This window comes from Castor canadensis, chromosome 5 (assembly GCF_047511655.1).
Source record: "Castor canadensis chromosome 5, mCasCan1.hap1v2, whole genome shotgun sequence".
In the NCBI taxonomy this organism is placed as follows: domain Eukaryota; kingdom Metazoa; phylum Chordata; class Mammalia; order Rodentia; family Castoridae; genus Castor; species Castor canadensis.
Window position 1 is genome coordinate 76,832,352 of NC_133390.1, and position 121,896 is coordinate 76,954,247.

The 121,896-nt window shown below is 37.0% G+C and overlaps 2 protein-coding genes and 1 non-coding gene across 6 annotated transcripts; 1 reads left to right on the forward strand and 2 right to left on the reverse strand.

Annotated features, from left to right (window-relative positions):
- Window positions 1-31,034: 31,034 nt before the first annotated feature.
- Window positions 31,035-117,022, reverse strand: Opa1 (OPA1 mitochondrial dynamin like GTPase). 4 transcript variants are annotated; one of them, XM_020181698.2, is made up of 31 exons: window positions 116,785-117,021; window positions 110,919-111,237; window positions 110,191-110,287; window positions 109,058-109,165; window positions 108,464-108,517; window positions 107,549-107,616; window positions 98,364-98,474; window positions 93,889-93,942; window positions 91,894-91,998; window positions 89,751-89,837; window positions 88,947-89,060; window positions 82,485-82,565; window positions 82,303-82,377; window positions 81,922-81,993; window positions 81,740-81,839; window positions 81,293-81,423; window positions 80,171-80,243; window positions 80,006-80,078; window positions 78,987-79,102; window positions 78,061-78,125; window positions 76,966-77,042; window positions 71,172-71,337; window positions 68,963-69,115; window positions 66,445-66,553; window positions 65,894-65,973; window positions 58,707-58,847; window positions 57,053-57,169; window positions 55,892-55,985; window positions 55,242-55,352; window positions 36,791-36,865; window positions 31,035-34,142 (listed from the first exon to the last, which is right to left on the reverse strand). In XM_020181698.2, the coding sequence occupies exons 1-30, from the start codon at window positions 116,814-116,816 to the stop codon at window positions 36,801-36,803; spliced, it is 3,048 nt and encodes a 1,015-aa protein (XP_020037287.1). In that variant the 5' UTR covers window positions 116,817-117,021; the 3' UTR covers window positions 31,035-34,142; window positions 36,791-36,800. The 4 variants fall into 4 exon arrangements, with proteins under 4 accessions (XP_020037287.1, XP_020037289.1, XP_020037288.1 ...); XM_020181700.2 differs by lacking the exon at window positions 98,364-98,474 and having other exon boundaries at window positions 116,785-117,022; XM_020181699.2 differs by lacking the exon at window positions 108,464-108,517.
- On the reverse strand, window positions 90,888-91,108 carry LOC141423542 (small nucleolar RNA U3). The gene has a single exon (XR_012448392.1). It is a non-coding gene; the product is annotated as a small nucleolar RNA U3 (small nucleolar RNA).
- Window positions 117,023-119,340: 2,318 nt separating the features above from the next.
- Window positions 119,341-120,472, forward strand: LOC109697825 (myeloid-associated differentiation marker-like). Its single transcript, XM_020181695.2, has one exon. The coding sequence runs from the start codon at window positions 119,341-119,343 to the stop codon at window positions 120,304-120,306; it is 966 nt and encodes a 321-aa protein (XP_020037284.2). The 3' UTR covers window positions 120,307-120,472.
- The last annotated feature ends 1,424 nt before the right edge of the window (window positions 120,473-121,896 follow it).

The following is a 121,896-nucleotide window of genomic DNA, read 5'->3' on the forward strand; positions in this document are numbered from 1 at the left end:
TAGAATTCACTCTCAGGAAGGCTCCCCAGTGGAAATACAATTTCATCTGGGTGTGCTCCACTTGCACCTCAGCTAAAGGACCCCAGAAACTGCCTAACTTGGGTTTTATACCCCAGAATCATAAGGCTAAAGCATTCAGGGCATCCTGATTTCACAGGGGACAGGGGGACAGCCTGGGTTTGTTGCAGCTAGCAGTCCCTTCTCATCTCCGGATGCTACATTTTACATTTGCTCTTAGAAGTACACATAAAAATAGGGCTGGGTTGGGTTGGGTTGGTCAAGGAGGCTTGGAGAACGGTCCTGTAGTTTACCCCTGTGCTTAGACTAGTTAGAGTGCATGGTCAAAGGGATTTTGAGTTGGTGCTAAGATTGCTGGTCAGCTCATTTTAAGGTAGTGAGACTGCCCTGCATAATATGGTAGACCTGATGTAATTAAAAACATCTTTAATGCATGAGAAAGCAGAGAGAAGCTGCAAAGTGAAAGTCAGAGACAGGAAATATGACAGGAACTTTTCAAATTATTTATTGCTGACTTTGACGATGCTATTTATGTGAACACACAGGAAAGTGTAAGAAGGGAATGAATGTTAATTTTGTGTGTTTGTTATTTGGTAGTACTTGGGTTTGAACTCAGGGCTAACTGCTTACTAGGTTTATACTTTACCACCATGCCTCCAGCCCTTTTTGCTTTAGTTTATTTTTTTAAGCAGGGTCTCACTTTTGCTTAGTGCTGGCACTGGACCTTGATTCTCCTACCTTCACTTACCATGTAGCTGGGATTATAGGCCTGCAATGCCATGAGATAGGGACTCACTACCTTAAAAAAAATAAAAAAGCCTTTTTATTAGCATACATTAATTGTGCAATGGGGTCTCATTGTGATAATTCAAAAGATGTATACAATGTACTTTGATAAAATTTACTCCCCACTATTATATTCCTTTAACTCCCCTTCCTTCCCCTGTTTTGCAAACAGTATTGGATAGGGGATTTCATTATGCTGTATATTTATATCTATCTCTATCTCTATGTATATATATGTATCTATATCTATCTATCCCATCAATTCCTCTTCACCCCCAATATATCAAAAATATCTTATTGTAATTACCCTTCTTCCTATGACAATGTGAGATGATATAATGCCTACCTGATGAGATAAAGTGAGGTGAGTGACATAGGCATGTGACATAGTGCTAGGCTACTCTGCAAGGGTTACTTGAACACAGGCATGCAATACCAGACTGTTGATCTGATAACTCAAATAGCTACCAAGTGTCTAACAGGTGGGTAGGCTATACCATGTGTGGATATTTTGGACAAAGGGATGATTCACATTTCGGCAAGATGGAGCAAGACAGCATGACTTCATCATACGAGCTAGATGGCATACAATTTAAAACTTAGAATTGTTTATTTCTGGAATTTTCCATTTAATGTCTTCAGACCACAATTAACTATGGGTACCTAAAAGTGCAGAAAGTAAAACCATCCATAGATAAGGGGAGATTACTGTATATGTTGCCATAGCAAATCAAAATTGTGTTTTGTGGGTTTTTTTTTTTTTCATATGAATGTTTGAGTGTTTCAGTATCTTTGGTGAAAAACTATCCACTGAATTGCTTTTGTACTTCTGAAAATCAGGTGTCCATGTATGTGTGGACGGTTTCTGGACTCTGCATTCTGTTTCATTGATTGATTTGACTGTATTTATGTCAAATCACATTTTCCTAATTATGCCAGCTCTGTAATAAATCTTGATATCATATCATGTTCTTTTTGGGGAAAGTTGTTTTGACTTTCCATGTCTTTTGTATTGCTATATCACTTCTCCTTCTTGTGACAATGTGAGATGATAAAATGCCTACATGGTGAGATGAAGTAAGGTGGGTGTCCTCAGCTGAGATTTCCCAGTGATATGAAGCCAGTGTTTGGTGATTGCTTCATTGTGAAATAGAGTTGCAAAAACATATTCTTCATGATACCTCTCTTTGACTCTCTACCTCGTTTCTTTTTTTTATGTCATATTTTATACTTTATTCTTTTATTATACATGTCTATTATCTTGATTATCACTAATGTTTACATATGTCCAAACTCCTCAAACTATTAGATTTGTATAGTTCTTTTTCTTTTACATTTTATTTTATTTTTTCATTTTTCTTTTATTATTCATATGTGCATACAAGGATTGGTTCATTTCTCCCCACTGCCCCCACACCCTCCCTTACCACCCACTCCGCCCCCTCCCTCTCCCCCCCCAATACCCAGCAGAAACTATTTTGCCCTTATTTCTAATCTTGTTGTAGAGAGAGTATAAGCAATAATAGGAAGGAACAAGAGTTTTTGCTGGTTGAGATAAGGATAGCTATACAGGGCATTGACTAACATTATTTCCTGTGCGTGGGTGTTACCTTCTAGGTTAATTCTTTTTGATCTAACCTTTTCTCTAGTACCTGTTCCCCTTTTCCTATTGGCCTCAGTTGCTTTAAGGTATCTGCTTTAGTTTCTCTGCGTTAAGGGCAACAAATGCTAGCTAGTTTTTTAGGTGTCTTACCTATCCTCATCCCTCCCTTGTGTGCTCTCGCTTTTATCATGTGCTCATAGTCCAATCCCCTTGTTGTGTTTGCCCTTGATCTAATGTCCACATACGAGGGAGAACATACGATTTTTGGTTTTTTGAGCCAGGCTAACCTCACTCAGAATGATGTTCTCCAATTCCATCCATTTACCAGCGAATGATAACATTTCGTTCTTCTTCATGGCTGCATAAAATTCCATTGTGTATAGATACCACATTTTTTTTTCATTTTTCTTTTATTATTCATATGTGCATACAAGGCTTGGTTCATTTCTACCCCCTGCCCCCACACCCTCCCTTACCACCCACTCCACCCCCTCCCGCTCCCCCCACTCAATACCCAGCAGAAACTATTTTGCCCTTATCTCTAATTTTGTTGTAGAGAGAGTATAAGCAATAATAGGAAGGAACAAGGGGTTTTGCTGGTTGAGATAAGGATAGCTATACAGGGCATTGACTCACATTGATTTCCTGTGCGTGGGTGTTACCTTCTAGGTTAATTCTTTTTGATCTAACCTTTTCTCTAGTTCCTGGTCCCCTTTTCCTATTGGCCTCAGTTGCTTTAAGGTATCTGCTTTAGTTTCTCTGCGTTAAGGGCAACAAATGCTAGCTAGTTTTTTAGGTGTCTTACCTATCCTCATCCCTCCCTTGTGTGCTCTCGCTTTTATCATGTGCTCATAGTCCAATCCCCTTGTTGTGTTTGCCCTTGATCTAATGTCCACATACGAGGGAGAACATACGATTTTTGGTTTTTTGAGCCAGGCTAACCTCACTCAGATGATGTTCTCCAATTCCATCCATTTACCAGCGAATGATAACATTTCGTTCTTCTTCATGGCTGCATAAAATTCCATTGTGTATAGATACCACATTTTTTTTTCATTTTTCTTTTATTATTCATATGTGCATACAAGGCTTGGTTCATTTCTACCCCCTGCCCCCACCCCCTCCCTTACCACCCACTCCACCCCCCTCCCGCTCCCCCCACTCAATACCCAGCAGAAACTATTTTGCCCTTATCTCTAATTTTGTTGTAGAGAGAGTATAAGCAATAATAGGAAGGAACAAGGGGTTTTGCTGGTTGAGATAAGGATAGCTATACAGGGCATTGACTAACATTGATTTCCTATGCGTGGGTGTTACCTTCTAGGTTAATTCTTTTTGATCTCACCTTTTCTCTAGTTCCTGGTCCCCTTTTCCTATTGGCCTCAGTTGCTTTAAGGTATCTGCTTTAGTTTCTCTGCATTAAGGGCAACAAATGCTAGCTAGTTTTTTAGGTGTCTTACCTATCCTCACCCCTCCCTTGTGTGCTCTCGCTTTTATCATGTGCTCAAAGTCCAATCCCATTGTTGTGATTGCCCTTGATCTAATGTCCACATATGAGGGAGAACATACGATTTTTGGTCTTTTGGGCCAGGCTAACCTCACTCAGAATGATGTTCTCCAATTCCATCCATTTACCAGCAAATGATAACATTTCGTTCTTCTTCATGGCTGCAGAAAATTCCATTGTGTATAGATACCACATTTTCTTAATCCATTCGTCAGTGCTGGGGCATCTTGGCTGTTTCCATAACTTGGCTATTGTGAATAGTGCCGCAATAAACATGGATGTGCAGGTGCCTCTGGAGTAACAGTCTTTTGGGTATATCCCCAAGAGTGGTATTGCTGGATCAAATGGTAGATCGATGTCCAGCTTTTTAAGTAGCCTCCAAATTTTTTTCCAGAGTGGTTGTACTAGTCTACATTCCCACCAACAGTGTAAGAGGGTTCCTTTTTCCCCCGCATCCTCGCCAACACCTGTTGTTGGTGGTGTTGCTGATGATGGCTATTCTAACAGGGGTGAGGTGGAATCTTAGTGTGGTTTTAATTTGCATTTCCTTTATTGCTAGAGATGGTGAGCATTTTTTCATGTGTTTTCTGGCCATTTGAATTTCTTCTTTTGAGAAAGTTCTGTTTAGTTCACATGCCCATTTCTTTATTGGTTCATTAGTTTTGGGAGAATTTAGTTTTTTATGTTCCCTGTATATTCTGGTTATCAGTCCTTTGTCTGATGTATAATTGGCAAATATTTTCTCCCACTCTGTGGGTGTTCTCTTCAGTTTAGAGACCATTTCTTTTGATGAACAGAAGCTTTTTAGTTTTATGAGGTCCCATTTATCTATGCTATCTCTTAGTTGCTGTGCTGCTGGGGTTTCATTGAGAAAGTTCTTACCTATACCTACTAACTCCAGAGTATTTCCTACTCTTTCTTGTATCAACTTAAGAGTTTGGGGTCTGATATTAAGATCCTTGATCCATTTTGAGTTAATGTTGGTATAGGGTGATATACATGGATCTAGTTTCAGTTTTTTGCAGACTGCTAACCAGTTTTCCCAGCAGTTTTTGTGGAAGAGGCTGCTATTTCTCCATCGTATATTTTTAGCTCCTTTGTCAAAGATAAGTTGCTCATAGTTGTGTGGCTTCATATCTGGATCCTCTATTCTGTTCCACTGGTCCTCATGTCTGTTTTTGTGCCAATACCATGCTGTTTTTATTGTTATTGCTTTGTAATATAGTTTGAAGTCAGGTATTGTGATACCTCCTGCATTGTTCTTTTGACTGAGTATTGCCTTGGCTATTCATGGCCTCTTGTGTTTCCATATAAACTTCACAGTAGATTTTTCAATCTCTTTAGTGAATGTCATTGGAATTTTGATGGGAATTGCATTAAACATGTAGATTACTTTGGGGAGTATTGACATTTTTACTATGTTGATTCTACCAATCCATGAGCATGGGAGATCTCTCCACTTTCTATAGTCTTCCTCAATCTCTTTCTTCAGAAGTGTATAGTTTTCCTTGTAGAGGTCTTTCACATCTTTTGTTAGGTTTACACCTAGGTATTTGATTTTGTTTGAGGCTATTGTAAATGGAATTGTTTTCATACATTCTTTTTCCGTTTGCTCATTGTTAGTGTATAGAAATGCTAATGATTTTTCTATGTTGATTTTATATCCTGCTACCTTGCTATAGCTATTGATGATGTCTAGAAGCTTCTGAGTAGAGTTTTTTGGGTCTTTAAGGTATAGGATCATGTCATCTGCAAATAGGGATATTTTGACAGTTTCCTCACCTATTTGTATTCCTTTTATTGCTTCATCTTGCCTAATTTCTCTGGCTAGGAATTCCAGTACTATGTTGAATAGGAGTGGAGATAGTGGGCATCCTTGTCTGGTTCCTGATTTTAGAGGGAATGGTTTTAATTTTTCTCCGTTAAGTATAATGCTGGCTGTAGGTTTGTCATATATAGCTTTTATAATGTTGAGGAACTTTCCTTCTATTCCTAGTTTTCTTAGAGCTTTTATCATGAAATGATGTTGGATCTTATCAAAGGCTTTTTCTGCATCTATTGAGATGATCAAGTGGTTTTTGTCTTTGCTTCTGTTAATGTGGTTTATTACGTTTATTGATTTTCGTATGTTGAACCACCCCTGCATCCCTGGGATGAAGCCTACCTGGTCGTGGTGAATAATCTTTTTGATGTGTTGCTGAATTCGATTTGCCATTATTTTGTTGAGGATTTTTGCATCAATGTTCATTAAGGAGATTGGCCTATAGTTCTCCTTTTTGGAGGTGTCTTTGCCTGGTTTTGGGATAAGTGTAATAGTGGCTTCATAAAATGTGTTTGGCAGTTTTCCTTCCCTTTCTATTTCATGGAACAGTTTAAGGAGGGTTGGTATCAGTTCTTCTTTAAAGGTCTGATAGAATTCAGCAGAGAATCCATCAGGTCCTGGACTTTTCTTTTTGGGGAGACTCTTGATTGCTGCTTCAATTTCATTTTGTGTTATAGGTCTATTCAGGTGATTAATTTCCTCTTGGTTCAGTTTTATATGTATCTAGAAATCTGTCCATTTCTTTAAGATTTTCAAATTTATTTGAATATAGGTTCTCAAAGTAGTCTCTGATGATTTCCTGGACTTCCATGGTGTTTGTTGTTATCTCTCCTTTTGCATTCCTAATTCTACTAATTTGGGTTTTTTCTCTCCTCATTTTAGTCAGGTTTGCCAGGGGTCTATCGATCTTGTTTATTTTTTCAAAGAACCAACTTTTTGTTTCATTAATTCTTTGTATGGTTTTTTTGGTTTCTATTTCATTGATTTCAGCTCTTATTTTTATTATTTCTCTCCTTCTATTTGTTTTGGGATTTGCTTGTTCTTGTTTTTCTAGGAGTTTGAGATGTATCATTAGGTCATTGATTTGGGATCTTTCAATCTTTTTAATATATGAACTCATGGCTATAAACTTTCCTCTCAAGACTGCCTTAGCTGTGTCCCATAGGTTCCGGTAGGTTGTGTTTTCATTTTCATTGACTTCCAGGAACTTTTTAATTTCCTCTTTTATTGCATCGATGATCCACTCTTCATTAAGTAATGAGTTATTTAGTTTCCAGCTGTTTGCATGTTTTTTGTCTTTACTTTTGTTGTTGAGTTCTACTTTTACTGCATTGTGGTCAGGTAGTATGCACGGTATTATTTCTATTTTCTTATATTTGCTGAGGCTTGCTTTGTGCCCTAGGATATGATCTATTTTGGAGAAGGTTCCATGGGCTGCTGAGAAGAATGTATATTGTGTAGAGGTTGGATGAAATGTTCTGTCGACATCTACTAGGTCCACTTGATCTATTGCATATTTTAGATCTTGGATTTCTTTATTGAGTTTTTGTTTGGATGACCTATCTATTGATGATAATGGAGTGTTAAAGTCTCCCACAACCACTGTGTTGGCGTTTATATATGCTTTTAGGTCTTTCAGGGTATGTTTGATGAAATTGGGTGCGTTGACATTGGGTGCGTACAGATTGATGATTATTATTTCCTTTTGGTCTATTTCCCCTTTTATTAGTATGGAATGTCCTTCTTTATCTCATTTGATCAATGTAGGTTTGAAGTCTACTTTGTCAGAGATAAGTATTGCTACTCCTGCTTGTTTTTGGGGGCCATTGGCTTGGTAAATCTTCTTCCAGCCTTTCATCCTAAGCATATGCTTATTTCTGTTGGTGAGATGAGACTCCTGTAAGCAACAAATTGTTGGATCTTCTTTTTTAATCCATTTTGTCAAATGGTGTCTTTTGATGGGTGAATTAAGTCCATTAACATTAAGTGTTAGTACTGATAGGTATGTGGTGATTCCTGCCATTTAGTTGTCTTAGTTATTTGAAGGTTTGATTGTGTGTTCTTAACTTGATGTTACTCTCTACTGTCTTGCTTTTTCTTATCCTGTGGTTTGGTGCTGCCTGCCTTTTCCTGGTTAAGTTGGGTGTCACTTTCTGTGTGCAGGATCCCTTGCAGAATCTTTTGTAATGGTGGCTTTGTGGTCACATATTGTTTTAGTTTCTGCTTATCATGGAAGACTTTTATTGCTCCATCTATTTTGAATGATAGCTTTGCTGGGTAGAGTATCCTGGGGTTGAAGTTATTTTCATTCAGTGCCCGGAAGATCTCACCCCACGCTCTTCTTGCTTTTAATGTTTCTGTTGAGAAGTCTGCTGGGATTTTGATGGGTTTACCTTTGTATGTTACTTGTTTTTTCTCTCTTACAGCCTTCAATATTCTTTCCTTAGTTTCTGAACTTGTTGTTTTAATGATGATATGTCGTGGAGTAGTTCTATTTTGATCTGGTCTGTTTGGTGTCCTGGAGGCCTCTTGCATTTGTATGGGAATATCTTTCTCTAGATTTGGGAAATTTTCTGTTATTATTTTGTTGAATATATTACACATTCCCTTCGCTTGCACTTCTTCTCCTTCTTCGATGCCCATGATTCTCAAGTTTGGTCTTTTGATGGAGTCAGTGAGTTCTTGCATTTTCTTTTCACAGGTCTTGAGTTGTTTAATTAATAGTTCTTCGGTTTTTCCTTTAATTACCATTTCATCTTCAAGTTCTGAGATTCTGTCTTCTGTTTGTTCTATTCTGCTGGATTGGCCTTCCGTTTTGTTTTGCAGTTCTGTTTCGTTCTTTTTTCTGAGGTTTTCCATATCCTGGCAGTTTTCTTCTTTATTGTTGTCTATTTTTGTCCTGAGTTCATTTATCCATTTATTCATTGTGTTCTCTCTTTCACTTTGGTGTTTATACAGTGCTTCTATGGTTTCCTTTATTTCTTCTTTTGCTTTTTCAAATTCTCTATTTTTATTGTCTTGGAATTACTTGAGTGTCTCCTGTACATTTTGGTTGACCCTATCCAGTATCATCTCTATATATAAATAAATTCTCATTGAGTACTTGTAGTATGTCTTCTTTTAAATTATTCTTGTGGGCTTCATTGGGTCCTTTGGCATAGCTTATCTTCATTTTGTTGGAGTCTGGATCTGAGTTTCTGTTCTCTTCATTCCCCTCTGGTTCCTGTACTAATTTTTTGCTGTGGGGAAACTGGTTTCCCTGTTTTTTCTGTCTTCCCATCATTGTCCTTGGTGTTGTTACTGTCCCTGTACTGTGTGTAATTAAGTATTTTCTAGCTTGTAATAATAACAATGGTAATATTTAGAATGGAAGAGTGAGCTGAGATGGAAAGCAAGAAGTTAAAGAAAAGGGGAAAACAAATATACAGACAAGAGGGAGAAAGCAGAACAAGGTATCAGACAAGAGAGTTTCAAAGGTATAAACAGGGAGTGTTAGTGTACTAATCGACAGTAAGCTGAACAGACATTAGAGAGACAGAGAGAGGATTGAAAATCAAAGATAAAAAAATAAAAAATAAGTAAAGGAAAGTAATATCTATATATAAAAATGAATTAAAATAAAATGGAAAATAGAAAATTAAAAAAAAACAAACCAAAAAACTTCCAAGTTTATATGCAATGCAGTTTCAGTCTTAATAATTTGGGTGTCCGTCTCAATCTCCAGTCCTGGAGTTGGTGCCTTAGATGTTGTTCTGTAGTTGTCTCATCAAAGGGTATGCATAAAGTAGAACAAAACTACACACTCACACACACACTCACAAAAAAAAAAAAAAAAAGCCCCACCAACTGTCCCCAGTTCAAATGCAATACAGTTTCAGTAAGTTTTTCGGCTTGCAGGTGTAATTCGGTTGTTCTCTCATCAAAGGTAGGGAGAAAAAGAAAAAAAAGCATCTGGAGACAGTTCTGAGAGTGGTATCTGCAACTGTGGCTTGCCTGCCTGCTGTTCTCAGCCTGTAGCTGGCGGCATTATTTATGCAGATCTCTGGGGTGAGCTAGCACTCACCTGGTCCCACAGGATTTGTTTGCTCAGAGTTCTGTGCGGGAGCCTCTGCTACAGGCTTTCCCCTTTCCAAGCACTGGGAAAGGTGACACTGCCCCACGTTGTCAGGCCTGCGTGTTTATTTACAGTTCATGTGGGAGCCCCTCTCCTCTGAAGTTTTCCTCCCACTGCCACTTTCAGCAGCTTTCCTGCTCCTGCTTACTGGGTGGTGCTGCTGCTCCTGCCGGCCGCCATGTTTGTTTACAGTTCACATGGGAAGTGGGTCTTCCCTCCTCTCACAAGCTTCCCTGCTCCTGGTTGCTGGGCGCGCGCCCCGCTCCCGCCAGAGGCTCTACGGCCCACCCAGCTTGTTTATTTACAGTCCTGGGAAGGATTCCCTTCCCCCAATCTTCAGCGCTCAGGGCGCCCCACCCTCTTTCCAGCGTGTCTTAACTGTTCTTATTGCTTAGCACTCAGTTTGGGTGGAGGTCAGTCTGTCCAGGGGGCTATGCTGCTCTGGCCCAGGCTTGTCTGTGGGTGTACCACGGTACCGCGAAGCTCACCTGGTCTGTGTCTTCCCAAGCCGTCTGGGCGCCGGCGACTGGCGGCCTGGGGGCCCTCCTCGTTTCTCCGTTTACTGTGAAGTGGAGATTCTCTGCACCGGCTGGAGATGTGGAGGGGTCAAAGTTATGCCTTTTCTCGGTGATTATGCCTGCAAAGTGTGTCTCCAGTGTCTCTCCAAGATTTCACTATAGGAGGGTCGCTTTCTGCTTCCTACCTCTAGCTGCCATCTTGGAATCCACTTCTTTTACATTTTAAATAACTTTATTTTTTTCCCTTCTTTTATTGGTTTTACATTTACATGTATACACATTGTTTGTGCCTGTCCTCATTTCTTCATGAATAAGAACAACACATACATCTGTACACACAGTGCCTCCTTTTTAAATCTCACCAACCATGATTACAATGGGAGCTGATTCACTTGGCTTGTTTATAAATGCTCAAATATCTCTAAAAAGCATATCACTCTCTTGCTCAAAAGCAATCAACAACTCCCCAGTACTGTGAGGATTAAGTTGGTTCACAGAGTCATGCACATTTAGAGTAGAAAGAGGCCACCTGTACCAAACAATGAAGAACCAGAGTTCAACTCTTTTTCAGATGTGAGAGTTGATGATCAAGAGGAAGTAGCTTCCATGGAGGGATTTGTAACCCCACTTCCACGAGAGCTTCTGGCCTTGGTTTTGTTGGCTTTGAATTTCATGGCCAAATTTTATTACAGTCTCCACATACATGGGTTTTTTCCCTCTAAAAATGTAGAAGACTGACCTCGATGTTCAGGCTGTCTTCCCTTGTCTTCCAGCCCATTCCATGTCCTTTTGGTACAGTCCAGAAAGCTAATGTCCCCATCAGCAGGGCCCTTCCTAGCCTTGGGCCTTGCCTTCTCATGCTCCCTCTACCACTGATGCCATCTCCTTTTCCCATCTACTTCTACTTCTTCCTGAAATACCTCTGCTCCTTACATTCGAGGCTGATCTCAAATTCTCATCATCTCAGGTCCAGTATGAAAAGCACAAGATGAGATTGCCAAGAAGAACATAGCTTGGTGACTATAGAGGGAAATTCAGTGAATTTGATGACATAACAACAGATACATAAAATGAAAGCCAGAATGAATCCCAAAGAGATGAAAAGAGAAGTACAGCTCAGGCAGGGGGAATGAATGGATTAACAGAGAGCTGTGGGACTTCAAGAGACCTCAGGTGCATGTAATGGGGTCACAGAAGAGAAATAGAGAAGAAAAGAAAAATATTGAAGAAATAATATTTCTAATTTTGATAAAAATGATATACTCCTAAATCCAAGAATATCAACAAACCCTCAAGCACAAGAAAGATGAAGAAAGGTACAAGAAGGATATTTTAATTGAAGTGCTCAAAACCAGTTGCTAGTGTTTGTCCCTGAGAAGTTCGTGTGTTGGAAGCTTGGTCCCAGTGTGTGATGGTTTTGAAGAGGTGGTGGAGTCTTTAAGGGATAATTAGATCAGAGGAACAGCACCCTTGGAAGAAATTAACATACTTCCCCAAGACCAGGTTAGCTCCTGAAAGAGCAGATGGTTACAAAAGAGTGAGCCTAGCGCCTCCCCAGTGCCTTGTTTCCTTGCTTGTGTGTATGCTCCTCTTGCACTTATTCATTTCCTTCTCTGCTTCTGGGCCATGCTGTGGTGCACAGAGGTCCCCACCAGAGGCTGGCACCATGCTATTTGGACTTTCTAGCCACCAGAATTGTTACCCAAGTAAATCTCTTTTCTAAAGCATCCAGCCTTGGGTATTTTACTATTGCAGCAGAAAACAGGAAAACACTTGGTGGCAAAAAAAGATCATTAAGTGCAATGGGACAAAATGTAGAATTACAGCAGACTTTACACTGAAAACAATGCAAGTAAGAAGACAGTGGAGCAACATTTTCCAAGTTCTGAAAAGTATAACCAACCTATACTTAGAGAAAATTTGACTTAAAAATAAAGACTTCTTCAGACCCTTAAAGTCTGAGTATTCTCAGTAACAGTAGACCTACATTACAAGAAATATTAAAGGAAATAAATCCATTGGCAGAAGGAAATACTAGTGCCATTGGAATCTGGATATAAAGAAAGGAACATGGAGCACCAGGAATGGCAGCCACATAGGTAAGTGTGTCAGGCCTTTTCTTATTATGTAAGTCCTTCTTTCCCTTATTTAAAAAGATAATTATTTAGAAAACTAAGATATTCCTACCAATGACTTGTCTCCCATTCACTGTACCTTCTGTTTTCATGATGAAAATCTGGACATAAAATGTTTTATTCCTTCAGAGGCTGAGAGCTAGCCTTGAATTGCATTCCCTACCTGCAAACTCAGACCCCCATCTCTGATTGTCAGAGCACTCAGGTCAGGTGGTAACAGTACTTATCCAGGCACATAATAGACATTTGTGTGTTGAATAAATGAATGATGGCATTTTCTAATGAATAAGAAGATAAAGCAAAATAATGAGATATTGGGGCATTCATAACCATATGTAGAAGTAAAATTTTATGACAAAAGTAGTACAAAGGTTGAGAGAGTAGAAATGGAAATATACTGTTATAAGATTCTCATATGCAAAATATAGTACTAAAATATAGGTTCACACCTATAATCCTAACTACTCAGGAGGCAGAGATCAGGAGGATAATGGTTCAAAGCCAGCCTGGACAAATAGTTCAGGAGACCCTATCTTGAAAAACCCTTCACAAAAATAGGGCTGGTGGAGTGACTCAAGGTGAAGGCCCTAAGTTCAAGCCCCAGTACTACAAAATAAATAAATAAATAAATAAATAAATAAATAAATAAAGTATCAAGCTGGGCACTGGTGGCTCACACTTGTAATCCAAGCTACTTGAAAGACTGAGATTGTGAGGATTGTGGTTTGAGGCCAGACTAGGCAAAAAAGTTTGCAATATCCCATCTCAAGGGAAAGTTGGGCATGGTGTGGTGATATATGCCTGTCTTTCCAGTGATGGCAAGAAGCATAAACTATAAGGATCATGGTCCAGGCAAGTCTGGGCAAAATAAATAAATAAATAAATTGAAATCCTTTCTCCAATATAAGCAGAGCAAAAGGACTGGAGGTATGGCTCAAGTGGTAGAGTGCTTGCCCTGAGTTCAAACCCCAGTACTGCCAAAATAAGAAAAGTTAAGTATATTGTTTTTTGTAGTTATTTTTTGAAAGTAATAAATATTGTTTAAAAACCTCATACATCTCTTTTCTTAAGATCTGTAGGACTTGATCTTTCTATCTCACTGAACTCTGGCCAGTTGTGGCACTGGAAAGGGAGTTGAGATCTGAACTCCAGTTTTGCTTCCACTGTGTATTTGATCTCACTCTGTCTGAGCCCCAGTTTTTTCATCTGAAAATGGGCACAATAAAAGCTTCTTCACAGGGTAATCCTGAGAAGTATATAAGGGGGCTTGTGCTGGCAGGTGGTGGACACTCAGTAGAAGGCATGCTACTTAACAAGAGCCTAATCCCAAGCATCATGACCTTGTGTCCACCTCACCTGCAGGTTCATTGAGAAGGACTTTGCTGCAGGTGTCAAGCTCAAAGCAAGGCAGAATAATGCCAGGGCAGCCACTGCTCAGCAAATGGCCATTTGCTACCACTACCTATCCTTAGGGCACGCTTCCTGATGACTTTATCTGAGAGTCATTCAAATGCAGGACTCCTAATGACCCTTCAACAGTTCCAATGATGAAGAAGCATGGCAAGTCATAGACAACTATGGAGCTCCTGTGTGGTCCATCAGCTTCTTCATCTTTGCCATCAGTTTGGACTGAGACCCTAATCATTTCATACCTGGACTCTGGTGATGGACTCTTTTTTTTTGGTGATGGACTCTTAAATGATCTCCCTGCCTCCATTTTTACTCTGCTGTCTACTTCCTCATCTCAAAATCCACTCTTGTCCATTCTATGGACAAAATGATGTCAATATTTTAAGGCAGACTTTGTTTTTTAGGGCAGTTTTAGGTGTTCTTGCAGCAAAATTGAAAGGAAGTTCATAGATTTCCTATTTACCTCCCCCCATGTATAGACTTCCCTATTATCACATTTGTTACCCCACAGACACATCATTATCGTCCAAATAAAATACTTTTTACTAGGGCTTGCTCACAGTGTTGAGCACTCAGTGGTTTTAGATGAATGCTCAATGACATACACCCACCCTGATGGTATCATACAGGGAGATTTCATGGCCTTAAAGAACCCTCTGTGCTCTGCCTATTTGTCCCTCTCTCTGCCTAACCTGACAACCACTGTCTTTTACTGTCTCCACAGTTTTGCCTTTTCTGAATGTCATATAGTTGGAATCATATAATATGTAGCCTTTTTTTAGATTGATTTCTTTCACTTGGTTCTTTTCATGGCTTGATAGCTCAGTGTGTGTGTGTGTCTTTGCATGCATCTGTGCAAATGGGCTATTATTCCACTGTTTGGATATATCTCAGTTTAACTTACCTACTAAAGGATATCTTAGTTGTTTGCAAGTTGGGGCAAGTTGGGGCAATTATGAATGAAGCTGGTATAAATACTTGTGTGCAGGTTTTTGTGTGGATATAAGTTTTCAATGAATTCAGGAAAATACCAAGGGGCACAATTGCTGAATATAAGATAAATATATGTTTATGCTGTAAGGAACTTCAACATGGCTCTACCATTTTGCATATCAGCAGTGTTGAATGAGAATTCCTTTTGCTTCACATCCTTTCAGCATTTGGTGTTGCCAGTGCTTGGTTTTGGGCCATTTTAATAGACATGGAGATGTATCTATCTCACTGTAGTTTTAATTTGCCATTCCCTAATGACATATCATGTTGAGTATCATTTTTTATGTTTATTTGCCTTCTTCTGTGTTCTTTGGTGAGGGGTCTCTTAAAGTCTTTGATACATTTTAAAAATTGTATTCCCATTTTCTTATTGTTGAGTTGCAAGAGCATATTTTGGAAAATAATCCTCTGATGGGTATCTCTTTTGCAAATATTTTATCCCAGAAAGACAATGTTTTGAAAAAAGGCAATTCTCATATCACTTTATTGCTCAAAATCCTTCAATGGCTCTCCATCCTCTTTAGTATAAAAATCCAAACTCCTCAGCTTGCCACACTGTAAATCAAACTCAGTTCTTCAATCTCACCCCGAGGCTTCCTCATTTTCCTTTCAGACACACATAACGCACAGCAGACCACCTTCTGCTATCTAACTCCCTGCAGGACACTTACTGAGTGCACCAGATGTCATGCAGGATGCATTTTTGCAAGAGGTGCTCAAATTGCTTTTGCTGGAAAGCACTTACTCCTTGGGCCCACAAATTAACTTATAGCAACAGAAAAGCATGGTGTCTGTCCTCCATTTTTGTATCTGTCTTTGCTCTGAGCCATTCTCTCTGCAACACTTTGAAATCACCTTGGAATCAAGAAGGGATAGGAATAATTGATAACAACTTTATGACAAGGAATCACAGTTTCCCCAACAGTAGACTCTCTTTTGGCTCCAGATAAGAACTCTGTAACCTCTCCTGGAACCCTTGGACTGAGAACACACCTGTGACTGGGACTGTTTTAACTATTCATACCTTTGTCCCCTGTCCCCAGTGCTTTTGTCTACTTAAACCTATAGCTCATGTCTGTACCCCAAAGATGGCTGAAGATGAGCTGAGTGCTTACTCTGCTTCTTCCCATGGCATGTCCTGAGCCATGAAATAAACCTCCTTTCTCTGCCTTCACCATGCCTCTTTATTTGGCATTTAGGGAGGGGTGGCTGGACCTGGCATATGGAATCTCAGGAGTTTGGGCTTTGGGTCAAAACTTTGGTTTCATTTTCACTATAAACTTTCTTAACTGTAACCAGGATAAGGTAAATGTTTATTATGACAAATATGATAGTCCACTTTTGCCTGTCCTTCAACTCAGCTCCAATGCCACCTCCTCTGTAAAGGCCACTTGGATTGGGGACTCTATGCCCTCTTCAGAGAGTTATTTCTCTAAGTCATTTCTCATCTGCGATCCAGGCTTCTCATTACCTTCCATATGCTCAGTTTCTATCAAACAGGGACAGCTTTTTTTTCTTTTTTTGGCAGTACTGGGGTTTGAACTTAGGGTCTTGTGTTTATTAGGCAAGCGCTCTATTACTAGAGCCATCCCCCCAGAGTGGTTATCATTTTTCTTCCTACATTATAAGAATGTGGATATTTTTGGTTTTGTGGCGGTACTATGTGCTCTACCACTTGAGCCACACCTCCAGCCTCTGTACTAGCCTCTTGACCACTGGGGACATGTTCTGTTCAATTCTACTTTCCAAAACAGTGCCAAGCCAGGAGTGAGAACTGTGCCAGAACCTGCCCATCCCAGCAGCACCTTCCAGGAGCATTCGTGTGTGCAGACACCGTATGCCCCCAGCTGCCCTCCTTCAGAGCATCAGACAACTAGGCGTGGGCTGTTCCTGGTATCTTGTTCTGGAGGAAAGTGAAGCAAAGGCCTCAGGACAAGGGAGGTTTAGAAGGTTCTCAAGATTGTGAGGCTGTTTGGCATCTGGGTCCTCACATGGAGGCCATAGCTAGGGACAAGATGGGACTCTCTGCCAGGCCCCTCAGCCTCTAGTCGGCAGAGTCCCTTGACATTCTGGCAACATGTGTGCTCAGGCAAAAGGGCGGTGCTCTCTGGGACCCACGTGCTCCGTATGGATGCATGGTTAACCCAAAGACAGTAAGCAGCAGGGAGGAGCCAAGTCTCTCCAGAGCCTTGGCATCTCCAAGTGGGCTCCCTTGTTGAGCAACAGGAGTGGGCAGCACACTACAAATGCAGACCTCAGGTCCTTGTTTGTAAGATGGAGAGCATGATAACACAGCATAGGGTGGCTGTGGCCACGTGTGAGGCTAATTCCGAGCCATGTTCTGGGGTGCTGCAGAGGCTGAGGTGAATGCAGAGGAGAAGTGCATGAAATGCAAAGTTCTGGGGGAGGGAAACAATTGTGAGCTGCTCTGTGTGTGTGTCTGTGCACGTGCATGTGTGTGTGGGGACTATGTGATTCCTTGGTAGGGAGTGGGGTGGGTCTTTTTGTCCCTTGTCTTCTAGTACTGAGCATGGTGAAAGAGGGAACTTGGCTCCAGACACACTCTGCAAAGCCTCAAGCAACTTCTCTCCCCTTTGTGGCCTCAGTTTCCCTGCTGTGAGTGAGAAAGTTGAACCACCAGTTCCACATGCTTGTTGTCAGCTGTTCTTCTCCAACACGAACACATGCAGAAAAGGTATTGGTGCCCTAGAGTGGTAGATGAGGCAACACAGCATGTTCAGAGGGACACTCACCAGCCTCCTGCTGTAAATCTGCATGGGATGCTTTAAGACAGGAGGGGCTGGGCTCAGGCCTCATGCAAGTCCCACCTTCCGGGGATACGGAGGGAACCATGCACTGATGTGTCTTCTCACATTTTCCAGGGATGGGATAGAGGAAGGAGGCAGGTGAGGCATGGTGAGAATGGTGGCAGTCCATCCCCTGGGAGGACGCCCCTGAGGCTGTGTGTTGAAACAGACTCATAGACAGTGCTCCTGTGGTCAGGCCTATCTGACTGGATAGTGGATTCAGAGACCATACGCTGCTACCGGAAGGGCCCAAGACACATGAATACCAGTTCTATCTTTTAATGGAGTCAAGCCTTGCTGCCAAAGCTCCCATTAGAGGCAGAGCCAAAACCAGTGTGTGCCTGGCTGGGTTGTACCCGTGCCCTGCTAGATAAACACCATTGTAGATTGTGGTGACTTCAAATTCCAAGGTAAAGTTTCAAAATCCTAGGGCTTAAAATAGGCCAGCCCAGTCTGTTAGTAGTCTGACCAGCGATAGCCCATGCTGGAGATAATGTGGACCCTGGGCTGCTGCAAACGCTTAGGTACTGGACTGGTCACCAGGGCCTGGCAGTTTGTGAAAATTTATCATGCTGGATAGATGACATGCGTACATTAAACTTCAAGAGAAAGATTTTTCTTTCTTTCTTTTCCCTTCCTCCCTCCCTTCCTTCCTCCTTTCTTTCTTTTTTGCAGTAGTGGGGTTTGAACTCAAGGCCTCTACCTTGAGCCACTCCACCAGCCCATTTTTGTGATGGGTTTTTTTGAGATAGGGTCTCACAAACGATTTGTTTGGGGCTGGCTTGGAACTGTGATCCTCCAGTTCTCTGCCTCCTGAGTAGCTCAGATTACAGGTGTGAACCACTGGCACACAGCAAAGATTTCTTCTTTAAAAAAAATGAATCAAAAAGAAGAACAGCAGCTTGTGGTTTGGCCACTGTTTGGCAGCCCTTGGCAAATGCATTTCAACTGACCCTGCTGTAACCTCGGCAGGCGGAATGTTTGAGGGCAGGCTGCTGGTGTGTATTGGCAGAGCAAACACATGGCCTTCTCGCACACTGTACCCTCTGTGTACACAGGGTGTTAGGCCAGGGTCTGGCAAGCTGCACTTCATGGTAACAAAGACAACAATGCCACCATCTTGTAACTGTCAACAGCACCGCCTCGCTCAAGTCTTTGGTCCAATATTTGCAGAACTAGAGAAGCCACATTTACTTTGCAATATTGATTTAGATTCATCACTTGCCAGAGAAACCTGAGTGCCCAGGCCTGCCTGCTCATCCACGGTGGCCTTTGGGGAGTGTGTGGCCTTAGAAGTCACAGAAAACCAACTCCAGCTGCCTGACTTTAGGGCTGTTGTCATTATTCCCCTTCTCATGTTCCTGGGTTATACACAGGAGTCACAAACTTCCAGACTGCTACCTAAGGTGGCCTACAGCCCTCAGTAGTGCAGCCTGCACGATTGGGAAGATAGCAAGAAAGCTTTCTTGCATAACGAAATTTTCTTTTTCATGTGAAAAAGAAACGTCTTTTTTCACAAATGCCAAACCTGTCAGCCTCTGGTTCACGGTTTTACTTCTCCCCATAATTTTTGAGTGAGACACTATCCCACTAGCAAATCTAAGAGATTGCTTTTCACAAATTCTGTTGCCAAGGAAAGTGGCTGCTCCCCCTTTATAAACTCCAGTATCCTCACACTCGGCCATGACCTGTGACCTCCTGGCTCAGACCTCACTGTCAGCTAGAGAAAGTGAGAAGTCAGCCTACATCAGCTGGACAAACGGGGACTTGGACACACTGCCTCGAGGCTCTGCTTTGGGTGAGGGACTGAGCCCTCACTGCAGGTGCTGTGTCCCCAGGTCAGCCAGCTGCTCAGTCAGGTGTCAAGAAGCCATGACACCCCTGGCCTGAGAGGGCTTCTTTTTGCGCCCCTTTCTCAGAAGAGCTCTGATGAGCCTTCCTGGGCTGCCCATTCTGCCTCCAGGGCACACGTTCAATAAGGCTTCCCATAACCATTAATTTAGCCAATTTCCTGGGCCACCCAGTCCCCCAGGGACCCCACTTTGGTGGGCAGCAGCGGAACAAGACTCCCTGCTGTTTCCCTTCCCTTTTAATTACACGAGGACAAGCTTCCTTGGGCTGACTTTGGGAGGCAAGCCCCAGGCCAGCCTGGCTGCCCTCCACAAAACAATGCACACATGTTCCGGAGAATTCCCTCCTGCCTAATCCGGGCTGTGAAGAAAAGGGCTTTTCTTCTTCTTGTCAAAGGGGAGCTTCGATGCTAAGATACCATTTTGTGTCTCAAGTCCTGTCACGGGACTTCTGCCTCAGCCTCACTGCCTACTCTTTAGAAATGAAAGACACTAGTCCTTGATTCACCTCAGGACAAGTGCCCCCCCCGCCCCGCCCTCCTCAGAGAAGAAAAGGGGGTTGGGGGCCAAGGGAAGCAGAGAAAACTCCCCACTCCCACTGTTCCTTTCTTATCCTGGCAACCTCATCTTTCTGGACTGTTTGCCCAAAGGATGAGTAGGGAGGGCTGAGCCTCACCTGCTGATTTCAAGGGTCATGAATATTCTTATAATCCCTGAGAAAGAAGGGCCTTTCATTAGAGAAGCCAGTGTCCTGGCGGCCTTGCCACCTCTTCCTACTCAGCAGCTTCACCTTCACTCTGCATCTGGGCTCCACAGAAAAGGGCTGATGGCTTTTCAGCCCTTGGCATTGACTGGACAGAGAACCATGTTTTCATCAGGTATTGCCTTGACACTCCATCACTAATCCATGTTCTATTTTATAGATTAATTAAAGGAAATAATAACAGAGGAGTTACAGACATGCAGCCTGCTTCTTACAGAGCAGTTGGCTTAAGAACACAGAGTACAAACTGGATAGTTACAGATGTTTATGATGTTACCTCAGGTGACAAGAGACTTCAAGGGAGCTTTTAGAAGTACCCACAAAAATTCTGATGAAGAAATCCAAGTTAAATAGAAAGGTAGCAATATGAAGTCAAGTCAGGGAAAAACTGAATAACATAGATGAGACACATAAATGTGAGGTTCCACGTGAAAACAAGGATATGCTGACAATTTAGTTTCTGGCTTCCTAGCAGCCAAATAAAGAAAGAACAATGGTCAATAGACAGTAAGAACACACCATTAGCTCAGATGTTTCTCTTCAGACTGAAGTCTGACACGCCTCTCTCAACTGGGAGTTCTCCACCAAAAATAGTGTGTACTTCATTAAAAGCGTCACCCCTAACATCCTGGCACTAAAGACACAGGTTTCTTTGAGCTTTGCTAAAATGGTCTGAAACAGGATTCTCTACATATTCTCAAGAAAAATGGACCTGTATGGTGGCCGAGCTGTCTTCAGAATCCATAAATGTAGCTGCTGAGTTAGCACCACATAGATAGCACCTTCTGGGGTTGATGCAAGGGACAGGCTGCGAGTGGCTCTGTTCACTCCTGAGGCCAGGTCCTGGACACTCAGCCAGAGCACAGATGGAGCACTGAGAAGTGATGGAACAGAGCTTGGCCTGGGCAGCGCCTGGGCCTGATCTGCACTGGCTCTGGGAAGCAGGTCACTTAAAGGTCAGGGTGACACCTTTACTCAACAAAGTGAAGGAAACATTGCCTGAAAGTAATTTGCACAGCAGGAGGGGAAAGTATTGATTTCATCATTATTTCTGATGCCATTCTCATCTTTGGTTTGAAAACAACTTGATTGGATCTTGATTTAGACTTACACAGTATCATAATAATAATGAATGCTTCTGAACACTTCTGGGCTAGATGCTTTGAAAGTTATATATCATCTTGCTTTGACTTAAAAACACCCTGAAATAACCACCCCCCCCCCTTTTTTTTTCTAAAAGACCTTACAAAAAAGGAAACCCAGACTTAAATTCATGATATTGCACAGCTAGGAGTAGCTGCGCCAGGATTTTAACACAATCGGTCTGCTTGCAGGACCCACAGGATCGGACACACCGTCCTGGGAAGAAACTTACTAGGAATCAAGAGAACTGTCATTCATTGGTTCAGAGATCACTGCTTATCCCAAGTTGGCTTTGCCACATTCTCCTTCAGGGATTCATTTTGCCATGTATTTGAGTAGTGGTTTGTCTCTAAAATCCTTTATTGCTTCTGATGAAGCCATTCATTCAATCCCATAATAATTTATTATGTCAGGCACTGTGTTGTGGGGAAATCAGATGGAGTCTTTGATTTTTTCAGAATCTACCATCCAAATGGGGAAGAGGGACACTGAAAAAGTAATGAGACATGTGACATGTTCTAGGAAGACAGAGTTTAGGGTGCTACAGGGGCAAATCAAGGAGTGGAGTCAGGGTCTATTAGAGCAGTGCTCCAGTGGAGGCAATACTGAAGCCGAACTTGAGGGTGAGTAGCACACAGCTGGGCGCATAGGGGGTTGAGAAGATAATGTGCAAACACTCAGGGTGGCAGAAAGCTTGTTGTGAAAATTCATGTGACTGAGGCAAGGGAGAAAAGAGGCTGGAGGAGGCAGAGGCCTCCTGAGCCCTCAAATACCTCACTGATGATTTTAAACCTTATCATAAGGACAATCAGAAGAATTTTTTTAATTAAAAATTTTTATTAGCATATAATAGTTATACAGAATACACTGATATTTACATATGTGCTTACAATATATCTTAGATTTACCCCCTGCCCCATTGTTCTGTCTTCTCCCCTCTCCCCTTCCCAAAATAATTTCAACAGGTTTCATTCTTCTATTTTCACATATAATGCACAACCATATTCACCCTCACTCACTCTTTTCTTATGCCCACGCCCTCCCACGGGTACCCACTCCCAGAAAAGATTTTATCCTCCTGCCCTTCATTTTTCTTTTTTCAAGTGTATGTTGATGGTCCAGGGAGGGGTTTGCTTTGGTGCTTCAGGCCTGGATATTTTTGTGCTTTAATCAAATTAACTCCCGCTACTTGCTCTATCACCATACTCCCCTAATATTCAACAGCTCATGGTACAGTACATTATATTATATTCATATATAGATGGGCTGTTTCAATATTTTTCATTCTCTAACATTTTCTTTCCCTCTCCTGCCTCCTGTAGTCCCCTCAGACAGAAGCACTAATTTTGTTCTCACTATATATATTTTGTATATATATGATCATATATACATGATACATATGATTATATATTTGACATATATATTTTGTATATATATAATCATATATGTATCTATACATATATTTAACTTACAGGTCCAGCTTCTGCATGAGAGAAAACATGCGACCTTTGAGTTTTTAAGCTTACTTTGCTTAACATGTTACCCAGTTCTATCCATTTATCTGCAAACAACATAATTTCAAGAATGGTTTTAAGTAGAAAAATTATATATATATATATATATATCTACTTTAAAAAAATCATCTGGCTGTAGTACAGAGGGCAGGCTGGAGGGAAGCAAGACAGGAAATGAGTTAAACACCTCCGCAGGAGCTCATGGCAAGGGCCAGGATGGTGACAGGCATGTGTGGATTTCAGAGATGCTCAGGCATCTAAGTGATAGACTTTGATGGATAACTTAATGTGGATATTGAGGGAGGGAAGACTCAAAGATGATTCCTGATTTTTGACCTGAACAAAAATGTAAATATTATACTTAACGAAAGGGAGCAAGGTGGAGTGAATGCAGGTTGGGGAGGATGATGAGGTTAGCTATGAAATACCTTTGAGAAATGCAAGTGACAATGCTGAATAGGCACCAGGAATCACTGGTGATAACTGTGTGAAATCTGGGGAGTAGATGAAATCTAGAGAGAGCATACAGATTGGTAGAGGACCAGGACAGAATTCTGAGGAATTGTAACACTTCATGGTCGAGTAGCAGAAGAAGAACTGGCAAGAGATAAACTAGAAAGGTAGGGGGAAAAATCAGAACTATGGGTGTAATGGAAGCCAAGAGGCACCAAGTATTTAAAGAGGGGGTAGTCAACAGTGTGGAATGCAGTGCTGAGTCCCATGAGATATCATCTGGTGACTGTCCCATGGATGTCATGACAAGGATGCCAATGGTGTCCTTAAGGTATCAATGATCTGAACACACAGACAGCCCCCGCCAGAATCACTTGACATTGACTCTTCTGCCTTCTGGCAATTGCCATTTATGTAAAATATGTTCTGATTTCAGATTAAGAGACCAAGAGGTGGTTCTTCTGGGGAGTGCAGTTCTTCAGATATTTTAAACAAAGAGTCTATTTTAAACAAATCACTGCTTTGTACTATGAAACTTATCTGTAGGATCAGATACTACACACCCCAAGAATTTATGTTGATTATATCTATTGATACTAATTATATTAGAAATTAAAATGGAAAAAATTAAAATATTTACTCATTATTTAAAAATAATTATATGCTAAGATAAATAATGCTTAAGAAAAACAAACAGATGTAGTGGTAAGAACAGCATTGTTCTTCATTTCTGCAGTTCTCTTTAATACCTGGCTTGATAGAAGGCAACTGGATTCTCATATCTGCTTTTATATTCAATCTATTGTGATATGTTGTGGTAGTTGAAATATATGAAGAAAGCTTGGTCTCACGTAGCTACTTAATGAGAAAGGGAAGAATTTGATAGCATGCAATTGTGAATTTTCTGATATACTTCACCAACACTTGACAAAGGTTACCTGCAGTGAACCATACAAATGAACTTCTCAAATCCTGTGATTTAAAATCCATTGGCTCACCTCCCTCTCACTTTGCAGTGATCTTTACCTATATTTGAGCTGGTACCATCATCATGAGTCATTCGGAAAATAGGGTATGCAGCTCTTCCAACTATTGACACATTACATTCTACAATAAACAAAAATAACCACATTTGTTCCTACCATCGTCCATCTCATCAGAAACATACTGAGAAGCTGCTCAGTTCATGGCGGCAGATAAATTTTCTCAAAATTCTCATGTTTGCCGAAATATATACTTTACCATTGGCAACAAGAGAATTCTTTTCCTTGAGGTGGCAGGCTCACTCTGCTCATTTTGTGAAAATCTGTCTGCTAAATGACTATGCTTGGATAACCATAGCTTGTAAGCAAAATAGTATCCCTTGAAGAAAATGGTATTTTGGTCACAAATCAAACAATCATACAGGTTTTTTCCTCAAGGTCTCCAGTATACTATGTATGCAAAGTGTTTTTTTGTGACTTTCTCAATTTGTCAAGTCTTTTTTTTTTGAGTACCTGGTGGTGAAAGTGGCGGCAGGTTGGCACCATAGCCTTGAATGTCGATACTGTGCAAGGGCAAATAAATATTATTACAAAAATCATGTTGCCCTTATAGGGCAGCAGGGCTCCACCGGCCACACTTACTCACTGTGGGTGCACAGGAGAGTTGGCATCCAAAAGAGCAGTTCATGGACAGAAGAAAAAAGAAACAATTTTCTTCTCCAAACCTTTATATTTTGAGTATAGTTGATAGCTAAGGGAGTCGGAAATGGATCTTGTGCTGCAGTTGAAACTATTTCAGAAATTTAGTAACAGAACCAACCTCTCTAAGATTTAACATAAAATGGTAAGTTAAATGAATTCTATTCATTTCATCATGACTGTGTTATCCACCTTGTTGATATGTTTTAAAGACTAAATGACATATAATTATGAAAGCTAGTAATGGCCAATTAAAGGTAGTTTTGTTTGTAAAAGACAGTTTCATATAAAAACAGAATTGAGGCGTTCACAAATGTCAGCATTACAAAGACCTTTAGTGAAACCAATCTTATCAATGGGAAAAAAAGCCACCTGGAGACAGATTTTAATCAAATAATCACGTTTACATCTTAGATACTTTGTTCTGTCATGAGGACTGAGGATGCATGAGAGAGATGAAAACGAGGGCCCATGCCAATAATGGAGTGACCCATGTAGGTCATCCAATCTGTGAGGAGACAGCAGGCTGGGAAGGAGTGGATGGGTACAAACCATAATAAGGTAAAAAAACTACAAAAATTGAACTGGGCATGGTGGTACATGCCTGTAATCCCAGCACTTGATAGGCTGAGGCTGGAGTACTGTGTGCTTGAGGCCAGCCTGGGCTATAGAGTGAGACCTTGTCTCAAAAAACCAAAGGTGTGTGCTGCGGATGTGGGGGGTGAAGCTCTATAGAAACTGGCAATTGGTTTGGGTTAATTGTTTGAATGGGTTTCTGTCCTGTCCCTGCCACTAAAGCAGTGAGATCTGGAGCAGGGACAGGTTTGATGGAGAAGGGACTGACAGCACTTTGCACAGGCTAAGTGCAAACCTGTGGATGTGCAGGCAGACAGCTGGAGATAGGGGTTTCAAACTCAGAGATGAGAGGATGAGCTAGAGTTGGGAATGACCAAGGAGTTGGCTGCAGGGAGGATGTGTGGCTGGGCAAAGCAGAGGCTGAGTGGAGACCAGCACAGGGAGGTCTCCCAATAGTCCTCAAATCAGCAGTCATTTTGGTATTAGAAGGAAAACCAGAAGGTGGCAGTGCAGAAACCAAGAGAAAATGTGTCACAAATTACTAAATGTTAGAGAGAGAGAAAGAAAGGATATCACCAAGTTGTACAGGACCTTCAGGGATCAAGCAAAATAAGTGTTTGGGGGAATTAGCAACATGGTCTTGGTGAGGGGCAGTTGGCAAAGTGGTGGCATTGGTGGTGGTGAGGTTATGGGAAGGGAGGCCAAGTGGTAAAGGCAAATGCCAGTCTGGGGTGATGTGCAAAAGCAGTAAGGCATGACTTCCCTTCCCAGGAGCTTGGCTGTGAATGAAAGGAAAGATAGTGCAGAGCTCACACTACCTGCTACCTCAGGAGAGTAGGACAGGCAAGGGAAAGGAGTTATTAGTACAGGTGCAGACCATTCAGTGTCTGCTTTTTCTAGGCTCTACTGACACACCTACATGAGCTCCTATAAAGGCCTTGTCAATTAGCCAGGTGGGGGACGTCAGACAACCTGAGCAAGAGTTACCTGCTGGCAAATGGTGACACATGCCTATCATGGGAAGTTGTAAGAATAAGTAAAGAACACATTGAAAATACCTGGAATACAGCAGGCATTTGGTAAGAATGTCCTTCTAGAGCAGTCTTATAATAAGTACAACTGCATCTCAAAGCATGAGCAGAAGTCAGGTTATTTTCAGAAAGCTTTGGTAGCACTGTCACCCAAATCCACAGAAGCCAGAGATAAGGGCTGTAGCTTAAATCAGGTTTCATATAGTGACTAACGGGCAGGTAGCATGTTGGGTAGACATGTCTTTTTGCCTCACATAAATGTTTAGATTTTAAAAATTAGCTGCAAGCACTTAAAAATAGGGAGATTTCACATGAGTATGCACATCCCTGCCTTCTCTCACAAAAGGCCTGGCTGAGGAGTCCCTGGACCTTAATCTTCAGGGGAAAGAACAGAACTTGACTGGGAATCAGGAGACAGAGAGTTTCTAGTTCTAACCCAGTTGTTCTGCGGTTCTAAAGCTGTAGTTCATTTCCTAGGTAAACAAAGAAAATTTGAGGGTTAAAAAAAACAAAACAAAAAGCTTACCTCTTTTGGTTACACCACACTCTACACAGTTAACCAGGTAGTAAAAGACTCACAATATGTAAATAACTGGCTGCACAAAAGATTATCCAAACTACAGGCATCAGTATAAAAGTCATGATGATGCAAAAAGAGGGAGATATCTTTAAAATGATCCAAGTACTCTATGCTGAAATACAAGGGAAGATTTAAGTTTCCTAGTAGCAGATGCTGAACATACAGACATCCAGCATACCCATCTGCTCTAGAAAGTTCCCCATTTCCATATTTTCATCTTGTGGTTTTAGGGAGGTTGAGCATGCCACGCCTCCTCCGTGGAGGCTTTCTGCTTGGCTGGCCTCAGACAAAGGTACCATTAACTCCCCAACCTGCAAGAAAATGATTTGATACAAAGGATTCCAAAATGTCCTCCTCTCCCCCTACAAGCCTGCAAACAAATGGTACAGGAATGAGGTCAGAAAGGAATCCCCCGCCTACCAGGCCGCTGAATTCATTTACCTACCTCAGAGCACATTCAGAGAAAGGGGTGGGAGAGAGAACAAGAGCTGCTTGGAGGCCAAGTGGAGTTTGGGGGTCGAGCGCTACATTACAGGATTTGACAGGCCTTTGCCAGCCTTCAGCTTCTTTGTGTCTCTCGCATAATAGAGAAACACAAACTGAGCAGCACACGATCTGTGGTTACACCCTTGGACAGAGCACATTCTTTGCAAATGCTAATAGTATTGTAGCATCCTGTCACCAGATAACACAAAAAAGGATGTTGATTTTCACATGAACCAGAATAGGCTCATTGTACGCAAGTTTGTGACCAACTTGTAGGTATCTGCACATCAAAAGCCCAGCCAATCATAGAGTACACAGCTGGCCAGTTGCACCAAAGGGGCACCCAATGCGGAGAACATCCTGGTCCAAATGCCCACTCCAGTGATAGGATAACAAAACACAGTACTTTTGACATGAATAAAACACTCCACAATCTTGATTCAGCTATGACCATAGTAATTAGTGTAATTAGCAAGAGCATCAATGTGTCAGCTGTTTGGAAAGAGGAATCTGAACAGATGAAAATGAAAGTGGCTTTGTGTTTGTGCTGAGAGCCTCTGAAACTGTAGAGGCAGCCAATGGCAGAGATGTTCCATTAAGCACTCCGAAAAGATAAACTCTTAAGAATCTGGCAGGAAAGTAGCTATTCCTATTCTAATAGTCTTGGGAGACTAGATGCATCTCAAGGCAAGAAAATTAAAGAAAATGTGTATGAGATTTCTGGAAATAAATTAGTTGAAACTGTAAATGCTTCTGCTAAAACTTTATCTTTCAAGTGTTAAATTTCTTAGAAACAAAAAGACAGCCCAGAGTACTTTGGAAAAACAAAACAATCGTTTTTAAAAACTGGGGTAAAAAGTAATTCTGTATGTTGAGAAGAAAATGCAAGTCACTCATTTTTACTCCTAAGATTTAAGGAAGGCCTCAGGCCTATGTGAAATTAGAACCTGAATCTTGTCCACTCAGGCCTCACAGGGAAGCTCAGAGTTCCATTCTTGTAGGGCAGCAATAGCCTCACATTAGTCAGAGAAAACTCTTGGGGGCCACTTCTGTTATGAAATAATTAGCTCATTTTGTACTTTTTAGGCATATTATGTGCTGCAATATGTTCCTAATACATTCACTTTCCTACAAGTATTTTTGAGAGGGAGCCTATTTTGGAAAGTATATACGTTTGCAATAAAATTTATTTTCAAATTTCAGCTTTGCTACTTAGAATGACCTTGTGGAAGTTAATGACAGCTGTCCTGAACCCATGTTATTTCTTCACTTATAATAAAATGGAGATAATAATGCCTGTAATAAAAGCTGCAAAACATAAGCCATATATATATATTTTTTTGTGCTCTAGATTCAATTTCTCCAAAATTGGAAACCCAATCTTCTGGCAAGATAGAATACTGACTGTTAAAAAGGCTTCAGGGGAATTTCTAGGTGGTTCTTGCGGTGCTAAGGGCCAGTTATGGTACCCTTCTTTGTAGTGGTCTGAGTCCAGCTCAGACCTTTACAGAAGGTCTTTGCGAGGATAGACATCTGTGTCCTTCCTTCCAACACATCAGACAGCTCTTGTTGCCATTAAGTGTTCCTCATGGTAGTGTGGAGGCAGGTTCATCACTGGGTGTGTGCTGTGTGTTGTGAGGCACTGATAAAGTGATTTCTGGTTTTTACTATAAATAAATTGACTGTAGAGAGTGCTGTAATATTTGGCAATGCAAGGGGTTTAGCTGTATAGCACCTGGCACATCATGGCAAAGTTGGGCATTTTCAACTTAAGTCCTCTAGACAAATAAATTTTGTTTTGTTCTGTTTTTTTGACAATACTGGGGTTTGAGTTCATAATCTTGTGTTTGTTAGGCAGGTGCTCTATCACTTGAGCCATACCCCCAGCCCTGTTCTGCTTATTTTTCTGATATGGTCTTGCAGTCTTATCAGGGTGAGCTTGGACTGTGATCCTCCTCCCTATAGCGGCCTGTTGCATACCCAGGATGACAGAAGCATGTCACCACACCTGGCTTATTGATTTGGATAGGGTCTTGTTAACTTTTTGCCAGGGGTGGACTTGAACTGTGATTCTCCCAGTCTCTGTCTCCTAAGTAGCTGGGATTAGAGGCTTAATCCATTGTGCCCAGTCTTACAATTTTTTTTTTTTTTTGTGGTACTAGGGTTTGAACTTGGTGCCTTGCCAGGAGGGAGGGCCTAGCAAACCCTCCCTCGCTCCCCCCAAAAAAGGTCATGATACTCTCCTACCTTTTAACCTCTGGTGAGTTTTGTAGTACTTTTCTCGTTCTTGAGTTCTTTATATTTATCAACTTAGTCTACTTGCTGTAGGACATATGACCATATTAGTTACTGCAAATCGGGTATGTAATTATTTTAAAGTACATTTTGTGATGTAATTAAATAATACAAATGATTATAAGTACATAATAACTAAATTATTCAGTTCAACATGTTAGAAGAAAACATAAATTGCCCTCTTAAATCTTCAGTAATGAAATTCCTCACTTTTTTTGATACACAAAGATTTTGAACTTGAATTGTATAAAGGGTGAAAACTTAATTAAACTACAACCACTTTCTGGGCTTCACTCTAAAACTGGTCTGCTAACACTGATAAGGTAACACATGACAATATGACTGAAACATCCTCTTTCAACAGTTATTATGTGCTACCTACAAAAGCAATCGTGATGCTGAATCTCCCAGTTGTGACTTCATCAAAGTATGTGAATCCTGGAAAAGGCATCCCTACACTCTATCTTACTTTATACACCTAATAAGCATTTATGAGCAAAGTTCTGGAAGGAATGAAATATGAGTAATGGGGAGTTTTTAATCATGTGGAATTAAGTGATCTTTACCATGCCTCCTCCCAGGTCTCAGACTTAACTTCTTAACAAGCCTGATAATATGACTGATCCTGTAGCATCATTGATGAATGATGGCCACGGCAGCAAAATACAAATAGAAAATATTTTTTATATATTTTACCTAAGAAAATATCAAGATGTTTTGACAACTATCAAGGCAGAAAAAAAATGCATGAGTTGAACAAGGATTACAACTGTGAAATCCAAGTGTGTGAAATTCAAGCATTCAGAGCACAGCCAAATTAAGAGTTTGTTAGACCATAAATTTGGTTATAATATAATACAGGGTCATATAATGACCCAAGGTACACAGGTTTCTTTCTGTCCTTCATTGAAACAAAGAAAATTTAAAAGATGCTCTTCAATATTAGAGTTATGACTTAAGTACCTTTTAATTACTCATCTCCATAAATGACCTTAGATCAAGCCCAGGCAAGATATAAGTTGCGGTACATTTACATTTAGTATGCGGCTTAAAAAATAATACAAAGTTCATTCACAGTGCACAAGTGAAAACAAAGTAAATTTAAAATATTTAAACATCACATAGCCATGATCATTCAAAAGGTAAGCATGTTTTTTAAAGCACATCTTCATACTGTCAAAGTATCTGAACATATACACCAGATTACTGTGATAAGGATTACTATGATCCCATTTATTGGAAAGAGAAAATAACATGTTTCTTTTTCTCAGATAAATACATCTAAAATAAATACAAAATTATTAAGTAGTTAAGGAATTTATCTTTTAAACTTACACTTTGAAACTTTTTTGTAAATTTTTAAAAATTTTTTAGAGACAAGGTGTCAATATATAGCCCAAGATGGCCTCAAATTCACTTGTTCTTCTGCCTCTGCCTCCCCAGTACTGGTATTACAGGCCTGCACCATAAACCTGGCTACTTCACTCTGAATCTCACATGTAGAACTCCCAAATTGTAAGGTTAGGAAGAGTGATACTGTTCTCTGCAATGTTTACTATACATTTTCACACTATTTGTTTGCATTCAGTCACTACAGAATTTGTGGGAAGCAAATTGGAATAAAGCCTGGAAAATGGGGATAGTACAAAGAGGAGCCAATATATTGAAACCCCTAGAAGGGCCGCCTGTTCCTCTAGTAACTACAGCTCACCAGTTCAACTGTGAAGCAGCAGTAGCTACAATCCTTATTCGTATTTATGCATTGTCTATATGTAATAATTTTTAAAATTAATATTTTGACCAATTAATTTTGGGTATCATCAATTTAACATTATTCAGCCTTATACAGAGGTTTGCTCACTCCATTCTTTGCAAATTCTGACATGAAAAACAAATGATTCCTTGTCAGGTTAGACTTTAACTGCTGTATACTGAGTATCTGAAGTTACTTTTTAAATTTGAATCATTTGTAGTTTTTGAACTACAGACACAACACACAAGTTTTACTGTTGAGGCTGAATTTTATTTTTTTCTTTCCCTAACATCTGCATTTAATAAATACCTACCTTTCAAGGAATAAAAAAGCATGCTTAGTAAGAGATTAGCTTTAAGAAAAAAAAAAAAAAAAAAAGGACCATGAAAGAAGCTGTATGAGCGAGGGGTTGGGGAGAGTAGCAGAACTCACAAGGGATTTTTAACAATATATCTTATCATCTACTTTCTTATTAAGGGACAACACTGGCCTCAAAGAATAATGGTTCTCCCCCTACACACTTAAAAAATTTATACAAAAGGATTGATAAAAGTACTCCTTAACATCAACCTTTTGCTTGGGAGAAATATGCAGAAATACAGCTAAGGGAGTTTTTCTATCCATAGTTCACAGAAACAAATATAGTCCTATTTCTTTTTTTTTTCTTTAGAAACAGTTATGATGGTTGTTTAACAACTGTAAAAATATTCCTGACCTTGCGTAATGACTGCTTCCCTGTGTGGGCTTACCTACCATTGTTTAATGGGCTTACCCAGTGAGGCCAGCTCTTCATCTTTGTGTGGGACACAGAGCTGTATGCCCTTTCTGTTCACCACTGTCCTGACCTATCACCTATCAAGTAACAAAGTACTCTGCTACTGGCTGCTGAGAACCAGATGTACTTTTCTGATCTAACAGTTTGAATCAAATACTTTTATGTAGCAATCTACAGTTTCTGAAATATTTTGTGACATTCTCCAACTTTGTATACTAAGTGTCAGACGTTGAGGGATCACAATGAAAAATGTATTGATTTGAAAAAAGTGGGGGATAGCAAGGGAATTGTTACTGAAAACAATTCCAAGAAAACTATAAAATTAAGTATAAAATAAAAACTGTCATGCAGTGGGGTATTTTTATTAGCATAATAGAGCCTGAATAAAAAAGTTAAAAGATGGCATATTTCTCTGCTTTAAAGAGCTTTAATCAATAAAACAATTCCATATGAAACACATGAAGATGTTAGGAGGGCATTATTGTAACTGAACTGCAATGAATTAACTTTAAATTTTCAGTCAGAGAGGATGATAAGCACTATTGTAATTGCTGAAATAATTTCTATTTAAAATAGTGGGGGTGGGGGCAGTGAGGGAGTAGCTCAGGGTAGACTAATTGCCTCACATGTGTGAGATCCTGGGTTCAATCCCAGCCACTCCTCTTCCCCCACAAAAAAGAAGTCATATGAAAGAAAGCCTTTTCCTGATGCCTAGTTCAAATGTTTGACGATATTCTAAATGAAATTAGTCAACTGATCACCCTTAATCTTCTTCATCCTATTCTGTAATTCAGTGGCTCTGTCAACAGGAAAAACCCTGTTAACAGAAAGCCTAACTTAAGTACACAATATTCAAAATGAATTCATTTTGAATGGATACAGACAGTGTAAAAATAGCAACTGAAGGTACTGACAGTTTCCAAGGCAAATTTCTAAACTGAGCTGTTGTAATACAAATGAACCCATCTGGGGGGCTCTTCTCTTAACTGTTTTCTTTCATGTGTCGAATATAAGCTGAATGAGCACAGTCAAACAATTCCTGAATAAAGAACATTATAGACACAGATGATGACTTAGTAGGCTACCATCATTTTATATATACAATTGAAAATTTAGAAAAAAAAGATGGCTCTTAGAGTTATTCCAAAACAATTAGCCTTATACTGTTGGAAAAGACACTGACAGTGAGTAACATCTGTAATGAATTACACTAAGTGCCACCACAAGTAAGATAATGGAACAGAGAGCTAGTTTCCTATCTTCAAGGACTAACCTAATGACCAGCTATATTATCCCAATTTGTCACCTTGGTACAATCAAATAGGATGTTAATGCCATTTTCACTGGTGTTCCATTCAAAAGGCAGCTGAGGGTTTAAGTGCCTGAAACACACATAAATTATTTTTACCCTATGAGTTTATTGTATGTTCAGAAAGTGAAATAGCAGAAGAAAAAGAGGCAGGACAAAAGACTTTGAAGTTTTCTTTCTTCAGATGTATACAGAGGTGGTTATATTGTGAGTAGGACTCTGTAAAAACAAATCCATTTGATAAATTTAGGTCTGGGGAGGACAAATGAAATATTTCTCAATAAAAATTTAATTGCTTAAAGTCTGCTAGTTTTATTAAAATTTAGAATATCATCTACCTTAAAATACCAACATGATTTTATCAAATATGATGTGTGAATAAAAATATGTTAAAATTCATTTCATATAGAAAAAGAGCTTAAAATATTAAAATTGATTGGTAAGAAGAATCTGTGTATGGCTCAGCAAATACCAGAATTACAATAACCTAAAACAATATTTTTAAAGAAGCAAAACTATCAGGCTGTGGAACACCACATGGGTTAAAATTATAATTGAGAAACTACTCCTTTAGATGCTTGGTAACTTATAAAATGGTCAGAATGAAGCAAGACTACCACTCTGTTTCTTTTACTCTTTTTTATGGATCTGTAGGTTACAAATGGATCATCAGTTCAATTCATAGACTCCAGACCAGGAGGAGACAGGGAAAGCTGGAAGGCTCTCATACTTGGGCCCCCTGTGCAGAAGGATCACACAGCTGCCTCTCAGCACTGCCCTGGAGTGCTGGGACAGACATGCCAGCAGCAAAAGGCATGCTCCTAGATGCAGTGGTGACTCCAGACATCATACTGACCAGGTTACAGCCCAGGCACTAATTGTCATGTAAGATTTTTGGCTGGCTTTGGATTTTCTCATTTCATTAAAAACCCAGAAATATAGCTTGTGTTTTTAATGGGATTTCTGTGGCTTTCAAGGGCTTTTATCCTCCAAAGCCCACATGTGTAAACAAAAATGTCAGATAAGATCCAAATCAAGAAGGTATTAAAAATGTTTATATCTAATAGTAACTATTCATAATAATGATATTGGAATACTTTATAGTTTAAAATAAATTTTCATATTCTGTAGATAAATACTGACACTTATAAAAATACCAAAGTCATTTCTGGCTTTGTGTTAAAGATAATTATGTATTTTCTATTTTTTTTAACCACTGGGATTTGAACTCAGGGTCTCGAGTGTGCTAGGCAGGTACCCATGCTGCCAGACCTTTTTCACTTTAGTTATTTTTCAGGTAGGATCTCATGTTTTTGTCAGGGACCAGCCTCAGACCACATAGCCTCCCACATAGTTGGGAACAGACATGTCCCATTCCTGGCTTATTGATTGAGGCAGAGTCTCACTAACTTTTTGCCCAGGCTGGCCATAGACCATGATCCTCCCAAGGTCCCACTCTTGAGAAGCTGGGATTACAGATGTGAGCCACTGTACCCAACTGGCTTTTTTTTTTTTAATTTTTTTATTTATTCATTTATTCATATGTGCATGCTAACTGTCTTTTAAAGAAATAAACAAAACAAAGCAGCAAAGCATTCCTCCAAAGTTTTCTAACTTCTTCCTCTCTCATTCGATGCTGGCACACTGTTAGGAAGAACATATGGTTGAGTAATGCTTCCTTTTCTAGCTTGCTTTCTCAAATATATTTCCCCCACAGAAGAGAGGCATAGGTCAATTGGCTTAAAGGCCTTTACTGAGATGGACTAAGTCCATCTGGGGAAGGAAACCTTTTACATTTCTACTGTTTCCATTTCTGAAAGCTCTTTCAGGGATGAAATATTAGAATAAATGATAATGGCTTAATCATAGCATTTTCTTTTTTCAACTTCTTCAGTAAAAGCAAATGACTTATGAATAAACATTCTTCGGTGATAATTAACAACTGAATAAGTACTAAGGGAAGTTCCTGAATACATACTTTATTATGAACATGCTTATAATGCCAGACTATAGAATCAAACAAATCAACACATTAAGAGGAGTAATAAATTTTAAGACTATATAAATGACTTTAGACAGGAAAAAGGCTTATTGTAACATTTATAAACAAAAAAGAGTAAAATTATGAATAATTACTCAAATTCATAACTAAGCAAAGTTGAATATTTAACATATACATAATTACTCACTGACTATGGACACGAAGAATAAAGTAATGGCAACTACAGTTCAACTCCTTAGTACAGAAAACGAGTCACCTGCACATTACAAAATATCTTGGCACTTTGTCTATCTTGGTTCTGTCTAATATGAGTTCAAGAGAATATTTTTACTTTAGCCACAAGGCAATCAAGCCATTTAAAGGAACATTATACTTTCAGAGATTCATGCCATTATATTATATCATTAGGAAGAAACAGGAGAAAGTCAAGAAAAATGAACTATTATGAAAAGTTTAAAGTATAAATTATGTATGTAGGCTGAGGGTGGTGGCTCATGCCTGTAATCCCAGCTACTTGGAAGGCAGAGATTGGGAGGACTGCAGGGTTCCAGGCCAGCCCAGGCAAAAAGTTTGTGAGACGCCATCCCAACTAACAAGACACATATGGTGGCATGCACCTGCTGGCCCTGTAATGTGGGAGGCATAAATAGGAAGATCATGGTCCAGGCCAGCTCAGACAATAATGCAAAACCTTATGGAAAAATAACCAAAGAGAAAAGGGGTGGGGTGTGTGGCTCAAGTGGGAAGAGTGCTTGTCTAGCCAGTATGAGATTCTGAGTTCAAATGCCAGTACTGCTCCCCCTACAAAGTAAAATAAATAAGTAATGTATTTAGTTCCAATGCAAATAGCAGGATTTTTACTCACTTAATACAACTTATTTCTCCTGATGAAGAGCTTCAATAAAAGCATCAAGTTTTTCTTGAATTTCTCTAACTTTCTCTATGGAGATAAAAAGAGATAATAAAAGCAAATTTATTTTTCAAATGCATTGCAAATCATAGGAAGTAATTACCAAATAGCCTAGTGTATTTCTTTTACTTTTGAAGAAAAGGGACAAAGCTCTAGTTTTACCCTACCACCAGAGATCTAAATAATGTGCAGATGGGTCAGAGTAGCTTATTGTCTCTTAGGAGGGGAGGAGGGGGTGTAACAGACCCCTTTGGGAATCCAGTAAGAGCTATGGACTCTTACACAGAAAAAGGCACATACAGATATATGTATAAATAGGTACAGATCTTCTTTAAGATTCTCTGAAGCCCTACAAGGGACTCACAGTTAGCAATGTCTGAAACAGGAAAATATAAAACAATGAAACCATTTTTAAAATTAAAAGAACAGATTCAAATGGAGGGAGAGGGGAATATAGGAAAATGATGGAGGGAGGGAGTTCAAGTCTGGCATGTTTGATATATTGTAAGAAGTTTTGTAAATGCCACAATGTACCTCCAACCCAGCACAGTAAAAAAATAAAATAAAATGAAAAGATACAGGTCAGTATTTGACTGGCCTTAGACTGGGAAATGACTTTTAAAGCAAAAAGTAACGGGAGAAGTTACATAGGAAAGACCAACCAATATAACCACAGTGAAACACACACTTTCATTCATATATCAAAATGCCATAAAATTAAAAGATAAAGGAAACTGGGAAACATTTGTAATAAAAAGGGAAGGGCAACAACACTTTGAAAATACATACAAAAAGTACTTTTCCAGCTGTAAATGAGAAGTTTAAAAATACCAGAGCCACTAATGTAGATTTACATTATTTACTTGATTTTTAGTTTTTCGTGTTTATACACTTCCAAATAAAATCTCTAATTTCTCTCTGAAATGTAGATTCTTTCCACAAATGTGAACTATTTACAGTACAGGCTGATCTCTTATTAAAGGTAGAAAATCATGATTCATACGACTTCAATGCCAACTTAATGATGCTCCTCCTATTTTAAAATATAGCATGATATTTTAAAATATAAAATATTTTAAAATAAGTATTTTAATATCTATTATTAGAGATGAAATATACTATAGCATGATGACAAGTATTTTTGTCTTTTAACACAATTTAACATTTTAGTGGAAATTATCAATTGAGGTTGGCTAACTGGCTTAAAGCTGATCTAGAAGTAAAACTGGCAAGCATTCTGCTTTCTATCCATAGGAAAATCATGTAAGATTCATTTAACACTCAAACTTATATGTTTTACAATTAAAAGTAGTAATTTGCACTTGAAGACGTTGAGTATCCCTTCTTACCAGGAGGGAACATGAATGGTAAATCGTCAATAAAAATGGTCTTCTGGTAAGTTCTTATTAGCATTGCTGAAATGCAACAAAGTCTGCTATGGTTGCACATAAAGAGCATAATGTTTTTATGTCCTTTTTCTTGGTATTAGATTAAGACTAATATAAAATCTATGGGGAGGGCTGTATTGTTTTGATCAAACTATCAAGAAAATGTAACAGTCATCACAAAAGTAGTAGTACCACTTTCTTATATATAAGATTAAACTACAGAAAATAATTCCAACCTATCACTTAGAAGTGTAGTCTATATTTTTTGGTAGGCTGGCTTCCATTTCTTAAATAACAGTCAAACTAGTAAAACATACTTGCTTTCCCCAAATAAGGCACATTCTTAGTTTTAAAATTATTTCAGGGCTGGGAGGTATGGCTCAAGTGGTAGAGTATCTGCTTTGCAAATGTGAAGCCTTGAGTTCAAACACCCCAGTACCAGAAAAAAAAAAAAACAAAAACAGTTTAAAATTAATTCATCTAGTTGCTTTAAACAGCTGAATCTATTGTTTTCAATAGAGAGTTTCACGTAACTGCAGTTGATCAGCTAAAGAATTTGTTAAAAGGGCGGAGGGTAGGAGAAAAAGTTTTCTAAATTGTCTGATAGAATTTTAGAAATGGATGAGTCTTAAAAAAAAAATCATCTACCTAAAATAAAACAACACAGGGGAATTACAAAGAGGAATTTAGAATCTCAGCAGCAACTGTAACCACTTCACTGAGAAATATTAATACTGGGGACACTGTACCACATGAAGAGAAAAAAATCCAATTCTGTTTGGTACACGATTTGAGTGCAGTCGGGCAGCTGCAGGGCCAGTTATCCAACTTTTGCCCTATTGATGACCTCCATCCTCAGCTGGATAGACTATGGGTGTGGGTACAGCAGCATCACTATTCAGAGCAAGATGCCAAGAGCCACTCTGAGGCAGGTGTCTATAAGGTCTAAGTGAAAATCAAATCCTAAAATTAAGAGGTAAGCATTTTTTTTCTCTAAATGAAAGGACTATTTAACATGAAAATCACAGAATAAAAAAAGTCAGATTTTCCTTAAAAAGTTATAAAACGTTACAACTAGACTATCAGGACACAGTACTATCATGCCTTGTAACCTCAAGAATGACACAAATGGCGCTTAAGTAAGTTAGTGGAAGTAATGCAAATGGGCAGTATGAAGAAAGAGAACTTAGAGGAAAAAAAATCACTTGCCACAGATGTAAAATTTTAATACTAACTAAAGAAAATCATTTCTTTACTCTTCATTTACCAAATGATGCACTGCATGGAGTAGTATGGGACAAAGAAGATAGGCTATCTTTGAGAAGCATTCCTTGCTCACTCTCAGTCAAAATCTATGAAGTGTCTATGTTTTGGGTGATTTCATTTGGTCTTCATTCAACACTGTAGGTATCACTGCTAAAGATGAAGATGTTAAAATTTAAGGAGTCAGCTCTGTCCTTGTTCCCGACTCAGAAATACATACTATATCTGCTACCATATGCCGAGTTTAAGCCATAACAAGGCAAATATTACTGTTTAAAGTCTACTTTTTGTAAGCATTGTCTTTTATGTAAAATACACATACTTTGGTACAAGTCAGGTATATGAGTAAAGATGAACATGTTAATTAGAAAGCAAACTCCCTTTCCTATTGAATATTTGGATTAAATATTCATAACCAGATAACTTTTATAAAATCTCTACTTGATAAATTAAACCAAGTACAGAAGGTATTCACAAACTATTTCTGTTACACAATTCTACACGTAGTGCATGCAGAGTCTATTTTCCATTCACCCAATGTTTACTTAAAAGATGAGCTATTTCAAACATCAATTCATTGTGCTTCTTGATTAAATCATGAATATTCCCATAATCCCCAACTCATAAACCTCCAGTCTCAGTGAATAAAGTTTCTTCTCTTCAGATGACTTGACATCCACTCACATTTTGGGCCTCTTTATCTTCACATGAAATGATACTGCTACTCTCATTTTCTTTTTGAGTCTTCTGAAACTTGCTCTAAAAGTCTCAAATATAGACTAATCTGTAATTAGGTTTTGAATACACTGTGAATGCCAAAAGGCCAAACCCAGGAGAAGGTTCACTTCAGTGGTTAATGACAGTTTAGAAGAGGAACAAAGAGCCACACACACAAAAAAACCACTATCACATGCACTGAAATAGATCTTTTATAACTTTTGATGCTTTAAAAGAAAGCATAAAGAAACCGGCTGAAAACTTGCTAATGCAATACACTTTAAGCAAGCCACAGATCTAAAGATTCAAATGCACCTTAACAACTGTTTCATAACATGCTGTGTAAGCACTGTGTACCATGCCTCAAGACATCGTGTAGGTGAGATTCTGCTGTAATGAGCTGAAAATTAGAGGAAGCCTTCTTACTGTGGAATGCATGCTGCTCCTGAAAAGGTCTGCTTTTTATTAGACAATTGTACTATGTAAGTGCCCTTAGAAACTCAGTATTTAAAGAAAACTAGGAAATGAGGAAACAAGGGGGAAAAAAAAAGGTGACCAGATTCAAGATGATCCAAACTGGTCAAAATCTTAGATTCAGCACAAGGAAAAAAAGTGCCCCTTTTATAGTTGATAAAAGGATGAACCAAGGAGATAGTGTCAAATGTATAGTGTTCAATTTTGCAGTCAGCTTCTGAGTCTTGAAGCCTATAGCTTTTTTCCCTAGAAATAAGCATGATTATTTTTAAACAGATTCATTAATGAAGACAAACAGAATACTTCTGCTTGTTACTGAAGAAGGCTAATTAACTTGTGTCCTGGAAAGCTGTTTACGACTGGCACAGTAAAGCCCAAGTTCCCAGACTTCTGGGATCTGTGAAGGATGGTTATTTCCATTATTTCAAAAATTCAAGGGGAAATTTTTGTTTTGGCTAGGATTACCTCCACTCTTCTAACAACTATTTACTTAGGCTGATTAGGAGCTATACTTGGTAGCTGTATGTTTCTAATGAAAAAGAATGTAAGTAAATTATTGTAAACACAATCTTCTAAAAATCTTGTTGTGTTAGTTTTCCATTGTAGCAAGATTTCCAAGAAAAGTCAACTTAAAGGAAGAAAGATTTATTTTGGCTCACAGGTTCAGAGGTTTTAGTCCACAGTCACTGTTGTTTATGGGCCTGTGGTAAGGCAGAACATCATGGCAGGGAGAGCATGGTAGAGCCCAGTTGCTCACCTTATGGTGGCCAGGAAGCAGAAAGAGAGGAGAGAGGAAGGGGCTAGGGACAAGGTATAACCTTTTCAGAATCAATGTGGGGAACAGCAGGGACTGCTTATGTGAATTATCTACTTAGAAAAAAATCTGCCATTTAAAATCATGCAGTGTAGCACAATACTTGCTATGTAACAGATGTCCATGAATACTTATTCACTGTTCAGTCATTCATAGTTGAGTGATCTGACTTAACCAAAGCTTAATTCAAGATTAGAGATGACTATTAAAAATGCACTATTTTATGACCCCCAAAATACGCCATTTAAGAAGGAAAGGTGCATTAAGAAAGTTTGTGAGGAACAGTTTAGCATGTTTGTTGAATATATGAAGCTTAATAGTGACCTGTGGATAAGTTCAGCTTAAATTTTTTCCTCATCATTTATACTAAGTAGGATTCAAAATTTTTTTTTTAAAAACTCTTTTAATGGAAGCATTTCTACGAGGCTCCTTTACGCTAACATAATCAAGCCTCTTCAAATACTTTCTATATATTTTTGAGCCTATTCTTCAGAAGACTTTCAGCATGGATGAACATAACATGGAATAGCTTTATTTTCAAATATTTATACTTGTGAGATCTTTCAACTTTCCTAAGTGGGTGACAATCCCTATTTCAGTTTAGCTAGCTATTAATAATTATGGATTTGCCTTATTTAACAATGAGAGTATAATTCCAGGTGTTTGTCAATGTTAACAGATGCAAAATCTTGATTTTTTGGTGACCTGAGACTTCTTAAAAGACTCAGCTGCTAAAAGAAATAGAGGAGGGTTTATGGAGGGTTGTACTTGGATGTGTAATTCAACAAATTCTTGAGATGTGTTTTATCCTTCAATAAGCCAAACTAAATAGCCATGTATTTATTTGGACTGAATAATTTTGATTTCTCCCAGAATTGCTTATGCATTACAATAATGAGCCCCACGAAATTCATGATTATATATATTCATTTGGTTGATTTTATTGTCTAATTGAGTGCTCACTGAGAGGACTGATGAGTGACCTCTCTCGGTGTGCTTCTCTTAAGTAGCTGTTGCTGTGGTCTGATGGCCACCGTGGACCAAGCAGCCAGCTGCGCTTTCCACCATACAGACACACTACCACTATAAAGCACACATAGCTCTTGAGCACGTATTTTGAGAAGTTACCAGTCGCAACCCAAGTTTCACTTTATTTCATTTGCCTAGACTTTCCCTTTCCTTCCATCCAACATTGTCACTTCAGTAAGTATTTTTTGTCTTTTGTATAGAAGAGATGTTTGTAAGTGGCCTCAAATTCTTTTTGAGATAGGCCAGGGAATTAATAAACAAACTAACAAGCTGATTTGTAGAAGACAGACCATTAGCTTGCTGATTCACACAATATACTAGAGTATTCTAACCATGGTCTTTTTATATTGGTAATGATTTTTAAATCAATTTAAGAACATTTTGCAGGGCAGGGTGGGGATGACAATATATGTCACATTGAACCTTCTGGGAATAATTTCTGTATGAAAGAAAAAACATTTTTATCTATGCTTAATTCTTGGAAAACCCAGTGTTATAAACATCTGTATCATTTATTTTTAGCAACAGAAGTAAAAAATAATATATTTTTATAGGATTCATGACCATCTTTCCTAGTAAAAACTAAATACACTCTACCATAAGATTATAATTATCTACTGTGATTTATTTTGTTACTAGTACATCTAACAGCACAAATGATGAAAAAAACTTTAGTTATTGTATATGCTAACTCATTAGTAATACATTGCTTTATTTTTTCTCCCTCAAAGCTAAAACATACCATGTCTTTTAACTCTGCAGAAAACCCAAATATCAACACATTAAAAAAAATATGATTTAGGCAATAATAATTGAGAAGGCTAAAAAAGATTAGTGAAATACACCACAATCAATTAACTGTGATTTTAAGATCCTTATTTTTTTCCTTTCCCATCTTCCTCCTATTCTTAAAAGTATATTTTATCTCTGAATTTTGTTATGAGGAAAGTTGAAACATTTTAAAGGAAAACCACCCAGGAGCCCTTAAAAGAGATAGGACATCGTTTATCATCTACAAAGACAGATTTATAAGAAGAGGGCCCCTTCTGTTCCTTTAAGACTGCAAAACAGATGGGAAGTGAATGGACAGTCAATGGGACAAGAAAACACATGGGAGGTGCTGCTGTATATATGTTCCCAGCATAAGAAAGAGGTCAAGATTGTAACTGCATGACTGGGTCCTGGAAAGGGTCTTTCTTCAAGCTGTTACAAAGACAAACACTGTTCCTCATCCTGCTGTCAAACTGTTATAAATATTGGTTTGTCAAAAGATCTTCAGTGCAGAAGATTTAAAAAGGAGGCGTAACACATGAATGAGTCATGAGGATGATTTTAAACAGTCAGTTCATCGATGTAACTTTAAAAGTAAAGGAAAATAATGTAAGACCAGGGAATGTAATTCTGATCTATGAACCAACCTAAAATTAATGAAAAAAATGTAGAACTAAAAAGTATAGGCTTTTATCAAATTAGGTGAAATGCAAAAATGAAATACAAAGTTGTATATATTAAATAAGATGCTGCATTAGGACAAAGATAACTAAGCTTATTGTAAGAACAGGAATTCATGTTTTGTTGGGCTGATTTTATAAGTTTTGTTATTTGTCACAACAATACTGGAAGGATGTATAACAACTGATAAAAGTTTCCCTTTTCTAACATGCTTGGAACCAGGCTAGAGATATGATTCAATCGTACAGTGCTTGCATAGCATGTGTGAGCCCCTGGGTTCAATTCCTACCACCCATAAAAACAAACAAATAATAACAATAAAAAAAAATCAAGAGATACATGTTGAATTATTTATGTCTACCACCATATTACCCTGAATGTACCCAATCTTGTTTGAAATGCTTGGGACCAGAAATATTTCAGATTTTGGAGTTTTTTGGATTTTGGAATATCTGCTGAGATGTTATCAATTGTACATCTCTAATTTGAAAATCTAAAATCCCAAATCAGGAGTGTCATGTCAGCACTCAAAATGTTTCAGATTTTGCAGCAGTAGAGATTTCAGACTAAGAATGCACAACCTGTATTGGTTCAGTAAGTCAAAATAAAGAGCAGAAAAATGAAAACAACTTCAGAATTAATTTCACATATTCATTAGTTTAGAAAATCACCTTGAAATATTAAGTCATAACTTCTTTTTCTCTGAAGAAAAGGAAAATCACAAAATTAAAATGGCAAGGAGAATACAAAGATGTATAAGTCAGAGTTATCTTTCTTGAAGAATGAAACCATGAATATATATATCTTTAGAAGACAAACTTGTTGTTCTAGATCCTTAATGATTGGTTTCATTAGGAGAGCAAGGTCTAAAAGTAATACATATTAAAAATATATATAAAAAAAGAACCCAAATTATTTATCTGGATTATCCATGGTCATCCACAAACATAAACCCCAAAACTACAGAATTCCAAAACAATTCTAAAAAGATATTGTCTCTAACATATATTGTTAGCCTTGCCATAAATGTTTATGCAACTGGCTAAATCATTAACGTCAATGAATATCAACTTATGTGAACAAAAAGAATGTTGCCTTTCAAGCCTCATGTGACTTTAAAACACACATATGTTTTGTAAACTGTAAAGCACTATACAAATGTGAGGAACTGGTATCAAAGCTTCAAGCAAGATATGGATTCCAAAGTACCAAATGTGATATTACATGGGAATATTTTGTATGCTTGAATATTTACCTAGATCATTACTTTCTCCTCATTTTCAGTAATCTTGGAAAAAACCATTTCAGAATACAAGATTACAAAGTTAAGAAGCAAATGGATTGTTAAAAGTAAGGCAGCAGGCAAACATACAGAGCTTTCCTTAGTAAAAGAGTATCAAGTTCAAAAAGTAGCCAGACTGTACAGAAGGACTAATCTATTAGCTGAGATGAAAATGATCTGAACATCTTTGAATAGAGAAGGAAAGACATAATGAAGACACACATATAGGAAGACTACGGTCCCAAATGTAGGTGGGTGATTAACTTTCAAAGGAGAATGATTTTCAGTACATGTTATACTATAATATGGCCTCTAGAATACTTGAACTATATAAAATAACTGGTAATGGAGATTTTATTTATTAATGCTGCTTGTTTCTCTGAATATTCCTGAATTAAGTTTATGTGAAGAAGTAAAATTCAGCCCACTCAGCCAGATGAGAAAATAGAAATAAGGACCCTAACAATGAACTGAAGGTGTGAAGAGGAAGCTCCTGATGAAAACTGTGTTCCAGAAATTATGTCCCTAGGCCATATTCAAGATTTAGTTTAACTACATTATTATAGTGGCAATCTCTGGTTTATTTTTTAAACTTTTCCAACTATATTTTCTAATTTTCCACAATGCATATGTATTGGTTCTGTGATAATGGAAAAAAAAAGACGCTTGCAAAAAAGCACTAAAATCCTGGTAGTGTATTGGTAAAGGTTTGTTCATATGATTTCAGAGTATAAAGTGGTGTAATGAAAGGAGACTAAACATTAAAGAAAAAAATCTGAACTCTTGACTAAAAAGGATATCTAGTGAAATTAAAAATAGCAAACTTGTTTTTACAACTCAAAATACTAAAACCTGGAAAGAGAAAGAGCTGAGAAAAAATAGAGTATTTGGCAGATAGGAGGTAATAATGAAAGAGAAAATCCATTATGCAAAGTGGACTGCATAAGCTGAAAGCATCACAAGTTCAAGTCCCAGAGATAGACCCAAGGTGGGAAGTTACAGGAAATGTGATTTCAGTGTGAATTCCAACCCATGAGAATGATACCATGATGAGCAATTATCACATGATCCCATACAATATCTCTTGGTACCACAAGCACCAAAAAGTTATTTGGAGACAATATCTACTATTTTTAAGATTTAGCATACCATATATTAGCTTCATTATCAATAATTAAGATCATAAAATTTCTAAGGTAATTTTGAATTATGCTCATTGGGGGGAAAATGGTTTAGGAATGTATAAAATAGAAGAAAATTAAAATTCCTTTTGTCCTTAACCCATCTCTCCAAGTACTGCTAGAATTGTACTTCACAGAGCTTACCAGCTTAGTATCTATCAATCACCAATCCTTCAGGAGTTCTGTTTTTCAAAAAATTTATTCATATCTTGCTTAACTTTTTTTTAATATATTGTTATATAGGTCAATGGATTGTTTTGTGATTGTCTATGGGTTTTTCTTATTAGATTCTGTTTTTTTTAAATCTTAGAACTAAGTAGAGAAGACACAGAAACATAAAAAAAGCAAAACAGTTCAATCCTAACTTTACAGGTATTATTTTTGTTCTAATTTTTCTCAATGAAGGAAAAGGTAAGCATTATTAGAAGAAAAAGAGGCTAATTTTTAATTTAGAATATACTTGCTAACAAAGGATTAGCCTGTAGCCTGTATAGTATTATAGAGAAGTGAATATCCTTTTAATAATATACCAATTTATCAATATCCCTCAATTGTAATTTAAAAAAGCAGAGTCAGACTATGAAAGATGTTCTTCATTCTAAAAGCTCCATTCTGAGTCCAATCTCCTCATCAATAACCTGGGAAGCACAGTACTGACACCTCATCATATGGAATTGGGTGTTTAAATAATACACCTATAACACAGAGAAGTCTCCCCAAGGACTACTTTGTTCCTTGGGTCAACTGTCCTTTTTGGCTATCACACAAAGGAAAGCCTGTTTCATTCTCATCTATACAGGCTCAAGATAAAAATAATTCTTTACTATCTTCCTTAGCTGCACTGTCAATTTCACTTTACTATGCAAAATATTTTTACAAAGGCAGAATTTAAAAATGCAATTGCTTTTACCCTGAAAAGGTCTTAAAGAGTTCAAGTAATCATTTAAGAGAGAAATAACTCATTCATTCTGTAGTGAGGAGAAAGACTAATCTTTCCCCTTTTCAAGCACATACATTTCTGGTAATAATCATTCTAAAAATAGATGAATGTCAAGGAAACAAATGCATTCCAATAAACCTAAAAACTCCTAATGAACATAACAGTTTGTTAAACGTTTTTTTGGTGAATTGGGTGGGCTGGCATTGGAGATCTACCAATAAGTGGCTTCCACACAGTTGAAAGCCAAACTACAAGATTTCAGGAAGGAAGTGCTGGTATAGGAGCAAAGACAGTAAGCACATTCTGTCACTCTATAGGACAAATGCGATGGGAGCCTTCTGGTGAGACACTGAAGAAATATCTTTTAGGTTGAAGACTTAGCCTTCCCCTTTCCGTTTTTAAGTTAAATCAGGAGAAGGGGACTGATGAATACGCTGCATTACAAGACTATCTATGATCAGCTATTCACTGAACAAGCAGAGTCTGTAACATACAAGGCATGGTGAATGAACCACATCATTTTGGCAGAGTTTAGTGGCATAACAGACATGAAAATATTTTTCTTTAAATGGTTATTTTGTTGATTTGCAATTGCCTATAGTAGGAAGGCTCATTCAATTAAATAACACTGGCAATACCATTTTTTAATTACTGAAAGAAGGCAAATAAGTAGGTAGGAGGAAAAATATCAGTTTAGGTTCAAGTGATAATCGTCTAGAGGAGGCACAGTAGAGAGACATAAGAAAAAAGAAAGCCAGATGTGGTGGAGCATGACTGTAATATCAGCAATGGCGAGGTTGAAGCAGGAGGATTGCGAGTATGAGGCCAGTGTGGACTACATAGTGAGACTTCATCACAAAACAAAACAAAGCAAAAAACCCAAACCGAACAAAACAAAAGGAAAAAGACGATTAGAGATGTGCTAGAGGCTAGGAGAGATGAAATGGTATTATAGCCAAAGAACCACAGTAACAGTATTGAGATATAAGTAATGATATAGGGATCATGGTCCTTATAGTTTATGCTTTCTCTCCTAGGCAGCACACTCTACTTTGTGACTGTATTACTCTTTTTTCTTTCAAAACATTTCCCCTGGACTTAGATATCTTTAGAACAATATAATTTGATGCCACATTCTCTTTCTTTAAATCCCTTTTTCTCTGCTTAGTCTATAGAAACAAAATAAACATATTACTATAGTTGGAGTTCAAATAACTCAGCAAATTTTCAATAGTCAATTTTCAGTATCAGATGCTATGGAAGAAGATATATGTCAGTTTTATTCCAGTTAATAAAACAACGAATTGTCTTGCTGTAAAAATGAAGAACTCTTTAGAGTATTGGTTCATGGGCAGGTGGCTGGGGGGTGATGGTGGATAGGATGAATTACATATAACTTTCCTTTGCAATTTTAAGTTCTAAACCATCTTTCAGGATGGATTCCAATCCCACATTGGTTCAGGGTTACTATTCCTTTCACAACAAACATCAGAGATAAGGCAGGTATGGGTGAATTTTAGGAACATAAGTAATGAATGGAAATTAAATTCAAGGCTATCCTGGCATTTTTCCTTTCTAAGTGCACTAGAATCAATGCATTCTGGTCAACTAAGGGTTCCATTTAGCTATGTTCTGCCTGCTGCTTTATTCAAGTTTAACATGGCATAAAGATATAACTATCTTATAAGTTAGAATGATGCTTTAGAGTCAGTGAAAGGATCTTTTTAGATTTAAGCAGCTACGGTACATCTCTCTTCTGATCTTAGCTTTCAAAATGGCTGTCAGATAATTCTGCTGTTGCTCCCTTTTCGTCTTCATAAAGTACCAATACTTTTCTTTTCTGTCATTAAATAACTAACAACTATGAAGAACAAAGTTTTCACTATGAAATTACTTCTGTTGCTGAATATGTGATAAAAAGAAACTTCCACATGTAGTCAATATTTCTAAGTTTTAGCATACAACTGAATCTCATGCAAACTAAGATACAAAACTTGTATCTTTGTTCCTTTCTCATTATCAAGAGAAAGCATGGGATGGAGGATAACAGAAGACTGGGAATGTGAAGAAACACAAAGAGAAGCCCAAACAGCATTGCACACTCCCAAGAGAAACAAACTTTAAGTTTTCAGTAACAATTGCTTGCTGTCTGGGAGATGCTCAGGCATCAAACAATAAAGAACAGTCAACAGAGGCAAGAGGCCGAGCATGCTGCAGCTATTCCCTCTCTCTAATCCCTCTGAGCTCTAGTAAAAAGGCCAGCTGTTGCCACCTCGTGTAGGGAGTCAGCAGAGCAAATTAACTGGGAGATGAGGGGGAGCTGAGGATATTGGAGAATTCCAATTTACCAATCTCTTTAGGTATACTGTTTTCAACATTAAGGATATCAAACTATACCATTACAATAGGCCTGCATAATGGTAACCCAAGTAAAGGAATTTATCACTGTTTTCACATTTCATTGGTAAATATGAAGAAATACATAGAAACTTGTCAGAAAATATTTCCATAGCCCCAACCTAGCTAAAAAAATGACTAAATTTAGAATGGCAACTTAGTTCAATGAAAGACTCTGTAACTGTCACAGCTGGACTTTTGAACTCAACTTTAGGACTACATGTTATAGGACTAAAGTCTGAACACAACCACACTGAAAAACCGTCTGAATTTTGGGCAACTTGGATGCTACTTAATTATGATGGGATGTGACAGAGTATATTTGGAGCCATGCTGACTAGTCATGTAAAGAAAATTAATTTCTCTTAATCTATTTAGCCCCTGTACAAAGAGGTTCTGCCAAAGTTTTCATATAGTTTTCAAGTTTAAATTCCAAAGCTTTTTATATTATAGGAAGCACGCAGGATGATAAAAGATGGTGATGGTCATTATCACTAATATGTATGTCTTTGTGAACCACCCTGTGAAGGATGGAAATTTCCTGTTAACTATCGAAGCATTCCAATGTGAGGGGAAATTCTGTGTCATTGTATTTTCCGAAGGCTTGAGTTTTTTCCCTCAAATTAGTTTGGCACAGTAATTAAAAGTGCTAGGCTCAAATTTTGGCTTTACAACATATTACCTAAGTTTCTAGCCTTTCATTTCTTCTTTTGTAAAATAAGAAAAATAACTGTACCCAAAAAGGCTATTGAGGAGATTCAAGAATTCACCTAAGAACACTTTCCTGGCACACAACAAGTATTCAATTCAAATATCAATTCATATTCATAAATAGTTTCACATTTTGACACAAAAATGAAAAGGAATTTAATTGTAAAATGAGGAGAAAAAAAGACTCCTTAGTCTTTTCCTTAGAAAAAGCAATCTAAATAATTGCTGATAGTCCTTTAATTCCTGGGTACCAATGATTCTGATTATGCAGGGAATAGAAAGTACAACTTGGACTTTAGTGAATGAGAGTTAAATAAAAGAATTCTACCCTGTACTGATGAAACTACAAACACCTCCTTCCAGTGAGAGGGAACAAATTATAACAAAGTCTGAAATGTTGGCACTCCTGTTTTATATGATGACAATCATAAAGCCAATAATAACAGAACAACTTTTGCCTTCTGAAAGAAGGTATTTAAAAATCATGGTATATTTCAATAAACAGATTGGAGATATTACTAACAAATTATACCTGTGATTCAACAGATTTCATCTCAGTTGATATTATATTTAAATACTATAAAAATCCTTTGAAATTAATCTTACTACAAAATCTGAAGAATCTCATGTGGTCATAATGGGCCTAGGTAAACACTGGACAATTTTAAGTGCAGGTAGATATTGTAAGTAAGGAATCAGGAGGAAAGATGAGCTGTGTATTTTACTGAATTGTCCATGAAGTAATTCAGTCTTTTAACACCTTCAGAGACCATGTTTTAAGTCTCATTTTCTATGAAGTCTTTTTACATGACCCTGACCTATTACTAGTTATAAAAACACAAATCTTGTTTTACTCTTTCATGTGAGAAAATCTCAGACTTACAGAAAAGTGAGAACACTACAAAGAACATATTTTTCTTGACACACTGTCATTATGTTCCACTACCTCCAACTATTCTATTGTGCATTAACTAAAAACAAGTATATTTTCTTAAGTAATCCCAATTTAACATTCAAAACTTAAAAGACTAACATTGATGGACTGAAGGCATGGTTTAAGTGGTAAAGCACCTGCCTAGCAAGTATAAGACCCCAAGTTCAAATCCCAGTACCACCAAAAACAGCAACAAAAGAGTAACATTGATGTGCTACAATCATGAAATGCTCAGATCTCATTGACTGTCCCATTAATGTCCTTTAGGCTAAAAGAGCCAGTTCAGGACCAGACACTGCAATTAGTTTTTAGTTTCCTTCAATCTGGAACAGTCCCTCTGTCTTTCATGGTCTTGATACATCTGAAGATTACAGACCAGTTATTCTGCAGAGGGTACCTTAATGTGGGTTTGTCTGATGTACAGTTACAACTGGAGTTAAGTTATATGTCTCATATCCTAGACACGATACTGGGCTTCTCTCACTGTATTCCGTAAGGTGGACTATGGTTTGATTTAACCACTACTGTTAATATTAGCTTTTATCACTTGATTAAGAAAGTGATTACAGGCCTCTCTCAACTATAGTTTCTTTTTACCCATTTTTAATTACTAAATATTTTCTGTGGCGATATTTTGTGTGATTACGTACACATCCTATTCCTTATCACTGATTTTATTCATTTATTTATATAATTACTAATTCATGGATTTTGATTTCATTCAATGATTTACAATGTTATTGTTGATATTTATTTTGATGCCCCAACGTTCCCATGTTTAGCCAATTAAAGCCTCAAGAGGCCTCTGTGTCCTGTGCTATGTTCTGTGTTTTCCCTGCTCCAGCTATGGAACCTACCATATTTCCAAAGAGACTTAGTTTCTATGTGTGACTCCTCTAATAGTTTCTATGAGACTCCTGAGCCAAGGAAGTGGGCCTCTTTTTCATTTTTTTCATTCTTCTGAACTCTAACTTCATGGTTTCATTTCAATAGTGAAATATCTTCTTCAGAATGTGAGAGAACAATGTACTTACTACTTCTCATGCACTCACCTTCAAGTACAATCAGTTAGTAAATCTCCAAAGTAACAAATCAGGTAAGTTTAAGATTGGCAAAAATAGGAAAGCATCAACATTTCAAACCTCTATATTAATATACTGTTTACTATTTGGAACTTATAACATACTATGTTCTAAATGAATATGCTGTGTTAAGCAGCTTTGGTCCATATAATACAGTAGTGTTAAACTTTGAAACTTTTATAATTAAAAGAATACATGACCAAGTCTCAAGTGTTAAACCAAAGATAAACAGTAAGGAAAAGGCACTTTCCAAAACCCTTTTTCAACTTCTGGACAAAGTCATGGCTTACCTCCTTTACTGTAATTGATGAAGCTGAGTCACTGGTGAAATCCTTATTTCCAAGGACATTATTTGACACATTAACACCACTATAACTTTATTTGCACAAAAGCAGCAAACGATTTCAAGGCAGCCATATGACTACTTTCTCAGGAAAACCACCAGAAGAACATAAGACTTTGTTCAACAGTGCACATATTTGAGTTAGTAATATACTTTCTTTAAGTAGTCAAATTGGGAATGGAGAGTAATAGGATTATTCAGGCTCCATTATAAAACATGAGAAAAGACACATCATTTTTCAATTACTTAATGTATATGCTGGTAGAATTCATTGAGGTATTTCACTGTTTGATAACTATATCCTGAGGGATATATAAAAAATACATAGCTGGGTGCTGGTGGCTCACGCCCGTAATCCTAGCCACTTCGGAGGCTGAGATAGGAAGGATAGTAGTTTGAGTCAGCCTGGGCAAACAGTTCATGGGATCACATCTCGAAAATAACCAGGTGTGGCTCAAGTGGTAGGAATCCCCCTTTTGCAAGTGTGAGGCCCTGAGTTCAATCCCTAGTACAGCTTAAAAAAATGTACACTTTGTGACAATGACATTCCTCTTTTTGTAACAGTATTAACTTAGCACATAATTATGAACCAGGGATTATTCCCAAGAATCACTATGACAGCAGTCATTTTATAAGAAGTCAAGCCTTTGAGGATTCCCAGCCTAAGTTACAGCAGATACTGGCAGTTCAGACCTGAGTACAAGTCTTTTGTGTTAGTGTAAACTTAACTATATTTGGGGTTCAAAAAAACCCCAAATTGACAGATAACTAGAGGGATAGCATGGGCTGAGAAGGATGGATGATAGGATGGGAACTTGCTGCTCAGTCACAGATATAAACTATTTTTTTTGAATATTCTTGTGAATGACCTGTAGTGATATAAACTCAGCTTAGAAACTTTTCAAATAGGAATTTCTTTCTATTCAGCATTTGCTTTCTTTTAGGTACCAGAAAATACAAAATAACAAATTTAAATACATTTGAAGAAAAAGTACTTTGTTTTATAAGCTGAAAGAAGGGAAATTTGTAACAAGGTAGTTTCAAACAGAAGCACTGGCTGTCAGTATTTTTATTTAATAATGTTAATGCATCACTGATTTCCTTGGGTCCTCAAAGATCTAAGAAAATACTAACATGCACTCCAATCTTAAAGCCAGGAGCTTACTACCATTCAAGAAGGAATCAAATATTGTTCTAAAACCAATGACAAAGTGATTAGTTGTGCCAAGCTAGGTTGTAGATAGGGAGGGAAAGGAAAGCCACAGTGGCCTACTGTAGGCATTAAAGCCTGACCAAGGTTAACAGGGTATTGGTGGTCTAGTCCAGTAAGTGGATCTGTGTAGGGGGCAACCTGATGCATGGTATTGGAGCACAAGTGGAATGAAGGAGGTGTTTCCATAAGCATGGTCTGGATTTAGGTGAGGAGAGGATTTGTATGTGAATGGTAAGTGATATGGGTGGGAAGGATTAGATGGAGAGATACCTGGCACAAATTGTCAGAGCATGAACTCAGTGAAAAGTACTCCATGAGAAAAGCGGCCTATAACAAGATGCAAAGGCCTAGACAAGGTGAAAAGAGTCTCAATGCAGGGTGAGGAACTGTGGTGGTGGCCTGATGTGCAATGATTTAGGAGTCCAAGCTATGTGAAAAGCACATTTTTCTAATGAAGTTTGGTTACATATCACACATTCTGTAATGAGTTAGGTTTCATATTAAGAGAACTAATCAAAATAAGTAAATATATTAAGGATACTAGGACTCAGGACTAGGACTGGGACTCCTAGTGTTGGAAAACAGAGTTATAAGTGTAGAAAGTTGGTAAAACAAGGACCCCAAGGTATTAGATTAAAACTAGAAGAATCAGGGTCAATTTCTGATGTATGTGTACCTATATAAGCGCGCGCGCACACACACACACACACACACACACACACACACACACACACACACACACACACACACACACACACACACACTCTTATTCCCTAACTCTTTCCATTGAGAAGGTCTGGGAACTGTGATACTTCAGTAACAATGCACATTTCTAGTTCTCAGAGCTTGGTATCTAAATACCATTCTCTAAAAGAAGGAAGCTGAGTTAGGGAAAGAGCCTGGAACATTTTGTTAGACAGAAGAACAATACTGGAACAAGAGGTAAAACCTGGAGTCTGAGAAGTAGATACAGTAATGCATCAGTGTTTAACACCCTTATTTTGATAGCTGGTAGGAGAAAAACCCTTGTTCCAGAAAATATATATTAAAGCATTTGGAAGTGATGGGACTTCAGATCAGTGTCTTACTCTAATAGTTCGGTTATAGACACATGTTAACTTTTCTGTAAGTTTGATATTAAATGGATGAGCAAATAAATGGAAATGGGGAAGGAGAAGCTACTTACTGAGGTCCTCAGCCAGCTGAACACGTTTACCAGTAAGCAGTTTGACTTTCTTCTCACTGTCTTCAGCAAAATCCTCCAATACCTCTTTAACATTTTTCTCTAATCGCCTAACTGTTAAAAAGTAAATAAAAAGCCTGAGGAACACCATTTTTATGAATGCACAGAATGACATATGGAAAGTAAGTTATTTCTCAAATTCATGTTAGTGCTATTCTTAAGTTCATATTTCTCAGAGAGAAATTACAGAGAAAAATCTCTATCAGTACTTTCATCAGCATGAAACTAATACATATTCTCAGAGAATGACATGTTCTTAAGCCACAACACTTTAACAGAAATGCAGATTTCCCCCAAAAACTGAATGATGCTTAGGAGTCCATTCCTTTTGAAATTCTGTACAAGGAAGGTAGATTACTGGTATGTCTTACCTCTCATCTTTTCCAATTACAATTTGTTTTCTTTTTTTTTTTTTGGTGGGACTGGTGTTTGAACTCAGGGCTTCATGCTTTGAAAAGTAGGTGCCTCTCTGCTTGAGGCACGCCTCCCAATTGTAATTTCAAGTTTTTCTAATAAATCTATTGTTAAGAAAGTATCTTGGCATCTTTTTACTAAAAATGTCAAAATTAGAAAGTGGTCTCTTTATGGCTTACCTTCAGTGTTTGTAAGTTGCTGTCTTAGAGTATTTGCGGTGATAGCAAGCATTCGTTGTATTCGCCAAAACAAGACCACATCGTTGCATTCCAGCTGAAATATTAAGTAATTAAGATTACTGGATGCAAATTTAAAATGAAAACCACGATCACAAACATAAACTTTCAATGTCAAGTTTACCTAATATATCACTTCCTACCATAGATGTAAGCTACAGAATCTTTTTTTGCACAGATTCATGAAATCTGCACAATTTGGTCTCTATGTCCCACACCTATACAGCTTTGTTTTAATTCTAATGAAAAAGCACATAAGCAGAGAATTTCATTATACATATGTAGAAATTCATAGTATATACAGTCAATAGATTTAGTGTTAGATAATGTCCATGCTTATTTAAAATATGTCCTTAGGTTAACCTGCTTTCTTTGTTCAGCTATGCCATTAAAAAATTAGCTTATTCTGAAAAGTCTCAAAAATTAAAGTTATGAAAGAAGCTTGCCACTTTTACATAGGTTTATTTAAGTAAAATTTCTTTTAAGCTGAAAAAAATATGAAAGCATTTTAAAGGTCTCAATTTAAATAAGAACATTATAACAAAGCCTTTTAAGACTATTTAAAAGCATTTTTGCTCAAAATACAGCAGTCTGCTGCCACCTAGGGGTCACTTTGTAAAAATATGAAGAACTGTCCATCCTAAGAGCTTTATGTAGTTCTTTCAAGGAATCATTTAAAACAGGATTTTAGTGATATGAAGAAAAAATATAATTCACAAAAATGCCTAATGAAAATTCCGTCATTATTATGATTTCCACTATGTAAGTGGATGATTATGCTATATACATACACACACCCTTCCTATGTAGAAAAAGTTGAGTAGACATACATAAAAATTTAACTAAAATTACTTCTAAGTCAGAGGAATATAAATCACTATTTTCTTTCACACTTTTTTTTTTTCATTGTTACAGACACTGGGATGATATGCGTGGAAGATATGTTACTACCAAACTGACAAACATCTTTGAAAAGATGTTATCTATAAATTATATATACTTTTTTTTCAGATGATCAAAGGGTTTAAAATTAATATTAAAGTTTATTTTTATTTTAAACAACTATTGTTAAAAAACATTTCCCTTTATTTTTAGAAGTCTTACCTCAGAATCTATAAAATGCCTTTGGTAGTAATAAAAGCCTCTTCGACAAAGATTACAATGGTTTAGAGCTGTTTTTAAGAAATGTCTTCTATAAACTTGATGCCAAGTATCCTTAATCTAAAATGAGAAAAGAAGACAAAAACTAAAGAGTTACTGTACACTTTGTACTGATCAACCATACTCTGAGAAATTGTTCACAAAATTTACCATATAAAGGCAACAGAAATGTTGCTTAGATAACCTCTTCTATTCCACTATCAAGAGAAAAACCCCTCCTAAGGTAGCAACCTAAGCCACAAAATTTAAACGTACCAAACTGAACATAGATTGAATATCTCTTATTCAAAATGTTCAGAACCACAAGCGTTTCAGATTCTGGAATTTTTTTGGATTTGAGAATACTTGCATACACGAGATATCATGGGAATGGGACATAAGTCTAAACACAAAATTCACTTATATTTCATGTACACCTTACACACATAACCAGAAGGTAATTTTACACAATAGTTTTAGTGTGCTTGCAGTTTGATTGCAACCAGTCACATGAAGTCAGGTGAGGAATTTTCTTGTGGCACCAAGTGGTTGAAAAAGTTTCAGATTTTTAAATTTGGGATGCTCAACCTGTACAACTTTTTTGTGAATGAGCTAGGACCAATGTGAACAAATTAAATCTATATCCAACTAAATATCTCATGCTCAATTAATAAATAATGCTAGATGTATAAAAGCTTTAACTGCTTTGTCTTTTACCTGCTTTCTTGTTCTGACCTCTGGTGGAACATTAAGTATACTCAATTCTTAGCAGAAACAAAGAGCAGATAATCTTTAAAAGAATTAATGGTTCACTCTGAAATTTTTTATACGATGGCTTTCCTCATTAGATTTGCTTTTCTAATATTGAACTCCTTTACATTCTAACTACTAAGTAGAAGGAAGCATAGGTACAGAAAGTTTTTAAAAAATTTTCTGCAAATAAAGCATTATGCAGGTAAGCAAAAAGAAGTCAAAAGTGTGGACTAATGTCTTCTGTCTTCATATTTTTCACGATTGAGAAAAATGAGATAGAATCAAATAAAAACATTTGTATTTTTCTAAATCAAATTCAGTTACATTTGACAGTAAAACACACGTATGTTGTACGTTTAAAAAGAAGTACTATATTGAAATCTGAAACAGTGTGAAATGGAGGTTTGGGTGGATTTCATCCTCTTTGCAAGAACTGTTGAACTTACCAATTAAATCCAATTTTCTAAATTTTTCCTTCTTCTTTTCTTTTTTAGTGATGGTACTGGGGTTTGAGCTCAGGGCCTTGCATTTGCTAGGCAGGCACTCTGCCATTTGAGCCATACTCCCAACCCCCTCCCTCCCTTTTCTTTAGTTGCTTTTGGATAGGTATCCCCTACCCCTTTTTTGTTTTTGGCCTGGGACTACATATGCCTCCCAAGTATTTCCTTATTTACAAGTTGCTCTTTAAAGCAATATTGGAAATTAAATTTATGTTCTTCACATAATCAGAATGACTAAGTCTTTAATGTCAGAAAAAGTAAAATTAAAGCATTTATATACCTAAGCAACACATTAATAGTAACACTGTACTTCAAGAAACATTGATTAAAGAAGCAGATTTGTGTTTTTCAGCAATATTTATTACCAAGCTTGGATCTACGTCGACTCCTCGGGACTCTAAGTTCTTGCGGACTGTGGTTATTTCATCACTTGCAAGATAAGCTGGGTGCTCCTCATTACACTTCAACATCTTCTCCAATTCATTCTTGGTTTCATTGTGAACACACTTTAAAATGTTTGAAAGAGGACTGTGTTTAGATGCTTCATAATCTGACACAGGTAAAAATGGTCCCAGTTTTAACAAACATACTACTAGTGGATGGACATAATATTCTGGCTGATGAATATGGGTAAGTGGTTTATGAATGCAGAACAATTTGCCTTATGAGAGGAGGAAAAACCATAGGAACTGCTTTTCCTACAGTATTTTACTATTGAAGTTACAGCACCAGGTGTTTTACAATACACTTTCTTTCATGATCACAGGGTATAATTTGGGTCTAGGAAAAAGTATCCTGAATACCCGAGAAAAGGCAGTATTTTACAAATGCCTATGAGGACTTTTACATCTCGTGTCATCTTACTTTTCCAATCAAACATGAAATGCAGAGTTTGGTTTGTTTTAAAAAAGTCTTTGCATTAAATATCATACTTCAGACTGCTCTCTCCAGTATCTACCATTCTTAAATTCACTTTCAGCCTTTTATCTGTAAATTGTTCATTAATCTCAACAAAGGAGGAAAACAAACACTAGTTCTTATCTGAAAATAAAACTCATACTGTGTTAAATTAATGTCATTTTCCAAACCTTAATTCAAAATTGGACAAAAGAAACCAGCTTCAAATTCACTTATTACTTTAAACAAGTTACTATAACACAACATTGCCCCAAACTATAGTAGACCCTTGGTATCCATGGGGATATGGTTCCAAGGAAACTACCACTGAGGAAAATCCATGAATGCTTGGGATGCTTGGAGTTCAGTACTATAATGTGGATGCTTGATTCATTTTCCCCATAATGTCACCCAACTTTGCCTAAAAACATAACCCTAAAATTTTCACTTTATCACTTTAATTAAGCACATTAGTTTTATCTTGTTTTTGGCCACCACTTGCTTTCTGGGAGGCAAAATTAAGGGCATGGAAGTATTTAGATACACAGTGACTTAAACACAACTGAGGATAATGTGGGACTGACTAAAAGCTTCTTGCATCAACTGAACTGCATAAGGCATGTGGGAATTTAAAAGTTTTATTTTTGAAAAGTTCTTTTGATTTTAATCAATTCGGTAATGTAACTAATTATTTTTGACCACACTTGGTCAAAACTACACGTAAAAAATCTGTGAATAAGGTACTGTGTACCACAGCTACGGAATCTGAGTACTTCAATAAGAACACTTAAATGCAACTAATCAGCTTGTAAGCTAAACTAATAATACTCTCTGAAAACATGACATTTTAGGAAAAATATTATTGATGAAGAGAAATTTCACTATGTGCTTATATATCTCTATTCAGTCTACTCTAAGAAGAAAATCTTTGATAATGGTGTTCCCCAACTCGCCCTGGCTTGTGTTTTCACTTCTATCTTCCCACCATCACCGCTTCACTGTTAACAAAACACAGCTTTCAAAAGACAACTTCAATCCCATCTATCCTAACTACCTGTTCAGCTCAGACATGGTAAGAATGTTGTGAAGGGTGGAATTTTTGTAGGAAACTAGGAAAGTAATACAAAACAGTTTTGTGAGCATGGGTTTCTCATCTTTAAGACAGGATAATCTTAAGTTTCTCCTCCTGCTAAATCCTGTCACTCAAAAAGACAAAATGAATCATTACATGGCTACCTAACTTTGCAATAAAAATAAACATGGGGAATAATCTCATCTTCTTGGAGAATCTGTTTCTCATTGTAACCTCCAGGTTACAGAGATACTGAACAGCAGTTGCAGCTGGGACTGGGATAGGCTAGAAAAGGAGAATTTGACTCTGTGAGTCCAACACGAGGTTCTCTTTCGAAGGAAAAAAACCAAAATGTACATATATAAACACCTCAACAGGCCCCTCTAGACCCAAACTGTGGTCTCTTTTCTAGTCAGCTGGGTCTTTATACATGCTGCCTGAAATCCTGGGAGGGGAGAATGTGCTTCTCTGAAAGGTTTCCAGATTCCTCTCCTAGTCTTACAGATCCTTTGCTTGACCTTAAAATGAATTCCTTTGCTTCTCTTGAAGGGATTCTTGATGAGTTTAAGCTCCAGAGAAAAACAACTTACAACCAGGAATTATTTCTTTATGAATATATCTGACCAAACTATATTTACCACTAATTGTTGAGGCAAGTTCTGCCATTGTTGATTGTTCTGGAAACTTTAGGTCCAATTTCACTAAACCTTGAAGGCCAGATACTATTTGCTCTTGAGTTTAACTGCTTTACAGTAGCTCTTTCTAACCAGTACCTCTTCCTGTCTCAAAGTCAGAGACCTCTGATTGATCCCCTAGAAGTTCTTTTCTGATAGACCTCCTTATCTAGGCCCACCTGTATAGCAGACTGGTGTACCCTGATCCAACCACTTACAACTCATTCACTTAACTTAGACAGCTTATGAAAGAAGTGTGGGAAATTTAATTAACTATTTAAAATAGAAACAGAAATATAAAGAAAAAGGATATGTTCTTTGGTAATTTTTCATTCTCTTTATCTCTTCTCCCTATTTTTCCATTTTTTGGTCTTTTAGTCAACTAATTAAGTGGATTCAAGAAACAAAGGAAATGAATAGAAAGTGGATGGGATACCACTTCTTTTTTATACTCATTACTTTATTCATTTAGGTTTTATATTCTATTTAGACTCTTTCATTTAAGGAATAAGCATAAGAATAATATATTGGTATAAGACTGAATGCTAGAAAGAAAAGTAGTAAGATTAAAGAAAGAATAAAAAAGAGTGGATGTGGGGCTGGAGACTTTAATGATATGCATTTTTCTGAAATTTGCTAATTTTTAACGTTATTTATTCATGGCTTTACAATTTTGTTCTTTTGAAATGGCTTGTTAAATGTTTATTAAAGAGATGAATTCTATCATACTTCCTGCCTGAATTTTTGTATTTATTTTGTAAACAAAGGAACAAAAAATAAAAGAGGATAAAATAATTTGAACAACCTTCTAACAGAAAAATCCAGAGATAATACAGGGGAAAAGAAAAAGCATCATATACTTCTTTTTTCCCAATACAACCATAGTTATGTCCTCTGAAATCCATGTCATTTTTTTTTCGATTCCTAACTTTAATTTTTTTTTTCTTAAAACCTCCAATATGGAATTGATGAGATTGAGTGTATTCATAGTGGTATGGCCATGAACTCAAACAAGGAATTGAACAAAGTAATCAACCATGACATCATCTACTTTTTCTTTTACTAACATAGCTACTTCACTTTTAAAAACACGTTCTTGATTTTCCAAGATGGTGACTAGAGGGAGGAAGCAGAAAGCGTGTCTCCTAAGTGAAATCTTGGAGAGACACTGGAGACACACCTTGCAGGCAAGGGCACTGAGAAGAGGCAAAACTTTGACCCTTCCACACCTCCAGCCTGCGCAGAGCATCTCACTTCATGTTGAACCGAGAAACCAGGAGGGCCCCCAGGCCGCTGCCAGTAGCCCACACCCAGACGGCTTGGGAAGACATGGACCACAAGGTGAGCTAAGCGGTACACAGTACTCCCACAGACAACCCTGGGCCAGAACAGCATAGCCCCCTGGACAGACTGACCCCCACCCAGGGAAAAAAGAGAAACTGAGTAATAAGCAGTAAGAACAATAAAGACACATAGCAAAGAGGGTGGGGAGCCCTGAACACTAAAGATGTGGGGAGGGGAATCCCTCCCGGAACTGTAAATAAACAAGCCGGGCCTGGCCGGAGAGGGCAGGAGCGGTGCATGCCCAGCAACCAGGAGCGGGAAAGCTTGTGAGAGTGGCGGAGGGAGGAAAACTCCACAGGAGAGGGGGGAAGACCCATTTCCCATGTGAACTATAAATAAACACGCAGGCCTGAGAAAGCGGGTGCAGTGTCACCTCCCCCAGTGTGCTTGGAAAGGGGAAAGCTTGTAGTAGTGGCATCAAACACAGGAGAACTCTGAGTAAACAAAGCCTGCGGGGCCAGGTGAGTGCTAAGCTCACTCCTGAGATCTGCATAAATAAAGCCTCCAGCAACAGCAGGCTGACAGCAGCGGGCAGGCAAGCCACAGCCACAGATAGCCATTCACACATTTTTTGAACCCAGTATTACACTTATCCCAAAACCAGGCAAAGACACCTCCAAAAAGGAGAACTATAGGCCAATCTCCTTAATGAACATTGATGCAAAAATCCTCAACAAAATAATGGCAAACCAAATTCAACAACACATCAAAAAGATTATTCACCACGACCAAGTAGGCTTCATCCCAGGAATGCAGGGGTGGTTCAACATACAAAAATCAATAAACATAATAAACCACATAACAGAAGCAAAGACAAAAACCCCTTGATCATCTCCATAGATGCAGAAAAAGCCTTTGATAAGATCCAACACCATTCATGATAAAAGCTCTAAGAAAACTAGGAATAGAAGGAAAATACCTCAACATTATAAAAGCTATATATGACAAACCTACAGCCAGCATTATACTTAACAGAGAAAAACTGAAACCATTCCCTCTAAAGTCAGGAACTAGACAAGGATGCCCACTATCTCCACTCCTATTCAACATAGTACTGGAATTCCTAGCCAGAGAAATTAGGCAAGAAGAAGGAATAAAAGGAATACAAATAGGTAAAGAAACTGTCAAAATATCCCTATTTGCAGATGACATGATCCTATACCTTAAAGACCCAAAAAACTCTACTCAGAAGCTCCTAGACACCATCAATAGCTACAGCAAGGTAGCAGGATATAAAATCAACATAGAAAAATCATTAGCATTTCTATACACTAATAATGAACAAAATGAAAAAGAATATATGAAAACAATATTATTTACAATAGCCTCAAAAAAAATCAAATACCTAAGTGTAAACCTAACAAAAGATGTGAATGACCTCTACAAGGAAAACTATAAACTTCTGAAGAAAGAGATTGAGGAAGACTATAGAAAGTGGAGAGATCTCCCATGCTCATGGATTGGTAGAATCAACATAGTAAAAATGTCGATACTCCCAAAAGTAATCTACATGTTTAATGCAATTCCCATCAAAATTCCAATGACATTCATTAAAGAGATTGAAAAACCTACCGTTAAATTTATATGGAAACACAAGAGTTCATGAATAGCCAAGGCAATACTCAGTCAAAAGAACAATGCTGGAGGTATCACGATACCTGACTTCAAACTATATTACAAAGCAATAACAATAAAAACAGCATGGTACTGGCACAAAAACAGACATGAAGACCAGTGGAACAGAATAGAGGATCCAGATATGAAGCCACACAACTATAACCAACTTGTCTTTGACAAAGGTGCTAAAAATATACGATGGAGAAATAGCAGCCTCTTCAACAAAAACTGCTGGGAAAACTGGTTAGCAGTCTGCAAAAAACTGAAACTAGATCCATGTATATCACCCTATACCAAGATTACCTCAAAATGGATCAAGGATCTTAATATCAGACCACAGACTCTAAAGTTGATACAGGAAAGAGTAGGAAATACTCTGGAGTTAGTAGGTATAGGGAAGAACTTTCTCAATGGAACCCCAGCAGCACAACAACTAAGAGATAGCATAGATAAATGGGACTTCATAAAACTAAAAAGCTTCTGCTCATCAAAAGAAATGGTCTCTAAACTGAAGAGAACACCCACAGAGTGGGAGAAAATATTTGCCAACTATACATCAGACAAAGGACTGATAACCAGAATATACAGGGAACTTAAAAAACTAAATTCTCCCAAAACTAATGAACCAATAAAGAAATGGGCAAGTGAACTAAACAGAACTTTCTCAAAAGAAGAAATTCAAATGGCCAAAAAACACATGAAAAAATGCTCACCATCTCTAGCAATAAAGGAAATGCAAATTAAAACCACGCTAAGATTCCACCTCACCCCTGTTAGAATAGCCATCATCAGCAACACCACTAACAATAGGTGTTGGCGAGGATGTGGGGACAAGGAACCCTCATACACTGTTGGTGGGAATTCAAACTAGTACAACCACTCTGGAAAAAAATTTGGAGGCTACTTAAAAAGCTAGACATCGATCTACCATTTGATCCAGCAATACCACTCTTGGGGATATACCCAAAAGACTGTGACACAGGTTACCCCAGAGGCACCTGCACACCCATGTTTATTGCGGCATTATTCACAATAGCCAAGTTATGGAAACAGCCAAGATGCCCCACCACTGATGAATGGAGCAAGAAAATGTGGTATCTATACACAATGGAATTTTATGCAGCCATGAAGAAGAACGAAATGTTATCATTCGCTGGTAAATGGCTGGAATTGAAGAACATCATTCTCAGTGAGGTTAGCCTGGCCCAAAAGACCAAAAACTGTATGTTCTCCCTCATATGCGGACATTAGGTCAAGGGCAAAAACAACAAGGGGATTGAACTTTGATCACAAGATAAAAGCGAGAGCACAACAAGGGAGGGGTGAGGATAGGTAAGACACCTAAAAAATTAGCTAGCATTTGTTGCCCTTAACGCAGAGAAACTAAAGCAGATACCTTAAAAGTAACTGAGACCAATAGCAGAAGGGGATCAGGAACTAGAGAAAAGGTTAGATCAAAAAGAATTAACCTTGGAGTTAACACACATGCACAGGACATCAATGAGAGTCAATGCCCTGTATAGCTATCCTTATCTCAACTAGCAAAAACCCTTGTTCCTTCCTATTATTGCTTATACTCTCTCTTCAACAAAATTAGAGATAAGGGCAAAATAGTTTCTGCCAGGTATCGAGGGGGTGGGGGGGAGAGGGAGTGGGCAGAGTGGGTGGTAAGGGAGGGGGTGGGGGCAGGGGGGAGAAATGACCCAAGCATTGTATGCACATATGAATAATAAAAAAATAAAGATTAAAAAACAAAATAAAAAAAAAAAAAACCAACTTGTTCTTCTGTAGCTTATCCTTAGTTCTAAAGACTCCTGTTTTAACAGTTACTGTAAAGTATTTTAAATTCTTAAGACTGGCCTGGAACAATGCAAAGTCACACTTTAATGCTTGAATTAGGATGAACAAAATTATATCATGATGAGAACAGAGATTTGCCTGTTTTTACCTGTTCTTGGGTCCGATTCTTCCAGTACATCCACCTCTTTTTCCAGTCTGGACCGATCATGTTTTCAATTGCATTTTCAGCTAGAAAAATTTCAAAAAAATTAATTCATCAAGAATTCTACCACTTACCAAGGACATAAATTATAACTAATAATAGTCTTTACTTTAGAAACTATTTCTAACTGTTGTATCAACATGAAATCAGTTGAAGTAATGAGAAAAAATATATGAATTGATATGGCACATGTATAAGAATTATGTTATGTGTATAAAATCCATCTGAAGTACATAGCTTTAGAATTCCTAGAAGTACAGCAGCAAACACAAATATTCTGTGTTATAGTTTTTTACAATGTAAGTACACATAGGCACCATCTATACAATTTAGTTTAGTAGGCACAAAGCAGTTGATGTAAAAATACCATGAATAATATTTACATTAATGATAAAGCCTTAAAATATTAATTAGGTTTTTATGAATGTTCACTAAGGTGGGATGATTGCTTTATCATTGCAAATGCTCAGAGCTCAATAACCCATGTGCCTACTTACTATCCTTCAGACGAGCCTGAAGAGCCTCTTCCATGAAATAGATAGCTGCATCCCACTGCTGTTTATCAGATATGGACCGGTCTTCTAAAGCATTGTGCTGAATAACCCTCTGAAATGTAAGAAAAGAAAAAGGCTAATTTGATTCAGGTCTTCCTCATTTCAGTAATTTTATTCAAACTGGCAGCTTGGTAAATATTCAAAATAACAGATGTATTTAGGACAGCAGGAAAGTATGTCACTCTATGAAAATGGAGGAACTCCTTTTATTTACCTGTTTATTTGTCTGCATTCTGTCTGGAAAAAAAAAAACAAAAAACAACAAACAAACAAACAGTGGAGAGTCTCTACTGGCCCAAATTAAGCTAGTTAATACTGGAGTGGAATGGGGTGGGATGGGTAGAGACAGGCCTATTATACAGTTAACTACATAAAATGTAATGCCTTGAATCCTAATATTCATAGGTTAATAATTCAGATAATCTTCCCTTCTCTTTTTTGCCATATGAAGTATATGCACTAGCTTTTTCAAAAGACAGGAGAAAAATTATTAACCATTACCTCATTGTTAACAGAAATAAAAACAGTAATACAGCAAATGCTTAAAAGGTCTAGTGAATCATAAACGTTACTTATTTATATAACTGAAAATTGGTTTCCAAATTTAACTTTTGACTGAGTGAATGAAAATGGCATCATTTTTACAGAAAGACAGTCTTTAAGGCACTTAAGAATAAATATGTTTTTCAAACATGAAGACAAGTATTTCTTCAAAATAAAATTACAATTTACAACCAGCTCATGGTGAGATATTCTTTTAGAAAACTGCTAAATCCTTTCATGCAACAGTACCTGTCATGATTCTCTCTTAAGCAGAGTAGTTATCTAGTAAAGGTTTGGTTTTGGTGGTGGGAATATTATACATAATAAAAGATTTATCCTGTGGTGGAAGTTAGGAGCCAGGTTAGGCAGTCAGAGCAGGCCTTGAATCCCAGTTCTGTTAATGGTAATAGAACTGCTGTGTGGTTTGGCTATAAAATGTACCCCCAAAAGGCTCATGTATTGAAGGCTTAGTCTCCAGCTGGTGGCACTAGTGATAGGTGACTGGCTAGATCATGATTGTGCTAACTTCATCAATATATTAAATCGATGAATTCATAGCTGAAAGAGTGATTGGGAGGTCAGGCCTGATTGGAGTAAGTAAGGCCATGTCTTTGTGTATGCTCTCTCTCCTCCTCTTGCCCTCCTTTCATCTCTCCTCTCTGTCTTTCCCTTCTTCTCTCCTTCCTGTCAAGAGGTGAGCAGCTTTCCTCCATTATGTTCTAACACAGCCCTAAAAGCCACACAGCCAGCCAACCATGGACTGAAGACTCTGAAACTGTGAGTCGAAATAAATCTTTCCTCCCATAGGTTGCTTATCTCAGGTATTTTAACACAACTGCTTGAGAATTCAATCAAATGCTTGCAAAACACTTAGCAATGTTCCTGACATCCAAGCATTCAATATATGGTACTTAGTGTTACAATTTTAGACTTAGATATCTATAGATAGGCTCCTGAAATGGCTAATGAATGACTATTTGTGGAAATTTATGGGAGCCTGTTCACTGCAAAGTCTGACTTGTTTTTCTGAAATGACAAGAAAAAAACAGCAGAGGATTCATTTTAGAAGGCCAGAGCAAGGAGGATGAATATGACTGATGTGCTTTGTATACATATACATATATGAAATAGAACACTGAAATCTTTTGCAATTATTTCAGGTGGGACAGGGAGGGAGGGGGACGAAGGGGAGAGAGAGCAGGGTTGAAACCAACCAATGTGCAATGTAAAGCTATTCAGAGTTGTTACAGTGAAACCTCCTTGTACCATTAATATATGCTAATAAAAAAAAGTATGAGAAAAAAATCAATGCATGGCAACATATCAGTATCATTTGTACTGGGATTCAAATAAACTAATATAATTATGACCCACAACAGGGGAACGTTGATATTTGATACTAAGGAACTAATTTTTTGTGTGATTAAAGAAAAAAAGAAGGGCAGAGAACAATGTTAAAGGGCAAATTGCAGATTACAGATCACAAATCTATTTCTTTATTATTTTAAATTAAGAATGTAACTTAGTCATATAAAAATGGTCTCCTATGAAAGAACATCATTTTTTTGGCTTTATGGGGTTTGAATTCAGGGTTTAATGCTTGGTAGGAAGATGCTCTACCATTTGAGCCACTCCACCAGCTAGAAAGAGCATCAGCTTGAGAAATCATAGAAAAATGATGTGAACACCCTAGTTAAACAAACAACATAGCCAGGTGCTGGTGGCTTATGCATGTAATCCTAGCTACTCAGGAGGCAGAGATCAGGAGGACTGAGGTTTCAAGACAGCCTAGGCAAATAGTTGCGAGGTCCTGTCTTGAAAAAACTTATCACAAAACAGGGTTGGTGGAGTGGCTCAAGGGGTAGGCCCAGAGTTCAAGCCCCAGTGCTGCAAAAAACCAAGAAAACCAAACACATACCAGGCTATCTTCTGCAAAATCATTCCACTTGTGGCGTTTAATACTTTCTTCCTTAACTGCTTCTTTAAGTTTATCAAATATGTCATCATGTTCCTTTCCTTTGGGTTCTGTCATGAACCGGGAAAATTCTTCTTGTAGGGTCTCCCAAGCAACCTAGAATTGTTTTTTTTAAAAAAAAGCTGTACTTATACTACATATTTTTAGTTGTTATATAACATGAAAAATGACACATGAATTCAAGCCAAACAGATGTGGTAAATCAGAAGGAAGTACATTAATAAAAAGGCAGCAAATACAAACTGATGGTCTTGAGACCTCACACGTTTTGCCAGACAGCATGGTGCTTTGAATTTTTAAAAAATTAGTTGTCAATGTTTAAAAACTGAATGACGACTCATAAATATCTACATCTTTTGCTCTTGTGAACATTGTGGGAGTACTCTATCTGTATTCCCACAGGACATCACCTGCTGTACCTGAGCAATGCTGCCTCATTAGATGAGTCTTCATTCCAAGTCTGCCACCAGACTTAGTTCACTTATTTCACCCTATAAAACATGAGTTTGTCTGCTTCCTCCACACCATAAAAAGTTTAAAATTCCTTACTGAGTCAGCTATCTTCAAATCTTTGCCTTTAAGCAAAGATAGGAAACAAAGCATTAACTCAAACATGGTTGAGTATTACTCAGTTTTGTGTTACAACTAACTTCTAATTAACTGAATAGTGAAAGGAAGAGCACAAGGCCAAAAGAAATTAAGACTTCAATCTACTTATGAATAAGTGGGCTTTTAAATGTTGGTTTGTGTATTTCCCGCATCCTACTTTTAAACATAAAGAAACTGTGGCACAGAGATGAGTGTTCAAAAAGACACAGTGAGTGGTGGGATGCTCATTAATATCTGTGCTTTCTGACCCTCACCAGGTCCATGTCCTTTCTGATGTACCCATGGCTGAGGGAGAAAACAGCAACAGAATCACTGCCAATTTTATGACCATATTCACTGCTCAAAACTTAGGTTAGGAAAACATTCTATCATAGGACAGGGACCAGAAAACCCCTAGGACTGGTTTTGAGAAGACCTAGTGAGGAAATTCAGGGACTGGTGGCAGCAGCACCTCTCCAGTTACTTTTCTGGTAATTGTGTTGAGACTTAACACACCATTAAGGCACAGCCACATGTAACTTAGGCAGACAGGCTATAACAGCTCCCACAAAAAGAATGGAGGAAACTGAAAACAGATATGAAGAAACCAGGAGTGGAGCAGGACAGGAAAGAGGTAAAGTCACACCTGAGTAATTAGAAACCTTTATTTCCAATGCTACTTTTAACAATGACTCCAATTTTGTGAGCAACCTCACAAAGAGCAGGATACGCTGATTCTTAGAACAATTACTCTTCAGAGAGTAATATGCAGGACAATGATGATGACCATAAGAATAATAGCTGCATTTCCTGAGTAGTTATTATGGGGCCAGGTATTATCTAAGAATTTTACATATATTAACTCTCTTTATCCTCATAATAACCCTGTGAAGTAGGCAACACTATCATCCTGACTTTTCAGATGAGGAAAAAGGAAGGTTAAGCAACTAGACCAATGATCACACAGAATTTAAGTGTGAGGGCCAGTATAACCATGTACAAAAATAATTCCTAGTGGGGAGGGGCTTGAGGAGCAGAGATGATGGGGGCAATGTAAATAATGTACAATATAAATCTAATTGGAGTTGTCACTATGAACCCTCCCTCCCCCATAATGAATATATCCTAAAGAAAAAACAATTCCTATCCTAATCTGGCAAGATCCTAACTAAGAAAATGACCATGTAAATATAATTGAGCCCTGCAGAAATTAATAAATGGAGTGTTTGATCCCTTAAATATTTTCCTTATAGAATCTCAACCTATAGAAGTTCAAAATATTTCACATTCAAGCAGATTTTGCTGCTTTTGTTAAATATTATCTTTGGAAGAACCAGTGACCTCAGGCAAACACCATACTAATCAGTAAATTTTTATAGCAGTAGTAACTGCTAGCAATATTAAGGTTAGTTCCAACACAGAGATGAGGAACAAAGCATAGATGAAGTACAAAGGCTAAAAAGAAAGATTCAAAGTGGCTGGGATGGGAATAAAATCTAAAATTCACAGCTCCTACTCCTTTCAGATAATGCTTCTTACCCATTTAACTAAATTATATCCTAACCTCTACTGCTTTATTAGGAAGCTGTTTGTCAGTCCACTGTTTAAGCTTGATATCCACTGTAGTATTAAAAGTCCCCGAATTCATGGTTTGTGCAGCTGGAAGATAGATGTTTTCAATCACATGAGTTGATACTCTTTCCCACAAAGACTGCTGAAGGATTTCCTCCCTGAAATTAGAAAAGTTTCAAGAACACCAAGTCTAAATATAATATTCGAATTTTAAAAACAGTATCATTAACTTATAATGAATTATTACATATTTAAAGTTTTGATAAATTTTATTTAGCCAAGTGTACACATCTGTGAATCACAGCAATCAAGATAACAAATGTCCATTACCTCCCAAAGTTGTAATCAATTTGCTCTCTATCATTATGATTAATTTGTATTTTCTAGAATTTTATATAACTTTATATAAGAATTTTATATGAGCATGTACTTTTTAATTTATCTTTTCACTCAATATAATTATTTTGAAATTCGTCATGTTGTATTATTTCACTTCTTTTTAATTGCTGAGTAATATTCCATTGTGTGAATTTGCTTATCCATTCACCTTTTAATGAACATGTGGGCTATTTCCAGTTGTTGGCTGTTACAAATAAAGCTGCTACTGGCATACATTTACAAATCTTTGGATGTATGCTTTTGTTCCTATATGGTACATATGTAAGAGTGGAATGGCTAAGTTATATGATAATTATATGTTTAACTTCTTGAGATTCTATCAGACTGTTTTCCAAAATGGTCACAATATTTTACATTCCTATTAGCAGAGAAAGAGAGTTTAGATTCTCTATATCCTTGTCAACATTTGGTAGGGCCTACTGGGACAATGTTCAGCTACTCCAGTAGACTCACAGTGATATCTCATTGTGGGTTGCATATCTCAAGTGATTAATAATTCTGACCACTAACAAACAGTTTATATGGGTTTATAGTGGAGTCTAAGGCTGAAAACTTTTGAGGCAATTTTTATCATTATCTGACCACATCAAAAGCAGAGATATTATGGGATATTGCTAAATAAAATATTTCAACATGTTATGATTAAGGTGACAGCATAATCAAACTGAAAATTCTGCCTTAAAAGATATATTTAAAGCATTAAGAGCTCTAAATCAGAAAAAGACATTATAGCTAAGAAAAAAATTGAAATCTCAAGAAAATATTTATTTGACTTCACCTGAACTAGTCTACTATAATAGAACTTAGTTTTTGTTTTACCAGGTAAAACAAAAAATAAAAACAAATAAACCAAAGAACAACAACGTGAAAACCACACTGCTCATCACAGGGTTAGAAGCAGTCCCAGAGCTTGGGTAACAGAACCATCCCTACTGCCCAAGAGCCAGTGGCACTCTTCTGGGTGAGGGAAGTCTACACCACCTCCCCTCCAAGACTACTTACTAAACATTCTGTATAAGACAAAGGCTACTGAACCAATGCGCTTAGCTTCTGGTTTCCTTGCTAACTTTCAGGTCTTTGTTCAGTTATAACCAGAAAAGCACAGAGTATGAGGAGAAGATACATCATGTAATGATAGAGAGTGGGAGCAAGATGGAAGAAAAGGGAAGAAAAGGTGCTTGCCAGGGCCTCCTACTCAGATACCATTTTAAACACAAACTTAAAAAGACTTCTGAAAGATGAACTGAAACAGGATCCAGCCTCTGAACACCAAGCTTTTTTCTGCTCCTGGCTCAGAACAGATAACGGTGTTATTTTTTTCTTAGGAGTTTGTGGGCCAGGAATCTATCATGGACACCCTTTTTAAGGAAACTGTAACAAAAATCTAGACTTTCCAAGTCTGCTGTTTTCCAATTCCGATCCCAGTAACCTAACCTCTATTGCTCACTCTTTTTCTAGGGTCCTTATCCCTCCAAACCCTTTTTAATGTAAGAGTTCAGAATTAGGAAGTGGAAGCTTATTTTTCTTACCCTACAATCTCCCTTCTGGATCATCAGTCTTCAAGTCTTACAAAAAAACCATTGTACTGTGTGAAGCCACCCATCTGGCTGTACCATCTGCTATCCTTACTTGTTACTATCATCTAACAGCTTCCTCATCATATGTTTTATATGATTACAGATCTGATCATCCTAGGTTTCTCCACCATCCAGGAATAACATCCACAAATACACAAAATGTGTTTAACATTATAGTTACTTCTTAAAAATGGAATTTTTTTCTTTAAAAGCAAAGGGCTTATTCAATGCAATAATGTTAGCCATGAAGACTATAAAGGAATTGTCTTTCTAATGCCTCTTTTGAGATATAACCACTTTTTAGTTAAATTTATTATAAAAAACATGTAATGCCTACATAAATATTTATGGGGTGTATATACTTACACAAGTGTATATTGTTCATTGTTTTATATTTATTTTTCTCAATAACTGCACAGTAGTCTACTCTATGGGCAAACTAAATGCTATGTAATTCCAAATAGAAAGAACAAATTGTTTTCCATTAATAAACAAACCAAATATATCTTTATTTCCATACATTCCCAGTAATGTAATTATTAGATATGTGTATTCATTGCTTAATAAATTTTTCTTCACTGCCTTTCTTCCCAATCACTAAATCCTGTTAATTTTATTTTTTAGGTAACCTCTCAAATATCTCAGGAATGTCTCCTCTTCTTTATATGCAATACTACTACCCAACCACCACCTTCTGTTGCCCCAGTCAACTGCCTCTGTGCTTATACTTTTCTTCACCTATATTCTACTTCCTGTATTACAAAGATCTTTCTAAAGTGCAAATCTGACCTAAGCCTCTTCAATGGTCCCCATTACTAATGGGACACATTCCAAGCTTCTGAACATGGCTTGTAAGCTTCAGTAATCTCATTTACATCTACTGTTTTAGCTCCTGCTTCCCGTCTCCACTTATGCAGAAGCCACAGGACACAGCTACTGGTGTCACCTTCTTGCTCTCACCTTCTGGCCTTTCTAGCACTCCTACACCTGCCTTTGCCTAACACTAATTCACCCTTAAAAATCTCAGATTTTGATACTGCAAATCTTTGATCCCTCAAATTTGAGTAAGGGGATTCAACTGTGCTTTACTATTTTTCTTTCACTATTTTAAACTAAATAAAAATAAACTTTATACTTTTCACCTGAAATCATACACATGCCACAGTAGTACTGTTTTTAAAAAAGTATACTTCTATGAAGGTAGCCAGCTAGTTTCAAGATATATCTGACTTGATGGTCACATGTTAATGATAAACTAGTATCTTTTGTTTAATGTCAATAACTGATCTTGAAAATCAGGCATATTGCATGAAAATGGTGATAGCTTATTTACCACTGTAAAACATTATATGTCAAATCTAAACCCCTGGGGCTGGGCTGTGGCTCGTGTGGTAGAATGCCTACCTAGCAAGTGTGAGACCCCAAGTTTAAGCCTCAGTAACCACCCCCACAAAAATTCTAAATCCCCAAGAACTTCCTTAAATGTAACTAAACAACAGTGGAATGTTTGTAAGTAATAACAAAACTATCTTGTTAGGACATAAAGAGCTTATAACATTGCTTCCAGATCACCAAATGTAGATTACTACCAAAACTGCTACAGAAACATCAACTATGTCACTAAATATTTTTGGTCTAGTGCAGTTAAATTCATTGTAGCATGAATAGCTAAAGTAAAGACTTGATATTTTGATCTTTGTGGTAAGCCTGGAGACTGGGAAAAAAATCTGATGAAAAGCCAACAAAGAATGATCTACTCTAGTAGCTCACCTTAAATAACTTATTAGCCAGATGCTCCAGTTCTCATTCTTGCCTTTTCAATGAGCAATCTCAAGGTCCTGGTTTGTCTTTTTTCTTCCTTTGCAGGGGAGGGGGAGTGGTACTGCAGTATGAACTCAGGGCCTTGTGTTTGCTGGGCTGGAACTCTACCATTTGAGCAATGCCTCCAATCCTTTCTGCTTTCGTTATTTTCTGAATAGGGTCTTACGTTTATGCCTGGGCTGGCCTGGACTGCAATCCTCCTATTTATACTTCCTGCACAGCTGGGATGACAGGAACACCACACCATGCCCACCCTTTACTGGTGAGATGGGGATCTTGCGAACTTTTTGCCCAGGCTGGCCTCAAACCACGATCCTCCCGAACTTCATCTCCTGAGCATCTAGGATTATAGGTGTGAGCCACCGCACCCAGATGGTCCTGGTTTCTTGTTCCCTCACAATTCTCTTTTGTCTCCTATGGATTAAATAAATTAAATTTATTTCTTCTAGGCTTACTTCAGTGTAGATGTAATTTGATTTCAGGGTTGTTCTGTCTAAACAAAGCTAAGCTTTCCATTTGATGATACCAGAAATTAATTTGCAGAGAGGTTACATTTTTCCTACCATACATAGCATTAATAGTTCTAATTCTTTTTTCCATGCTGGGGATTAAACTTATAGACTCATACTTGCTAAGCAAGTGTTCTATCACTGCTACATCCCAGCTCACTAGTTTATAAATCACTTTGGTATGTATATTACCCTCATATAACAACCTAGCAAGGCAACTAGCAGTACACACACACACCTATATACTTGTATATCCCTTCCAACTTCAAAGCTGACTTACACAGAGCCACTAAACTGGCTTAAATTACAAATAATAAACATAATAAGTTGTGCCTTGTGTGTGATTAGTCAATCAAGAAGGATAGGCAAGATCAGATCTTCTTTTGAATAAAGAGAGATTAAAAATGGGCAAATATTGATGGCTTAAAGAGAAGGATCACTACTGAGGACAAAAGGGCACTGAGATGGGGAAACTGGTAAGACCAAACTCAAACTTAAGGACACTGGTGCCTAGACTCAGTGGTGATAATCTTTAACTGAGCAAACAAAAGATAGTAAAAACATTTATTGTGAATGGTAGGAAGGATTGTTTTCCAAGAATGATAAACCCTTAAAATTACTGCAGATGTCATCAGAAAGATAATTTAGGCATAAGGAAATTGTTAATTGAAGTACAACTGCTAAAATTTGAAGGCTGTTTATACACAGCTTGCTAGAGGTGCAGATAGTCTATTTGTATGTATGTACATATGTGTGTATGCATGTGTTTATTTCTTGAGACAGCGTCTTGCTATGTATCTCAGGCTGGCCAGGAACTTACCATGTAGCCCAGGTCGGCCTGGATCTCATGATCCTCCTATCTCCACCTCCTGAGTGCTAGGAATACAGGGTTGTATCACTATGTCCACTTAGTCTATTTTTTTAAACTAATGCCCCATTCCAATACATTTAAGAATGCCCAAGTTTACAAAAAAAACAAAATGAAGGTGATGGAATGCCAGGAAAGAGATTCCCATGAGAATTTTCTAAAAGGATATATTTACTTGCTATTAAAAAAAAATCTCAGATATGGTTCAATAAAAAATGATGTCTACATAATACAGTAGGCATGTGTTACAGAACACACCAACTGTTCATACTCTAGTACTAGCATTTGAACTCAGGGCCTTCTTACACTTGCTAGGCAGTGCTCTACTGCTTGAGCCACTCTTAAAATATGAACTTTTTAAATGAAACTTTTGTGTAAATGACTTTATAGAAATCACAGTTATATACTTATTAAGTATAGAAGGTAAAGAAAAGCCAAAGATGAACTCAGATTTTTAAAAAACATGGAGTTATTTTGCAAGAAGACATACTTTTTACACTTTTACCCAATTCCTTCTTAGGGATAAGCCAAGGCAACAATAAATCACTGCTTCATTGTAAGTCAGAGAGTAAAAGTTGTTGAGAAAAGGGATTAATAGAAAGTCAAACTCACCAGTGTTTCGGTGTGACCTGACTCAGACTGATAACTTCATCAAGGATCTCATTTTTAGCTTTTTCAAATAATTCATTCTAGGCAACATAGATAGAAGTGAGATTTTCATAAGATATTAAAAGTGCCCTGTCATGATTTTCAGATATGACAAAAGGAGGGTTTGAACAGGCTGGTAGACTTATTGCTGGTTTTAAATACGTAGGACTAGCAAAAATATTCTTCCTTTTTTTAGGAAACGTTATTATTCAGATAAGGACAAAGAAACCGATACGGACTCCACTTTACTCAATTTTCCTTTTTTTTCTTGTGGCACTGGGGTTTGATCTCAGGGCTTCACTCTTGCAAACCAGGCACTCTATCGCTTGTGCCACATCTCCAGTCCATTTTGCTCCGGTTATTTTGGAGATGGGGTCTTGCTAACTATTTGCCTGGTTTGGCCTAAACCATGGTCCTCCTGATCTCAGCCTCCCAAGCTAGGATAAAAGGCAGGACCCACTAGCACCTGCTCACCTTACTCGATTCTGAGCGCCATTTCTCACATAACTTCTGTTCAAATAAAGTTTCCACATAATAAACATTATGTGAAAGGACTAATAAATACCAATTTAGTAAGTTAGTGATGTGTTTTACAACTAATGGCATTTTAAAATCAAGGAAAAATAATACTTTATTCCCACCACTTAAGAGTACACATTTTTTACCCAAAAAGGTCTATAAATTAAAAAAATTGAGTTATATAAATACATCAGACGAGATCGGGCACGTTCAGAGTGGTATGGCCGTGGACTAGTTATATAAATACATCAGTTCCATAAAATCATAAAGAATATTCTTCACCTCAGAAAACATTTTAAATACTTGTTTTATATCTTATGATTCTTAATTATTTACTGTTAAATAATTAGAAAATTTTATTATATTATTGTTGTGACATTTTCAAAAGTTCTTACAATATAAAATAATTTAAATTATTATAGAAGAGATAACTACTCCTAAGTAGTCATGGTCAAAAACAAAGCAATTGAACTTCATATATTTCTCTAGAGTAAAGTAAATTAATAGATGTATAAAATATATGAGGTAACCAAGCATTACCCGGTCAAGTTCTCGCAGACGAGGATAGTTATTCTTCCACTCAGTTTCAAGGTTAAAACGTGTTGCTAAGGAAGAAGGAAAATGTTCAAATTTGATGCCTCTTTCTTCCCAGATATAGTGGTTAAAGGCTATCTTACATATCTTCTACATTAACTAGATAGAAGAGCATGTGTCTAGGGTACCATCATACTCTGGAATCTCAACATCTCAGAACTTCACTATTGAGACAACTTTCCAAAGCATTCTTCTCAATTCTAGCTTCTTCATTTTCATTTCACAAATACACAGCTGTAGCAGTTCAGTACAGCTGCGAAAATAATGGGCTCTGGAGTCATATCACTGAGACCGAAATCCTGGGTCTTACTGTGTGTGACACTGGTTGTGTAATCTACCCTACATTTCTGTTTTCTCTTCTGTAAAGTGGGGATAAAAATAAAAATAATCCTTACAAGTTTCCTAGGGTACTAAGTGGAATAAATAAGTAAAATTTCCACATGAGAATAGGGAAGGAGAGTATAGTCTCATCGGATGAAACTATGGGAGCAAGCACACAGAGCAGAGAGGTGTGGGGTTAAGGAGCCAGTACAATGTAGCTGAAGCACAGGTGCTCTGCTTCCCAATATGTTTCCTCTCCTGCCTACAAATGTTTCTCTGTGGTTTGCTAAGCTTTCTCTTAAACACTACTGAAAACGTTCTAATTTGTTTAAATTGCAGTGTACTCCTAGCAATGTTTCCTCTGAAAGGGAAAACTCTATTCTTGTATAATATTGGAAGGTTTGAATTTTTTCCATTTTGCATATACTGTTTAATAGTAACTCAACTATTAGGTAACTACCAAAGAAGGAGTGAAATATCTGATAAATGCTAAAGATTCCCAGCTACTAAAATGTCTAAATTTACTTGCTTATTTTAGCAATCCAACTTACCTTTGAAACTATCAGCCTGTTGTTCAACTGACTCTCGTACCATTTTCCAAAAGCAGTCTGATACAGCAAGGCTTAAATTTCTTGTAGTCACTTGGTGTGCCTTTAGCATACTTGTCCTATAAAAAAAAAAAAGAACTAAAATATATTAAAAAATGCCAAAATTGCAATAATACTATCACCAAGTTTAAGAATGCACTTGTTCTAATGAGAATAGACACTTCTACCTTTTATACCAACCCTGTCCAATAAAAGTTCCTGTGGTGAAGAAAACGTTCTATATCTGAACTGTCCAATAAGGTACCTAGTAAGCCATATGGGCTTACTGAGCCCTTGAAACATGTGGCTGAGAAACTGAATTTTTAATTTTATGGAATATTAACTAGTTTAAATCTTAATAACCACACAGGATGTAAGTACCGTAGTGGACAGTACAGTCTTAAAGGCTTGTCAGTTCCTTCCGGGTAGGTAATTCTCCAGAGTATATTTGAAAGAACTATCTTGATTTACATATTAATCTTGAGGCAAACACACTTTTCTACTTCCAGAAATTCTCTATATATGAAGTTTTAGTATCAGTCCGTTGCCCTTTTAATTCTTCCTTTTTGTTTTTTGATCTGTATCTTCTCTTCTGTCAGTTTCTGCCAATATCTATTTAGGGATATGTCTTTGATACCTCCCACTTCAACTTTCTCTGATACTGTAAGAGAAATGTACACACATTTAAAAAAGAAAATGTTAGTTTAAGAAAATCACTTTCTAAGCAAAATGGCGTAACAGTGTGAAAGTTATCTTTCAGTGTCCACATCTCTAGGGCCGTTTGTCTTGCCCACATATGGTGGACCACGTGATAAACTATTGCCATCTGTCAAAGGTAGTTTACAGGCTTCCTTAGCTACATACAGAACTACTTGAAAAAACAGCCAATGTGTAATTAACAGCTACACACATAAACTTTAAAGTGAGAACAGTTTAAACTCCTCTTACTGTAAAATCTTCAAATATTTTAATAAGACACCTACTTTAGAAGTTTTGAATTCTGAAAAAATTCTTCTTCGTATTCTCTTATAGCTTCAATGCTTTCAGAGCTGTTTCCTAGAGAAAGATAGTGACCAATTCACTATTAACTTTATTAACTGAAAATAACAAAAACTAAAAATAAATTATAATAACCCATCTTTGCATACCTTTTCCTGTTACAACAGCGAAGTAGCCCAGAGCTTTCATTGGGAAGAGCTTTCCTTCAATTATCTGCTGAATCTATTTTAAAAAGTGGGAAAAAAATAAATGTGAGATGTAGGCTTACATAATTTTAGAAAGCATAACATATAGTTTAGAAGGCAAAATAATGTATTGATGCATGCTATATGTGTATATGTTTATTAAAATATATCTCTAGCCTCTGAGATCCAACCAGGCTAATATTAGGTAAGAATTTCTCCTCTAAGACAAGGTACAAGCTAAGCCAATGATAAATCTTTCAAATCAAATGGACTGAAATAACCTTCAAGTGCATTTCAAGTGAAATTCAAAGTAACTATCATCCTAGAGAAGCAGGAAAGAAATGAAAGGAATGGAGAAAAATGGAGCCCACAGAAATTTATTTCTATCTCACTTCTCCCCTCCTCCACATCAGGATCAATACTGCCCCCACAGTCCTTACCCTTAGACATGAGGCAAAGCAGAGGTAATGTAATGGAAGTGAAGAAAGGAGCTAATATAGCAGGCCTGAGACTGCTTGCCTTTGCCTGGCATCTGGGAACTTAATGGTAAACAATTCCCTACAGTGAGATGCAGTTTTCCCTAAATGATAGTGGCTCACTGTGAAAGTAATGGGGTTTGTGCTAAGCATGTGCCTTCCTTTTGAGAGTCTGGAACTTCGGTTCATGAGGGTACCTACCTGACCAGCCTTTGATAAAAACCTTAGATGCTGAGCTTAATGAGCAACTTACTGGCTGGATGAGACACTCCCTATGTGGCTACTGGGAGAAGTCTTCTGGACTTTGAGCTGGCTGGTTCCTGACTTCATTTCATGCACCTTTTCTTTTGTAACTTTCACTTTACTAAATCTTTGTGTGAAAGTTTACCTATATCCCCAAATTGCACATACATAATTTACTGTAACTTTCAAACACTTTATTTTTTAGTGGGAACTAAGAAAAATTCTACTACTACTACTTTCTCACAAAGTATCAAATCCACAAAGATGTTCTTTCTTTCTTTTTTTTTTTTCTGTTAAATAACCAATCCCTATCATAGCTGGAACTTGTACAAAGAATCTGTTGCCACAATAAAGAACCTGTCCTCACCCTGCTTGGACTAGCTACATTCTTCTCTGCCAGGTCTACTTTGGTCAAAACAAATATGGTCCTTCTTCCATGAGGATCCATCTGACTGACCAAGTCTGTAACAATACTGCGTTCGGCATCCACAGACCCATCTGGAAACAACATAAAAATGATACTGTAATAATTATAAAGTAGACTGTAAAAACAGCACAAACTGTACATTTATGTCTCTATTATAACAAGAATCTTTTTCTTAGTACATTATGGAAGGAAATTCTAGCCAATAAAAATTCCAATGAGACCTACAATGAAAATTATCAAAATCCCCAACTTTAATTCCATTTACTAATAAAATAAAATAAACATATTTGTCTTATCTGTTTATATAGCATGCATTATTAGAACAAAGCCTGGATTACTAAGGAAGAAAGCATACTGCTGTAATTAAAATCCTTTAGTATGATTTACCTTGAATACATAGTATGATGGCATTAGGATTCTGCATGTAAGCTTTGCTGATACTGAAAATAGTTTCCTTTGTGTCAGGAGCCATGCCTGATGTCACAGTCTTGAAGGAAAAGGTTTTAAATGTCATTACAAATGCTTTCCACAACAGGAATAAAATACATACATGTTTTCATGTTACTTACATTAATCACACCTGGTAAATCAACAAGCACCATCCTCTGTAGTCCAGGGCCTTTTACATTTAAGGATATGGTCTATTCAGGAAGATAAAAATAAGTCTAATTTCTGGGAGTAGTTTGTTAAGAATTTTTTGGCATTATGTATTCTGAAAATTCTTTATCTCATTCATTCAGATATGGCACTCATAAAAAAGTTACTCTTTTTCTAATCCCAAGAATAATTATTCTAGAAAATTACTCACAAATGATACATTATTTTAAAACATTAAAAAACTGATATATCTTGGGACAGATGCAATCTAAACATCAATATCAATAGCATTGATTCATTTGAAACCATAAAGTTTACATTTCTCTTATAATGAAGTGAGTTGCAACCCTTACCTCAGGGCTAACAGTACAACCTTCTTTCACATTTTTCCTCATTCGGAGTTCTATTTCATGTCTTAATGCTGCAAGCTATTAATGGAAAACAACAAAATCCTAAGAAAGTCTTAGTTCACAAATATTCCATTTAATTGTCTTATAAGCTCATAAATAAAGCTGTACATATGAATTCTACTTACATCTTCCTCTTTGGTTAGATCAAACTCCCGGGAACTATCTTTAAACAAGGCCACATGGTGAGGACCTTCACTCAGAGTCACCTGAAATTAATGGAAAACTGAGGTATAATTATGCATGACGATTATTATTATTCTCACAGCACTGACATAGTCTAGATAGTTCACTTCACAGTGACCCTGGAGCATCGTCTGGAGCTGTCGGCATAGCAGTTCTGGATTGTTCATGTACATATCACAAGTGTTGTGATTTCCCAACAAGATTGCATCTATTTTATATCTTTTATGACCTAAAATGCTGCTGTCCCTTTCTTCCCCTTGTCAATATTATACAGAGTACCAAGCAAAAATCATTACCTTAAAACTTTTTTTTTTAAATTTTTCTTTTATTATTCATATGTGCATACAAGGCTTGGTTCATTTCTCCCCCCTGCCCCCACCCCCTCCCTTACCACCCACTCCGCCCCCTCCCTCTCCCCCCCCTCAATACCCAGCAGAAACTATTTTGCCCTTATTTCTAATTTTGTTGTAGAGAGAGTATAAGCAATAATAGGAAGGAACAAGGGTTTTTGCTGGTTGAGATAAGGATAGCTATACAGGGCATTGACTCACATTGATTTCCTGTGCGTGGGTGTTACCTTCTAGGTTAATTCTTTTTGATCTCACCTTTTCTCTAGTACCTGTTCCCCTCTTCCTATTGGTCTCAGTTGCTTTAAGGTATCTGCTTTAGTTTCTCTGCGTTAAGGGCAACAAATGCTAGCTAATTTTTTAGGTGTCTTACCTATCCTCACCCCTCCCTTGTGTGCTCTCACTTTTATCATGTGCTCATAGTCCAATCCACTTGTTGTGTTTGCCCTTGATCTAATGTCCACATATGAGGGAGAACATACGATTTTTGGTCTTTTGGGCCAGGCTAACCTCACTCAGAATGATGTTCTCCAATTCCATCCATTTACCAGCGAATGATAACATTTCGTTCTTCTTCATGGCTGCAGAAAATTCCATTGTGTATAGATACCACATTTTCTTAATCCATTCGTCAGTGCTGGGGCATCTTGGCTGTTTCCATAACTTGGCTATTGTGAATAGTGCCGCAATAAACATGGGTGTGCAGGTGCCTCTGGAGTAACAGTCTTTTGGGTATATCCCCAAGAGTGGTATTGCTGGATCAAATGGTAGATCGATGTCCAGCTTTTTAAGTAGCCTCCAAATTTTTTTCCAGAGTGGTTGTACTAGTCTACATTCCCACCAACAGTGTAAGAGGGTTCCTTTTTCCCCCCGTATCCTCGCCAACACCTGTTGTTGGTGCTGTTGCTGATGATGGCTATTCTAACAGGGGTGAGGTGGAATCTTAGTGTGGTTTTAATTTGCATTTCCTTTATTGCTAGAGATGGTGAGCATTTTTTCATGTGTTTTCTGGCCATCTGAATTTCTTCTTTTGAGAAAGTCCTGTTTAGTTCACTTGCCCATTTCTTTATTGGTTCATTAGTTTTGGGAGAATTTAGTTTTTTAAGTTCCCTATATATTCTGGTTATCAGTCCTTTGTCTGATGTATAGTTGGCAAATATTTTCTCCCACTCTGTGAGTGTTCTCTTCAGTTTAGAGACCATTTCTTTTGATGAACAGAGGCTTTCTAGTTTTATGAGTTCCCATTTATCTATGCTATCTCTTAGTTGCTATGCTGCTGGGGTTTAATTGAGAAAGTTCTTACCTATACCTACTAACTCCAGAGTATTTCCTACTCTTTCTTGTATCAACTTAAGAGTTTGGGGTCTGATATTAAGATCCTTGATCCATTTTGAGTTAATATTGGTATAGGGTGATATACATGGATCTAGTTTCAGTTTTTTGCAGACTGCTAACCAGTTTTCCCAGCAGTTTTTGTTGAAGAGGCTGCTATTTCTCCATCGTATATTTTTAGCACCTTTGTCAAAGATAAGTTGCTTATAGTTGTGTGGCTTCATATCTGGGTCCTCTATTCTGTTCCACTGGTCTTCATGTCTGTTTTTGTGCCAGTACCATGCTGTTTTTATTGTTATTGCTTTGTAATATAGTTTGAAGTCAGGTATCGTGATACCTCCTGCATTGTTCTTTTGACTGAGTATTGCCTTGGCTGTTCGTGGCCTCTTGTGTTTCCATATAAATTTAACAGTAGATTTTTCAATCTCTTTAATGAATGTCATTGGAATTTTGATGGGAATTGCATTAAACATGTAGATTACTTTGGGGAGTATCGACATTTTTACTATGTTGATTCTACCAATCCATGAGCATGGGAGATCTCTCCACTTTCTATAGTCTTCCTCAATCTCTTTCTTCAGAAGTGTATGGTTTTCCTTGTAGAGGTCTTTCACATCTTTTGTTAGGTTTACACCTAGGTATTTGATTTTGTTTGAGGCTATTGTAAATGGAATTGTTTTCATACATTCTTTTTCCGTTTGCTCATTGTTAGTGTATAGAAATGCTAATGATTTTTCTATGTTGGTTTTATATCCTGCTACCTTGCTATAGCTATTGATGATGTCTAGAAGCTTCTGAGTAGAGTTTTTTGGGTCTTTAAGGTACAGGATCATGTTGTCTGCAAATAGGGATATTTTGACAGTTTCTTTACCTATTTGTATTCCTTTTGTTGCTTCTTCTTGCCTAATTTCTCTGGCTAGGAATTCCAGTACTATGTTGAATAGGAGTGGAGATAGTGGGCATCCTTGTCTGGTTCCTGATTTTAGAGGGAATGGTTTTAATTTTTCTCCATTAAGTATAATGCTGGCTGTAGGTTTGTCATATATAGCTTTTATAATGTTGAGGAACTTTCCTTCTATTCCTAGTTTTCTTAGAGCTTTTATCATGAAATGATGTTGGATCTTATCAAAGGCTTTTTCTGCATCTATGGAGATGATCAAGTGGTTTTTGTCTTTGCTTCTGTTAATGTGGTTTATTACGTTTATTGATTTTCGTATGTTGAACCACCCCTGCATCCCTGGGATGAAGCCTACTTGGTCGTGGTGAATAATCTTTTTGATGTGTTGCTGAATTCGGTTTGCCATTATTTTGTTGAGGATTTTTGCATCAATGTTCATTAAACATAAAATTTAAACATTTTATTAAAAATAAAAAACTAAAAGGAAGTCTCAACTTCAAAGGTAAATTCAGATAAATGACATTTACCTAACATTTATGAATACATGAATTATATGTTTTGTACAGATGGGGAAACACAGAGTTGTGTTTCTCTCACTACTGGGAGACAGACACAAAGGGGCCAGAAAGTGTGGCAAAACCCAGGGAGCCAGCAAAGAGAACCACACTGACTGTAAACAGTCCAAACAGGCTTCACAAGGAGTGGCATGTAGGCAAGAGTGTCTCACCAGCACAAGCTAACAGCTAGTGGCTTCACAAGAATTTCTGAACATAATTTTCCTTAACTTTTCACTTACAAATTTTCATACTTCTCAATAATTATACTATTTTATTTAAAAAATACAATTCCTTCTACTGAGATTAGCTAAGCAAGCTAGAGAAAAAAACAAAACAAAACAAAAAAACATCTGGTGAAATCAACTATGACAGCCTGAACTAAGAGTCTAGGATCCTAGAAGATTTAGAGTGAATTTTCCTACAGGTATTTTCCATCAAAGCATTTGTTGATTTGTGGCTCAGGTCAAAGACCCAAGAAAGTTTAAAATTGGTAGCAGTTTCACTGGGCTGAAACTACTACTACTATCAAGTAGCCACAAGTTAAGGTAGCCAGATCCCAGCATGATCCCAGCCAGATCCCTTTAAGATAGGCACATATTAAGAAATTAAGCAGAAAGTAGCTACTAAAGAGGCTGAAATGCTAAGTCAGACTTTGGTCAATTTCTTCCAGGGAGACAAAAATACAGAATTTAGGGTCTATCAGGGAGAAGCCTGAAAAACAGTCCAGAGAGACCAGCCTGATCAAGGAAATCTGCCCACACCCTAACAGCCTGCTAGCACAAAGTTAATTCTTTCCTGATATATCTTCCATAGCCTCTACAACTAGGGCACTAGTAACAATGAAAAAGGTAGGTTCCCAGTATTTTCAAATTGATTATTAAGCATGATATGAAGCATAGGTTCACTCTGGGCTCCCCTTACTCCAACTTAGGTAGAAGTTCTCCAATCTTCCATTGACAATAAAGTGGATATATAAAGGGTAGTACACTGTCTGAACCTCAGTAGACTACCCAGTACTCCCCCTTTTTACAATTATAAACAGATTTTACTTCTTGAAGATTTTAACATCAGCTTCATTGTCTAACTTTCTACCACTACTCTGGTTTCAATTTTCACATTCTTTGATTACTCTATACCTATGCCCACCAGCTAAATGTGAAAGAAAAAAAGAATGAAACCACCACAGATTCTCTTTAAATTATTTATGTCCACAGACCGAATAGGGACTTCAGACCAATTCAGCAAGCCTCATATTATTTGACTCATCAATTCACTAGTAGAGTTACCACAATCTTTTAGAAGAAGCTACTTTTTTCTTTTTGCCTCAATCCTTAATCCCCTTTCTCTCTCTTTACTTTAACAGCAATCAGAAAACTACCACATATTCTACTCACTTGCCTCCACTGGTAAACTGAATGGCTGCTTCTCAAGTCTTTACCTCCCTTACCTTTCAGCAGCATTTAACCTCAACGATCACTTCTGACTCCTCAGTATTTTCTTTACCTGACTTCTAGTATACTGTATGGTTCTGGTTCCCCTCCTATTGCAATGGTTGGCCACTCACATTTTCTCTGTTGTTTCCTGTTTCCTCAACCTCCTAATGTTAAGGGTGCCCAGGATACAATTCTGTGGCCTGTGTCTTCTCTACCTCCACTCACTCCTCTGGAGATCTTAACCAGAAAGATCATTCCTTTTATTATTGTCCTTAGGTATTTAATCATGACTCTCAAATGTATGTCTCCAGCCCAGACCTCTCTCCAAATCCATATATCCAACTACTTGTTTGTTATCACCCCTCAGCAAGTCCAAAACTGAACTCCTGATCTTCTTCTCCAAACCTGATCCATTTACAGACTTCTCCATGCAGACAATATTCTATAATTTGTTCAGGCCAAAAAGGAGGTCCTTAATGACTAGTATATACTCTCTCTTTTCATATCAAATCTGGTCAGAAATCTTGCTGATCAAATTTTTAGAACAGTTTCATAATCCAATCATTTCTTATCACCTTCACTGCTACTTACTTGGTTCAAGTATTATCTAGATATTCCACTGCCTCTCATCTGGTCTCTGTGATTCTACCTATCCTGTCTACAGCTATTTTTAACTCACCAGTCAGAGCCTGTTAAAAGGTAATGGTACTCTGTTCTAAACTTTTGCACTGGCTCTCCATTTTACTCAAGTAAAAACCACAGTCCACACAGAGGCCTAAAAGTGCCAAAGATCTGCTTCAATCTGCCCTTCATTATCCCTCTGACCTTGTCACTTGGCCTCTTTAATCTGGTCTAGCCACACTGGCCTCTTCACTATTCCTTAAACATGACTACAAAGTACCTCAGGGACTGCACCCCAGCTATTCTTTTTGCTTGGAAAACAATTGCACTAGAGTAAAACATGACTACCGCCTTCATTTTCTACAAATCTTGGTTCAAATGGCACCTTACTAATGCAATCCACCAGCACACTGTTACCTCCCTTCCATTTTCCTGGCTCCATTTCTAACATACTATATAGTTTAGTTACTTATTATGTTTACTGTCTGTCTAAATCTTCCAGAACATATTCTCCATAGTGGCAAGGATCTTTTTGTTTATCAACACAGTCTCTAGTCCCTATGTGCTGATACATATTAAGAACTCAATAAATACATGCTTAATAAAAGACTCTGCAGCCATTTACTTTCTCCCTGTGCCACTGATGACTTGTTAGTGTTTTTATATTCAGGCAACTTGTACAATGAGTCCAATCTCCTTCCCTTCACTGCCTGTACTTGCAACAAATCCTCCTCTCACATAATTCTCCCCCTTGACTACAATCATTATAATCAGCATACAAGTATCTTTGAAAATCTTCCCTTCATTCAACATATTTCAACTACTTCCTTATTTGTCTGTTTTTTACATAAAAGTAGAAAATTATCTGCATTCACTGACTTGACTTCCAATATTCTCATTCTCTTACTCAGTCTCCTCATGTATGTTACTCAGAATAAAATCCAAAGGCTCATCATAGCTCAGCATAACCTGACCACCCACTGCACCTCTGCTGTTCTCTCCTGCACTCTCCCCTCACTCACTCATGCACTCACTCAGCTCCTGACACCAGAGCCTCCTGGCTGTGCCTCTTACTGATTTCTACACTGGGAATGATTCCAAATGCCAGATGAAAACCTTTTCTTTAGCTCAAAGTCTTTGTTTCAAGACAATGGACAGACTTCACTGACGTGCTAACTTTCCTGAGCAACTTCACTAAAACAGCCCATTTTCCTACCTTCACTGGAGAGCGTGTCATCATCTCCCCAGATCCTCGTGGGAATATTCGTGCTTGAGCAATCATTTCCAACACACTTGTTTTTCCAGCACTCTGATCTCCAACCACGACAACCTTTTCACAAAACAAATAACATTTATTTACATCTTTCTGATATCAAATTAAATTGAAATAGATTTGGAATGTTGCTCAGCATGTTTTTGTCTTTTAAAATAACACCAAATAATGATTTTTTAAAAAAATCCATGAAAAATTATGGCTGGTATCTGTAAGCACATTGAAAATATAACATAGCAAAACACTTTATTATTTATAACTAAATTTTTATTTTAAAAAACGTGAGCTAATTAAAACTGTTATTTCTAAAACCAGATAAATAACATTCCACAAATCTTTGCCATAGCTAGTTTACTTTTTACAAACACATTTTGAATTCTATAGGTTAGCTTTCATTCATATGCCTAATTTAATTCACAATGCCAAGTATGTAATGGTCTTCCTTCATAACACAAAAATATAAGTATCACATAAATATAAGATACTTATGCTTATATATATGGACCAAAAAAGAGCCAAATAATACCCAGTACTTAAGATACCACCTGGAATACACAAATAAGATTACATAGATAGAGCCCTTGCCCTGGTTTTGATTCCCAGCACCACAAAGAAGGACAAAAAACTATGTCTCTCTCTCTCTATATATATAATAAATACACACGTACATACATCCACACACATTTTTTAAGCAGCCAAAGTGCTTTCTTATTAATGAGCACATATGCCTGTCAAGTTCTTACTTACCCGTGGCAGATGATCTTGTGTATTATAACTGGCATCATAATCAGAAAGAACATCAAGAACTTCAGAATACATGTCAATCAGGGATTTCTGTAAAGATTTTTTTAAATTAATATAAAACAGCGAAAAATACTACAGACGTATCAAATGAAAAAAGTTGATAAATTCAATTTGTCCATAATAGTTATATTGCTTTTTCTAATTACCTAAATATATCATCATTGTAAAACTGAAACAGTACAGAATAAAATTCCATTTCTTTTTCAGTTTATTTTATTTAGGCAAACTGATAAAGTTCATTAGTTTAGAATTTCCTAAGCTCCTAATTAAATGGTAAAAAAGGAATTATTATTCACACCTATGAGTTAGTATTAAATGCAAACAGAGGAAGACCATTAAAATTAAAAAGACCAAATAAAGGGTCAGGTGACCAAGTGACAAGGAAATTGTGCTCTGCTAAGTTTGGGGGCTGGATGCATCACAGTGAGAGAGAACAAGGATAGACAGCATGTGCAAGTGAGTGTCTGAGGATAAAGTTAAGAGAAATGGTCACCAAGAAGAGTGCTAAAGGAATAAGAGTGCTGCTGGACACTGATGGCTTACATCTGTAATCCTAGCTACTCAGCAAACAGAGATCAGGAGGATCACAATTCAAAGTCAGTCCAGCAAATAGTTCATGAGAGCTTATCTCGAAAAAACCCAACATAAAACAGGACTGGCAGAGTTACTCAAGTGGTAGCATGCCTGCCTAGCAAGCATGAGAACCTGAGTTTAAAACCGAGTACCGCCAAAAAAAAAAAATGGAGTTAAGAGTGGGTAGGCTACAATGTGACAGCACCAGGAACAAAATACATGATGTATGAACAAATAAGTACAGAGGCTTAGCAAAAAAGGGTAACCGTAAAGCATTTAAAAATTAATGATATGTCTTAATGCGAAGGTAGGAACAATATGAGACCTTAAGGTTCCTTTCAACTCTTAATACCTAGAATAATTAAATGGCAAGCAATTACATCTACTTAAAAATAAGCAAAAAAACCCAAAAAAACAAACAAAAAAAAAACACATTAGCATTGTATTTTAAGAAACAAAATATCATTCCTTTTCTTCTTCTATTTATTTATTTATTTATTAAAGGAAACCACTCAGACTGCTTCCTCTCCCTCTCACACCCCCAAAAAGGAGTAAGAACAATTATCAATGGCAAGTGGCAATTGCTCTAAAGCAATATGAAGAGCTGACTTCAGGCTCAGGAGAGAATGTTGTCTCCTCCTCAAGGTTCCCAGTACTCTGTACTCTGCACATTCAGACAAGTTTCTCTAATAATGAACTATAAGAATGATCCCTGAAAGTACAGTATTTCAAAATAGCACTTCTGAGTTGACTCTTGACATATAGTAAGACTTGGACATTACTTTTGTCAACTGCTAAGTGTCAACTTGAAAACACAGCTATTCTGTTCATCTGTTTTGTGCATGCTGGTTAAAACAGAATGTATTTTTGGACCTTGCGCCATTACTTACTACAATTCTGCTGCACTGCAGCAAACCATGTTTACTTATTCTGAGTTTCTGCTTACTTATGAGATTTAGTTAGAGAATCACTTCAATTTAATTTGACACATGGCTTAGTTTAGTGGGGGTCAATAAGATTTAATTTATTGGCTGTAATAATTACTGATGTGTTGATGATAACAATACTAATATATGCTGTTTTGAAAATTCTTTTAAGTGCCCAAGAAATCTCCCCTTAAAAGATAAATGTTAATTTTTCAAAACTGAAGAAAGTTAGCGCTATTGTTTCAATGGAAATACAACTGAGGCAATGGTGATAAATCATATTTAAATGTTTATCAAACTAGTAATTCTAATTTTAGAGATGTAGAAATTAAGCCTAAAGATGAATTAGGTATTTCAGAAAATACCTAAGATACACAAGAAATTACTCTTAAATATATGAAGATTTTATGGGCACAGTATAAGACAATCTTTATGTAGATTTCACAATCTACAATTTGTGAAATGTTGACATAAGGTTGAAACAAAAGGTAATAAAACATTTTACAATTTCTTAAAAACGTATCAATGAACAAAATGTTAAGTGTCAAAATTCTGAGGATTAACAAATGAAGGTAAACTTAAAATACCTTTAGCTTTCTATGATGGATGCCCTTGTCATCTTTCTGTAATACTAATTTTCTTAGTTCTTTGTTTTCCTTTTCTAAACGTTCCAAGATTCTCTGATACTTTAGCTGCAATAAAATAATACACATAACTATGTAAGAAAAAGACAGGTTAACAAATAATCATTAAATCTAAATTAAAATCTTCCAAATTCTGAAGTTATAGCACTTTGACTATTAAAAAACTGATAATGTTGAGAAAATAATCTGAGTATTATCTCATACAGAAAAATTAATTATAATTTTCTATCATAATTTAGCACTTAACTTGAAAAATTCTTCCTACTTACACTGCAGAAATACTAAAATTTAAGAATTTAAAGAAGCAAGTTCTGAAGTTCACCCTAGGAAGCAATATTTACTGTGATTATCAAAATCTTAAATCTTCATTTCAAGGCCATTTCACCAAAATTTAAACTCTCCCCCTTCACACATTATTTTGTCCTAATTAAGATGCTATCTTATTAAAATTAATTCCATTTGTTTCTTTTCACTCTTTTTTTTTTACTGTAAAATTTTAAATTTCACATATGACCTGTGTATTTCTTTTGATGGGATACCATTGCTACACATGTAAATAACTACATGGTTTGTTATATCACATATTCTCTCCATGTAGTTTTGTGTCAATGCCCAGTGTCTAACAGCTACAACTGTAGAAGTCACAGGGCTCCTACCCACCCCCCCACTCATTTGTTTATAAATATGGAATATGTTTGGGGATCTACATTTTCATTCTCTGGTACTGATGTCAACTTACAGCCACCTTGCAGAAACCTCTAGAACAGTAATTCTCAAATTTTAGGATGTATCACAATTATCTTGAGATCTTTAAAAACAAACTTTGTGACCAAGCATGGTGGTACATGCCTATAATCCCAGCATTCAGAAGGCAGAGGCAGATGGATGGCAAGTTCCAAGTCAACCTGGGCTACTTAGCAAGATTCTGTCTCAAAAAGACTATAAAAAAAGATTGCTGGTACCCATTTGCAGAGATTCTGATTCAGTAGACCTGGAAACCTTAATTTCTAACAAGCCCCAAAGAATACTGATGTTACTGCTCCAGGGAACAGTATACTTTGAGACCAATGATTTTTTTTTTTTTCTCTCTGCAAATGGAACCAAGGGCCTTTTGCTTGCTAGGCAAGTGCTCTACCTCTTGAATTAAGCCTTTGGCCCTCTTGTTGTGTAGTTTGTTCCTGAGATAAGAGTTTCCTGCTAACTTAGCCTAGGCTGGCCTCTGACTCACAATCCTCCTGTCTCCACCTCTTGAGTAGCTGGGATTATAGACCTATGCCACCACTTCTGGCTGAACAATGATTCTTAACCCCTGGCAGACAAGCATTAAAAAAGATATAGTACTACCCCAAAGCATAGGTGATTCCAGTGTATAGTTAGGTATCAGACTCAATGAATACATCAAAGAAACCTGTGACTCAAAATATTTAATTTCATCTAGAATGTCCCCTACAAAGACAAACCCAACATAATGTCTTTTCATTAAAAAAATTACTTTTAATTACTGCCTTACATTGTTTGTTAGATAAAATAACTGATGATGAGGTGAGTCAGAAGACAGTTTTGCACTACAAAACTAGCTATTCATTACAATACACAGAACAGATTCAACTCAAATTTAACTGTTATAACAAATAATTAGTCTATCAAAGTAGTAATGCAAGCATAAATTTCTGCAAGAGCAAACCACTATCCCCCTTTTCACAGTAGTTTACCTTTAAAATTTGAAGGACAAAAGTCACTCAAAATAGGTTTCTTCACATAAATGAATTAACTCAGTATTTATCTAGTTCCTTCTTTATTCCTTATTGGAGCTACTAATACAGAATCTATCACTAACCATTCCAAGTTTGTTTTGAGGAAAAAATTAATTTCCACATCATCAAACTTACATTACACTATAATAAGAAGTCCCTGGTTTTTCTTACTAATCAGAATTACCTGAGTATGCAGAAGTTCTTCTTGAAGTTGGTCAATTTTCTCTTTGTCTGAAACCTAAATATTTAAAACAAATCCATTTTAGTTAAGTAGAGTTAACTTTATAGAGAATATACAGTTAAGTTAAAATTTTAAAGTATCAATAGTAAAAACAACTGGCTTTATATGCATATTTAATCAAAACAAATTTAAAAATCAAGTGGTTAGTTAAGAAAAGAAAAATATCTGCATTCACCCATTAAAAACAGCTGATTGGAATCTCATAATACAAAGCAAAAACCCTTAAAAAAGGAATCATGTTTGTGTTGCCATTCAAGTCATGTGCTATGAAAGGTTTGTTAGGAAAGTAAGAGGTGACTACATAGTTATGATTTTCTTAAGTGGTTGTTTTGTACTAAAGCACAGGGACTTAGATGTTTGGAGCAGTAAAACACTGACACCATCCAAAAAATATGTTTTTGGAAATCAGATACAGGTTACTGTGTATAGCTACTGAAAAAGCTCATTGGTCAGAGTAACTTTTTAGGAAAATTATCTATTTGTGTACTTTAAATAGAGAAGGTACCTAATATATCAAAGAGCAACTTGTATTTGCAGAGGTTTATGTGGAGCCAGCTGCTTCTATGATTTTAAATTCAGTTCTAATGGAAGATTTGCTGCCTCATAATATATGGAGTGCAACTATGGAAATGAAAGCAAGTAGGGTAACTAAAATTGATCTGAACAAAAACAAAAAGAGTGAAATCCACAGGTATTGTGTAAACTACTTCAAATTGTTATTAACATTTCTAAAATATAAAAGAAAAAGAATTTCAAAGAACTTCATTGTATAACAGGTTTTAAAGTAGTGACAATATACTTCTAAACACAAAATACAGTGATTATAAAAAAAATGATGTTCCTTAGCCAGATGCAGTGCCTCAAGCCTATAATCCTAGGTACTCAGGAGGCTGAGATCCAGAGGATCAAAGTTCAAGGTCCGCTCAGGCAAATAGTTCTAGACACCCCCATCTCCAAAATAACCAGAGCAAAGTAGACTGTAGGCATGGCTCAACCAGTAGAGTGTCTAATTTGCAAACCTGAAGTCCTGAGTTCAAATCCAAATCCCACTAAAAAAATGATGTCACTTATGGCAATCCATATCACTACTCATTGATTTTTTGATAAGATACAGAAGTTGTCATTCTCAGCCTTTAAAAATAAAAATTTGTAAATATGAATTTATTTTGTAGGAGAAAAACTGAGTTAAATTCATATTCTTTCTCATTTCAGTCTTTGCATATTTTCTCTTGTTGGCTATTTAAACAATCGACGTCATGGCAGGAAACAGATATGGACAACTTAAATGACTTTTTGGAGGCAGACATTAATAAGTCTTGTCCATGCAGATTTTGATTCCTATTTCTACACTTTCTCAAAATTTTTTTCAGACCTTTATTTAAATAGATGAAAACACTTGTTAGAAATGGTAAGTACATAAAAGTCTACACCTAAAAATCTCTCAAAATGATTTGACAGTGAGAAAAAAAATACAAACTTTGTTTTTTCAATGCTGTATAAAAGCAGAAACTTGCTGGTAATGCTTTCATTTTGACTACATGCATTTGTGTAGAATGGACAAGAATTATTAAGTCTCCCAAACTGTGAGGAGGCAAGCAAGTTGAGAAGGAGCCCATAACCCAAAGAACAAAGTCTAGAAGGCTGATGAGGAAATAAATAACTCCATTATTAAGATCATATGATATGCCATTGTTCTGTAATTGTGTGTATGGTTTGTTCTACAGATTAAGTTCCAACTTATTGTAAAAGTCACTATGATTAACTTTGTTCCATTAAATATTCACCCAACTGCAGCTAAATTAGTATAAAATATTAGTTTCAACTGTTTTAGTTTGTGTATTTACTGACTTCATGCAATCTATCCTAACTTACTATAGAAAAACCCAACATTAGTCAACACCTGGGGCGATAATTAAAAAACTAATATAATTTCACAAAAGTGAAAATGTTTATTATAAAGCCAAGAGCTACAAATGGTTAACTTAGTAGTCTGATAAAACAAAAAGGTTATACAAAAATTAGTGATGTATGGTTATTAGAATATTATAAATACGTTAATTTTTAGTATTTACTAACCACGACTATTAAGATTTATATAAATTTGGATTTTTCTAGGCATATTAAATCACTTACTTTTCTGGAATAATTGTGAAGAATAACTCATGCATAGTTTAAAGACATAGTTCCTATCTGCTTAGTTTAATGGAACATCAAAATGAATGTTATACTAAAATGCAGATGGTGGTAGAGTAAAAAAGTAGATTTAATTATTTTTTCTAGATTTACAAAACAGGCATTATCATGAGAAGATATGTTTACATTTTTCCTTAGGAGAATAGCACAAGCTACTTCTCATCTGTCACTTATTCAAGGTCTTAACTACAATCTGGCTACGATTTCTCCTGATGTGCTTTACACATCACTTTACAGTCACTCACAAGAAGCTCATGCCCTGTTCTTTAATATATTTAGTTTTTATTATGAAATTAATTTTAAACTCACCCTGACAGAAATGGTATCAATGGTCTTGAAACCAGAGCTTTTCTACAATTCCAGGGCTGTGAAACTGATGGAGAAAGAGCGGAATCCTCCGCAGAAACAAGATAAAGCTGAAAGAGAAAAACCTTTACTAGCCTGATTCTAAAAATTTACGTATTTCTTCCTATCAAGCCATTGTGGCTACTTGGAAATTCTGAAATACGTAACAGAGTCATTGTAAAAATATCTATATATGTATACATATTCACAGGAGGAAAATCTACCAGTAGCAGTTTTAATCAACTGTCTGAGCTTTTGCACTGGAAATATAGGCAAAATTTGTTGCTTCTAACAAAATATTAAAAAATAAAGATCTATTTATATTTTCAAGAAGGTAAGGGAGAAATAATAATTTGTATCAACTGAAAGTGCCTGTGGCTTGTTTAGAGCCTCAAGTAAGCCTCAAATGCCTGGAATTGATCAGGGCAATGAAGAGCTGAAAAGTTATCTGAGCACTAACCATAGGGGGAGGAGGAGAAGATACAGTAAGGAATTGGTCTCTCAGGATAGTAAGGGGAATGTTCTCACCATAGAGGAGTATAAATTATTTTTAAAGCTCCATTTACTTTTGCAAAAGGTAGTTACACCGAGGGTAGGAGCAAGACCTCTTTGGTGTCCCATAAACAAAACACACAGAGGACAGTCCTGCCACACTCTGTTTTACAAATGGGTAAGAGAGGCACAAAAGGATTAAATGAGTAATCCAATAAATATCAGTAATAGGAATATCTCTAAGCCTGAATAAAGACTAGTAAAATGACCTAAAAATAAACATTAACCTTTGCCAATGTAGAAATTAGTAAGGTTCCATTACTAGTATCTTCTGAATTGTGTAATTCGAAAATACAAATTAGAATTTTAAAATGGCAGGTAGATGGGACTAATTTCAATTTTATGAGAAACCACTTAGGAATAACTTAGAAGTAGAGCTACATTCATTTTGCTAAGTAACATACCAGAATATACTACCTCTTCCTCCTTCTTTCTGTAATAAAACTTAAGTATTAATGGCTTGGCCTAGGAAGCCAATTTGTTAGAATATCTCAATGGTACACTCACAACATAGAACAGTTAAAGTACCATTTAAAATAAGTCCTTTCTTGGCTCTAATTTAAACACACAGAAAAATATTTTCTTTTTCTATCTATATTACTCATTTATTGAAAACTAAAAAAATAAAGATGTTAATCGTACAGCCATGGAATTGAGAAAAGCCAGGAAGTGACACTGAAAGAAATAAATGTAATTATGATGAGTACTCTCAAGTATTAACCACCACCAAATAAATAAGGTTAGCCAGCAGTACTGCACTGAATCATTATGTATAATACTGGTTATTTTAGACATCAGAAACTACAAGAAGCTAATTATATGACTGAATCATTTTTCCTGAATTAGGTTTGCGTATAACTTTCTGATCTAATAGATGTAACACAATTAACTCATTTTAAGATCTCAGAGGATAACTGTGTAATCATTATATTTATTTCACTTTGATCTAAAAGTCTTATCAGAATATGAATTTAGGGATCTGGACTGTGAGATTACCAACAGTCAAAAGCATATTTATAAAGACTATTACACAATAGTCAAATATGTGGGTGACTCAATAATGGACTGCATAAACAGCAATTCTTAATTTCATCCTAAATACTACTCCGTGGACCCTAAGAGATAATCTAATATTCAGAAACTAAATTCCTATGCTTGAGCTTATATTTTGGGCTTTGTCTATACTACCAACTCCAAGAATATTTATATGATGAATCCAAAATAATTTTTCCTAATTGTAGTCCATGAATGGAATAAAGCAATATGATCTTGGTAGAAATGGCTGATTATTGTGAACAAATCAGTAGCCCCCTTAAACCGTCCATCACCTTGCGCTTCTGTTGGGCATAGCTCGTGCTATATTGGCCAGCAGCTCTGCGTGCTTCTTCTTCATGCTCTTGAATTTGCTGTTGTAAGAGAATGAGCTCACCAAGCAGACCCTGCCATGAGTTTACAATGAGGAGAAAGAGGGAAATTGGGGAGGAGAACATGTTAAACCAAAGGGCACAACAAAGGAACAGATGCAAGACAGGGAAGAATGGACAGCTAAAACAAAAATGGAAACTCATGCACCTTTAGAGCTTTTTTTTTGGGGGGGGGGACTTTGTACTGCATTTCCATTTTTCCCCTCAGTAAAATGAGATGTCTCAGAAAAATAAAACAGCATAATTTAAAAAGTGAAAAGAAAAGCGCAATAATAACTACTAGTGAATAAAATGAGCCAGCTACGTAAAATCAACACACAGTAAAACCTAGACTAACTGGGACACTCAAGCAAGATAGCACGCTGGGGCTTTAAATGTTTCTGGTAAAGCCCTTATTTTTGAATAGCCAATAGTGCTAATATCTGATGCTGACCTGAAAAACGGAGAAAAAAAACTGTATTTTTTTTTTTAATTAATACTGTTGATCTCACAGGCCTAAATCTTCTAATTCTCATAGGACTGACTAGAAGATCATAATAGCATATTTACTTATTAAATGATTATTCCTAAGTAAATATTGTTTTCCTTGATATGATTTCTTCAATTAAACCCTATTAATCTGAGTTTCCTAGCACCAAGTCAACCAAGGTTTTATATTAATATATTCTATGTGCCTTTTGCACACAAATTTGATTAAAATTTAGGGCTCTTTTTTGTTAAGTTAAAAAATGTTTTAAGTTCTATTTTGATTTTATGTAACATTAAATAATTTTCACTTTTTATGAGCTGTTTTGACATTAAATAGAAATAGCCTCTGAGAATATGACTAAGAACACAGTTACTAAGCAAAGCACTTATAAAAGAATTAAGGTAGAGAGAAAATATAGTTATGCAAATTAAAAATGAAGCAAGCCATTTTGGACCTATACAGAACATAATTACCCTTTCTAATTCTAAAATTAACTCTACTCAAACATGAAATGTTAAACTGGTATTATTTTTATTAGACTGTATTCACAAATGGTATGATACTAAAATTTAAATGTTATTTCCTGTACCGAATTTTAAATTACTGTCTAATGAGATAATATACTTGGAGAAATGAGTAGTAAAGGACAACTAAGAATCAACAATGCTACAAGTCTAATATTTTATCAATTAGAAATCCTAAAAGGTAAAGTTCCAATAAATGAGGCAGTTATTTTATGCAAAAAATAGTGTTCTCAAAGAACAATGGGCTGAGTTTCTACCAAGTCCTAAGAATGATGTTAGGAAAGCTGATACTTGTTAAAATAACCTAGACTAGCAGTTTAAGATATTGTTAGAATTTTTAAAAATAACTGCCAAAATAGTGTTTTCTATAATTAGAAAGTCTCTTAAAATAAAATGCTGGTTAACATCACATTCAAAATTTAATTCACCCAAAGGCATACTTACTTAATTTATCTTACATAACCCAAACACTTACATAAACATAAGCTTTTCCAGAAAATAAATATATACACAAGTCAGTATTACAGTAAAGCATTTCAAATTATAGACAGGTTAATACACAATTTTGGGAATTTTTGTTTGATTCTTAATTTCAAATAGTTATAATCATTGTCAATATTAAACAATGGATAAAACTGATTTATTACAAATCAAAGGATAAAACTAATTAATTTTTTTTTCCTCATGACAAGTGAAATTTCAGTATTTGTTTCCAGATTCAATAGTAAAAAATATATTCATAAAAACCTAGTTATCTTTAAAGACCTATCTTTGAATCAGTTTTATGACCATTGACAAATCTACCAAAGAAAGACAATGTCAGCTATCTTTATTATTCCCATAATTTTTGTCATTTTTATATCACTGCTTTTAAAATAGAAAACATTTTCTCTTTTATTTTACTCATTGTTTCTTCTTACCATCCAAGTGTTTAGATTTCTCAAACAACTACCTTCAAAGAAGGTCTCCTATGTTGGCTTACACAGCAGTGTATCCACTATATCTAAATATAATCAGCATTATAATTTATAAAATGCCAAGGCATTTTTATTTGTAGCTTAAATAACTCTCCCTAAGTCACTGTATATATCTAAAAAGAACTTTATGGTAAATATTCCATTATCTATTAGATTACAATAAAATGCCCCTTTCTAGTTACACCTCCCTTTCCTTCCAAGTCTGTTATTGAAGCACTGGTATGTGAAGATAGATGCAATTAAATGTTACCTCCTGAAAAAAGTAGGAAGAAAGTAAGAATTAGACATAAAAAAATAGTATTTATACTATGCTATACATTGTAAAGAGATTACCTTTCCCCAATTTTAAGCATCAACAAATCTCACCCTAAAAACCAAATGATGGGCGTTACAACTTCAAATTTCAAGCCATGTGGAACAGGGAAGGAAGAAATGTGTGTATCTACTACGCAGAATATAACCCTCAGATGTATAAAATGCATTACCATCCAAGCTTAGACATTTTTCTTCCAAGAAATAGCATATAAATAATTATTTTAGAAGCTCTGTATGTAAAATATAGTAATTATTATAAATCACAATAAATTATTCTTAACAGTTATAAAGAATACAATCGCTAAACATGTCCTGGCCATTGTCAATTTGATCTTGTAGCTCTTAGTCTCATATTTCATGGGCAATATTCTTAGATTTTTTTTTAAAAATTACAACATTAGATCAAGAAAATTAGTAATAACTCCAAAGTCTAAAACAATACTGAAAATGAGTTTGGTGGATAAGATTTTAAGTAATGTTTAAATGTTACACTATACTCTGAATGTTTATCCACCTAAATTCAATTATACCTAACACCCAAATAGTAGTATTGAGAAGTGGGGCTATGAGTAGTGATGAGGACAAGAGGGCTCTGGGATTACTGTCCTTATGAGAAAGGGCTCCAAGAGCTGCCCAGTCCAAGGACACCAAATGTGCTGACACCTTGATCTTGGTTCTCCCAGTTTCCAGATAAACAAGAGAGAAACTTCTGTTTGTAAGCTACCCAGTTTATGGCATTTTTGTTACAGCAGCCAGAACACTAAGACAACTATAAATCACTTATATGTGAGTATATTTTAGAAATATGTAGCAGAACAAGGCCCATATTTTGTTTTGAGATTGGGTCTTGCTGTATTTCCCAGGCCAGTCTCAAACTCCTGGGCTTAGTAAGCCTCCTATCTTAGCCTCCTAAGTAGCTGGGACTACAGGTTGTGCCATGGTGCCTGGCATTTTGTTAATTTTTATACCTACCACCTTCAATAAATCCTGATACACCTGAGACATGTTAGAGCCGTGAGACAGAATAGGGTTTGTCATGTTTGTTTTTTACTTAATAATCATTTAATGTTTCTAACATAAAAATCTGGTTTTTTTCTTTGATTGTTTTGTTTTGGTTTTTTGAGACAAGGTCACACTATGTAGCCAAAGCTGGCCTTAAACTTGATATCCTTCTGCCTCAGCTTTCCAAGTGCTGAGATTATAGGTGTGTACCACCATGCCAGGCTTCTAGGATCAAATCTCAATGGTTTTTAACAAAAAGGTTTAGTTTATTCTGTAAACTAAACCTATAAACTACATACCAACCCTCCAATCTATTTTCCCATCTTTTCATAATACCCTGAAGGCTCTATGGAAAAGTGAGAGAAAGAAGCTAGTCAATTATGTTAATGTTAACTCATATAATAATTCAAAGTGTAGGGAAATAATGATCATTGTCATCATCCTCCTAGTCCTCATGACAACCAACATTTATTTAGTTTTATTATGTGTCACTTCTTGTCCTAATGGACTTTACACAATTCTCCCTTGTTCACGGTCACAGTTTAGAAAACAGGAAAGGCAGGATCTGAGTCCAGGCACTGTGACTCCAAAGTCTGTATCTGATACCATTGGGTAATGGGGTCCAGCTGTTTTTAAAGTGCTTTGACCCATGAAGTTCAATCTACATTTGAAAGAGGAAAATGGTTATACTACAATACAATGGAAGGCATATTTAAAGTACTACAGAGCAGGAGTTGGCAAAGAATGTGGGCAGGCTGAGTAGCTTACAGACAGAGCATCCTAGCAGCCTAAATAAAATACTTACTACCTGGCTCCATACGGAAAAGTTTGCCAACCCCTGTTTTTGAAGTTTTATAGTAACTTTGTCCGGCAAAAGAACTTTATGAAAATGAAGATTTCTTTCCCCTTCCATTTAAAAAATATTCCTAAGCACTGAACTACTTTCCAACATTTGAAAAATTCTGCTACTTGGTTAGTTAAAAGGATCTATTTTCCTCTACCAATAACACATAAGATATTTATGGTAAACTGAGAAATGTTATTAGTTATCAGAAGGAAAAAAAGATCTTTCTGCTTTGGATTATTTAACTTATCCCAATACAGAACTGTTATGTTGTAGTTTACTATTTGGATAATTTCTACAAATATTTGTGAGATGAACACAGCAGCTATTATTAATAACCAGCAAAATTTCTTTTAAATCTCCTTTGTTCTGAACGGTTTCTTGAAACAGTGTTGTGTATGTATGCATACATATTAACTAAAATTATTTACTATTTCTTGGATGACATAACGCTATGGTGTGCTTATTACAGAATAAAGAAGGCTGCCTGTTTTGTCATTCTGCTTCTTCTCATGGACACATTCCTTGTCTTCTTGTGATCCCTCAATTTCCCACTTACTACACTCCAGTATGTAAGTGGTTTGGATTCTGGCTATGAATCAGTCTACCTATAGTTGCTAATTTGGTCAGGAAACTTAAGAACTCTCCAAATCTGTGGTTTCCTAATGCTTCTGATTGTCAAGAATTTAATCTTGCCAGTACTATACTATTGATTGCATGAAGAGTCCCAGAAATGTAAACCCTATGTAAGCAACCCTACTTTATTCCAATTTAGAATTATCAACTACATGAAATACTTCAACAGCCTTGTTCTTCTCAGTAATTGCCAAATATGAAGGAAAAGAACAAGTCACAGGTAATCAAAGCAAAAAATCTATGAGGCCTAGCTGGGTATGAGTGGCTCACACCGGTAATCCTAGCTACTTGAGAGGCTGAGATAGGGAGGATAGCAGTTTGAGGCCAGTTTGGGTAGACAGTTCATGAGACCTGTCTCCAAAATAACCAGAGCAAAATGGACAAATGGACTGGAGGTGTGGCTCAAGAGGTAGGGTGCTTGCTTTACAAGCACGAAGCCAAGTTCAAACCCCAGTCCCACCAAAAAAAAAAGAAAAACCAAATCTCTGGTCCCATTCTTGTTAACATGAACCAAATTTATTTTAAATCAGCCTCTCTTCAACTAAGTTACAGCAAGCAACTAATTTTGCTAAGAGCCCAACACTATCTTATGTGCACTAAGGACAGAGATTTAGTGACAGAAATAGTCCATTAGGTAGTAAGAACACAAACCAAAGTGAACAGTGATTCATGTGCCAAGAGTTCTAAACATTGAGTAGAGTATAATTAATGCAACTAAAAGTTTATGAAGAGCTTCACCAAGGTGACAATTAAGCTGCACTTTAAGGATGAGTGATAATTAAGGATGAGTGGTAATTAGAAGAAAAAGGAAGGGGATACTGCAGCTGGGAGACACAACGTAAACCAAAAAACCCAGTGTAGCATGTTGGAAAAGCATTCATGTACTATCATTTAATAATTACATTTAAAATAACTCTAGTTTTCATGATTTGGGCCTTTAAAAAGTCCTTCAAACATTTTCTGTAAGTTATAAATGTGCTTGAACCTTTAGAATGACCATTTTTCTTACTTTTGTGAGATGCTTATGACCAAATGGAAACATGAAGAACAAAAGCACAGATAATAAAATGTCTCAGTTAGCAAATCAATACTCACTAAAACACCACAATCTTATAGAATTTAGAAGAGACAATACACTTAGTCATTTTATTATGACTTATATACAGAAATCTGCTGATTTACAAATCAGATGAGACCATTAATTCACTAACATAGGCTCACCACTCCGATTTCCAATTTGTCTTTAGGAAGTTCTAAGTTCTCTAGCTCAAGAAAATTATTCATTCGCACAAACAGCAATTTTGAACATTTTTTCCCAGTGGACACAAATTTTAAAACTTTTGATTAGTAAAGTTATGAATTGGCTTTACTGTACACCAATCATACCTCAATAAAGTGGTGTAAAGTTAAAAACGTGGTTTTACTATTTTTCAATGTTTTATTAATTGAACACAAATATCTGAACATTTGATTAACACAGCATAAAAAACTAGCATCCACAAACTAAATGGATACAAATCTAGGTAAAATCAAAGAAACTTGATTACTTAGTCTGTGCAGCAATATGTGAAAACATGTTTTCTGTATACTTTTTGAAAACCTCTATCTACAACTTTCCCAGACACCTAAAAGTCTAGTGAACTAAGATTAGGAACCACAGAGAATCAGTTCATCATGATCCATTCTGTCTGACTCAAGTCAAACTATCTTACATCTGTGTCTCCCTCAACTCCCGTCACTTTCACTTCAGTTGACTATGAATGGTCCTAGCCGTTCCTTTACTTGCCAAGACTTCTCCAGATGTGTTCTCCCACTAGAAAGGATGAATCTTTTAGTTCTAGTTGTGTAAATGTTGTCCAATCATTACTACATTAAAAATTGATTTGCTTTTAGATTTTTAGTAGAAGTCTAGCCAGAAATATTGTCACAAACATGAAAACTACTAAACTTAAGCTTCAAAACCTGAATACTACTTTAAATCTGGGGCTCTCCCTTTTGAACCAATCAAAAGAGTTTTCAGTTATACTCTGGATGCTATCCTAACACTTCTGATTATCACCAAAATTTTCAAACTTGATGTATGAGTGATTTCAAAAAGGCTACTGCTATGCTAAGGTCTCTCCATGCATGCTGACACTCAATCACTGATTTGAAGGCAGTCTCTTAATATCAGGAGTTTATCTATATCTTGTCTGAGAAGTTCATTATTCATAAGCATCACAGGCAACAGTCAAGCTACAGAAACTCATGCTGTGCATCAACAGAATTTAAAACCATTAACTAAGGCAGGGCATACATTTTTACACAGTAAATTTTTATATTAGCATTTACTATAATTTGACTTAACCTATAATGATGAAAGTAGCTTAATTACAACTCTCAAATCAGTATTTGCAACAAATTGGAAAAAATAATTGATGAGTTTGTAGTGGGCAAAATTACCATCATGAATTAAGAAAAAGTTTAAAGGAAACAGTCTACAAGAACTATAAGACTTCTACAAGCAAAGGAGTAAATTATAAAAGAAAGCAATACATTTACTTTCATGTCTATTGTATAAAATCAAACTTGTAAATAAATTCCCAAAGATACATTCTCTTGCTTCATCTACACTGTAGGGCTCACAGTCAATTACTGATTATTCCTTTATCACCTTGGTAAAGTTTTGAGGGATTTATTGGAGCAAAGTCCTGAAATAAGTTTCTCATTCACCAAAGTGATCCCAAGCCACATCAAAGAAAACAGACATGCACACCTCCTCTAACTGATTTAGGCAAAAACAAATACTGTCAATGAAAAACCATACTACCATGCGTGTAAGAAAAACTCCTTCTCCCAGTTAGATTAGCTCATATTTGCACAGTAAGTGTACCTGCCATAAGGGCCAAGCCCTTGGCTCAAAATAAGCTTTAAGTGTTAGGCTAATTTCTATATGCCTCCATCAGCATGAAGAGTCAAGAGTGTTCTTTGGTTAAAAATATATAAATGCAAAATGTATCAAAAAATATCAAGTTAAAGGGCACATACACATACATTTTGACATATGCTTTATCCAAAAGATACTTAAAAGATTAAAGAAAATACACTGAAATATAATGAAAATTTGGAATAGCACATAAAAAGCTCAGTTGGCCAGGTGTGGTGGCTCATCCTTATAATCTAGCCACTGAGGAGGCAAAGACTGGGAGGATTGCAGTTTGAGGCCAGCCCAGGCAAATAGTTTGTGAGAACCCATCTCAAACAATAAAAGCTGAGTATGGTGGTACATACCTGTGATCCCAGTTATGTGGAAAGACTAAATAGGAGGATGATGGTCCAGGCCAGCCTGGTCATAAACTAGAGATCCTACTCAAAACACAACTAAAGCACTTGGCTCAAGTGGTAGAGTGCATGCCCAACAAGCGCAAAGGCCCTGAGTTCAAAATCTTAGTACCATTACAAACAAACAAAACAAAACGTTCAAAGTTGAAGGATAGGGGAAGAGCCGGAAACATACACACAGGAACTATTATTTCCTTCCTGCTCCCCAAATAAATATAAAATTACTTCCATACTATATTAAAACTCAGTGCAAAAGATATTCCATATTTCATTTAAAAATATTCATAGAATATTTTTCCATAAATCTATAAATTTAGATAATATTTTTCAAAAACTTTTCAACTCATCAGTTATCTTACCAATTCCAAAAGAATGAAAAAGAGACTACGAAAATGTCAGGTAAGCACATGATTATAAATACAGAGTAATGCATGTTATTTTACCTGAGCAAGTCTTCTACCACTTTAATATGAATTCTGTTAATGCTGATAGTGCTGAAATTGACATACCTTCAATGGCCCTAACTTTGTATACTCGTTTGAGAATTGATTTATTCCCTACTGACTGACTTTCTACTCTTTTCATTAATTCTCCTTAAGTGAAACTAAGTCTCTAGAAGACATTTCATGAGAAAGAGGGTTTTGTTGATAAATCCAATACTCGCTATAGGCTCTGACTCCTCTTGGAGATGCACAACGCACATGAATATATTAAGGTCTGTGAAGTCCAGAAGAAAAGATGTCTGCTTGCTTTGTCTACATTGGCTTTTCCCACACACACTTAACAACAAAACCCTTTCTTGGACCAACCCTTGAACTATTATTTCACAGAACATATCTGAAGGAAATGGGCTTCTGTAATTGTATTTCCAGAACTGCTGAATAACACTTTGCATTTTTCACTAAGATTAGTAAAAACATACTTTCGTATTGCCATTTTAAAGCTGTCTAAAAAAGTAAAAACTTTTGATACTAACTATTGGAATTCTGTATTATACTTACCTTTCTATAATGCTTGTCACCTTCAGATGCATGATCTGTTGCTCTAAATGCTGTCTCTCCAGGTGAACCTTAAAAATAAATATGCAATCCTTTTATCAACATTGTAAGCTAAATTCCAAATTACATCTTATCAATTAAAAGTAAGTGGGGAGGATGGGGATGTAGCTCAGTCTTGTGTAGCATGTGTGAGGGCCTGAGTTGAGTATCCAGCATGGCCAAAAAAAAAAAAAAAGTAATCCCAGTACTTGGAAGGCTGCAGCAGGATTGAGAGTTCCAGATCAGTCTGGGCTACACAGCAAGACCCTGACTCAAAATAAACAAAAACAAAAACAAAGAAAACCTAAACGGATTCCAGAGAACTCAGGTTGAAAGTATCGAATCATTTTTTATTTTACAAATATAACTGGGAACCTATGTAGAAATTTTATTTTTTACAGCACATTTAACCTATTTAAAAACATAAATAACTGAAAATTATAATAAAGACAATATTTGGTAAGGATTATTTTACATGAGCATTCTTACAGTTTGGCCAAATACCACCGCCCTCAGACCATATATATAAAACAAATTTAAAATGTCAACTATGACAGGACAGATGAGACAAACTAAAATTACTTTTCATTTCAATTGTCAAAAACAATTAGATTTATTTCAAGAAAATATTTTGGCTATGCAAATTTTCTTTTACTGGTTTAAATTTTATATACACATATTTAGGCATTTTAATTTTATCACAAAATACACATTTCATTATTTTTATCTAAGGGATAATGAGTTTGCCTAATACAGTTCCAGGGTTTAAAATTTAGCATAAGCAGCATTATAAATTTGGTCTGAAATTTTATTTGCAACATATTTATTAGAAGCGTTTAGAAGGCATGTTAAGATCAGCAAAAATGTCTGTTTACACACCTAACAAGAGAAGTAGGTCAGAAGCTTCTATGACTTCACTAACCAATTTGTGACCTGTGAAAAATCAGCAAAAGGGGAAATAAAAATGTAACATTTAATAGAATGAGCAAACAAAGATGTCTGAGATCTCAGATTTATATCACATAAGGGCAATAATTGGGCAAACAAGTAAATTCTATTTATTATGGTCCATCATAATTAGATTTTAAAATCATCACACTGCCTCTAATCAATCATGAAAAGCAAATACATAGGAAGTCTCATCTCCTTGTCAAAGAACAAGGTGTGTTTTTTTCCCTCACTAAAAGCCAAGCATAAATTTTCTTTCTTGGGTCAACCATTGAACTATTATTTCATAGAACATATCCGAAGGAAATGGCTTCTTTAATTTTATTTCCTAAACTTCCATATAACACAAAGATTAATACTATGCAACAAAACTTTGTCATCTTTTTCTTTTAAAAAAAAAACCAACTGTTTTTCATTTGTACTAAATGTTCAATTTAAAAGATGAGAATAAACCATCAACTACGTATTATTTTTCTTCTGTAGTTCTTAAATCTTTAAATTAGATAAAGATAAGGTTCTCCTTACCTGTGGTAAAAAAGTCTTTCAATAAGCTAAGGCTTTCGACAATCTTGTCAAGGTCTGGTGCTAACTTTGCAAAGTCCTCTGAATTTGGAAGGGCTTTTCTAATTTTCTCTGGAGGAGATCAAAACACAGTCATAAATAGTCTCAAAAGAATAATATGTGTCAAATATTAATCTAAGAGCTATCAGAGCATTAACTTGTTTAAACCTCAAGACAACCCTACGAAAACAGCTACTATTGTCAACTCCACTTACAGATGAGGAGCTGGGATACACGAAGGAGTCAGGGTTCAAGACTGGGCAGTGTAGCTTCAGAATGCAGACTCCCAGTCACTACCCTGAGAACTGGCAAATGTATTAAGTTGAAAAGTATTCCTTATGAGTATTAGAAAAACAATTTGGAGGCATACTTTTCCTAAAATACCTGTGTTAACACAGCACAGTTTTATCTTTAAGAAGTGCTGTAAGTGCTTATAGTGATTAATTTCACCAAGAAATTAGACAATGTCTTCACAATGGGATTGAGGAAAAAAAATTCAACCAAAAAAAATTTGAAAAGATCACCATGAGTTACTGTCACTTAGCTTTCAAATTTTTTTTTTCCATTTACTTATCTAAAAAAGGGAGGTAGTATCTCAGTAAGGAGAGAAATCACTCTGGATACTAACAGAATTTTAAGGAACTCTGCTTTAACCAAGGTATCCAATCAAAAGCACACAGGTTAGGTGGATCAAGGTACCTATGTTCTAGGCATTTTGTAGAGTGCTGAAAATGATGTTTCAAAAGGCTGTGTGGCAGCATGGAAATGCTGACAAAATGTGCTAGGTAGCAAAAAACAAGATACCAAAGTGCAAGTCCCCATGACTATATAATTTTTAAAAAGAAACCTAAAATATTAGCCATGTGCACATAAGAAGTACAACTAAAAGAAAATGTTCCATAAGAATGGTGGCAGCTATGTTAAAATGATGGACTACTGGATAAATTTTTATCATACAAATTTCTTTGATAATCTATTACTTTTATCATTAAAATAAAATTATATATTATATTCATAAATCAAGAAACTATCTTAATACAACTATTTGTTTCCTAAAGAAATAAGCCCCAAATTATTTTAATGTAGATGATACAAACCAAAATCAATATACTCATCAATTTCCCACACAATGTCAGGCACAATCCACTTATAGTCACTAAGGTCTGGTATCATATCTTTCCATTGATCAAAAGTCTAAAAGATAAGAAAATATGTCAGTCAGATATAGAAATGTAAAGAGAAATTATGTCAATTAAAGCATTAATCTATGAAGAGTAATGTATCATGTATGAAACTTTTAAGAAAAAAATGTACTCACTCAGTTCTTTCAAAACCAAATTAGCAGGTAAGCATATAAAACACAAAACATGTAAATATTCCTCTACCAAACACAGAAAATGTAAAAATTCAAAATATACTCTTATTTCAAACAGGTCTTATTTTGGTGTTAAAGAACATTATGGAGCAGAAAGAAGACAGACCCAGAGACAGAGCATGTACTAAAATGTGGCCTTGTGAGTACACCACGTAATTTTCCTGTCTCTGCTAGCAGATGGCAAAGCTCAAAACCAAACCTATGTGTTCTCATTCATGGCCCAGGGCTCCTTTCTTTAGGCCATTTTTATCTCTTATGATTATAACCAAAATTCAGAGGGCATTTTCCTATTAGTGCCATTGAAAAATCCAATACACAGTAAAGACACACAATAAGGGTTTAAATATCCAAATATATCTAACTATGCTAAAGAAAAATGACCTATGCTATAAAAATTTTAAATAATCATGCTGGAATAATTGGAAAAACTAATAGGAAAGTTAAACTCACCTTTTTGGCTGTATAGCCACCTCCAACAGCAGATCCCAGTATGAGATACCGAAGTTTTAAAAGCCTTGCTGCTAACCTAGCTGGCCAAAAATTCCTGTGGGGCTGGTAGCCATATTTAACTGGAGAAAGTTTCAATTTATGTAAAGGAAGGTTAGTTAGAGAAGAGAACTGCTGAAATGATGTCTTTAATGGGGGTCTTTGGAGCTTTAAGGTGGGATGATGTGAATGATAAATACTTCGTGAAACCAGATGCAGTTTTTGGAGTGGTAAACATTCTTTTATTCCAGAGCTGTGTTTCACCAAAGATTGGCAGACCTCACTGAAAGAAAAACAAGTATAGGAGAAAGATCAGGCATGGTAACAATGCAATGAAAATGACATAAAAAAGAACAATCCTCTAAAGGGAAAAGGGACACATGCACATGTGACCAATCATGACCTGTGACTCAATAGCTGACATTAACTAACCACTTGCTATGTTCCAGGCATTGCTGCAACATGTGCTATCTCATTCAATCCTAATAATCCATTAAGACTACAGCAGCATTATCTCCATTTTACAAGACGAGGAAAATATGGCACAAAGACATAAACACAACTTGCCCAAGTCCAGAATGACAAAGGAATAAAGGTAGAATTCAAATTCAGGCAGGTGGACCTCAGACTCTGCACTCATATTTACATGGCTTACAATACTGATTCTGGAATTAAAACTAAAAGAAGAAAAAGAATGGCTGCGTAGCTCAAGTGAAGAACACTTGCCTAGTAAGTGTAAAGCTGAGTTCAAACACTAGTACTGCCAAAAAACAATAATGGAAAAAAAAGAAAAAAGCAGATACTTATTTTATTAAATGCTATTAATGCATTGTAAATAAAAATTGAAAACAAAAATACATGCAAAGTTTTGCTTTTAGGCACAAAAATTCCAGCAGTTGAGAACAGCTATTCTCTGCTCCTTCACCTGTATCTCCCATTCTTAATCCCACTTTAGGCACCTTGCTCCCCAGAAAAATCAAAGCAGCAAAAACGTCCCCAAAGAGAAAATAATCCAAAGTACAAGTATGAGTTCTACTCCATTGTCCTTACCAAAAAGAACCATACGCCTGATCTTATTCAATACACATTCATAGTTGCTTAAGCAGATTTAAAACGTGATTTGTTTTTTGTTGTTTCTGCATAAAGTAAGACTAAACAGTAATTAAAGATGATATTAAAAGCACTGTTAGGTAACAGTAGGTCAGGAGGGGAGTAAAAAGATGACCTTTGATCTGCTGTACCTCCTGCATCTACACCCATTCTCTTCTTCCCAACAAAGGATTACAGCAAGTGGTCCACCTCCCATTACAGGCAAACCTGTGTGGCATTGTCTCTCCCACGGCCCTTTTAGGAATCATAAGTAAAGTTTTTCTCATCTTGAAGAAGGGGGGAAAAAAAAACCCCAAATTGGAATTCCCCTGCTCTAGCTACTTTATGAAAGATAAGCTAATCCAACATGGTTTCCATTTCTATCACTTTGGTGAAACTGCTCTTACTGAGTGCACCAAATGCTTCCAGTGGGCATTTTCCCAATCTTAGTTTTTCTCAACAATGTTAGACAATGCTGACATATCTTCATCCTTGGACCTTCCTCTTCCCTTGGCAATCTCCAGTTTTGCCCCTCACAGCTGTCCTTTTCTGTCTCCTTCTCTTTAGCTTTTCAAGATGGCAAGTTACCAAGGCTTAGACCTAACCTACTTCTGTTTTCATTCTCTCCAGGCAATCTTTATTTACACCTACTTCCTCAATTACACCTACACACTCATGTTTCTCTAATTTCTGTCTAGTGCAAAGTTAAGATGCAGGTCTTTGTGTCCAAATGATTAGTCAACATCACCACTTAGATATCAAAAAGGTATGTCACATTCAAGATATCCAAAACCATGTCCAGTCCTTGACCTTCCTGTAGTCCTCCCTATCTCAGGAAATGGTATTAGTTAAGTATTGAGTTGAATAAGCCACAGACTTAGAAATCATTCTTGACACCTCCCTCGTCCCACCATCAGCAAAGCACTCCTGTCTTTCCCACTTAGCTTTCATCCAGATCCTTGATTATGCCACCCTCCTTCCGTGTTGGGGCTGAGAGTGCTACCTACTTAACACCTGCTACTCTTTACAATCAGTTACCTTTCTCTGGTCCCTCATTACAATGCTAGTCTCACTGCTATATTTTGGCTCTATTCTTTTTCTTCATAGTGCTCATAAAATTATTATGTAATAATGTAGTTACTGGATTCATATTGGTCTCCCCACATACATTACTATAAGTACCGGGTCCTATTTTTGTTTACCCTTATTTCTCTACGGTTTGCAGTGCCTTACAAATGGTAGACACTCAAAAAATTTGTTGAATGAACATAGGTTATTGGGACAATTAAACTGCAAAAACCTATGTGGAATAATACAGCAAAGGCTAGCACAAAGTAAGTGCTCAATAAGATCTCTTCAATATGAATTTGCACTAAGCTCCACTAATAAATGAATGAGTAATTAGCCTGTTAACTCTCAAAGAGTTATTTTTATTTTTCAGAAGGGAGTTAATCCAAATATATATCCAAGTAGATGAACTCCAGAACTCAATTCAGCCTGAGGATGTTTTTGCTTTTTGTTATTTTCTTCCTTCTTTGTTTCTAAATCCCTAAAATTACTATTTCCACAATGACGGCACCAAAAACTATGGGTAGGAGTCAGGGGCAGGGATAGGGTATTCCAGTCTTTCGGGTCAGTAATTACAAGTAAAATGTTCGTCAATTAGTCCCCAGCAAGAGATTACTGACCCAAAGCAAATATCAGTACATAGAATGATTTCTATAGCTTCCAACTGAAAAGATAAGTGGTCATGTAGGAGAAGACTGCTTTGCACAGCAAGGTCCTCTTGATACACAGGTAGGAGAGAAGCATCATCTGAGGAAAGGCTGCTTGGGTCACCCTTTAACCCATTCCAATTCAGCCCAATGTTAAGAGCAGCAACTGTCCCTCCCTTTCATCTCCAAGGCTAAGCCATCTGTCAGGGAAGAGCTAAGGATCCCAAGTATGTATGTGGGAGGGAGGGGGCTTAGTATATAATATAGGCATTTGTAAGGAGCTCAGATCACTTGCCCACCTGCTAAAAACCCTGAAACTAAGCTTGTGAGTTGATGCAATACACCTAAAACACCCTTTGCTCAATCAGCCCTCTCCTTCAGCAGTAATCCAAATAAGGCATCCACTTCAATCACTACTCCTCTATGTCTAAATATGATTAGATAAGCATATCCTCATAGCACCGGCAACTCTTAAGGTGAAGAACATTATTAGTCCTGGAAAACACAGAGATATGAACTATTTCTTAGTACCTTCAGGAGGATTCTTTAAAATACTGCAAATATTGAACAAGAGCATGCTGTTATTCAACAATAACAATCAAAGGGCAATACAAAGTTTATAAAATTAAACATGTCTTTAAGTGTTTAGTTATTTATTACCTGGTAAATGGAAGAAAAAAGTTGAAAAAGGACTTAACAAATATTAAAAATTAGCACATGGAAATTAAAGTTGTAATAGCCAATACATATTTTTTAAAGGGAGCAGATTGTGGTGGACTGAATCCCATGGGGTGCATGAAATGATCCATTGGGATTTAGGAAGAAAGCTTCTGGATGCAGTATTTTTTTTGTATCCTATCCTTTATATTAGGGTAGACTAATAATGTGAATAGCTACTAGTACAGCGAAACATATGCGTATATATATATATATATATATATACACATATATATATAAATAATTTAAAAATAAATGTGCACATACACATAATAGAGTACACACATATTTTAACAGATGAAGGATGTACCCTTCATATTTTGGAAAACATGGACTTACAGGATCAATCAAGAAGACTACTGTTCATTTAAAAGGTGTCCAGAAAGAAAAAGAACAAGAAAAACCAAAGTAAAAAAATAAAGACGTAAAAGAAGAAAAACTTTTCCAAAATCAAACAAATGGATCTTTATAGTGAAAAGGCTCATTGAGTGCCAAGGCAAATGAGTGGCTAAAAAAAAAAAAAAAAAAAAAAACCCACAAAAACCCAAAACTGAGTAACTTAAGATAAAGTCAAGATCCTAAAAGCTTTGAGGTGAAAAACAGACTTCTATATTCAAACAAAACTAAAATTCAAATGTGATGCAAAACAGATCTTCCCCCCCCCAAAATGATCTACTTTCTTGCTCACCTACCATCACTTTACCTATATGTTATTCTCTAATATACAATTCTTTTTTCATTAATTTTACACAAATACTTGTTGCACTCAAATAAATGTTGGACTCTGGTCTTCTCCATGTCAAGGTGCATGAATTTACATATATATGTCGAAAATGTTTATGTTCCCATCTGTTAAGGAGCATGGGTTAACTGTACAGTTTCGTTAACAGGCGAAGGAAGTGCAACAAAAGACAACTTCCATTGCTTGGGGTTTTTGACACGCACCTCCATTTCTTCTGGCAGTTAAACAAGAAATAGACATTTTAAGCCATAACTCTATAGAATCCATAACTTCAGAAACAATTTAGCATAAATTGAATAAACAAATAATATCAATTAAAAGCCAGTTTGTTCTTAAGCTCAAATTTTCAAGATTTCTCTACACATCTTAATTGCTCCAACAGAGTATGCTATTTTCTGTACTGTTTTCTCTTTTTTATTTAAAGAAAATTAGAAGTTTTCCCACCAAATTGTAAGTAGAAATACAAAGGTTGTAAATAACTTACTTTGATACCAAGGGTTGTGGATTTACCCCAAATTAAAATTCCATGAAATTAAAAATAACCATATTGTATCTCACCCAGTTCTGCTTTTGGACTCCAGTTAACTTTCATAAAACAAATGAATTCCATTCCTTATAAAGATAACAAATTATCGACACCACTTAAAAAGTTCTAGAAAAAAACTGAAGATGTATAGAAGGCGTTAATTGAGGAAAACTAAGTTTTTCCAATCTTGCTTGATACATATTACTTCTATCAAATGCCTGAAACAATCGTTTAAGCTTGGAGGTTATCTAAGGTTATTAGAACAAATTCCGTACAAAGTCAAATTCTAATAACATTAAAATACAGACAGCAATCCACAGAAATGAAAAGACTTCTATGATTTTTTTTTAAAATCAGGACTAAACTAGGTCAGGGTAACGATGACAGTGGGATTAGAAAAGTAGTGCCACATTCACCACTATCCAAAATCAAGTCTCCCTCCGTAAATACTGGAAAAAACTATGGAAAGGGCATCTCTAAACTCCATCTCTGACACCTTGTGCGTCACTGCTGTAGATCTGACTCCAATCAGGCTAAGAAATAGGCAGAAGCCCCTTCGCCAGGCAGGAGAGCCCGAGCACCTGCAGGGGCAATGTACACATGGGGTGGAGGTTGAAGAGAAAAACAGTGGCAGTTAAAAGAGGAAACACATTGGGAGTGATACATGGACAAAGCCAGACCATTAGAGAGAGAACAGTAACAATAACAATAAGCAGCAACCAGAGACAGGTTAACAGCGACGTCACAAGGGTGGAAGGGCAGGGGCAAAAGGACAATAGAAACAGACCAAGACTAAGAGGCGTACAGAATCTTCGAGTTGGATACGGACAGGGCCAAGGGCCAGCACTGGTCAGCTCTGCAGGTAAACCCAGTTAGTGCTTCTGTCATTCTGGGCCCTCAGAAACATCTGGGATTCTCCAATCGCCCTTGGTCTGGCCCGAGGGTTATCTGCACATTCTGGCAATAGTGATAGGACAACCCTGCACTCCAGAGGGCCCAAAAAACAAGAAATAACGGGTCCAGATCCGCTGCCGCACTTACCAGGCCACGGCGGCCCGACGTAGTCGCCACATCCCGCCGGCGAAGAGGTCACACAGGCGCCGAGACGGCCACGCGGGAGCCCCCGTGTCGGCCCCAGTCCGGCTCCCACTCCAGGAGTGACCCAGGGAGAGGCCCTCGGCAACAAGGGCACAGAACAGCCGCTGAGTCTCTCCCAATGGCGCGTGGACTTCCGCAAGAGCCTTGACGGCACCCGTACTCAGTCCGTCACTGAAATAACCACCTCCCAACCCACCCTAGACAGGCGCACAAACGGTCCGCTGGGGACCGGCGCATGCGCCTGGGCTCTCGCCCGGGTCAATGTACTCCGCCCTCGCCGCCCCTCCCCCGCCTCGCCCTCCTGACTTTCGGATTGGAATTTTGAATTCGAGTTGGACAGACGGGTGTAGACTTGGGTGAAGGACAGCTTGAAATCCGGATTGATAAATGCTTACCGGTAGCGATCAATTTAGTAAGATTTAGGTATTGTGAGAGCACGAAGGAGCCTGCGGAGTACAAAATGAGTACAAAAATAGAGTAATTTTATAGAGTAATAAAAACGGATAGTTATCCCTTTGCCCTACTTTAGTTGCTTGTCTTTGTTTAAAAGCACTTTCATATCCTAGCAACAATCTTGGGAGGCAGAAGGTGGAGTCACGGATAGGTTAGGTGCCCCAGAATCGCTGAGATCAGATCTGAAAGGGACTAAGGTCATTTAAGTAAGCAATACGTTTGGAATAAGCACGGGAATTTATGAAGGCATAATTCACTGTTCATTTACTCGTTAGCCATCTGACTTTTAATACAATTTGTTGAAACGGACCTTGTCAAGGTCTCCAACAATTCCACATCGCCAGTCGCCCATGACCCCTCAGCTTTCAGCTGACCCCTCTACTTCATCTACTTACCACTTTTGCCCTTCAGAATATAATATTCCCTCCCTCTCTCTCTCTCTCCCCCCCCTCTCTCTCTTTCCCCCCTTCTCCACCCCACCCCACCCCACCCCCAGGCACTGCTGATGCCTACTCTCCTGTGCAGCCTACTTCTCTTCCAAATTTCTCAGTGTTGCAGAGTTCCAGATCTTACACTCCCTGTGTTGCTTCCCTTCTTTATCTTACATGCTCTCCCTAGGTAATCTTAAGGTCTTTGCATGAGTCTAAATATCCCTTTCCTCTTCCAACTCAATCCTTTTGTATTTTATGAGGCAACTGGGGCCTATAAAACAGACATGGCCTGTGAAGTCCATTAGTGACATTAAATGTTACTAAAATCTGAGGGTCTTGTGCCCCATCAAGGGCAAATCCTCTTCCAACATTCACATTCACAAAAAACAAAATTTCTTTTCCTTAATTGTCAGAATCATAAATCTAGACACATCCACTCACAATACCACCAAGTGTAAACCTAGCTGCTTGATAGCAACCTTTCAAATGCAGGATTCCAAGAATTTATTTTATTTATTGTGATAATCATTTCAATGACAGGTCCACATAGGAAGCTGCTATATTGACTGGTGCAAACTCTAGTTCTTTCTAGGGATGTGGGTTGTACAAAAATGTATTTGTTACTGTCACTTCCTACTTGTTTTTAGAAACAAAAACAACATTCTCTTTCATATGTGGGTTCTCGTTACATTTTACAAAGCCCTTGTTTTTCAATTCCACTTCAGGGCTGGGACTACTGAACTAGTCTTACATGTACAAAGATGTATGCATGATGGTATTTATGTCTACTATTATGTGAAACAACAAATGATTGAAATCAGCATGACTGTCCTTAAGTAGCTGCTAGTTAAATTATATTCATCATAAAAAACTGTGAGTTAGCTTTCTATGTCCTGATAAGGAGTAATCGCTGATATAGATGGTCTATAATTTACAGTGGCTCAATTCAGAATTTTTGACTTCACCATGGTGCAAAAGGGTTGTGATTTCAATAGAAAATTCTTCAAGTACTCATTTATGACCTGTCTGTTTTCCACTTTCAGTACAATATTCAATAATTCCATGAGATACCCAACACTTTCTATATAGTCTTTGTGTCAGATGATTTTGCACAACTGTAGGTAATGTGTGTTCTCAGCTAGGATAAGCTATGATAGGTTAGGTACATTAAGTGCATTTTCCCATGATATTTTCAGATTATGATGGGTTTATCAGGATGTAACTGCATCATAAGTTGAGGAGCATCTGTATATGGCATCATGTGAGAAAAAAGAACGAACTATTGTGTGATCAAACTGTCACCATTGGTCCAAATTCCCCCACAGATTTATTTGGCTATATAATGTTGACCTGCATACAATGATTAAAAAATAATACTAGACCTGTTGCTGATATTTTAAAAATTGAGAAATTTCATATTTTAAATATGATGTCTCTAGGGGTGGCATTTCCATGGGTCTCTGCTGGGATTCCCTTGGGGCCTTGTGCCCAGGATTCCAAGAGAGGACAGTTTAAGCTGGACGCTGGTGGCCTCTCTCCCCTTCAGGTGCTCTGACCAGGTTTTTCCAGGTGTGCTGGATTGTTGTTTTTCCCGTCCTCACCTAAGATCGCTGCCATGCTGATGCCAGTGACTCGCAAGACCACAAGGATGGCATTTATGTCCTCAGGCCTGGGGTCCCCGACCATCATGGGAATTCTCCCGGCACTGACCCAGCCTCTGGACCTCCTCTGCCTGCTGCAGCTGTTGTCCACCTGTGTGGTTTTCTCCCTGGTGGCCAGCATGGGCAACTGGACGGGGTCCAGGGGTAACTGGTCAATGTTGATCTGGTGCTTCTGCTTTGCCATGACCTTCACCATCCTCACTGTGGAGTTAGGTGGACTCCGGTCCAGCTTCCCGCTATCTTGGCGCAACTTCCCGATTACCTGCGCTTGCCACGTGGCCTTATTCTGCTTGTTCTTCTCTATCTCCTACCCCACCTCTCACGCGCAGTTCTTGTCTTATGGCCCTTCCCCAGACCATGTCATCGCTGTCACCACCTTCTCCTGCATCGTGCATGTGGCTTATGCTATTGAAGTGGCCTGGACTCGGGCGAAGCCCGGCGAGATCACAGGCTACATGTCCACCGTGCCGGGACTCCTCAAGGTGTTGGAGACCTTCATAGCCCGTGTCATTTTTCCCTTCATCCGCTGTCCCAGCCTGGACCGGCGCGAGCTGGCCCTGGAGTGGTGCAGGGTGGTGTGTGCCATCTGCTTCCTCCTGGCGTCCTTGGCTATCCTGCTGAATCTGGGAAACTGCACCAATATGTTGCCCATCCCCTTCCCCAGATTCCTGTCAGGCCTGGCCTTGCTGTCCGTCTTCATGTACGCCACCGCCCTTGTCCTTTGGCCCCTCTACCAGTTTGACGAGAAACGTGGTGGTCAGGCCCCGCGATCCAGGCCGGTGAACTGTACTCACAGTCACCCCCACTTCCTGTGTGACTGGGACCGCCTGCTGGCCGTGACAGTCTTGATAGTCGTCAATCTGCTGGTGTATGTGGCCGACCTGGGGTGCTCTGCCCACCTAATGTTTGTCAAGGTCTAAGACTTGCAAGGGACTCCCGTGTCCCTCTTCCCCACCTCGTCATTCTGCTTGACTGAGTTCTCAGGGCGGAGTCCTTATTTCCTCTTCCTTTCCTCCTAAACCCTCTTGCTGTTTCCTTTCCTTCATGTTTTGTTTGCTCACATCCTGTTTTGCCCTTGTGTTGTATCCCCAGACCTGCTTCTATTCTACCTTCTCTTCTTCCCCTCTCTGCTCTGGGTTTCTCATCTACCTGTCTCCTGAACCTATCTTCCCATGTCCTCAGGAACCCTGACTTCCTGCTCCATCTCCCCTCCTGGCTGCACACATTCCACATCCTCTAGTAGCTGTTTATGCTACAAAGCATGGCCTCCCTAGGGACCTCCTTACCAAAGCACCCCTGCCCATGCTAACTGTGCCTTAATCCCTGTGTGAGTTGGGGTAAGTTGAACAGCTAGGAATAAGCCCCTTTTCTCTCAGTGGAGGAGGATATACAGTGCACAACCCCCTTTAAGTTAAAAACAATCTCCAGGTCAATAATTCCTAGTGGGCAGGAGACTTTAAGCACAGATCCTGTGTCCCTAGACCATGCCTGGCACTCAGACTTGCCTGAGATAGGCTCCAGTATTTTTGTCAGGATTACTAAAAATGCGTTGTCTAGAGGCCATCTCAAATGAAGCAAGAGGTAGATGACTTTAATCTCAACTGTTCTCTGTGCTATAAAAAAAGGAGCTGGGCAAAGAACCACATGTTGTTGAAGATAACTTTCTGAAATATTTCTGAGGGGTAGCGTTAAAAATAACATGGCCTGCTTTGGCAAGGATGAGAAAAAAATGGTATCTAAATGCACTAACAACCTGGTTTTTTTTTGCTCCCTTTTTCCTGATGATGAGGGAAAAAACCTCTGAGTAGCCCTATTTTTCAATAAAGAATTTTCTTTTTAGTTTTTCTTTATTTTTTTGGGTGGGGAGACCAGGGATTGTTGCTACCATAGTCAGAGGAATGACATGTTTTGAGTGTGTGCTGCACATGCATGCATGTTTCTGTATGCTAGTTGCATCTTGTTGCTGCTTTCTGCATCTCTGGAACTCACATGTATAATATGTTATATGTATATTTATATATGAACAAATATACATGTATATGTATATTTATATTTAAATTCCCTGGAGCTTTTGGTTCCTACAGCTCCTGCTGTCAGAGAGAAACCTTGTCCTTTCTCTCACTCCCAAATCCACAACAGTTTTTAAAATAATCTCAATGCAAAGTTAAAAGGAGAAAAAATAAGGCTTCTCTTAAAAAATCAGGCCTGACAACATCAAGCCTCCATTCTTTTCTTTTGTTGGTACTGGGGATTGAACACAGGGTCTTGCACTTGCTAGGTAGGCATCTACCATTTGAGCCACACGCCCCAGCCTTAAGCCTCCATTCTTACAAGCAAATAATTTCTTGAAACCAGGAGCCAAATAGTGGGTCTCTCCTTCAGACATCCTTGCCTTCTCTAGCAGTTAATACGCCTTCCTAAAGACACTTGAGGTTGAACACATCAGTTGCAAGCACATTTACCATGGTGCTTGTGGTTTCATTTGTCTTAGTAAAATCAGGACAAAAAGG

Excerpts from the sequence above, each read along its gene's own strand:
- Opa1 (XM_020181698.2), bottom strand. The coding sequence starts at position 116,816 with ATGTGGCGACTACGTCGGGCCGCCGTGGCCTG. Across the intron at positions 89,838-91,893 it reads TCCATCATAGAAAGCTAAAG|AAATCCCTGATTGACATGTA; the intron begins GTATTTTAAGTT and ends AAATCTTTACAG. Across the intron at positions 65,974-66,444 it reads TCAGGCTCGTCTGAAGGATA|CTGAAAATGCAATTGAAAAC; the intron begins GTAAGTAGGCAC and ends AAATTTTTCTAG.
- LOC109697825 (XM_020181695.2), top strand. The coding sequence starts at position 119,341 with ATGCTGATGCCAGTGACTCGCAAGACCACAAGGATGGCATTTATGTCC.